This window comes from Coffea arabica, chromosome 10e (genome assembly GCF_036785885.1).
Source record: "Coffea arabica cultivar ET-39 chromosome 10e, Coffea Arabica ET-39 HiFi, whole genome shotgun sequence".
Lineage (NCBI taxonomy): Eukaryota > Viridiplantae > Streptophyta > Magnoliopsida > Gentianales > Rubiaceae > Coffea > Coffea arabica.
In genome coordinates, this window is record NC_092328.1 from 7,927,153 (window position 1) to 8,071,331 (window position 144,179).

At 35.1% G+C, this 144,179-nt stretch overlaps 9 protein-coding genes, 2 long non-coding RNA genes and 2 pseudogenes across 17 annotated transcripts; 7 read left to right on the top strand and 6 right to left on the bottom strand.

Moving 5' to 3' along the window:
• The first annotated feature begins 1,511 nt into the window (after nucleotides 1–1,511).
• Nucleotides 1,512–6,916, top strand: LOC113714709 (GATA transcription factor 19). 7 transcript variants are annotated; one of them, XM_027238726.2, is made up of 11 exons: nucleotides 1,512–1,656; nucleotides 1,751–2,079; nucleotides 3,157–3,243; nucleotides 3,329–3,462; nucleotides 4,085–4,198; nucleotides 4,318–4,432; nucleotides 5,477–5,536; nucleotides 5,805–5,873; nucleotides 5,954–6,016; nucleotides 6,361–6,441; nucleotides 6,520–6,916. In XM_027238726.2, the coding sequence occupies exons 2-11, from the start codon at nucleotides 1,753–1,755 to the stop codon at nucleotides 6,586–6,588; spliced, it is 1,119 nt and encodes a 372-aa protein (XP_027094527.2). In that variant the 5' UTR covers nucleotides 1,512–1,656; nucleotides 1,751–1,752; the 3' UTR covers nucleotides 6,589–6,916. The 7 variants fall into 7 exon arrangements, 5 of the variants coding, with proteins under 5 accessions (XP_027094527.2, XP_027094530.2, XP_027094529.2 ...); XR_003453775.2 differs by having other exon boundaries at nucleotides 1,518–1,656; nucleotides 1,740–2,079; nucleotides 5,805–5,841; XM_027238728.2 differs by having other exon boundaries at nucleotides 1,518–1,656; nucleotides 1,740–2,079.
• Nucleotides 6,917–8,407: 1,491 nt separating this feature from the next.
• LOC113712194 (protein SABRE) lies at nucleotides 8,408–35,413 on the bottom strand. Its single transcript, XM_072067617.1, has 23 exons — nucleotides 34,925–35,413; nucleotides 32,361–32,472; nucleotides 30,726–30,986; nucleotides 29,317–29,567; nucleotides 27,892–28,111; nucleotides 26,746–26,916; nucleotides 26,562–26,639; nucleotides 23,582–23,830; nucleotides 20,647–22,752; nucleotides 18,318–20,181; nucleotides 17,820–17,914; nucleotides 16,608–16,964; nucleotides 16,345–16,463; nucleotides 15,692–15,938; nucleotides 14,816–15,040; nucleotides 13,404–13,543; nucleotides 11,423–11,495; nucleotides 11,029–11,130; nucleotides 10,758–10,940; nucleotides 10,218–10,559; nucleotides 9,970–10,137; nucleotides 9,373–9,754; nucleotides 8,408–9,013 (listed from the first exon to the last, which is right to left on the bottom strand). The coding sequence occupies exons 1-23, from the start codon at nucleotides 34,993–34,995 to the stop codon at nucleotides 8,904–8,906; spliced, it is 7,926 nt and encodes a 2,641-aa protein (XP_071923718.1). The 5' UTR covers nucleotides 34,996–35,413; the 3' UTR covers nucleotides 8,408–8,903.
• Nucleotides 35,414–36,797: 1,384 nt separating this feature from the next.
• Nucleotides 36,798–39,976, top strand: LOC113712196 (uncharacterized). The gene is made up of 8 exons (XM_027235512.2): nucleotides 36,798–36,981; nucleotides 37,095–37,182; nucleotides 37,442–37,621; nucleotides 37,799–37,984; nucleotides 38,218–38,388; nucleotides 38,476–38,630; nucleotides 38,729–38,855; nucleotides 39,639–39,976. Exons 1-8 carry the CDS (start codon nucleotides 36,935–36,937, stop codon nucleotides 39,648–39,650), a joined length of 966 nt encoding a protein of 321 aa, XP_027091313.1. The 5' UTR covers nucleotides 36,798–36,934; the 3' UTR covers nucleotides 39,651–39,976.
• Nucleotides 39,977–40,689: 713 nt separating this feature from the next.
• LOC113711679 (calcineurin B-like protein 4) lies at nucleotides 40,690–43,898 on the bottom strand (annotated as a pseudogene).
• Nucleotides 43,899–50,589: 6,691 nt separating this feature from the next.
• On the bottom strand, nucleotides 50,590–57,353 carry LOC113712819 (protein CLT2, chloroplastic). The gene is made up of 10 exons (XM_027236414.2): nucleotides 56,745–57,353; nucleotides 55,832–55,977; nucleotides 55,351–55,388; nucleotides 54,923–55,038; nucleotides 53,984–54,083; nucleotides 53,871–53,906; nucleotides 53,700–53,750; nucleotides 52,806–52,929; nucleotides 51,144–51,269; nucleotides 50,590–51,039 (listed from the first exon to the last, which is right to left on the bottom strand). Exons 1-10 carry the CDS (start codon nucleotides 57,200–57,202, stop codon nucleotides 50,882–50,884), a joined length of 1,353 nt encoding a protein of 450 aa, XP_027092215.2. The 5' UTR covers nucleotides 57,203–57,353; the 3' UTR covers nucleotides 50,590–50,881.
• Nucleotides 57,354–58,589: 1,236 nt separating this feature from the next.
• LOC113711777 (uncharacterized) lies at nucleotides 58,590–61,065 on the top strand. The gene is made up of 5 exons (XM_027234977.2): nucleotides 58,590–58,811; nucleotides 59,715–59,786; nucleotides 60,029–60,106; nucleotides 60,207–60,397; nucleotides 60,762–61,065. The coding sequence occupies exons 1-5, from the start codon at nucleotides 58,775–58,777 to the stop codon at nucleotides 60,858–60,860; spliced, it is 477 nt and encodes a 158-aa protein (XP_027090778.1). The 5' UTR covers nucleotides 58,590–58,774; the 3' UTR covers nucleotides 60,861–61,065.
• Nucleotides 61,066–65,695: 4,630 nt separating this feature from the next.
• Nucleotides 65,696–69,613, bottom strand: LOC113710864 (uncharacterized). Its single transcript, XR_003453016.2, has 3 exons — nucleotides 69,118–69,613; nucleotides 66,578–66,633; nucleotides 65,696–65,909 (listed from the first exon to the last, which is right to left on the bottom strand). It is a non-coding gene; the product is annotated as an uncharacterized lncRNA (long non-coding RNA).
• Nucleotides 69,614–73,780: 4,167 nt separating this feature from the next.
• LOC140015356 (uncharacterized) lies at nucleotides 73,781–74,577 on the top strand. The gene is made up of 2 exons (XR_011821980.1): nucleotides 73,781–74,060; nucleotides 74,186–74,577. It is a non-coding gene; the product is annotated as an uncharacterized lncRNA (long non-coding RNA).
• Nucleotides 74,578–77,216: 2,639 nt separating this feature from the next.
• LOC113711868 (protein RDM1) lies at nucleotides 77,217–81,699 on the top strand. Its single transcript, XM_027235098.2, has 4 exons — nucleotides 77,217–77,520; nucleotides 77,693–77,746; nucleotides 80,290–80,439; nucleotides 81,084–81,699. The coding sequence occupies exons 3-4, from the start codon at nucleotides 80,298–80,300 to the stop codon at nucleotides 81,464–81,466; spliced, it is 525 nt and encodes a 174-aa protein (XP_027090899.1). The 5' UTR covers nucleotides 77,217–77,520; nucleotides 77,693–77,746; nucleotides 80,290–80,297; the 3' UTR covers nucleotides 81,467–81,699.
• A 4,896-nt stretch (nucleotides 81,700–86,595) lies between these two features.
• Nucleotides 86,596–88,093, top strand: LOC113712130 (aldehyde oxidase GLOX1-like; annotated as a pseudogene).
• A 1,514-nt stretch (nucleotides 88,094–89,607) lies between these two features.
• Nucleotides 89,608–93,858, bottom strand: LOC113712429 (uncharacterized). The gene is made up of 2 exons (XM_027235851.2): nucleotides 92,678–93,858; nucleotides 89,608–89,966 (listed from the first exon to the last, which is right to left on the bottom strand). The coding sequence occupies exons 1-2, from the start codon at nucleotides 93,554–93,556 to the stop codon at nucleotides 89,835–89,837; spliced, it is 1,011 nt and encodes a 336-aa protein (XP_027091652.1). The 5' UTR covers nucleotides 93,557–93,858; the 3' UTR covers nucleotides 89,608–89,834.
• A 12,755-nt stretch (nucleotides 93,859–106,613) lies between these two features.
• Nucleotides 106,614–109,491, bottom strand: LOC113711191 (probable protein phosphatase 2C 2). The gene is made up of 5 exons (XM_027234371.2): nucleotides 108,657–109,491; nucleotides 108,235–108,408; nucleotides 107,474–107,644; nucleotides 107,176–107,355; nucleotides 106,614–107,042 (listed from the first exon to the last, which is right to left on the bottom strand). Exons 1-5 carry the CDS (start codon nucleotides 109,299–109,301, stop codon nucleotides 106,896–106,898), a joined length of 1,317 nt encoding a protein of 438 aa, XP_027090172.2. The 5' UTR covers nucleotides 109,302–109,491; the 3' UTR covers nucleotides 106,614–106,895.
• Nucleotides 109,492–128,615: 19,124 nt separating this feature from the next.
• On the top strand, nucleotides 128,616–134,427 carry LOC113711076 (protein VERNALIZATION 3-like). The gene is made up of 4 exons (XM_027234219.2): nucleotides 128,616–128,921; nucleotides 129,709–129,770; nucleotides 132,387–132,427; nucleotides 133,913–134,427. Exons 1-4 carry the CDS (start codon nucleotides 128,724–128,726, stop codon nucleotides 134,137–134,139), a joined length of 528 nt encoding a protein of 175 aa, XP_027090020.1. The 5' UTR covers nucleotides 128,616–128,723; the 3' UTR covers nucleotides 134,140–134,427.
• The last annotated feature ends 9,752 nt before the right edge of the window (nucleotides 134,428–144,179 follow it).

The following is a 144,179-nucleotide window of genomic DNA, read 5'->3' on the forward strand; positions in this document are numbered from 1 at the left end:
CCGTTGGTATTCCAGATGTAGGAGCCCAGCACTTGGTATCCAATTACTGCGGGAAATTTTGAGTGACCTCTGTTCCTTGCACTGTTCTAGTAATTATTAGCAGTTATGCCATTTCTTAGGGAAAAAAAATATAAAATATCGTAATGCTTAGGTCTTATTTGGATTGCCATTTTTTCTCAAGAAAATCGAAAGATTTGCCAATTTGTTCTCTCACATATTCGATAAAAACTTTTTTGGCCCTTAAACATTTGAAATCAACCAAAATAGGTCCTTAGATATAAAAATGTTCGCCTGTTTGATCCTAAAATTGATTTTTTTTTTCTTATTTTTCTGATCAAAAAGTGCACGCTTCTCTCACATATCTATAATTTCAATGGCTAAAAGGGCAACACACTTTGCTTCCTACTAAAAAAAAAAAAAAAGAGGCACCGCCCTTTCTTGCTCCCTATCTACTCATTTTTAGCCACTAAAACCCTACTTCTAAGTCATCAAACCCCCCATTGAAGAGGAAAATTCCACACAGCTACTCACAAGTAATAGAAGAAGAGCAAGAAAAGAAATTTAAGAAACTCACTCATGGAAGAGTACAATGAGAAAAAATAATGATTGACGTCATTGTGACAAATAACCCATTATTTGTAACTTCTTGAAAACTTACAAATGTGAGATGAAGATTCTATGCCCATCCAAAACATGGAGTAAGTTTAAATACATTTCATTTTGGTTGGCTTTGGACAAAAACTGCGGAGAGAGAAGAGAAAAATGTGAGAAAGGAAGGAAGAAATGGTAAGGTTCATTTTTTTTAACCTTTTAAGTCACAGATAAAGTGTTATTTTCATTTTAACTCTTAAAATTATAGCCACATGAGAGGGGCGTGCATTTTTTATCTTCAGAGGGATTATTTTGGCTGATTTTAAATATTATGAATAAAAAAGTTTATTTTCAAAAATATGAGGGACTATATTAGCAAATTTATATTTTTTTTGCACATATTTTTTAATTATTTTTGTATTTTATGTACATCAAATCATTATTATGCATTTTTTTTTTTACAAAATTTAACAAAATAGTAATCCAAACAAACTCATCCCCCAAATGGATTTTCATATCCGGACCCACCCACCAATTAAAGTATTCCTCAACAATTCTTCCACGAACCACTTGTCCCTTCCTTTTATGTATATATGTATATATATATATATTTTTTGCTATTTTTTGCATATAAAATAATGACCACTACCAAATCTAATCCAAAACGCTCGTCTTCTTCATACATACAATGCCACATTATCCGTTCTCCCAAGCTATCGCTGGGTCCCGCTACACAACCCAAGAATCAACCGCACAAACTCTCTCGGGAGCACCATAAGCAATGCATCCGCGTCGCTCCGTATCATTCCTCCTCCATGCATAATGATTTTCTTATAAAATTAAGCCAACGATTTTACCAAATCAAAGTGTCTTCAATTCAATGAAACAGACCCCGGGGCATATCCTGCAAATTTTTACCTTTTTATGGTCTTCTTAATAAATATATTCTACTGTACGGAATACATTTAATCTTTTCGTATATGTATACGTACGTATACCAGTGCGTGTCTGTGTGAGAGAGAAATCATGGAGAAAATGGAAAGATAAATAAAACGCCAACGAAAGGTGATGATCATGAAGAGCCTCTTCTTTCTTTTTTTTTTTTTTTTGGGTTCGATTTAATGGTGAAATAATGATTAATTGATTAGGAATTTTTTAGTTATGGCGGGGATTCCTAAGGCAATGAAGGCGCGTCACTACGATGACGGCGGCGACGACCGAGTGGACGACGACGAGGAGGAGGAGGAGGAAGAGGAAGACGAGGACGAGGACGAGGACGAGGACGAGGACGGAGGAGGAGATGACGTCATGGGTGACGTCAACGAGGTTCATTTGAACTCTGTAGGTAATCATAATCACCGCCACAAGCAGCAGCACCACAGCCACCGCGCAGGAGGTGGTGGTCAGGTGGTGGCGACGAGGACGAGTGAGCTCACTCTTGCTTTTGAAGGTGAAGTCTATGTTTTCCCAGCTGTCACTCCTCAAAAGGTAACTTTTTTTTTTCTTTTTTGGTAGTAAATGGTAATCAGTAATTTACATGATAAGGTTGATCTTAATTTTTTTTTTTTTTTTGGTATGAATATGTGTTTTTGGTGTTGTCCGTGTATTGCTGTTAATGGAAAGTTGATGGTGGTGAACTTTTATTGGCGTGTTTCTTTATTTGGTGAGATACCTACACTGTGTGCGTTTGTGCGTGTTTTTAAATAGTCCATGCGCATGCTTTCCTCGTCAACATCGTTTATTTCTTTAGAAATATTTTGATCTCTAAGAAGAAACTGCTAAGCAGTAGGAAAACTCTAATTTTCAGAGGAATGAGTATTTATTATTAATGTCTTTGAATATGATGTTCGTGATCATATCTTCATTAACGATGTTTTCTGCTTTTATCTTTTGATAAAGTGGGAAAACTTGTGTTCTTTCGGAAAGAATGTGTTACTATTTTCTCAGCTTCTGTTCCGGACTTTTATGTGTGTTTTTAGTCTTTTTCCCTTTCTAAGGAATATGTGTTATGATGCTAATCATTTTATGACTTTTGCTCCGTTTATGACTCCTCACTTAGTAAATCCAAGTTCTTAATCCTCCCAAAGGGTAAAGCATCTTTATGAATTTTCCCCAGTTCTTTTGAGCCTTTTACCTTGATATTTGTTGTGGCCTTCATTGGCATGACCTGATTTTTAAACAAGCTCCCTGCTAGTCTTTGATTTTAAGTTAACTTACAGAAGTAACAAAAGAAATGGGCATTGGTGTAGAGTCATTGTGAGGATTTTTGGTTTTTATTCTTTTTTGTTTTAACTTTTTTATTTATATTTGTCTGTTGGCTATTGGCTTGTAGCGTCATGTATGTCCAAGAATCTTCAATGAGGGAATGATATGGTATGTTATAGTCCAAGATTTTTGGAATCCAAGTTTTGACTTAAAACAGTGATTAAAATAGAGAGTAGGCAGGCATTCTGCAGTGAAAGCAGCTACTTTCTGTGTAAGCAACTTGGAGCACTGCGAATATTCATCTTTATGGGATAATATTGTCATCAGAGAGTAATTTGTTGCTACATGCCTCACAAGCAGGTGCAAGCAGTTCTCTTGCTTTTAGGTGGACGTGATGTACCTACTTCTGTTCCTGCTAATGATGTCATCTTTGATTCAAATAGAAAGGTATTTCTTCAGTTGACAGCATCAAAGCAATTCCTAATAGTTATTAGATTGTTGTTTCATGCACTGCTCTGAATAACTCTTTTAGGGTGTGGATGATACACTGAAGCGGTCCAATGTCTCAAAAAGAATAGCTTCTTTGGTTAGATTCCGTGAGAAACGGAAGGAGAGATGCTTTGACAAGAAAATTCGCTACAGCATTCGCAAAGAAGTCGCTCAAAGGTGTATAATTATGTGGTTATTTGCGTATTTTGCTCATAGAAGCTTATTTCATCTCTTAACTTCTATCTGTTACCCTGATATATGTTCATCCTTGTATTATACATTAATTTGCTTTAAGTATAGAGTATTGATGGTCTTTAATCTTTTTTGGCGGTTTATGTGACACTCCTGCAATTCAAGATTCTGACATTTTAATTTTTGAAAGACTGAAGACTCTGCAAACTTGTAGATTTCTTTCTGCTGCCTGCTTCCCTCTTACGCTTCTCTGCTTAGAAAGGAGTTTGCAGATTTATTAAGGGCTTCTTGCTTAAAACAACGGGCAATGAACAGAACCAGGGCATCCATTTTAACTAGGTCAGCACTATTTAAGGAAAACAACCTAAAGGAGGAGTTGTCTCACAATTCAGCCAAAAGCTCTAGTGATTGGGGTACCAGGACAGTTTCTGTTAGAATAAAGATCAACCTGAACTAAAGTATTACAAAATTAACCCCTAAAATCATTCAAAATTGCCAATTGCACTTTTCTTCCACATTTCCATGGTAATATTTGCTCCAGCAGAGAGATATCTATGATCCTGACTTTTACCATGATATAACTTTATTGTGTATTGTCCTCTACCAGAATGCACCGCAAGAACGGTCAGTTTGCATCAGTGAAAGATGGTTCTGGTTCTTCTAATTGGGTTTCATCAAAGAATAACCTTCAAGGAGATGATAAATCTCATCCAGAAACTGTGTGAGTTACCTCTTCTATTTGAATTTGTTGCTCCAGCCATTGCGAGTTTTGGTTTTTCTTCCCTCTTAAAACAGTATGCGAAAGTTAGTTTTCCTTCTACTTTTTTGCAAAATTTACAGTCTTCGCAGATGTCACCATTGTGGTGTTGGTGAGAATTCTACTCCTGCAATGCGCCGTGGTCCCACAGGACCAAGAACTCTATGCAATGCATGTGGGCTTATGTGGGCAAACAAGGTGCATAACATCTTCATAAAGATTTTACTGGTTTAATTTCAAGGTCACATGTTCTTAAATATGTTTTTTGGGGAAATTGAGATTTCCTGTAACATTCCAGTTTCTTGCAGTTACTTTTTATCCTGTGTGCCTCTTTGTTAGGCAGCTGAACAACTTGATTTGTTCATTCTTTTCTTCTTCTATGTGCTGAAGTTATTCACTCTTTAGCTTAGACATTGTTTTCAAACTTCAAGATGGATGTAAATGACACAAAAAGTAATGTATCATGTAAAAGATGGCTTAGTCAATCAAATCCCGATTTTGGCTATTTGGTTATTTTTGCTTGGTTTTATTTGTGATGAAGTTGGCTTTTTTAAGGAAATTGTGCTTTTTATATGTCATACACTAGGTAGATCTCTTTGAATCTAATTAAGTGAGAAATCATTGAGAGGGAACTACTAGCGTTTTCTATTTTTATTTGTTTAAGGGTGAGCACAAATTTGAAGCCATGGGTACAAAAGCAGTATATTAATTCCTTATCCTGTTAGTTGTGAGAAGTGATTTCTCCTTTTCCTGCTTCCATTTTTTAGAGACCTTGGCTTAAGAGAGACAGATAGACATCTGGAAGTCCTAAACTTCAAGGAGTTGTTTAATTTGTAGAGAGGTGCATGGTAAATTTTCAATGTCTGGTTGCAACAGATAAATAGATGTTTGAATTTGCTAACAAGGTTGTTTCTCGTGTTTTACTTCTTTCGTCTCTGTGCAGAGATATTTAGGTATCAGGGAAGCTAACAAAAAATTTTCTCATCGAGTTTTTTGCTTAATATTTACTTGTTATCACTCTTTCTCTCTCAAGCCATTACAAGCTATTGTAGTTTCTATCACCTTTTTTTTTTCTGAAGTTGATTGCTTGTATGTTTAGTTTACTTAGTTTCCCTATGATTCCTGGTTGTTGCTTTCTGTTCTATTAAAAAAAAAATCATCATCTTAATTTCGGAATTTGTAATGTTTTGATTTTTTTTTTCCGTAGTTTATGCCATTCATGTTATATCCTTGGTTGAGCAGGGAACACTAAGAGATCTGAGCAAGGGAGGGAGGACTAGTTCTTTACACCCTGTGGAACTGGTATTGCTTTGACTAGCATGGCTAAAAATTTATTTGGTGCATGGCAACTGAGTTCCATCCTCACAGCTGACTGAATTTTTTTAGTTCCATCTTCACAGCTGACTGTTTTTTTTTTCAATGGCCACTTAGTCACTTAGTTTGACATTTGTTACTAAAACTTGCTACCTTTCTTTGAATCATCACCAGATATCCATCATATACATTATAAGCCATTCCAGTGACCAAATGTCATTTTATAATTGCATCACAATATTCATTGTGTGTACAGGGGACCCCTTGTGACATCAAGCCTTTAGTCCTTAAAGGTGAAAATTCTTCTGGCAACCAGTATGAACATGTATGTCATGTGTGACTTGTTAAGGAGGCGTTTGATTAGTATAGTTATAGTAGTCCTGATGATATTTGCACTATATGCAGGCAACTCCTTCAAAGGCTTTAACAGATGGAACTGACAAGTATTCTGCCAATCCAGATGAAGGGGTATGCCCTCATGTTTAACATGACGTTGCAATCTGTCAATGCTCTGAGCAGTTGAAGTCTCATGGATGAATTACAGTCTTGATTTTCTCGAAAGTGTCAAATTTGGTTAAAATTGGCAATCCCATTATTTCTGCATGAATATGTTGCTTTTGAAGCATTCTGATTTAAGCGGTCCAATCATTAGCTCGTATTATTTTTTGTGCGTATTTTTAAAGTGGTATTTTTTTCAGTCAAATAATTCACCAAATCACCTCATTTGTGAACATTATATCTTTGTGAACTCATGAACCTTTCATCTTGGTTTTGTCTGTGGCCTAAAATGGTCATGCCTTCCCCTTCTGCAGCATCTTGGTGGATCTGGTGAAGATCTTACAAATCATGTGCCTGTGGGCATTCCAGCCTCTTCTGGCGACCTTAACGAGCAGGTAATGCATGTGACTTTCTACAGCTCTTTGGATTTTGTGCAGTCGACGATTTTCTTATTTGGAAACTCTCCACCACAGGAAGGTCTTCTTGATTTTACAAGTACATCCGAGACAGAAGTAGATATCCCCACCAACTTTGGTGAGTAGTTTCACTCGTTCCACTCGTGGGTGCATCGAGTTCCCTGTAAATTCGTTCCTCTTGTATTCTGTTATGTAGCATTAGATTTATTTGTACCTTCATAATGACGACCCCGTTGAATGGGTGCACCATCACCACTGTTGTGATGATGCTCAAATTCTTGAATGAGGTGCTCTGTGAGAAAACTAACAGTTAGTGTAGTGTAATTGCGGTTGTTCATAGGAGTTGGTGTTGTTAAAACAAGCATTTGAAGACAATGTTAGTGTATGAGAGTGTAATTATTGATGTGTATTGTGGATAAGCTATCAGTTTAAAACATCATTGTTTCGTTGGGCAGCTCTCCGTTTGACAACATTGATGTTTGAACCGGTGAGGTCGATTGCATAGTTTTAGACTTTCTTTCTTGAGCTTATGATTTCTGACCTAACTTTTGATCTGCACCGTGTGCGCTTGGTTTGGGTGATACCTGCTATTCCTTACCAAATCCCAACCCGAATGGGAGAAAGGAGAAAAAGACTAGTCAAGAAGGGAATGTTGACAAATGGGGAAACAAAGATCTCGTTCTCAACAGCTGCCTTAACCCAAGCATGTAACTTGCCCTCTTCCTTGAAACAAGAAAGAATAACCTAATTCCTTTCTCTTGACTGAAAGAAGTTGATGGACAAAAGGAATTTTAACTCCGAAAGAAGCACTTCATGAAAGGACACAGTCGCTTCCTTCTGGACCTTAGCTATGATCTTAGGCGGAAAGGAGTTGAAGGGCCTTCTTTTTCACAAAGCTCTGTTAGAGAGGAAGCAAAATGAAAATGCTCAAGCCATTAAATATAGAGCCTGCATTAGAAATATTCTGAACGCACAAAACATGTATGTTGCGTCCGCTGATTTGAGTCAAGTTGCATTGAATCCTAAATCTAATGCTTAGCAATCTTTAATGTAATGTTCCATATGTACTTGTTTACTATCAAATAACAATAACTGAAGCCAGTGAAACACAATCAAATCGTCATTCTACCAATGAATTCTTCGATGAGCTCTGCTAATTATGCTATCCTAGCTTCGGCTTTGGGCTGATCCCAAGCAGAGCTTGAAAACAGTAGATTTTACATGTTCAGAATCATATTTAGACGGAGAGATTGAAGGCAAGTAAAGTTACATACTGTCAAAGCTATAGCGTACTTAAAAATTTCTTTTAGTTGATTTAGAAAACTAACTCAGCTTAGAGGTTCAGGGGTCATTTTCTTTCAGCTGAATTTTAGATTTATTTTTTTTTACAAAAATAATTATTTCATTTCATAAGGTCTACACTAATGGTAGAATATATCTCAAAACATGCGGCAAATACAGAAACAATCATTACAACAAATCCTTTTTGAAAAAAAAAAAAAATCAGCTGATTCATCGAGTTTGGGTGAGCTTTATATTGTTGTTCTTGGCCCAACTTGTTTTTGTATATTTGAACCCGCTGCCATTTACTTCCCCTATCAAGGTTTTGACGCAAGACTGGAATCAAACAATTGGTACAAATTGTTCATCAACCCCGTAAATTTGCTGGGAAAAAAGTGCATGAATTTTGGTGCAAAATTAAAATCCATTTGCAAAGACCAAACAAAATCTGATTCCCAGAAAGGCCTAATTATATAGGAACATGAAATGCCAGCTTCACCATCTCTGTTCTGGGTGCTGTATTGAGTGACGAGAAGTAAAACACAACTTACCTGCCTGATATAGTTACAGATTTTCTATGCCTCAGAAAACAGGTTTCTTCAATCGCCTGTCAGAATACTCACGCAGAGAACTCCCTTTCATTCCATCCCCGAAGTGCACATACTGGAAGCGGACAACAATGAGGGCTTCATTTTATTTCTTTTGCTTTCGTATTATGTACATCTTCACAACCCACCTTTCCAGTCTAATACTTGACGATTAGAAAGGCAGTCGCAATCTATCGACTCAAGAGAGTCGGACGACAGAGTCATTCTACCGTTGAATTTACAATGAATGCTTGTTAATAGGTGACCAGCTAAAGGGTGATTCCCCTTCAAGGAAAAAGAAAAAAAAAGCATCTCTTGCAAAAGAAATGATGGACGGCCGGCATATTGCTCGTCGATGAGTGCTTTGGGTTGCTCCTCCAGAATCACATTAGAAGCAGCCATAATTGGCACAAGGAACATGAAATCTGCCTAATATTTTATTGAAGGTCGTTAGCAAGTCAGAAAGGTCAAAATTGTCATCGTCTTTTGTTTGAATGGGAAAAATGACGTCGAACCATATTTTCCCATCATCCAAAAGCTATCAGGAGAACGGTTCCAGCCAAATAATCTCTGCTACTCATTAAAATCCTCATAAGGTGAGGATCCACTTGAAGAATCACTTTCATATGCTGTCATTTCTCTTGGTGACGAGGGAAGTGAGTCTCTCAGCTGGGAAGGTAAACCTGTTGGAACAAGGATGTATTATATGAAAGCTATCCTGTGAAGTAAGCTAGAAAGTAAAGTGACTTGGGACTCTTTCTGCAAGAACTCAAAGACGCACAAAACATAAAAATTTTCCAAACTATTTACTGTGAAAAGATGAAAATGTTAGAACAGGCAAAAACAACAGAGTAGATGCACAAATCAAGGAAGAAAAGGATTTGGCTGTAGATTATTAAGGGGAAAAAAGGATTCGCCCTGGGTATCATCTCTATGAGATTAAAGTCTAGATGCCAGACAAAAGGTGGTGGAAGACCCCATAATGATATATCTTCAAGAATTTCACTGAAAGCAGCCGCCGAAATTAAGACAGGATACAGACCTTTCTGTCCCCTGGACCGGAACTTTTTGGTATGTCTTCTGATTAACCTCTTTGCTTTAGTTATGGTTAGTTGTCTTGCGAATGGAGAGAACTCAGCTTCACTTTCACTCCAATCTGCATGCAACTCATCATCTGCTTCACCCCTCATCGTTCGGAGAACAAAGGCCTTGGCCTTGCGGCGCTGAGTATTGAAAAGCCCCCTAATGGAGGTGACAAATCCATCACCTGCTCCATCACTGGGACGTTTAGGCCAGGATAATGGATAGGGATTGGATTTGCCAGCTGAACCTCCATCACTGTCGCTAAAATTCAGATCAATATCAGGAACACTAGTACCAGTGGCTTCTTTCTGATTCTGTGCTTTATCTTTAAACTTCTTACCCTGTACACAAACAATTGTAAGAAAATTGGCCAAGGGAAGAAACAACCACCAGTCCTGTAACCAGTCCTTGTGATGGGAAAATCACACCAGAAAGGAATTAATAGACTTCTTTTTCTCTTTTATTGCGTAATGGTGGAGGACTAATCCATCCTCCACTAGCAAAAAGAAACCTACTACTTAGTGTTTTAACAAGTACAGGATAGAACCATGTTTACCTGCATTCCAGTGACAGACTTCAAGACTCCCCAAATAATATGTTTCTTGACCCGCGAGAATAGCCGCCTCCACGTTCCAGTATATTCACCTTGATGGAAAGTATCCATCAGCAACCTTAAATCACTGACAGCAAATCTTGATCCTTCATAAGTAACCAGCAGCTCAACCTACAACAAAAAGTTTGAGCATTTTGAGTACAAACATGACTCTGAAAGGACAAATGACTTGTTCATGAGAACACACATACCTGACTTATTTTGATGTTATGGAACTCTCTCATTCGCCGAGGTCTAGATCTTTTATCATCCTGTGCTTTTCCAACCTTTTTCTCTTCATGAGAGGAACGGCCAGGTTTTACATTCTTGGAGTCCCGGGGTTTGCTCTTGTTCGGTTCATCTGGAGGTTCATCATAAGCAAAGGAACCTGTTTTGAAAGACGAGACACTTGGAGAATGAGCCTGCAATACAAGTTCATTAGCCACAGATTCTGCCACAGATTCCTCCCATGTTCTATCGAAGGAAGATGTTCGTCTAAGCTCTGGAGTTGAACCACAGACAATATTTGGTTTCAGGTTCTGCAACTTCGATGACTGTGCATATTTGGAATCCACACCACATGCGATAGAAAATTAAGTAAGAAAAACATAATACTGGACAAAACTAAAACCACATAAAAGATTAAAAGCATGATCAAATTCCACGTATCTCAATTGGACATCCTTGAAAGCTCTAGTCTACACATATCAACTAGAAAAAGATAGTCAAACATGTTAGAACCAGAATCTCACTTGTGAAGAATCAGCATTAACAGATGACTGGCTGGTTGCAGATGTGGCCGGTTGTGAGGCATTCGATTTTGAGAAGACTTCGGTGTCTTTTGTTAAGTGGCTGTTTGATGTCCATGCCTCTTGTGATAATAAGCCTTTCTTGGCTCGTCTAGCACCAGCAGTAGTAGAAACCTTCCAAACTTCCTATGATAACCAAGAAATTGCAATATCATCTTCAGATGATAGCTACTGTAAGTAAAGCACTGCCAAGCCAATGGATGTTACAACTTACCTGCCGCCTCTGTGAGTCTTGTTCTTCTTCAGGGAATAAATACTCCCACATCATTCTGTACATTGTCTCAGTTAAGTGAATCTTTAAGGGGTAGATCTCCACCTACAGAAAAGAAAAGCACCTCTGTCTACAATCAAACCACTAACAATAATTTAATAAACATGCAAGAGAATGGAACTACTAATTTCCTACCAAACATCTGGCATCTGGGAAATGCTAAGATTTTAACTAGATTATGTCCCAATAATATTGGCATCAGTAGCTACAGTGACACGGTACTTTGGCTCTTCAATCATCTCTCAAGAAGGTCCATTCAAGCACTGTTTTACATCCACGAAACATCGTGCTTTGCACCTCACGTTAAAAGTTGGGAAGTGCAGAAGGCATCAATTACCTGGAATAGTTCTAGAGGAGAATTTCCATCCTTTGGAGCTCCTTGCTTTGCATCTACTCGAAGCATCGCTTTTCTGGAGGCAAATAAGATTAACAATGTAAATCACAAACTCCAGGTTGTTCTACGGCTTGAATTGCAAAATGGAGACATGTGACACAGTATGAGACATCAATTTGCAAATAGAAGTCTGCTAAAGCAACTAAACATCTTCATGCAATTTGGTCAATTGTGAATTGGCACATCACATGTGAAGAGCAACAAGGCATCTCATTGACCCTTTATCTCTCCTTCCTCTCCCTCTTGATATATAAAAATCAGTAAGCCCCCAAATAGGATCCATCAAAGAATTGAAGGCAAGCTTTGGTTCAAATTTTGGATCATCTACCATAAGAACAGGCTGGGCTTTCCAATCATGTTATAATATTTATGCAGCTAGCTCTTTCATGAAAGTTAATCAATTGATTTTGAAAAACATCCTAAAAGATTAGAAGAACATAACATTTACCAACACCAAGCTTTCTAACGGAATTCAATTCAACTCTCTTCCTTTCTGTCTAGCATTACTTTAATGTGCGTTTGATGACTAAAATGTACCAAGGACAAATATCTGCAAGTAAGGTCTGTTCACAAAGGATACACAAGCACCACAATCCCAAAGAAATCAGGCCACAAGTCTGTAACACGAATTACTATCTCCAGTGCAAATACACAACAAAGATTCTAGGAACAGGTTGACATCTTGATCTCCTAGATTTAAAACCAGGTATTCAAATGTTAAGATCTCTGGAAAAGAATGGATATAGAGGCACCCCTCGGGTTGTGGACATCTAAGGACTAGCAAGTACACAGCATACTAGTAAATTTATTTCCAAAGCTTAAACTTCTAAGTTTGAGAAAGAGGGACTTTGAATTGGGTCAATCAGCTGAGTTTTTTCAGTTCTGCTGCTCAATAAATCACAGGACGATTTTGATGCAGCAAAGCTCAATTGAAACCAGATGCCAAGTGATCTGAATCCACACCACTGCTGAATAGCAATGGAAAAAACCTGTTGACCTCATTAGTGAATACATTGGTTGACCAACTCAACTCAGTCCCAATCAACAATTGATGCACACACGACAAAAGTAGATCCAATAAAACACACCAAATATGAAGGTTAAAGTGTGACCCCGAATATTCTTTTGCCAGAGATCCCAAATCAAATGCTTTCCCATTTCACCAAACCATAACCTCCCTGCTCGTAATCGTTGTTGATTGCCCAGATGAGAACTATCTGTGTGTGTGTGGTTTATTTTGAAGTTCTTAAAAATACATCTACAGTAAGAACACTGATCGAAAAACCCAAAAACACAAACAGGCACACTATCACCCCCATCTCCTACAATCCTGCCACCCTCGCTTCTCCCCCTAACCCCCTAGTGCCGCCCTCTTCGTTCCCACCATCCATCTCGCTCCCTGCAGCCCCCCACCCCCTCCCTGTCACCCATCTGCCCCCTCTGTCTTCTCCCTTAACCCCTGGGCAGCCCCGCCTCCTTCCCCACCACCCCTGCAGCCCCCTCCCCCGGGCTGTAGTGTTGGTAAACAGAGGTGGCAAAAGTGGAGGATGGGTGAGGGAAGGGAGAGCTGGTGGACGCAGGAAGAAGTGGTGGAGATGAGAGGAGTGTGGTGCTTCCTTAAAATAAACCCCCCCCCCCAAAAAAAAAAACCCCAAAACACCTCATCCAAAAAGTTTTTAGAAAAACACGCACAGTAATGTTTTCCAAAAGTACCTGAAAAAACTCCAAATCCAAACAGATAGAACCAGCAACATATACATAAAAAGTCTGGGAAATGATAAGAAAACCCTCCACAAATAAAACAAAATGCACCGTTTAGCAAGAAAAAAAGATGCAAAGACCTAAAATAGTATCTGCCAACTCTAAAATTATGACAAATTATATATGTTTTCTAAATGACTTTGCTGTAAGGGAAGAGGCATACTTTCCCCACTCAGGAGGAGGATTCCATGCTGACAGAAGCATGTCTGACTTGGCATTAGGCAGGCAGTTCCTCACAACAAAATACTTTGTTGTAAACTGAGCAACACCAACATCTTTGTAATCCCTGTCAAAATCATAAATCTGCACAAGAAATTCAATCCAAAAGATTTCAACTAAGTTCGGAGATTCTAGAAAGGAGCAAATTCGTGCAACGCAATAAACTATTACATTTTAAGAGGAATCAAACAGGATAAAAAAATCTTTAAAAAAGGAAGAATAATGCCACAATAATTGACAAAAAAAAAAAGAGCAACATCTACTATTGGGAAAAAGGCCATATTGAACACAAAACAGCAAGAAAGATTAAAACTAATTCCTGCCCATGTCACTTGCAAGAAGGTGCTAAACAATCTGGCTAGAAATGTCAATAGCTGCACAACTTAGCGGTCAACTGGAAAGAGTTTGGAACTTGAAGTTAGGTGCAGAAACAGAAGGTACCTACTTGTAATTCACTAAACAAAAACATAGTCAATTTTGAAGCTCATTAATTAACGAGATAAATCTCTGCCATAAAAAGGCAGATGCTATCATGCCTAAGATAGTACTAATCCAAATTATCTATAGCCATTTCGTTGTCAAATTTATAGTTCAGATTAGATCAATTAATAGACTTTTAGGCCTTCCATTTACCACTGACCAATTTATTTTGCATGAGGACAATAAGGACTCAACAGATAAGTAAGTAGTACCCACTGACAGCATCCAATAAGGGGCATCCTATGTTTGCTACAAGTACTTCTATGTAATATTTATTAACTTGAACAGTTCAAGTACTTTCACCTAAAATCTTGTGCAGATCAAAGATGAGCAAATTAAATCACAAAACAGTTTCAGTTTGGTTTATGCTGGATCCATTTAATTTTGGCTTGCAATATTTCCAACCAATTAAATACACACACAACCCCCCCCCCCCCCCAACCAAACAAACGGGCCCAAAAAAAACAACCAATGGTGTTTAATCATAAAAATTTGTTTGGCTACAAGGCTCACCTAGTCTTGGCACCTTTTTTCTGTGTTTCATAGTGCATGTGAGTTTTTTTTATATCTGATAGATGACGAAAAATGTCACTTTAGTATGTTGTCCAAATGGAAAAGAGCAGATGCAATAACCGAGGAAGAGGTAGTCATGTGCAACTTCAACAGAATAAATGAGCTCAGAAAAACAAAATGAATACAGCAACGCGAAGTGAATGAGTCTGTCAGATGTTGCCATCTCAAATATGTGCTGGGAAAAAAACCTACTTACATTAGTTGTGTTTTTATATTGTTAACATACAAGATGGAAATTCTAAGTATGTGCACTTTGGTAAAGCAAATATTGAAAAAAAACATTTACTGTTTATGAAGACTCACCATGTCATTTATTTCAGCTTCAGCAAAAGATTTGCCATCAACAAGCATGCTCCACACCACTTTATTAATTTGCAGAGAGATGCGCATGGCACAAGATGGACTTTTGTTCTTCTCTTTTTCCATTAGGCGCAATTGCGCAGCTTTTTGCAGAGCCATCCTTAGAGAGGAAGAGGCTGCCTTTCTTGATTTTTGTGCATTTAATAGTTCTTTCTTTAGTCTATGTACCTGTAAAAAAGAAGGTTTCTCAATTACCTATAAAACATAAAATGTCTACAGAGAGGGCATGCATCAAATAAAAGTTCAGTCAAACATAAGTTATCCATGTAAACAGGTTACACTACCACTGTCTGATTACAGGACTATTGACAAAATACTCCAGTCTCTGCAGAACAGGCTCATGGATAATAGTCATTGATACAAACAGGTGAATATTACAAAATTGCACATGATTGACCATTAAAAGTGACAGAAGTATGAACAGCCAAGGAGGCCACCACAACTTGGGCATGAAATTCTCAGTCTCACAATAGAAGAATAGAGATCACTTGGAAACAGAAACTTGAAGCTAATAATTAAGGTTGCTTTCATTTGAGAATAAAAACTTCAAAGGTAAAAGTTGAATGTTGTAGCTTCAATGTATAGTTGCCATCCATGTAGGGAGGACAAATTTATTCCTTCAAACAAATCAAGTAGACATCAGGTTACTATCACCTATTTATCTGTTCTATGGAATATACAGTTGCAATGCACCACTGTGAAAACATTTGACTCCATAGTAGTGCTACTTGCCAAAGATTGAACTTTAATCACATTAAAAATATAGCAGCAGCCCAAAAACCAAGACTGGAGCTGAAGATACAGCACAAAGTTACTCACTAGTATGGTCCTTCCACCAACTATCATCCACAAATTATCTTCCTTTTCTGGGTGCACATCTCCAGAAGTATCACCATAAAGAGAGAGTTTCCTGATGTCATCAAGGATCAGTTTCTGTACTTGCTCTTTATGTTCAAGGTCAATTCTTGCCAGTTCTACCTCTTCTACCCCATCAGGAACAACTTCATCTGCCTCCTCTTCGACATCATCATCCTCCGCTGCATATGAAAGGCTACTTTTTCTAGGCCTGAATGACAAATGCCAATACAAGACTCAGAAGAGCAGAACTCCAAGAAAGTGACCTATAGCTAAATGGTATCAAAACTTCAAAATACAACTATCTAAGAACAAGGATAGAGTGGTGTAATGCCAGTCCAAGTGAATGTGCATAACTACTTTTTACATTTAGGACAGACCAAATAGTTTCAACGCTGTTTTGAGAGACCAAATAATTTCAACGCTGTTTTGAGAGACCAAATAATTTCAACGTTGTTTTGAGAGCTCACCAAATTATTTAAATGTTCTATAACAACTAGTTTTACTCAATTTATGAACTGACTAAACACAGAAAAATTGAAACAAAATGAACAAACAGAATGCCAAAGCAGTAACTGAGAGAGAGAGAGAGAGAGAGAGAGATCAGTTATCCTTACTTTGGAAGTCTGGCAAATAGAAGATTAGTCAACACATCAAGCATAACCTGGAACTGCCGAGATGTCATAGTTGCAGTTATATTACGAGAGTTGAAAGTAAGCTCTTTCAATGGCTTCACCTGCAGAAACAAAATAAATAGCATAGGATATTAATGAAAGTAAACTAACAAAACAGCATAGATTTGGTGCATCATCTGAGCTAGTATTAACGGTTCAGGACTAGTACTGAAGAACAAATTTTTAAACAAAACTTAATGCTACACCTTCAAATCTGCTGTTCCACCTTTGTGCCTTGTATAGCGGAAGTACATATCACAAGGCATAAAAACTCTTTCAAGTAAAGCTCCAGTTCGCTTTACTTTGGGTGAGCTTCTTCGAATTTTTGGAAGCCACTGAAGTCCAGCCCCAGGATCTACATCAGTTGGAGCAACATGAGCTTGCACATGCTCCAACATCACAGAGAACTCCATACGGTTCCACGTCATTTCAGGTTCAGACTCAGGAATCTGAGTATTCCTTCCACCAAGTGCTTGTTCAATCATGTCATACCCAATGTGAAGAACAGAATGGAACGAACGAGCTAAAACACGCCCACTAACAGCAGCTAGCAGAAACCTACCCTGTCAGAACGAAATCCAGGAGAGAGTGAAGGTAGTTCCAAGCTTGAAAGACTTTGGTGTTACATGCATCGAAATCATTGTTTCCAAATTTTAGCAAAAAATCCTTTTCTCCTTTTGCGATAAACCTAAGAGGGACATAACAAGAAATTCTACAAGATCACCAAAATGAAATACATCTACCAAAGCGGATTGACAACTGCAGTTAAATGCTTACCAAGGTGAAAAAGATTTAGAATGGCATGAAGAGCTGGGTCACAAATAGAGTATTATTCATCTTTAATTTCCTTTTGCCAATGAAGGAAAATGGATGAGAATTAAGAAATGCCACTTAAGTGGACCTACATTTCGTGATAAACTTCAATCTTTCATGTTCAGTGGTCCAGAAGATGGAACTATAGCAAAGTAAAATCGTATGCACCATTAGCAAATTCAGAGATGCTCGCCATTGGAGAGGTGGGACCATGTTAGTGGTATAAGCTCATACACAAAGCACTATTAATCTATACTTCACTGAAGGGAAGAGAAATTTAATCATGCATTATTTCCTGATAAATATAAGTTGCATGTCAGCTAAGTTGAGAATATAGCAAGGTGATCCCATTAAGGAACTGGTACTTCAAAGAGGGAAAAAATGGTCAAAGCTACTATTCTGATGATAAGAAAGGTAGATACAAGCTTAACAAGCCCACAGAAACTAGAGATATAAAAGGCAGAACTCATGTGGTAGCTGGTATCACTATCAGTCAAGGAATAAAAAGATGATCGCAGATATAGCAAGTCCAAGTGTACACAAATTTGTAAAATTCGATATTGCAAAGTTCATCCCAACAGAAATAAGCTACGCAAATAACATACATTGGCTTCTTCTGAGTGAAGGTTGAATTGTGGCTCAATGACATTAACCATGAAATGACGGGTTCCATCGTCCTCAGATTCATCAGATTGCTTCACTGTTATAAAACATAAAACAGGCAGTCAAAATTCCAGTTTTCAAGGTTTTGCAATATCAAAAATATATTATAGAATTACGATATATTGCTTCAGCAAATAGTGCTAGTCAAAAAAACAAAAATAGTGCTAAGTGTGAGGCCAAAACATGACAGTAGCACAACAAAAATGCCAGTCTTGTTTCATCATCAATGAGATCCATAGTGCAACATAAAACTAAACTGCGTAATGTAGCATGTGGCCAATGCAGCCAATAGTATACTCAAGGCAACTTCTCAGACAAGAAGGCCAAGTTGCCTGCCTCTAAAATGTGAATAAGCATTGCTTATAGCTTTGACATAAAGACGATGTAAGGGAACCCAGAAAATCCTCAAATCAAGTACCTCTGATGGCTCTAGAACTTACCACTTGCACCTGGCAAAGGATTTTCCCCTTTGAAAGAATTGGATGGGGATGACTGTGATTTTGAAGACTCTGAATGCTGTCGTGATGAGGAACTCCCAACAGGACTCACAGATGTGGACTTGTTTATATCATCTTGAGGCATTTCTGGGCCACCAACTGCCTTATTCTCCTCAAGCAGCTTCCTCTGGGCATATTGACGAGAAGGAGAAGGTTTTGGAGTTTCAAATGCCTTCGATATTCCACCTACCCAGGACCAAACAGCATCTCTATTCTCAAGAGTCCACAAAAGCTTAAGACCGTATACAAAAATCCTCTGACAATTGTCAGCAATCACAACATTATACCCATCATCATCACTAGGATCAGATCTTGTATGCTCATCACTTTCACTCCCATTTTCAAACTCAGACCTGACATATGTCATCTCAAGATTTCTTCTGCCAGCTTCTTGCCAAGCCAATAACCTTTCTGGGTCAGCTTTTGGAGTTTGCCTTCTAATCGTAAAGTAATCAGATGATAATAAAAATCCATCATCCCGGTGCCTCTCTGTGCTTGCACTCAAACTATTCGTCTTATCATTTGGAACTCTGTCCATTGATGCAGATTGTGACGTTTTCCTAGTCAATTCAACTACTTTTGCAATACTTGTCCTGGCTTCCTTATCTAAATAAGCCTTTGGCATGTGAAGGTCAAGACCTTGGTAGACAAGATCAAGGGTGTCCCGTTTGCTTTCAAATGTATACTTTTGCTTACCCCGACCAAAACAAAGTTCATATTTTACTTTTGTCATCTTAAAGATAAGTCCCTTCGCTGGATCATCATCTTCTAAAGGCATATGTCTTATACACGTTGGAGTTGCATCAACCCGAAACATAAACTCTGTCATTACCTTGTCCATGGACAGATTGCCTGATCTAGCAATTCTAGGGACACCAAAACGAGGCCATCTTGAAAAAGTCCGCAATTTATGAGGAGGAAGGTAGTTCAAGTTCCAAAACTTTAATAGCCATGCTAAATCGTGTGGACCAAGATTGACAACTGGTGAATCAGTAGAGGCATTTGCTGTTGCAAATGGATTATGTGAAGCTCCATTCAGCAAGGCATGATCGCTCATTGCCAATGACTGTGACTCGTGATTAGAAGAGGGAAGAGAGGGTCTGAGTGACAGATTCCAGCACAAGGACAGAGAAGTAGACCTAAAGGGATCATAAACTTTTTCACGAGGTACACCTTCTATAGGAAGCGCAAATAGATAATGATTCAGTGGATTCCCAGATTCACAATCCCAATCCATTGTGACTTCAATAGTAAAGATGGGTGCCTCAATAAAAGCACCAGAAAAGCCAGTAGGATGCTTTGAGCAGGAATTTTTCAGCAAACTTTCTAAGCTGCTCAAAACAATCTTGAAATTCTTAGCGGTCATATAAACACGACCATCTGACTGCTGGATTTCCATATAACCAGAAAAAATCTGAAGCTTGTCAGAATTTTCATATGGATCAGTGGTTGCAAGGACATTCCATTTAGTCTCAGACAAGTATAAAGTAGTATTTCCATGAATATAGTTTCTCATTTCATCCCACCACGGTAAGCTTTTCTCCTTTTTGGGGGGCTGAACTTCTGGATTAGGGTTCCTGAGGCTTAAATTGGCCCTACGAAGTGCCACGGTAAAAGCATAGCTGACATCAGCAAAAACTGGTTCAAAACCGACACCAAATGACACTTCTGCTTTCTGAAAATGAATGGGCAAATCACAATATGTTTTCATTGGTGGTGTTGTACCACTGGCTGAACGAAGCATGCAAACTTTCCTCCATCTCCCAACATAAACATTTTGACGGATTTGGGGCTGAAAACTTGTTGCCTGCAATCAAAGGGAACATATATTTTTGGCCGCCGCGCGCGGGGGAGGATCATTAGCTAAAAATTCTTCTATTGGGTCAAAGTAGCAATTATCAAATCCTCCACAATAAAGTCTTAGAAACAGCTCAAATAGCTTAATTGATAATGTCAACCAGATCATGCATAATACAGATACATGACAGCTAAAGGTAACAATAGATGTCAGAGCAAAACATTTAAATCACCTAAAGGACACATTAACCGCAAAATCAAGTGACAAGGCAAACAAAATTTGCATTTATATGGAGAACCAACATTGAAGTCCCATCAGCCACAAAATTAACAGCTTATTCAATAAACCCATAATATTGTGCCTAAAGCTTCAGAAGAAAAATAGAAGATTGAGTTTGTATTGTTTTATTCTATTTAAAAAGATCTACAATTCAGACTACAAAATTAAAAGAATCAGAGAAGTCATAGGACAAACCTGTTGAGCCAACACCAGACGGCCTTCACACCTACCAGAAGTTCCAGCAAACAAGGGACAAGTGTAGTTTCTTAACTGAGCAACAAGGGACCCAGTATGCAAGATAAGGTTGGTTCCATATAGGCGTGAAAACGGAATATTATTTGCACGACAGACTGGATCAAGTTTTTGCAGGACTTCAATCATCCCAGCATCACCACCATCAATCCTTGTCAGGCTCAAGTCAAACTCTGTCGCAATAATAGAGAAGACAGAAGTTCTAGTTGTGCTAAACTTGAAGCCAGCTTGAAAATCCTCCTTACAGGCTCCAGATCCTGGTGATGGTGCAAGTTTCTGACATGCTTGATAATATGATCGGAATGACTGCTTATAAATCTCATCTCGCAATTTCTTAATTGATTCAGGATCTTGCATATTAATCTCTTCTCCATCAAATTGAACCTTGCTCTCAATAATTGGATCATTTCTTTCCGTACCTCCAGAAATTTGGCCAGCTTTTGAAATTAGTTCATCAAGAAAGTTCAACCTAACAGCTAATTCACAGGCCTCATTTTTCAACAGCTGATAATGTTCATCAAGCCAACCCTGTATCGGCTCTTCCTCAATATCAGCAGTTAGTTTGCGGATGCAAAACTTTACACGTCCGATTTTGGTTGAACTTGGCTTCTTAGGCTTTGAACTCTCTTTTTTAACTGGAAAGAGCATTTTAGCTTTAGCAGCATTGATAAGCTTCAGCGCCCGCAGCATTTCCTCAACAGAATCATCAATTGCACGCAACTGCAACCGGTATGGCATGCACACATGAACATCAAGCGCCTGGATTACCCAATCCCACACAGTGACTGTCTCTATTTTACCATTCGATGCAGTAGCAGAGGTGTTGGGAACACGAGAAATTTGCATCCTGCTGCTTTGAAATACTCTTGCTTCATTAAAATCGAGCATTAGTCCTTCAAGAAGCACACCAATTCGAGCATTCTCAGAAAATATGGACTGAACCTTGACTGTTGTTTCAACTCCATCTCCAGCCTCAGCAGATATACAGAGTGTTTCCACATCAATGGCAAAAATGGACTCTCTTTTTTTCTGCTGTTTATCGATTTGCAAAGGTTCCACAGGAGTGTCTTTCTCCTGCTCATTATTGGTCATGCTTGATATGTTTTCTTTGTTTTTTTCTACTTGAAGTCTATGATTCTGGACCAGTAACTTCAATTGCAGCCCAAGTTCAGATAAAGCAATATGTACATCAGGCTCCCATCTGACTGATATATCTGTAGCACTGAAGAGAGAACAGACAGCAATCTCTTTAAGGCCACCAGATCGCCTGACAACTTTTGCATTTTGCATGTCAAGCAATAGAACATTTGTTCTAGGAGTGCTGTCTTCCAAAAACTCCTGATAGATAGATCTAGCTCTTTCAAGATCCATCTGCATTGATCGTTTCTCCTTATTCATGCAAAAACCTAGGTGGAAAATCTCAAGTGTTACAGAGTACTTCAACTTATTGAACTTGTCTGAAAGAGTAGACATAATATCTGCTGTGCGAGGAGTACCATCAGCTGAGACACTTATTACAAATCGACCGCCTTGTGATCCATAATTTACACGTTTGGGATCCTCAACAATTGCGTTCTCCAATCCCACTTCTCCAAAGAAATTCAGAGAACACCTTTCAAGATTAAAGTTTACAAGTTGAATCCCCTTCCCTGATGAACTGACTGATTTTGAACCCCGGTTATGAGCTGCCTTCTTGCCAGAACCAGATAAACTTTTAAATAGAGCTTGGAAGGAAAAAGCAGTTGATACCAAAGATTCCAGGCGCCTAAAGGTCAAGTAGACACCCATACCAGTTACATCAGTGGAGAGAACCATTTTACACTTGCGACCATCTTCAGGTGAATCCATATCCTTTTTGCCCAAGTCCAGGCTAACCTTTGCTATGTGCAGCAAGGAACCCGTGTTTGTCTCCACACCAAAAAGGCTTTCTTTCAAGCACTCTTGATATTCATCAGATGTGTGCAAATTAAGCTCACCAAGTTCCATATGAACTGCAGTGCCCATAGTTGATATGTTGTTAGCATACACATGTGATGATTGAGAGCAACCCTGCATTAAAGAAGTAAAAGTTGAGATTCCAATGTAGTTTAAGATCAAGTTCCAAAGATCCACGCAAAAAGCTAACACAACCTAGTGCAGTATAAAAAACCAAAAGGATTTCTTAAAGAGGCATGGAAATCTCCAGTATTTCTTAATTAGCAGGATTCTTAGATTAATTGATCTTCAGTTCCAACTTAACTTATATGTGCACCTTTGAGAATCAGCTTTTTCTCTAAAGGATTCTAACTTCACCCACTAGTTGATCACATCCCTTCCTAGTACCTATTCAGGACACCATGAACCTGCCATGTTCAATTTGAAAGACACCATACGTCTCTCTCTCTATGCTATAGCTGTTTTATAGACACTGATGTGAAGCATAAGGAAAAAAAAAAAAAAAAGAAACAATGCAGTACTGCCATTTCAAATCCCGTCAACAAACAGAGAAACCTCAAAGGCTAATTGCAATTTTCGGAAGATCCGATGCATTGATCTTGGAAATATCCATGTGAACATGTAACTATCCTCTTTCATCTTCACCATTCCTAATTCGTTAAAGTTCCTATTCAAACTGCAGGCAATTTACCATCTCTTATGATATCACAAAGAGGCAAAGGTAAATACCAACACCTCCAATCCCGACAGACTGAATACAACCCTTAGTAGTTAATACTACTAATTATGATAGAAATCATTCTTGAGAATTTGTATTGTTCAATCTATGAATTTAAACTAGCTTTATTCAAACAAATGCATCTTTTAAACGTATGTCAACAGTAATTTCATGTTCTAATGCAACAGCATGTGGAGAGGAAATAACTCTAAAGAATATTCTTACATGGTAGACTGGAGAGCCACTCAAATTGTAAAGCACAATGGTCATCTCTGGGGCAGAAGCAGTGCATGTCCACATAATTGCACTTTGTCCAGATGACCGTTGCTTTTCAAGAGAACTTTCCTCTCGAAGCACCATTCTCTTTGGTTTTGAAAAATGCATTTGCATCCATGGAACAAACCTACTAACCATCAAGTTGCATTGAGTACCACCAAGCTTAATATCAACTTCACATCTGATAGGTGAGGAAGGCTGTAAAGCAAAGCATCCTAAACAAGTAAATGAAATGACAAACAGAACATCAAAATAGAAGACTTACTCAAAGGGTAGTAAAGCATGATAAGGATTAGCAAGGGATAAAGATGTACTAATCATGTATGAATCTAGTAAAGGAAACAAAAGAAACAGTCTGCAGGAAAGAATTTATTTCAGATAAAAGAGCTACGACGTAAGCACAAAAAACCTGTGCAAAGACCGATAATTTAAACATGTTAGCTAGCATATTTCAAAAAGAGTATCATAGATATTCATAAGCAAACTTTTCTATTCACCACAGACTTCCTTATTCTTTGAAAGTGTCTACTTACAGATTGGCATTAGACTCCACTGAGACACAACAAGATCCTTTAATACAAAGTCCAATTTACCATTATCTATGTCTGTTGGTAGAGTGAAAAAAAGTGTATGAAAAAATATCAATCTAAACAAAACAGGCGATTATGGACTCCCAACCCCACACCCAAAAGCTGATGCCAACAGTACTTGAATGAGGGTTAAATCAGCAGCTCTATGGGGTTAGACTATATTTTCAATCTCAAGTGCCAACCAGTAAAAAGCAACTTCCAGGAAAAGTTCTGGTACCATTTCTTTTGCCTGTATACACACACACATTACACAGTTTCTTTTGTTTTCTGTTCTATGTACAAGCTATACTTGGTAGCTTCATCCTTGTGGTAGAACTCCATTCTAAATCCTTTATACGTTCAATAACACGCTATCTGTACACTATCACAAGTAAGTTTTGGAAGTTCTTTCCAACAAAACGAAACTTCTAAAGAAGTGCAAATTTGTACTCTTTTAGAAATTCCCATACAGATTAATCCTGAAGAATTTAACTAGAGAAGTATGGTCAGCCTTCTTGATTCTGTACCCTTCTGACATTATCTTACAGAGATTGAAAACACCAGACTTTTTCCTCTGGGACAAAAATTCACTAATTCCCTTAATATGGTAGCATATTTCCTCTTAAAGTATGCTTAGTCTAATGATGAATAAGAAATTTGCAAATAGTTTTCATCTAGTTAGGAAAATAAATTGTTATCATGTTTCTCCCAATCCATCATCTTGTAATTTCATCTTAGAGTTGATGATCTCTTAACAATTTTATGGTACAAGTGACAAAAATTTTGCTAATGCTTCCTATATTAGTTTGTTGACACAAAAAGATATAAATAAACAAGTATATCCCTCCCCTTTGAGTTTTGGTCTTGTGCATCGATCACCTGCCTCTTCTACACATGAAGCTTTAAAACTGAGCTAGACATCATGTCTAGTAGTGGAATGAGTCAATTGTGAGGGAATAATTCATACTGCTCAAGACAAGATAAACAGCACACTACACAACATCATGACAGCAAAAACAAGGAGACACAATATAGCAGAGATTAATTGATGGCGTATTGATTGTGCTATATCAGTTGGAGAATAGACTGTTACATGGACTCAGATAGAGCTGTCAGATAAGGTTATGTGTCTAAGTATCAGATTCATTACTTTATTAAAAGCTAGATATAGGGAGACAGCCAAAGAGTCGGATATGGCTATGGGGATGTGCCGGTTAATATGATTTTTTATACTATTTTACCATATGAAAAAGATAAAAATCCTACAGATCATAGGTTTTCTGGTGACATTTCATAGGCTAAAGCGGTCATGAAAAAATTAATAAGCTTATAGTGTTCAGAAACAGGTAAAGTTTTCTGAAGTAAAGGCTTTGACAGCAGATATTTAGCTCTTATCAGAAAAAAAAAAGTGTAAATTGAACAGGAGCAATGAGCTTTGTATGACAAACAACTAACTAATAGAACCAAAAATTTTGTAAAGCTTGTGAAACCACCAGCATTGCTTGTGATGCTTTAAACATCACAAACAGATGATCTAACCAGATTACCCCACCTTCCTTATATCTCTCTTAACACATGCTTTTCAAGCTGTTGATTATTACTACCATCTTTTTATTTCCCCAAATTGTGCATCTTGACATTTGTTTCTCATCATTCGCTAAGCTGCAGTTTGTCGTCTCTTTCATTAGTTACTGTCCCTCTTCTTTTTCTTCTTCTTCTTCCATTTTTTTTCTTTTTGGGTGGTTGAAACGCAATCCAGACCACTGACAAAGAGTGCTGGCTGAATGAAACTCTTTGCCAGCAATAGGCGAGCATTCAATCATTCATGAAATCACATCCACTTTCAAAACCCAGTTACCAAGGACCACAACCAACCTAACAAAGACCAATTTCCTCATCTTTCTCTTTTCAAATTCAAAGGACCCATCTAACTTTGACCAGATCTGGTAGATATACCGCATCCCCGCCAATGTCATATTGTGTCAACACAGGTGCTTCATGATCAAAAGGCAAGTCCATGTAATATAGGAAAAACTACAGCAAACCAAAAAAGCAAAGGGAAGAAACAGTCAACACAAAGGGCCTATTACACAACCCCAAAGAAGAGAATCAAGTTTGCTATCTGAACCCACAGTCCCAACATTAATCCGAAAACTAAAGGTCAGAGGACAAATGGCAACAAGTAGGCCAACTACCCTCATTTTCATCTTTTAGAGTAAAAATGGTTTCCGCAATAGGGCAGTTCACAACATGTGCTGACAAACAGTATAATGTGAAATATAAAGGACAGGCAGAATTGCAACTTAACAGAATGTGATTAAGTTCAAATTTCAGCAGTTTTAAGTATTCGATACATGTACCTGTAGGGGAATATAAGCTGAAGAAATAACGTCAAGTTTCAGTATCTCAACAATGGAAATGCCAGCATCCCTCAGCAGCTACAGTTTTATCAGAGAAATCATCGTTAGATGAGGATTGATAAAAGAACCTCTGAAAAATACTGTCTAGACAACTTCTTTAACTGTTTTAACATTTTACTCGTACATGAATCTCACTAAATTCCAACTGAATATCAAGCCTGGTACTTTCACTGAGATCTTCAACAGTTCGAGATTTTGTGCTCTTCAGTTGAATGCCCATGATGTTACTATCCATTACAAGACCTTGTCCCCGATGCACATACTTCACATCCAATTTGGGCAATGTGAAGCCAATCTACAAAATGCAGCTTCAAATTATGCAATGAATACAAGAAAGCCCGATACTATTCTAGGCATTTTCCACAAAAGTATAGTAAGTGACCAAGCAATATATACAGTCACTTGATTATGATACAAGCATTGTGATAAAGAACAGAGAAAATACTCAGGCAGACAGTTATGGATAAAAAAGTGAGTCAATTTAATATAATTGATAAATACAAAATTCTGAAAAGGAAAATTGACTACATTTGAGTCAAAGCACAGTGAGGAATCTCAGTTTGCACCGGTCCCAGGACAGCAAACCTCATAACCGCACAATATGAGCACCTTTTATAGCCTTAGCATCTCAGGGGCAAATGTGTAAAGCGATACATGAAACAACAATCGACTTGTTTAATAACATAAAAATGCAGCTCCAGTATGCAAAACTGTTCTATGTGTATGTACATATGCATGGGTGTATGTGGGTGTGTGCACGAGAAGGAAGAGTGTGCTAATGGGAGATAATATGCATGAATTGCTTCCTGAAGGTCTACATCTATATAAGAGGCAAAACAATCATAAACCCATGCATACACCAGAAGCACCAATTCATTTATTCACAGATGAGTTTCAGACATGGCATTCCAAGGATCTGTTAAATCATGTCAAATATAATCATGTAACAATGACCTGCTGTGCTACATGAATTAAACTGATTGCAGCTAATCAATTTTTGTTCAATTTGTTCATTCAGTGTCAAAATCACATCAAGCAAGCCTAGATATTCTTCAGATTTTCATATAGTAACTATATATGCTTCATACTTGATATAACAACATATGAAATGCACATCCTCTATAATGACCTAGCACAGCTAGGTGGATCCCATGCATATCATTTCACATCAAGTAATGCAGAATATTTAAAAGTGTCAACATATCACAGAGCTAAGAAAAAATACCAATCACAAAAAAATTCCATGTCATAACGATCAAAACCCACCAACCTTTTCGGGGAATATAGAAGTGAACTTAGTAATAGCCAAAGCTGCAGGTTTTTTGTCTGACTTTTTAGTGGCACTTGCTTCATTAGCCTCTGTTACAACTTGACCAGCCTGAGCGCTTGTGCCAATTGAACTTTTCTTCTTAACCAAAAGCTCTTCACTTAAGATCATAGAAACTTCTCCACTGGTAATATCTACATTCTTAACCACTATACCTGCTTCCCTGAGAAAATATGGATTTTGAGAGAAATCAGTACTACGGAGCACATCCAACAATACATTTGATCAAAGCATACAACTAACAAATAAAAATATTTATTTTGACTCTTCAGGCTTCTAATTTTCCTATGCCATTTTGCCCTTTTCAGGATTTGTGTCTAATAACAAAGTCTGCTGATATATCAAGTAATGACCAGAGCCATAAGTATACTATATGCATAACTAAAATTGTTTTATGTTTAAACATTGTCAGACATTTTCTTACCCAAAAAATAAATAGTGAACCATTTACTAGTACTCAATCAGTCCAAGTATGTGTATCCCATTTGATTAAGTTTTGCTATGGAATGGCACTGCTGGAATTTTTATTTAATTTTCTTTAAACTGACTGGACTATGACAGAGAACTGAGAGAGCTGTTACTGTGATGGACAACAAGAAGAAAGAGTAGGAGCCAAAAAGGGAAAGAAAGTTGCCCCCTTAGCTTCCATGCGGCTTTTTGGAGCATGAGAAACTCAGATGCTGCTGAGAGTATTGAAAATATTATTTAAACAGCTGAAGTTCTAGATTTCATCTCATTACTTGTTGGAGTAGGCATCCATCCACTGTAGATCCTTAGTTGTTCTCATTTTACTTCTTCTTCTTTTTTTTTTGGTTAACAGTCATGATAAAGGGAGCTTTTGTTATTATTCTTTTTGTATGCACTACATCGGTCAACAAACTTCTGAATATGTCATAACAAAGAAATGCATGGTCTGGAGCTAAAGGAATACAGTGCTCCAACTTTCTCCAAATTAAAGCAGTAAAAGAATAAGAACTAACTAAGCAGCAATTAATTATCTCTACTAGAGGTTGTACTGGTCAAAGGCATCAATTGGTTAACTGGGGAGATTTTTTAGACCCTCAAGATGAAATCCTCAAAATAAGACGATTGTTAGACTCTTAAAGCACTATTAGCACATGGAACTTTTCTACTCAAAAAAGGATCTTCAAGGACAGAGATCATAAGCAATCAAATACAGTTTACAAAAAGAGTGACAGGATGAAGGGACAAGCCAATAGCTTGTACAGTCTAGCTGTCTAGAATAGCTTATACAAGCATCTGAGCAAGTGCCTTCTAAGATTAAAGAAACTGAAGCACATCTAATCAAGTAAAGAGAGAAAAGTTGCAGAATAATCATGGAACTACGTAAGCAGATATAAAACCTACCTATCATGACCGAATTCACACAAAAGTGCAAAATCTTCACAGTTGAAAGGAGCAGAGGTTCGTTCTGTCAAACCGGAAAATGCTTCGCCAGAAGGAAGAGATCCCCCAGGGATATCAGAAGTAACATGTGATTCACCTAAATAAACCCAAACAGGAACTAGATGCAGCTTCACAAAGAGGGTTGGCTGGGCTGCACCATCCTTGGATATTTCCAGTCTGAGTTCTTTAACCTCCACTGTAGCTTTTGGTGTCTGAATTAATTGTAAAAAAGAGTGAAACTATGAGCAAATCTTCCTGCCATAATCTCCATGGATAGTGAAAGAGTGAAGCAGATATTATATAGAAAAACAACTAAACAATTTATAATTAATTGATCACGTTCACCCTGAGATACCGTGAGCAGCTTCCTGCCTACCTAGTCTTAACTTCCAAATATCATCGTCATGCAACAACTAAACAGAAATTTGAAATTATTTGCTACACCTTGGTAGATATCCACTACCAAAGGATTTTTATCATCCCTTGACAGGTATTGCAAAATTTTGAAAATTTTGATTAACTTTAGTTTTGCTCAAGAAAGACCAAGTTTAAAGCCTGTCTCTAAATGGAACTAACACAAAAATGAAGAAAATTTTATGATCCATATGGTGTCAAGATCTACACATTGGATGCAAATTGCAATCTCCTCGTAGAAATTTATTTATGCAGAGTTCATTTCATATTCACCTCCTTCATATACCACATATGCCTTCAAGCCATACAGTGGCTATGAATCAATCATCATCAAGCAGACACAGTTTCCCACCCAAAGGATGCAACCTCACCTTCCTGTCAGAATAATTTAAAGCTCAAAAGGAAAAATCTCTTCATTCAACCCTCAATCGAAAGCACATAGAACACTTTTGATGATTGCCCAGCACACAATGTGAATAGGAAAATCTGTCAATAGTACCAAATGACCTGCGGTACTTGTATTACAAACATAAACTGCCTAAATGCAAACACAGAGATGCTTTCTTTTCTTTCTTCCAATTTGGGTCCTTTGAAGTGGCTAAACAACTAAAACAATAATCCTAACATTATGTTGAAAAAAATACTCATATAAGCACATCAGACTTGAGCATAACCACAGAGGACAATTTTCTTTCTTCAGTCAAGAAAAAATCAGAGATGTGAAACAAATGTGAGGTTAAACTCATGAACAAAACCAACTGTTTACTCCTCCAGAAACAGAGTATTACTCATCCATTTCCTACCTAGCACACCAATTAAACAGCATGAATCCCAGAAATAAATAATGTTCACACATACTCGTCCCCATTCCCTTTCTTACGTGAATATTTAAGTAACATAATAAGCTAAAGGAACCCATTGTAGATGATAGATAAAGGCAAAATTATTCCTTATACCTTTACAACCAGTTCAGTCACAGCAACAGACAAAAACCGTGCCATATTAGCCACGAGCATCCACTTTCCTCTACCAGAAGCACGCGATTTCCTGGACTTCCTTTTCTGAGTACTTTTGGTGGGGGCTCTCATCACAACTTCTAAGTCGTATATTAAAATCTGCAACTTCGGGTCCCTAGAAAAAATACCAACACCAAGTTTGACCAAGGACTGCCTTACACTGAGTCTGATTTCACCAACAGACACAGATTCAACAGCGCCCTGAAAATTTGATTGTCAGGATCAAGAAAAATATGGCTCAATGTACATTATTGTAATAAGATCTGCTAAAAAAATATCCAAAAAAGAGATGAAGGCCTATCTATTCAAACTCCATGAAGTCAATACTTAATTCAGTAGAAGCTTGTTAAATGGAAATAAAACCAGCAACTTTGTCTGGATGGTGCCAAAATTAGGTCTAAACCAGGATTATCACTAAAGTATTTTCAATAAAAAAGATCCACAAAATCTCCAGGTCAAGGTAACTCTTCTGTCAACAAAACTAAAAGTTTTAGGGGCAATCACAAAACTGTCATTCAATCCAGCTACCTTGTTTAGAAAGCCTAATAACATATCTTAATGATGTTAAGGCAAACATAGAACTAATGAATGTCAACCAAAAACTCTGGAAAACAAAAGGTTGCTTCACTACTCAGAGGTGGACACTAAAAACAAATTGCACGCAAAAGCATGCAAGAGAATGACACAAGCAAAGGCACCTCCAAATCTGTATTCCTGATAACAAAGCTGCTTCTAAAAAAATGCACCATGGCACTCTCCAGGAATTTATGCAATTATTCGTTAATTTATGATCTTGAACCAAACTAAAATCAAGGAATGGTCAAATTGGTACGAATATCATTACAGAATAACCCTCAAAAGTGCATCCAGATGGCTTAATTTATAGTACCTCAAGTCAAGAAGAGTAAAAGTAATTCAACAAGGAATACTACGGGTGATATTGCTTTTTATATTGACTGTCAAGGAAACAAAATGTGGCTACTTGCAGATATGAAAACTCAAAATTGTATTTGTCAGCTGCCCTTCCAAGAAGGTTTTGACACCTGTACATGAAGATATCCCAGCTCTAATGTTTTGATTTTGAAGAAATCTTCAGTGGTCCATATTGACTGCCCAAACAAAGCTAAGTTTTACAGGTTGAAAGGTTTCCCAACCACCACATAACCTTAATCCATAAGAAGGTGATACATATAGACTTCCAGGTCCAATAAAAGAAAAAGGGTGGCAACCCATTTTTGTCTGTATCTAAACAAAGTTCAAAACCCAACTCTTCTAAGTCAATCCCTGTATAAGGACAGCAGAATCAAGTTTTTAACCCGTATAGTACAACAATAAAAAAAATTAAACAAAAAAGGTTCATGCAGAAACAGACAGGAAAAAGAATGAAAAATACAATTTTTAAGAATACATATTTCATGAGACATATTGAGTGCTTGCTCAAAAAGACAGTCTTTCAGTTATTGAGAGATAACAAATCATGTCCCGTTAAAATTACAATAACATAATAAAGTTCAGCTGCAAATATCAAACTGAAAAAGGAAAAAGCAAAAAGAAATAAAAAGAAAAGAAAACAACCTTTTTGAACTTCACAACAATATCTCTCAAGCATTTCCATCCACCAACACGGAACTGAACTGACGCTCCCAGAACTCGGCTTAGAATCCCAGTCAACAACCTGGAAGCAAATCTGAAACAAGAGGCACGATCAGCAATCTAAAATCAAGTTGCAACTAAATTATTTTGGCTTCAAAGTAAATAGCATAACACCGTCACCTCACAGTCACAAAATAAAAGGCCGTCAAGCAGCAAGCTATTCTATATAATTCCATCATATAAGCAACATCAGTTAAAGAAAAGCTGGAGATGGATCTCATTTACAAGAGAGCACGTTGGCAATAAAAAATGTATTGGCTAAGCACATGAACAAGTTATAATAGGTTGCACCACAAAACGATCTAAAAATCCCTGGAGCCTGCTCTAAAACCATAACGAGTAACCACTCCATCAATATCAAAAAGAGTAAAAGAATACTCTCAAATTGATGAATCAAGCATATTGGCTAAGGCAGAAAATAAAAATTTTGAAACTCCAGGCTGATTTGGCAGCCTAGCTGCACTAATTTGCACCAAGAAAAAGCCAGTGAAAATGTTTGGATAAGAGTTTATTTGGATGATTTATTTGAGATATTTACTGTAGCACTTTTTGTGATGTGATGTATGTGAGATAAAAAGATGATTGGGAAGATAAAAAGGTGATTGGAATTTGTGAAAACAAATTTTGCAAACCAAATTATCTTTGTCCAAACAAACTCAGTCTCTTCCTCAGGGTATTACACTGTAGAAGCCATAATCTCTTCTTTCCGGGACTGCACCTTCAATTTAAAGAATCAATCTTAAGCTTATAGCTCTTCATTGACAACCTTGATGCCTAAAGCACACCTTAACTGTCTCCTGCATACTGATAGATGCATCCGAATGCTACTTAACATACTCTTTTAACTCATCTACTTTGCATTGTGTATTTTCTCCAGTTTTGTCCAGCCTAACTTCACTATCTTTCTTTTTCTAGTCTTCTTCTGATATTTCTTTCTCCTAAATGAATTGTTTAACTTTTATTTTGGAAAAAAATGAAAAGTAGAAAAGAAAAAACTGCCCAAAAAGATAAAAACGCATATTAAGTTAAATGGCATTAACTCACAGAGATTTCTCTCTCTTATCAATGTGCATCCAAAACTACAGTTAGTTTACCACCATATGGAAGGCACACATTCAGCCTTAACACAACAACTATTTTATTGAAGTATCACACTAAAAGTTTAGGGTCACTTCATCCGCAAGTCTTTATTCATTGGATTTGTCTAATGGTAGACAAAATTCCTAGAAGAAATAGTTAGATGCATTGAGCACCAAGCAGATTCCACGGCATAAAGAAAAAACGAACATATCAAAACTTAAGAATTCTGTTCTATTGGTCTATCAGAATCTGCAAATCTGCAGCACATTGTATTGAAGGATGACTACAAACATATTATCATAACTTTTTTTTGTATCTTAAAAAATGATGGAATACAGCACATGAGTGCACTTCAAGATCCCTTAGAAGCCAAAAAGACAGATGTAGAAATGAAGAATATTTCTATAACGATTTATTAGATTTCCACTGCAGTAAAACCTGTAAAGATTACAGTACATGAGTGCACTTCAAGATCCCTTAGAAGCCAAAAAGACAGATGTAGAAATGAAGAATATTTCTATAACGATTTATTAGATTTCCACTGGGATAAAACCTGTAAAGATTACAATACAAAACCAACATAATAGTGTTAGACAACAGAGGAATAGCAAAGAAGTGAAATAGTTTGATTTCCTCAATAAATCCAATTCTTCCTTAATGCACTCAAAATTTTCCATTGTTGAGTCCATGATTCCGCAAGTTAAGCTAAGGAAGTTCAGAACAAATGATGCCAGAAAAGAGTCGACCGAGAATCAAAATTTCAGCGCTCAATGTTCCACGAGCATGAAAGTCCAGCAGAAACAAGCTGAATCCAATAAAAATTTAAAAAAGGCACAGCCTTTATAAGAAAATAATCTTCAGAAAGACAACATCAAAGACAATAATGGTAATATATGCACTGCCCCTGATAACTAAACTACCACAATTAAAAGCAACACTTGAATGAATAACAACTATACACACTACAACTTTAACCACTTGCTTTGATGATCATTTTATCAATCTCCACCGCCAAAAAACATAGCCCTCAACCTTAGCACGTCCTGATGAACACCTCTAACTACAAAAACTCAAAATTGAAGGACTTTCACAAAAAAAAAATTCCCAAATAATACCAATCTGTCTTTATAAAGCAACATTTCTAATACTATAACCAGTCATTTTCACGATCCTTTGATGAACTTACACCAAAATATGACCTTGATTTAACCACAAGAACACTTCATAACTACTAAAAAGAATCACAATTCACAAAATTCAACAGAAAAAAGAAGACAATAATCCACACATTGCACACAAAAAAAACTCTCTCACCATGATCCACCTGGTGCAACAAATACAAACGATAAATTCCATTACTAGAAAAAGTAAAGGTATAAAATATATGATAAACAGAGTAAACTTACGTGAAAATAAGCCATAGTATGATGGAGATGAAGAGGAATCCGAACAAGAATTTGGCAGGTGAGGCGCCCATTGTGGTCGTCAAAAAACGGTTCGATCTTCGAAATTTCTAGACTCAAAAATGCAATGCATTGACTCAAACAGTAGTCATAATCTCCTCTGCGCATATCTTCATGTGAACAGAAATAAAACGGAATCCTTAGCGGAAAAACTCTACAAAATTAGTAAATAAAAATAAATAAATTGGTGAAGGTGAAGAGAGAATTGTAGGGAAATGGAGAAAAGAGAGTGAATGTAGGAGAAACAAGTGAAGAAAGAATGGGTGTTTGGGGGGTGGGAAGTGCGATCCGAGATATGTGTACTCTGTTTCAGCATCGACTATTCAATTGATCAAAAAATCAATGGGGAAAGAGAAAGAGAGAATGGAAGGAAACCAGCAGAGAGAGAAAGTAGCGTCGGGTTGGATCTGGACCGGAAATGGGTCTCCTCGACGAGGGAAGCGGGTCAGGGTGGAGGGGTATTGGATCCGGTGCGGAAGGTGTTGGGTTTCTTCTGGGACGACGTGCATGACATGTCTCTGTTTTGACTGTAGGGTGTTAAGTGGCGAACTTGTCCTTTCCTTTTGGGATTTGAGCTTTTTTTTTTTCTCCCTTTGCTTTTGTATTTTTCCTAAATTTCTATTTCAAACATTTTTTTAATTTTATTTCAAAGTTTGTTGTTCCATTGTATGTATATAAGGCTCAATAAATCCCTTCAATAGATGATTTTACAAATACATTTTTTAATAACTTATAAAATTTTAATAATCACTTTTTTTTATCTCATATACACTTTAACAAAAAAGTGTTACGGTGTTTTTTTTATAAAATATTTCTTTGACTAATTTTCGATCTAAATGAACCGTGTAATTTTTTACTAACTCTTCTAGTTACTGTAATTAGTATTTGTGTCTTATGGAGTGTGCATAGTCCCCAAATCATCATTTAGAATAAATATCGAGTCAAGAAATATTGAAATAAACACAATTTAGAACTGATTTAGGAATTAAATTTCAAATCGTATTCCCCAAAAAAATGAAAAGTTTCATGAGTTAATTTGATTTGGTTGATAAATGGATTAATATCTTTTCATCTTTTCATAAATATAATTCTTGATTTAAATGAATTAAATAATTCAAATATATTAAAACTTGATACATATGATACTTTACATAATAATACTACAAAGTTATTTTCCTCGAATCATCTCTAGGTTAGATTTTGAACATTTAGGATTACACAAATAATTATTTTCATATTTAAGTAAGTATTTTCTTGTTAGCGTTTTACTCATTCAGAACGAACTATTTTCAAATACTTTTCACATATCACATTTGTACGCAATACTTTATCAAGCATTTCAAAGTATCTTATTACAAGTTGCTTTACTTTTTTTAAAATATAAAAGATCGATTAAACTCGCTTATAGAAAAATACCAATTAATCACATTCCCTTACTTTTAAGTTTTCTATGAAAACAAAAAATACCCTTATATTAAGTAAAATATACAAGACAAATTCAAAAAATAATCATTCCTGTCAGAAAATATGTACTTATGTCATTATGTGTATGTCCTTTCGGTTGACCATAACTCAATCAGCTTGATCTCTATCTTTTATTTTTATTTTCCACGAAAAGAGGTGTTAAAAAATGATTTGTCAAATTGTTAGCTAAAAATCTACGTCCCAGTGGTCCCAGGGGATCCAAATGTCAACGGGGCCACAGGCGTAATAAACAGTAACTGTTTTGGGCACATCTCATAATATAACAAAAATGGAGGGGCGGTCACAAAAATTGAGAAATAGAATTGTAGGGTTTATAGAAGGTTTTACAGGAGAAAGAAAGGAGAAAGTTCGTTGGTCGTTACAGACCTTCAAATTCATAGGAAAGGGAAAAGCCCCAACTCAAAATTAAGAGTACAAAAGCTTCAAAAGTTGATAAAATTGTTCCTTTCACAGAAGTAATTGTAAAGCATGGCGGAGGCAGATGCATCAGTGGATAACAACGCCAGAATAAGCAAGTGAGCAATTTGGCAATGATTTCTAGTTTATTATGAATAATAGATAAAGTAATAATCGACCAGGTTCAGAAATTTGTTCATTTTTTGTTATTTTTCCTGAATTGATGGTTCAGAGAAGCGCCGCAGCTGGTTGCGGTCTTGAAAGAGATGATGTATGGTTTGGATACAGTCAGGGCGAAGATTGAAGCTCTTACTGCAAAGGTGAGAGGGCTTCGTTAAATTTTTATTTTTAAATGCGAAAGAGCTGCTCAAATTGATAATTTGGTCTTCAAGATTTTTACCTTAGCTGAACGGTGATAGGAAATCCAAAATCATATGTTTGTAGTATATCCAGAAGTTTAGGTGTTGAAATGGGACTGAAATTGGGACTATGGCTCTTGTTGGTTGAAATTTTGACCTGGGCTCATTCTTATTGGTCTAGTTTGTGCTGGTCTGAATTGATGTATGTTTTGGATATTAGGTGAAAGCAGATAATTTTCCCACAACAGATGGAATAAGCTATCTAGACGCGAAGTATTTACTGCTTCTGAATTATTGTCAGTCACTTGTGTACTATTTGCTTCGCAAGGCGAAAGGTTTATCTATTGAAGGACATCCTGTTGTAAGGAGCCTTGTGGAGATCAGATTGTTTTTGGAGAAGGTAATTTTGCACGTTCCTTTGGGATATCAATTTCATTTTCTACATATTGTTTTCGAGATTTTTATTGGATTGCTGGGGAAGTGATTGTGTGGTTATGGTCAGGGTGGGAAGCCTTTGTAGATACTGATTTGGGTTTATGTTTGACTTAGTTTTCTGTTCATGTTCTGGTTTCTACAGGTTCACCCAATTGATAAAAAACTTCAGTATCAGATAGGGAAGCTTGCTGGAGTGACCCCCAGAAATGTAGTGGAGAATCGAGATATTACTGTGGAGGAGACTGAAACAGCTAAAGAAGAAGAGAAATGGTTAAAGTACCGACCAAATCCGGATATGCTTATTAGCAAAACAGATGCAACTCTGGAGGTGTGTTAATGATATTTAAATGTTTAATTAAGAGGAAAACAATATTACTTTTTAAATATTGAGAAAAGTACCTTATTTTCTTGAAAAGGAAAAAAACTAATGGAGAATTTCCCTGTTTGGAAACTTGTAAAAGTTGTGGCATCAAGTGAGATTTACTTTCATGGGACTTGTGATGTATCAAAATGTGAATATATTTGTGAGTTCCCCTTTCTAAAGTTCGTCTAAAATTGCAGAAGGATGGAGTATACCGCCCGCCAAAACTTGTGCCTGCTACTATGGACGAAGATAAAATGTCTCGACAGGAGAGAAATGCCATGAGAAAAGAGAAAGAAACTTTACGTCAGGCTAGACGGAGTGCTTATGTGAGAGAATTGATGAATGACCTGGAGGGAAAACCTGAAGAGGTAAGTTAAAGGATGCGGTTTTTGGTTTCTATTTCTTTAAAAAATTTTGTTTGGTGTACTAAGTTTTAGACCAATCTGAAAATGAAGGTTAGAGAAGATATTGGAACTGAAAGTGCAGAAGTAACTAAGTACATGGAAAAGATGGAACAACGTGCACAGCAAGAAGAAGAGCTCTTTATACGTGCTCCTCTTACAAAAGCTGAGAAGCAGAAAATGAGGCGTCTGAAGAAACCAAGGAATGGGTAAGTTCAGTAGAAAAATTCAATGGATATGGATATGGATATGAATAAACCGACATCCATTTACTACTTGTCTGATTTGATTTCTCCTTTTTTGCTAGGTTGCTTGATCTGACAGAGAGCTTCTATGATGAGATAAAGACTCTGCCTTTAGAGGATAATGGACCTGAGCAATCAGCAGTTATTGGCAATGGCAACAGTAGTGAGAGAAAATTCAAGAAGCAAAAGGTGAGTTGCTCTCGAGAGTGAGTTCCTATATACCTTACGTCATTATAGAGCTGTTTTGCCTCAGAATATATCTTCATTTTAACTGAAACCAATAAGAACTACAAGTTGCCATTGTTTTGATTTCCTGACAGTAAATCAAATGTGATGAAATGATTTTTCTCCTTTTGTTTTCCTAGTAGAGAAATTTTTTAGATGTATTCAATGTGTATTGCAACATGCTAAGTGGCGTTATGCTTTAACACTGCAACATCTACAATCTTGTTGGCAGATAACTTGTTCAGCTGAACTATTGTATTCAACATTAACAGGGTGCTTGATTTGTCAACATGAAATAATATTCCTGGATGCCAATTTCCCAGGCTGCCTATTGACATTGGTTGAGGAGTGCCCTTGCACGCTTCTTTTTTTTTTATGTAAAATGTACGCTGATGCTATACGTCTTTGTGCCAGTCATGTTTCAATAGCACTATACCCATAGCTTGTCCCCTAATTAGTGGATATGGTGAAGCTAGTGCTCTTCGACATTTAGATTGTAGGAGGTTTAACGTTGTCACAAATTGTAGAAAAGTCAGTTGAAGGTAATTCTACCATGCATTAATGGAAATTAATGTGTCTTTTGATCTACATCCGACATGTGTGTGTGTGTGTGTGTCTCTGAGAGAGAGAGAGAGAGAGATTCATGGAAATTGGTTTTAAGACTTGTTTCGAATACTTTGTCCTCATTTATTCACACATTGTACTTGTTGTAAAAGCTAATCATTGAACTGTGTGGCAATTATGCAGAGGAGGCATTAAGAAACAGCCAGGTTTCGGTTCTCTGAGTAGATAGCAAAATTGATTGGAGGAACTGCTAGGCTCTGGACATTTCAGCTGTTAACTACGAGATTGAAAGTTGAAGGTCACTTGATGATGTCGATTGTAGAAGATTCATCTCAATTCAGATGGCTTTGTATTGTTGATTTTTCCTTTTTGGGGCAGTTTTTTTTATTGTTGTTTTGTTCTGTGGTTGTTTTCAGTTGTAAGATTACTTAATAGAGGTGCTTGACATTTAGAAGGTTATCGTGATTCAATTTTCTCGTCTGCATGATATGGCAAAGAGTCATAAACTTCTTGTGCTCTTATTCGCACCATACTTCTCGATTGTGCTCAGGGAATTAATGAAAAAGGGGACGCAGGAGAAAGATCAACTCCTCTTAAATTAGTTGGTTGTAATATTTCAGTGAACTCGAAATTTTGGTTGAATTTGGATGAATACTGGCTCAAACTTTTTGAAAAGTTTTACATTTACACATGTAGCAATTAATTTGATTCCAAATCTTATAGATTTTGATCTTAATTGATTTCAAAAGAATAGCAATCGGTGGATTACAATTTACAAGTGCAGATGCTAATTTCAAACATTTCTAATAATACATTTGACCAGATTGCAATGACCAATTACCGATTTTGTCACATTGTCTTGATTCTAAGGTAAGAGGAGATTAGTACCGTTGAGCTTTTTGGGATAAAAAAAACAAACAGAATTTGATTTTGTATGATTTTGAATAGATTTAAAATTTGTAAATTAACAAGGAAAAACATACTTGAACTTGGTATTATAAATTAAGCATGTTACCCTAGTGTAATAGAGAATCGAAGAAAATTTTTCAAAGTCTTGTTGGATTGGTTTTCATTGATCATCAAACACATAAAGTAAAGAATAATGAGATTTAGAGTTTAAAGATTTTCAAGTCTGTTTTCGACTGTTCTGAGAACTCTTTAAAAGCTGGAACAGCAGATTTTCTTCTCTTCTGTACATGCTTTTAATTTTCTAGCCTAAAAGGTAAAGGAAAAAAAAACAAAAAGAGGGTTCTGATACTTGCATTAATCTATAGCACATTTTAACTTACAATAAACAGTAGACAGTAATAATATCAATGATAACAATGGAGGGTTCTGATACTGGGATCTGGCCTACTTCTGGACGGTTTAGCAGCATTTAGCGATACTCATGCATAGCTTCTTTCTACACAGTTAAAGTTGTACTCAAGGAAATACCCACTACCCTCTGAAAGTGAAGATCGTAGGCATAGCCAGAAGCTATGTTGTACTGCTTGAACAAGAAGTTGCATTCTTGCAACAAACGTCAACCAGCATTTCAGGTTCTTCAACTTCAGAGCTTATCACAAAGCTGGGAAACGCTACCGAAATATGCCTGATCAAACCAATTGACTCAGAAGATATAACCAACAGATTCCTCAATTAATCTAAACATGGAGGATTTTGTACCTCCTCCTATAGAAGCATTCTTCTCAACCTTGGAATAGACAAAACGTTTATGACAATGTCTTCTTTTTTTTTTTTTAACGATTTGATATGTTCTGTGAAGTTGTTTTGTTTCTATTCAAAATTCTCAAGATAACTTTTCAAACCTTGCATTCTCGAGGACATTATACAAGTTCAAATGAATCCAGAACTATGATAAGGTAACTCAAATATCGCCAATATTTTGACCGCGGTTATATGGACTACTTGCTCAACATGTAGAACATCGAAGTCCAAACAAGCAAGATGTTCATAGCATATTCAGAAGCAGATTGGAAAAGTTCAAAGCAGAGATTTACTAGATTTAAGTAGCTGCTATAAAACTGAAGAAGGAAATTCTCAATGGAACAAGGTGTGCTTAAACTGCAGATGATCAGCACTATGTGCAGATTTCACTTAAGAGGTTAAACAAGCATGTGATTCACTTGTAAAACTTACTTAAGATACGGAAGAGTCATGTTCTTCATAAGAGATGGAAACTTTGATACAAACTCCTTCCACTCTTCTTGATCAATCCTGCCATCACCTTTTGTATCTGCATCTCTGAATGTCTACAGCAGCATAAGTTAAAGAAATTTGAATCCGATGATGAAGAAATCACAATAGCTAGGAGTCAACGTAGAAAATTTTCACCTTATCCACGATCATTTGGACAACATCATCCGAAAGCACAATATCTGATTCGTGCAAAAGCGCCAGTACCATCTCTTTCAACTGTCAATTAACAATATAGGCATAAGGCTCAAAAAAAATTTGTTTGCATCTATCTCCTTCTTCAAGAGACAATCAGTATGTTAGGCTACCTTCACAATCACCTTGTTTTAGATAATGAGATTTGAAAGGCTTCCATATAGAAATCGTTGAAAGGAGTCACAAAAATAGGAGGAGAATCAGGAGATAGAGTCAAAATTGAAGTAAGTCGTTATGATTCAACCAGAGGATGCATAATTTATTGACTTCACAACAAGGATTCAAAGGATTAAGTGATTTTTTAACTTGAACATTCCTTTCATGAGAATATGATTCAAGATGCAAAATCTAAAGAAACTGCATGACTAAGCTGTTGAAGTGAAGACAGTAATATTAGCTTATAAAACAAAATATGGCAGCATAGTTGGTCGGTGGAAATATATACTTCTAAGTGAAGCTTACATGAATTTAGCAGCGATTTCTGAACGCACGAATACATTTGTCTTTAGAAGCTCGGAATAGCAACTTGAAAGTACAAAGAGTCAAGAACAATGGTTACTCTTACCTCTTCTCTCTCAACATAACCTGTGTGCCTTAGATCGTACAATCTAAAAGCAACTGCCAAAAGAGAAGAGGTTTTGCACAAGATAAATGAGCCAAGTCAGTGAAAAGCTTAAACCAGAAGCATAAATGTGGACTAAATTTCAGGTTGAAGCTTATTGGGTTATTGCGTGCACTCCAAAATTGATTCTTACATGTAGTTTTGTCAGCCATAGGTGCACTTGGGTGAAATACGCCCAAAGATTGGACAAATTCACCATATTCAATTACTCCATTGCGCTTAATATCAAACAGATCGAATATCTACATGACAATATGCCGGAGGATCAGTAAGGATGTCACTAACTGCAAATTTAGCTCTACGCATAACCAAGCAGCAGGATGGTTGAACTATACTGCAATGCAATACCAGCAGTAGAAAATGTGTGCTCAAACCAAAGACATCAGTAGCTTGCATCAAATTCAGCAGCAACTACTGAAAAAGAAGTCTGGAGACATACCCTGTCTGCAAAAAACATTCCTCCTGTTTTGGTGCCTGAACAATGCAAGCTGAAACTCTTCCTGATAATAAAATTGCACGTAATAGGATTTTGTTAGAAGGAGACATTCTTGCCTCACTGCTAATACAAACTCAGTATCTAAGATGACAAAGATAAAACATAGAGAAACAAGTTAAACAACTGACAGCAGAGAAATATCTTGTAGTTTCATATCCTAGTTGGAGAGAATACCTTGTTGATAAGCCCGTCATCAATAATGGAGCTGCTAATTTTCTTAAATAGCTCATATAATGCCTCTATTTCATTCACTGTAACTGCAAGAGAAAAGCATGTCAATTTACATTTTTTTTTAAAAAAAAAACTACTACTGAAATTGATTGAATTTTCAACATTAATGGAGATAGGTATATATCAAAATGAAACTATGTTAAGCTCAAAATAAGATGTTATCACACGTTTCTACAATTCAATTCAACAATAACGTGCTAAAAAAAGTGGTGATTGTGTGCCTAAATGGGACTATTCCAAGAACATCAATACAATTATTTCAAGTATGAAACTAGGAAGAATATGAAAGTAAAAGAAGCACACTTACGAGGCGTCTCAGCAGCAAGAATAGTAGGTTCTTCATAACCAGGGATTTTCCTGGTGTTTTTCTTTTTCGAGCACAGGCACCCCATCAAGATGCAAGCTTCTGAGAACTGCTTCACATTTCATGCAATAGAAACTTTTCCGGAGTAAATAATGACGGAGCCAAGGGGCAAATTTCTAAGAATATTGCTAAAATAAAAAACTATCATAAAATTGGGGGCATTTGAGAGTGCGTTCTGATTGTAGGTCGCCGCATTTTAGGTATGAGACTATCAATAAAATTAGAATTAATTTGTATTTATTTTTTATTGTTTTAGTTTTGTATAATTTCTCCGGTTTTTTTTTCCACAAGCTTTTCCCGCTCATCCGAACATCTTTGCCAACACCGATAAGGACTTGACAGGATGGCAAGACTAACAACTACAGCTAATACAGACAAATTTCTTCGATCTTCGCTTGGTGGCATTCAGTTTTTTTTTTTTTTACCTTGCGTCATTTGTGGTGTCAGCTTTTTGACTTTTCCTCGATACCACAAATTTATCACATTTTATTTTATTTTTATTGACGCCGGCGTCAAAATTTTTTTATTTTTTCCACATGTGATCAACGGAGTAATCAACGGATTCAGATTGTCGGCCAAAATATTTTCTTTTAAAGTGAAAAGGCAATTATTGATTGCAGCTAAAATTAATTTTTTTTAACTGAAAAAGCAATTTTTTTAAAGTAAAACCGCAAATCCTGATTGCGTCGATAGTTTTGCCACCGTCCATCCACCTAACCTAGGTAACCAACGATTGTCATTGACCCTCTTATTATTTCTTTATAAAAAAAGGTTAACGGCCACGTACTATTTTTTTTAAAAAACTAATGCCGCAATTTGAATTTTTGGCGTTAGCTTTTCCACTATCCATCCGTCTAGATCTACAAATCAAAGTTCAGGATTTAGTCAAAAAATAATTTGTAGTCAAAGTAGCAGTACTACAATTATTTGTTATATTGCCGACAATAACTATTCATGCCTCATTTTCACGGACAATCTCAATTTTCTCTCTTTTCTGTATATTCACTTGAGAAAACCCAACTCCCTCACGACCTTTCTCTTTCTAGTGTGGTCCTCATCTTCCTCTTCATCTTCTCTATATATTTCTCTTAGATTTTTCTTTTTCTGGTGTGATTCTCATCTTCTTCTTCATTTTCTCTTTCTGGTGTGGTCCATTCGACCGTCAAGATATTGGTCAATCTGCCTCTTCTGCTGCCCCTTTTCAGATGCCTGTCGAGCATCTACCTAGGGAAGTCCGTGGTAGGAAATAAGCAATTAGACGTCACAGAGGGAGCACCTCCACGCATGTTGTTGATATGTCGGACGAAGATATAACGCAGACTTCATCACTATCCGGTTACGATCCACCTATTAGCACACTCTTTTCTCATAATGAAGCTTTCTTCACACCTCCCACTGTGCCAGCTTTTGGAGGTCATTTCAGTGACACACCTACTCCCATACCTGTATTTGGCTATACGTCTACTGCTACACCGTCGTCTACAATGCTTGCTACAACGATGTGTCCAGAAATTAAGTTTCAGGATAATCTTGATCAATTGTACCACTTCCTAGAAATCTCGGCTGGTTTCTCACCTGTTTTGCATTTGGATGACGACAGTGTTCCCATTAGTGCTCCTTTCGAAGCGCCTATACATGGTTCTTGTCCTAGATGCGGTCAAACTCCGGTATTTGATCCCTCCGTTGATGATGATGATGATCAAATACCTGAACAAGTTTATGCACCACCTTGGAGGTGCGAACGATTACAATTAGGACGAGATCTACCACACGGAAGAATTCATTGGAAATGTGACTGTTCTACCACTCCGCGAGATAAGAGCAAGAGGCACGTTGATGGGTGATATTTAAATTTTTTGAATTTTTCTTATCGAAACTCTCATTTTATTATCAATTAAGTTTATATGCTAATTATTACATTCTATAAATATTGTTTAATGTTGCATTATTTATCATTATTCAAATTAGCATTAACATTAAAAATTTTAAAAATATGACTTAGGTAAATTTTAGTGTGTTTTTAATAGCATACTAATTATTTAAACCCTAAACTCTAATTAAGCGTAATTTATTATTATTTAAGTTTATATACTAATTATTACATTCTATAAATATTGATCAATACTGCATTATTTATCATTATTTAAATTAACATTAATATTACAAAATTTTAAAAATATGACTTAGACAAATTTTATTAGTAATTTAATAGCATACTTGATTATCATCTTAATTTATAAATTTAACATTATTCTAATATCATATATTAAATTTTTGATAATTTTGGTTTATAATAGAATTGTAGTAATACGATTTAAGAATTTTGATGTTAAAATTAGGGTTAAAGGGTTACACTGTGATTTGGAAATTAGGATTTCATGTAAAACGTAAAACCCTAAACCCTAATTACGCCTAATTAAGGTTACATTTTACGGGAAAAAGAAAACTTGGTAGCGCTGCCTTTTATTAAATATTAAATAATAAAAGTTAGTAAAAAAAGGTATACATAAAAGACAAAACAACGGCGATTGAAATGAGTGGCGAAGCCTTTAAGAAAATAAAAAAAAAATTAAAGCAAACCAAAATAAATGAAAATTAAAAGTATTTTTATTAGAAGCCTCACGTCTCAATTGTGGCAACCTCTTATTCCGAAACCCATCCCAACAGAACACCAATTTTCTGACCATTTTCAATTTTGACAATATTCCTAAAAATTCGCCGAGCCAAGGAGGCCTCTGAGTCTTGAAAATTTTAATCCACAGTGTGTAAATATACGTGTAAAACAAAGTTGGCCCTTAATTTTTTTACAATTTTAGTTTATATTATGAGAGTTTATCTATATGAATTAGCCACATTTGAATTATTCTTCAAAAAAAGTTATTTATTTTTTATTGTGCTAGTTATTTGACTTTCAAAAAAGTAAACTTATAATTTAATGATTCGCAATAAATTAACCCAATTTGATATAATATAATAAAAAGAACCTAATTCATAATTATCAATAGGCTAAAATAAAAATAATTACTTTATTGGTTCATGTACAAATATACAATATAACCCAATTGATTAGATTTGTTCTCACTCTTCCTATATCAACTGCAATTATAGAACGAGTATTTTCAATTATGAAGATAATCATGACAAGTTTCCGAAATAAGATGGAAGATAATTTCTTGAATGATTGCCTAACTGTTTATATAGAAAAGAAAGTTGTTAGAAAATTGAGCACTAATTCATTCATAAATGAATTTAGTTCTATGAAAGAATGTAAAACTCAATTTATTTTTAAGAAAAGAGGTTGAAATTTCAAAGTATGTTAACATAACTTTTATCTTTTTTAATTGAAAATAATTACATATATATATGTATATGTACATGTATATGTATATGTATATGTGTATGTGTGTATATATATATATGATTAATTTTTTATACACTGACAGTATATACATCATCACCATTTGATGCATGACAAATTATCTGAATTTAAATTTGAATTTCAAATTTATATATCATGTATCCAACAATGGTAGTGTATACACTGTCAGTATATATAAGATTTACTTATATATACACACCCCCACATACACCCATATATACTACACATACATAATGTGCAGTTTGGGTGGTTTGTGATGTTACAAAAAATTTATTCAAAATTTATTTCTTGTATTAATTTTCATTATGATTATGCTGCATATATTATGAAATAGACATACCTCTATAATTAAAGTTAATATCTGATGCTTTTAGATGCATATATTTAAATAGATGGAAATTATTTTGAATATAACATATTAAGATAATTTTGTTAGGAAAACCCCCCCCCCCCAAGAAAAAAAATCCTGATTCCGTCACTGAGAGTAATCCTGCAAAATTTATTGAAAAAGTCAAGCATTTCTGCTGTTAAACTTATGAAATGAACAAATCATTCACCTTAAACAAGAGTTTATGTGTACAATCTCACCAAATACTACAACTTCAACTATTGAGCGCACACAAAAATGGACAGGTTCAGTGTTCAAACTCTCCATATTAGCTTAAGCATCTGGATGAGATAATCTTTCAACCTTTATTAGCCTATATTCTTGTTTACACACATTCTCATTGGAGGAACTGATAATCGAAGTTGTTGGTCTTAGCAGATGCTAGTGCTTTGTTTGCACTTTGCAGTCATGAAAGAAAAAATGAACAATATTGATAAACTGCCTAACTTTTAGGTCCGTGAGGAATGAGACGATAGCGACTACTTTACTCTTTTTTCCTTTTTTTTTTTAAACTCATCTCCACCCCTCTCTTTTTTTGTTTTCTTTTTTAACCGATCTTCACGCTAAGTTATGCACTACTACACTCTCTAAAATTTATCGAAGAAAGGGAGTACCATGCTTCCCCTTACTGCACCAAGTAAGATTTAAACTCTATTACTGTACTAGGTGAGATATAAACTCCAGACATGATCCATAGAAGAATTCTATGAGATTTCTTCTAACCACTAGTTATTGGACCAAAGCGGTTGGTCACTACTTTAGTAGTAATACTTTTTAATTCAAGCCGAACACTCTTATAGAACTTTTGGTGAATTAATTATGGGGAAAATTGCCAATTTCATATTTATACTTTTTCACTAAAGTTGATTTAGTTCCTAACTTTGATTCCTGACTAATTTGCTTCTTAAACTTAATTTTTAAATCAAATTAAGTCCCTTCGCACCAACGCCACCACCTAAACACCATCACCTAAAAGCAATTGAACTTCTTATATAACAGTTATATAGAAGTATTTTAGGAACTTTGGATATGAGTTGTAATAAAACTAAATATATTAGAAAGAAATCAAGTATTTTTTGAGGTACTTTTAAAATTTAAAACTTTTTAAAAATATTTTAAAAATTTTTAATTTAACTTCTTCCTCCTTCCCCCTAACTCACCTTTACCCGCCGCTGCCACCACGCCTAGGCCTTTGGGCCGGAATTCATTATTCCGGACCCGGCATATCATATCGGACCCGGATCTGACCTGTTTATCTGACGGATCTTCTACTCTATGTTCCGGATTCGGGTCGGGCCTACTCGAAAAAAATTATCAAAACTTACAATTTCTAATAAAAATAAGAAAAAAATATATTTGTAAACTAATTTCTAACTAATACAAAAAAAAAAAATAAGAAAAGAAATCAAATTGACTTTACTCAAATACATCACCCTAATCTAATTATATTGATAAATATATATATTTTAAATTACTAATCCATTTATATCTGGATCCGGGTCTAATACAGGCTGAAATACTATATTCCGTATCCGACCCGTTTTTTGTTTGACAAAACGGATCCGGATCCGGGTCCGGGTAATGGAATTAAATCCCTACCCGTACCCAAAAAAATTTCACGGATCCGGTCCGGGTCTGGATCTAGACCCAGACCGTTGACAGGCCTAACCACGCCCTCGCCTCCCCTTTTCTCTCTCCTAGCAACTCTCCTCCGCCACTCCCTTCCCCATCGACCCCCCATTCTCCCTTCCTCGACACCCCTACCCCCCACCACCACCTCTACAAGCCGTTTACTTTACCGTCTCTCCTCTTTTCACCTTTTCTTCCTCACTCCCTTCCCTAATCCTGTTACTAGTAGCCCTTCTTCACATCCCATGATGGGTCAGCGCCAGTTCTTGATAAATATAACGGAAGGATTCCCACAATTACGTTGTATAATCAGAAAAAAAAAAGTATAAATCAGTCTAGAATGAGGTGTTTTCCAAAAGAAAAAATGAAAGTAAGCTGGAGATTATAAGTTTTTAAGTGATAATTAGAAAACACACTTGTGATATTGGGCATTCTGATCCGAGGAAACAAAAGAGTTTGTTCTTGCAAATTCCTCCACGGCCAGCACAATGACTCGTATGCAGGATTAGATATGGATAAAGATGTCCTATGATCATTAGCCAAAGATAATTACCATGTTATTTTATAAATTATCCAACTACTGTCATCTTTTTCCGTCTTCAAAAAATGCGCAATTTCCAGAAACAGTAGCTTCTGTCTTGTAAATCATTCGTGAGAAAACAAACAAGGGAAAATGGCAAGAGAATGTATTCCAAAGTTGCAGCAGTGAATCAAAATCCCAGACAAATTAAAGTTAAAATTATGGCAAGAGTATGTACTCTAAAGTTAAAATACGCAGACAAATTTCAACAGGGGAGTCTGATCTCTTCTAGAGGGAAATGACATTTTTTTTTTCCCCTGAGAAGGGATTGATATTCGCTGAATCAAATTTTTAGAGATGGGCGATGAAGGGTTGGAGAGTGGCAAGAGTGGAGTTTGGTAGTGGAGGGAAGAGAGTGCCAAAACTCCCAAAATACTCCTATTTAGTGTTCAATTAGGAGTTAGGTGGTGACGCCGTCACAAAAATTTTAATTTAATATAAAAATTAAGTTCATGTATGAAATTGATCAAAAACAGAAATTAAAGACTAAAGACTAAATCTGACTCTAGCGAAAAAGTTTAGGGACGAAATTGATCATTTTTTGCCAGGTTAAATGGGCCCAGCGCATTAGATGTTTCAGTTCAGGAGAAAAATAGTCCAAACCAAAATGGCTGTTGTTTAACATTCCACCAAAAATGTTGTTCGCAATAGTTTCACAACTAAACAGGTTCCCCGGGCAAACAACATAACCTTGACAAATCAGATACTAACGCAAGAAATTAACCAAAAAAAGGTAAGCATATCTACACCTGATGGAGCAATACAACTGCTGAATGAAAGTACCGATGATTGCATGATACAATTCACCCAAAAGTTCATCAACAAAGATTCGTCCATCAGAAAAACTGATACCATGGGAGCAGCATTTTTCTCCCCAAAAATGCTGCCTTGAAAGTCCATACGATTTCTCCAATAAGAGTAAGAGAATGCTTTTGAAACTCCAATGAGGCCAAAGGCATTCAAGAATGAAAGAACCTAACTTACATTGAATCGAGAATCCACTCGACTCCGGAGCATTGGGGCTGTTATTTACCCAGAAGGAGATTTCGCCTTTAGTGCTGTGAATGCAGAATTGTTTGAATTATAGCAACTATAATATATATTCTTACTTACATTTGTAACTATTCCTACATCAGTTGAGCAAAGCCTAGTTCACTAGCAAACTAAAAGCACAATAAAAAGCGTTCAACCTCAAGGTTAAACGTATAGAAATCAGTATAGGAGCTTCTACATTGAAAATACAATTTGAAAAGAAATGGCAGACATATTGTCCTCCATCTCTTTGGACTATAATGACATGGTTAGAACTTTTCCAGTCAGAAAGTAAGCTTAGAAGATGAATGTTACTCAATATTCGATCTCTCATTGAGGGGTTGAGGTATGTTGTATAGGATCAGACCCATCACCAGAATGATACTGCCCACGTGAAAAAAGGGGCTCAAGCTCACACCTTCCGGAAGATATGGCAGCGCAAGGGAAAGTATGCATATTGAAATTGGAACTGCCAAAAAAGAGAAAAACCAAGTGAAAAAAAAAATGAACCAAAATGAAAAGCTGATCATTTAAGAGGATCAACCAGTCTAAAGGTTTTCATTAAGAGAGAACCTGATGACATTGCAGCGAGGGAAGAAACAACTGCTGATGAAATCTTTACAAGATGGAGCACCGATATGTTGAAACAAATGTTGACGAATACGTACAATAGGGGTAGTAATGGAGCTCCTTCACAGCCTGGTAAAGTGGTCAGTGGAGCAACCAGAAACACAATCAAGGAAAGCACCAAAATACACAATAGAAATGAAAATTCATAAGAACATTTTCTATAGGATGGCATTTTAATTGCAGTAATTTGTCTAGCAAGTTGCATTTTAGGAGAATAAAGGTAAATTCGTCATTTATTTACAAAATGCACTATGAAAAGTATATAAATCTGGATTCACTAGTTTATCAAAATGTTGACATCTTTACTGGAAATAGAGATATATCACTCGTTACTGGTGTTTCCAAAGTAAGAAATTGAATCAGCTTTAAAGTTGATTTCTACTTCTTCTTTCTTATTCGTTCTCTGCGACAGTTTCCTTTTCTTCCCAAACTTCCTTCACTCCTCTTTTCCTCCTCTAGTCTCTTCTCTCCGGATCTTCCAAATAAACAACCCACTCACTTTGTATGCACTCCCACCAAGGCCCAAACATTAGTAGTACTAGATCTGGTTTTCCAATCATCCATATCTAAGCCCCCCTCTATTCTTGCCCTGCACTTTGCTGTTGTTGTTGCATTTGTTTCTTAGTACTAGTAGGTTGTACTCTGATGATAGCGATGAGGACGAGAAGGAGGGTGTAGCTTCTGTTTATATTGGTACTGCATCTTTGACCTTTAGCCTGTGAGGATTGCCTGACAGCCCTGACCCACAACATTTATATTATTCTGCCTGCAATCTACTTTAAAATCTTTCTGATCGTGATTTCCGTGCTGTCAGGGTTTGGCCTATGCAGCAATTGAAAGAAGGCACTTTCTGTTGGTAGTTTGCTATTGACAGTAGTGGTACACAGGAAATTATTGGGATGAAAGATGTTGAGGTGTGGGATGTGGTGTGGTTTTGTGACAGCTCTTCAAGTTCATTTTCCAATAATATTATTTAATTAGAAATAAAAAATAATAATATTCAGGTAAATTGTCCCCTCGAGACAAAGCTAAGAAAAGTTCAAAAACAACTGTCTTCAAGTGAAGCCATCTGCACAAACAGAACAGGTAACTTCATTTATCATTTGTTAATAATTAAGCAAAAGATCCAGATAGCATCATATCCAGCTTTTACTTTAAGAATCACAAGTAGTCACAGGTATTTATGGAAACAAGGGAAGGAACAAAATCTTTAAAGAACTTATTTCCCTTGCTTTCCAGGAATATATCAGTTGACAATGTTGGACTGCATGGTTTCAAGGCAAATTGTAGGTAGTGACTATGCCAAGATAATCATTGTATAATCATTATATGCCAAGATGCCATAGAAATGCGAAATGTATACGTCCAAGATGTACTGAAGGAAGTAATCACTTTCAGCACACAAACAAATCAACCATGGGGAATCTGCATACCCTGGGAAGGTGAGAATACAGAACATGCAAAGCTACAGCACAAGTACTATCAGAGTGCATACAACTTATAATTCATCACATTCCAGTTTACTTCACAAACGTACAACCAAGGCCTTTTCATCACATTCCAGTTTACTTCACAAATACACAACCAAGGCCTGAAAGGCTGTACCTGATCCGGTCGATCCAGCATTCAAGAGGCAACCAGCCCCACTCTTTAGGTATGAAGGGAGCTGGGAGAATGGTATACCTTTCAAGTTCGAAAGAAAAGGAAGAAGGAGAAACACAAAAAGAGCCTGCAAGTCAAAATTTTTATGTAGATCAACATCCACATGTATGACTGAATGCCAGCTCAGGATATAGTATCTTGTGAATGCCATTCAATGCAACCCATACACCAAATGAAGCTGCATATTCAAGAAATAGCTCAATGGAACATCTAGAAAACGAGGATTGTCGTTCCAGTTTTTGCATGAAATGAAGCTCAAAATGTAAAGAGATAATAGCTATACGACCTATACCAAAGATTCAGAAACAAACAAACTTCTTTCCAACTAGTTATTGGTCAAACAGACTAGGTGATACCCTCACACATATGATCGGTGTTATGCAAGGTTAATACTCTGAGGTGCCCGCTCTCATTTATAAAATAGATGTTCTCCGCATTATGCACGGCAGATCATAGTGATTCAATCAAATGCAATATGTTTTCAGGTCAAAGCAATCACAAATTTACATGAATAAAATTTATTTCCTCTCTACGATGTTACTTCTTCTAGCAAAATAATGGTATCTAAATGCAGCAGATGCTGTAGATACTCCTAAGGGAGATCTTAAGCTTCTAGATCAATCACCATAAGATGAACTTGATGAAAGAAGAGATCTGAGCCGTCAAAGCCGAATTATCATTTACATTATGTCATAGTCTACAGTCAACATAACTTACTACTGGAGTGCGTATAAGTATGTTGGTTAATGCAGAAAGTAAAGGCAGAAACAGTTTGCATCATATTTATTCATGAAATATATGCACGCACAACCTAATTCATTAAACTGTATAGAGTACCTGGAATCCAGATCCAAAAGAATTGACAACAAAGATATCCAGAGACCTTCCCTGTATGGATTATCACGCTTTAGTACATGGGAGACCATAAGCATCTTTTACAGCATAAAGTGATTTCAAAAGTCAACAGCGAAATAAGGTATAAGATACCCATAAAATTTCTGCTCATACCTTGAGATGACTCCGAGCATCAAGGAAAACAGATTCCTGAATACATCCATACAAAGTTCAAAACATTACCTCTAACAGGAAAAGCTAACAATCAATGACAATTTTTGGGTTACTTTGATAATAGATGCACCAGCTTGAAAGGCGCTCGAAACTATCATCAGTGACGGCCAAATGAGCCCAATTCCAGATAACATCTGACCATTGTCCGATCCACTGTAGTCCAATAGAGATGCAAAAAGAAAGAACTGGAAGATCAGAAGTAGAATAAGATGCACCATGCAGATGTGTCCACTGAAATTATTATAGAACTTTCACATTGAAGTGAATTCAAAATCTTGGGCCAATAACACAATAGAGCCCAATATCAGTATATCCTCCTTTTCATTGTTAGTAATGGGAAGCAAGATATGTTATTACAATACAAGCAGATCTCTTTGAGAAACTAAAATCATATATTGTCCCAAAAGAACCCAGAAATGCTGCTAACAATGAGAACTACCTCACATCAAATGCCCACTATAGATATTGTACTTGCATATCAGTTCAATCCTAGACTAGACCTGATTGTGAAATTAAACAGGGATTTGAGTGATAATATTACACAAAGGATGACTTAAATATGAATACCATATTTAAGGACATCATTTCTGGTTTCTCATCCAATTCATCAGCTTTAACAAACACTTATAAAATCCATCAGCCTTATCAAGTTTGTTTGGGTAGTGCTGCATCTCAATTATGAGCACAAGAAATCAACTTAAAGAAGTTTCTGATGATGTGCATCTATCGAAAACACTCTTTTTCTAGCCTATCATTTATCTGATCTCGCTTATGCCAAAGAAAAGTGGAAAGAACAAAAATGCTAGGTTCAAATAATAAAAATGCGACTCCGAGGCATACCCATGACGATTATCCGAATAAAAAATATTTTGTGTCTCTAATCATAGTGTAAATACAGATTTTCACCATTTTAGGAACGCAAATTCAATAGCACTAGTCATTAACAGAATGAGTAATACAATCTAACACTAAGGAGGAGAAGATTGCTGAACCTCATAACTGCAAAAATAACACCAGCTGCTACAAGAAAGCATCCAATGATTTTATTCAATGAGTAACTTCTGCCAAGGAGAAGGGTAGAGAAAGCTAATTGCCACACCAAAAATGTCTGCAGTAGAAGGTCCACAAAATGAGGAATTTAAATAGACCTACGCTTTCCAAATTGATAATCAGTTTGCTGCTGATCTAATGTTTCCATTTTCTTGCTCAGTAGATATCACAAATTTTCATAAGCAATCAACAATATTTGAGGTATGTCCACGTTTATGTAAAGTCAATTTGATCAGAAAAAAGAAGGGACTGATGTTATGCAATTTTACTGCTAAAACAAAAGTCATCCTGCTCCTCTTTACAAATTCAATCGGAAAGCAAGAAAAAATGTCAGTTTCAAAATTCAAATACTTAACACTACAGATATTACCTGACTCAGCATGGGAATAGCTGGCCCAGGAAGCATTGCTGCAAAGTATACACAACTTTCAGCATATCAAGTCATATTTAATTATTTCCCAAATTTGTCTATCCAAAACAAAAGTTCGTACTTTATTCAGTCCGCATCTCTCAGTGTAATTTGCTCATTCAACCTTATATTAGAACTTTATGCAATTTCTCCTCTCAAACTAGAAATTAAGAAGAAACAGAATGGACTTGCTTTGCTGCAGTTAATACAATCTTCTCACCAATACATTCTAATGCTGACTAATCATTCATAGATTGGAGTGATTCCTGAAATTCAAAAGCTTTAAAATATCGAATCCTTGGCACCTATATAAAAGTAATATTGATATATTCATAACTTAAAATACATAAATATCTAACAGTTTAACTACTAGAACACCCATACAGAATCTCAAACACAACTGGCAGGCAATAAATGCCAACTAAGACTTGATTTATTGTACCTCCAGAATACATTCCAGAAACAACTCCAAGGGCTTCTAGGAAACCAATAATCATGAAACGTGATTTGGGAAGGCCGATCATCTCATCAGTGACAATACCAGCTTTGTATCTCGTATACAGTATGAAGAAATAGATAGCAACATACCTGTGTGCAAAACAGCCAACAAGTCATCATTTTATCAAATGAAACATAATTTTCTAGCAGTCTTTCACTGACTATGGAAGCAAATGAATCTCAAAAGATAAAAGCACAAATGTTGAATGTAACAAATTTGATAGAATCATTTATAGAAGCTATCAATGCATAGTTTATTTCTCTTTACATGATCTTAGAAGTTTCCTCACTTAATCATGTTTTAAAGCCTCCATAGGATGAAAGTTTTTCTCAGCTTTCAGTTCATCTAGCACGCATCACAATTTTACATAACCTCATTGATGACAATGTATACTACCATGGTAGTCTAACAAGATTCTCCAACTATACGTATTGCTTTGGAATTCTCTTTCTCCATTAACAAAATCCGTTCATAACCAAATTCATCCCAAGTAATTTGAGCAACTATTTATGGAGGCGCTTCACCTACTAAGCTTAGGAGCTAAAACGCACTCAAAAATTGCCACTTTACTTCTCTATATCAATGCTTCACCATTAACTCATTCTGAAGTAGCCAACAATCTTTGACGTTCTTTAAAAAAAAAAAAAAAATCTTAGACGTTCACTGCAATTTATTCTTCACAGTAAATTCAATAACAACCAGGTACTCACTATTTTTCACTGCTCTAGATGCATCCTAATATCCTAGATTTCCAGACTTACTAAATTGAGACATTAACATAATTACCATTAATGAAGAAAGAAAGTGATATCAGAGAACAAATTAAATTGTACAATAAATCCCAAAACATATTTACCCGAAAGTGGTGAGCTGAGCAAGAAAGAAGGGGTACTCCTTCATCGGAACAAGGGCAAGCTTGTAAAAAACCCGATTCGCTACAGCCAATACTACTGTAACTACAGAGCTAAGAATCACTAATGTAACATTATTATCGATGTTCCGAGAAGGGCCATCGGAATCTTTTCCCAAAGCTCGAATCCTGAACTTGTAATTTAACCTTTGTGCTGAATCTTGGATGAGTTTAGGTGGCTTTCGCCGATGAGTCTTGAGATGTTGGGAGGCAGAAAATGTTGGGTTCCGAAGAGGGCGGACCGAGGTGAAAGCAAGGGAGGAAGGCGAAGGTATTGAGCCATTGAGGAGAAGTGAATTGGAGGGGTGAAAATGGTGGAAAAGGGAGACTATTGGGAGTTTGAATTTGGGTGTGGCAAAGATTTGGGATGATGATGATGATACTGCTGGGAATAGAAGCTCCATGGGAGGGAGAAGGAAGAAAGAAGACGATTGCAGGGTGGGGAGTGGCAAGGGGAAAAGCGACCAGAAAAGGCGGGTTCAGCAGCCTTTCACCAACTGACCGAGCAGGTGAAGACGCTGTATGCAACGCGATTTGATCTGATAAAGGCGTGCTCTGTTGAATTTTACGTCAATAAGATTGGATTATCAAGTATTTTTATCACACTATATTAAATGTTTAATGGAGAGATGATAAATGATGCATAGCATTGGATTAACGAATTAATTATAAAACAACAACAACACTTTCTTTAATGTTTAATATAGAGATAATAAATGAGGTAATGTTTAGCACGGTGGTTTTGTCATTTTGTATTGTATGGGTGATTCACGTCATTAAAGAATTCACATTTTTATTTTCTTTTATAAGTGTGAGGTTTTGAATTCAAGATCTACCGTTTACAATCTCTTTTACTTGGCCATTCAACCCAATCTTTCTTTAAAAAATATTTGACTTACAAAATTTTGATTAAGGTTTTATTGACATAGAAAATATATAGCATTAAAAGTACAATATAGAATTACACGTGGGTTTGTTTGGACAGTAGATTATTTGGTCAACTATATTTATTGACATATCATACCATTATAATTTCCAATACAGCTTTTTATCTTCACAATTACTTTTTTATCTCACATACATCACATCACAAAAAGTGCTACAATAATTATTCCAAATAATATTTCAAATAATACCCTATCCAAACAAACCCTTGAGTATCAGAATTGGGTTGGGAAAGTTCAATTGCTGCATTTTGTGTTATCCTTTAACATTATCACTCCTTATCTTTCACTTGTTCAAGCCTTTTTTTTTCCTAACCATTTACTTTTGCATCAACTTCAAAGTAACTAATTTCACTTATCCTTCACCAAAAAAAATATAACAGCATTTACTATAAGAATATGACATGTAAAAGAACATTAAATTTTAAGAAATTTTTTTCTCAATCTCATGCTTAATTTCCCTATTATAGGATTCACATTTTGCAATACTCTCCCTTTTCTTTCGATTAATTATGGTTAGATCAACCCAAATGCCAAATTTTGGTTAGCCAATTTCGGCAATAAGGATTAATTGTAGAAAACTATTTTTGTCGAAGTGGACAACATCGTAAGCTCCCAAATCTTGTGAGGACCAAATAGAAATTATCGAAAAAAATATTTAACGCAACCCTTATCTAAGCTAGTTTAACTAAATCCAACCTCCCCCGGATCTGGGAAAAGTCAAATATTTTATTATCCAAATCACGACAAAATAGCGATTTTACGTCTTGAAAATTCCAGAAACACCTTCGGCCCAAAAATGAAAATTAGTACTACTTAAAAGTAAAAAAAAAAAAAAGGAGAAAGAATCACGATGCGGATCAACCATCTTGTTCTCCAAGCCAAAAACTGGACCCCACCGGCACGCTTACCTATAAATACTTTCATATCAGCAATCTCGCCACACAAATCTTTCAGCTTTCTCTCCTTAACAGCTCTCCTCGTTCGTGTTTTTTTGCATTTGACCAAGCACTTTTTCGCCGGAAATCAACCATGCCTCGCCGTAGCTCCGGTGGCCGCAGCTCTGGAGGTAACCTACGCTTATCTCTACTCTTAAGTCTCTTTCGATGTTTACGGATAAAGCCTTTCTTTTTTTAAGTGCATATTTATGGTAGGGTATTGTCTTTTCCGCGTTTGATCATGTGTTTTTTTTTTTTTCCGTTTTCTGGCAAAGGCTTTTGTTTTTTTCAATAATGTTGGAATTGGCAGCGAGAGATAAGATGGTGTTAGTTTTGTTTAATTTAGTTTGTGGATTTTAAAAAAGAAAAGCGTTTTGAAGGTTCGCTCTTGTAGATCTGTGGATTTTTGTGCTTTATTGCAAGGTTCGGAGCGCGATGAGGGTTTTGTTTTTCTTTGCCTTTTGAAAACTTTTGTGGTTATGTTTTGGAGTCTTGTTCTATTTATTAAAATAATGGTATTTTTGTCGATAAAACTGTAATAATTTCTGGAGATTAAAGTTGTTTAATTGTGAAGGGGAGGTTTAAGATTATTGTTTATGGACGTGTAATTATCCGGAACTGGAAGTGTCTAAACAAAAGTTCAGTTTCGGGTTATACTTTCCGTCGGACCTGTTCACCATTAAATTATAGGTAAAATTTTCTCCTTTTTTTTTGGTCTGCTTATTGTTGAAGGGAAGTTCATTCAACTTCTTGGATATTCTGGAATAATTTCCATTTTAGCATTTGCTATCTAAATTGTGAGTGCTTTAGATGTCGATAGGGGGTGTTTGCTAACGTGAGTTAATTGGAATAAAAGGAATATTTACTGGCCTATGTGTTGGCTTTTGAGAATGGCAACATTTGGAATGCTTTGGACATGTCGTAACGTGTGAGTGAGTAATCAAGGAAATCCAGTTCTTGGTGGTTCTGCCAGCTACATGTGCTTGTATCATTTCTGCATCATGCTTTTTAACTTTAGTGTTATCCTTTTATAGGAAGGTCATCCTTGTTCTCTTCTCGCCCTGCTGCCGCTACTACATCGCGGAAGTCTTCTGCACCTGCACCAGGTACTGCTTCTTTTTTTTTTTTTGGGGGAATGACGCAGAACTTGGAGTTCTAGGTTATTTGATTAACTTATAGTAAGGAATGCTTATAGTAGAGATGCCGCATTTAGGTAGACGTGTCAATTATGGATGGTTGGTAGCCTATACATTTGTAGAGCTACAGTTATGAAAGTTAATGTGAGTGCATGGTTTTTCATTTCTAGGTTTTTCATTGTGTTTTGATGTGTTATCTTTTTCTTATGCAGTTGCTTCTGCACCTCCACCTGCTCCTATGCAAGCTGGATCTCCTATGGGAGGAGGAATTGGTGCTGCAGTTGCTGATGGTCAGTGCCTAGTTGCATAGTTGGGCAGCTTCTAGTATACTCCAGGAGTTATAGGAGGAGTTATAAACTGAGCTATATTGAATTATTTGTTGACTTGCAGGCTTGGCATTTGGTGGTGGCAGTGCCATTGCACATAGGGCTGTAGAGGCTGTTGCGGGTCCTCGGACCATAAGACATGAGACGGTGGCCTCCCCAGCCTCTGCCCCTGCCCCTGACTCAGCAACCATGGCAACAGGCAGCAGTCTTGGAGTTTCTGATGCATGTGGCATTCATATGAAGGCCTTCCAAGATGTGCGTACTGCTTTCACAGCTTTTGCAGTGAACTGAGTTTGTTTAAATCCTTGTACCTATAGAGTTTTTTCCTTGGGTTTGCGAATTGTTCATGTCTATTTCTTGGCCTGTGCTTATACTCTTGAGACCATTTTCTGTTCTCCTACTGGTCTAGGTATTGTCCTGTCTGTTAGTGCATATAAGTCTGGTGCACCTGTGGTTGCTTGTTCTTGTAGCACAGGCACTTGTTGAGTCTTTTTGGCTGATTTAGGATTAATCTAACTGTTTTGCTGCAAATTGGGCTGAAAAACTTATCTTTTTATGGCTGAGTTTCTGTGTGGGACTATGTTAATAAAAATTCCAAATTGTTATTTATCTTTTGCAGTGTTTGAACACCTATGGGAGTGATATCAGCAAGTGCCAGTTCTACATGGAAATGCTGTCTGATTGCCGCAAGAACTCTGGCGCTGGTCTGACTGCTTGATGCCATCCCTGGTCTTTTACTTCATTTGTTCTAACTGGTGCCCCAAACTAAGTCTTTTATGGTTCTGCTTCTAGATGATGATAATAGTGTGTATTTGGGAGATATCACTAGTAGTAACGTAGTCTTTTGATGCGCAGCCAATGCTTGATATGGTTGTTGGACGTGTGATATTATCCATCATAAAATGACGTCGCTTTGACCTTCATTGTCATTGTTCTTTTCATTATATTTAATCTTTGATGTCAAGGTAGATTTTGAGGAGGCGGAGGCGATTTTGAACTTGAAGATTATACCCTCCTCTTTTTTATATGTTTTTCCTTGTGATTCAACGTTTTGATTAGGCGTGCGGTCTGGAGTTGCAAGACATCAATTGTGCTGGACAATGTCAAACTTAGCACACCACATTCCATAGATGTCTTGTTCTGAAAATTTTCACACAGCTGAGGACGTAATTGCGGTCTAACATGTACGAATAGCGTCAGAAAAAAAAAAAAATTTTTGTCACAACGATAGAATTTTTATGCCGCTAACGGCTAACAGAGCGCTTGTAATCTGTCCAAACTCGAGATGTTACGATTTGTTTCACCAACCATTATATTTGTACTAAAAAAGATGCATATTTTTGCCTCCTCCGATGATTTTATTGACTGTAGTAACGGAATTCTGGTAATTTTCTCATGGCTGCAGGTCATTTGGCCGACAAGTGAGTGAATCTTCCTTATTTGTAAAAATTTATTTACTTACATCATCTACATGATTTTTTATTATTTTTTTATTTCACGTGCATATTATATCAAAAAGTTGTGATAGAATTTTTCTAAAACATTATCTCCAAACCCAATTATGTCATTTATGTCGGAAAGAGAGGCTCGAATAAGTTTATTTTAACTATTCCTTATTGAACTTTCCCAACCCAATTCTGATACTCAAATTTCATTTCTCTATTTTTATGCTTAAGTCAGAGGCGGGTTTAGTAAGTGAACGTGAGCTTAGAAGGATGGGATAGCATATCTCCAAAAGAGCAAAATAAGGGGCATTTATGCTAGAGAACATGAGAGAAGAGTAATGAGGGCCAGAACTATAACCTGATAAATTAGCCTGTGATATATTGACGGTGTCAGATATAGACCTAAACCTTAGGGTGCTAGGCATTGCCTGCCCTATCAATCAAATCATTAGCGCGTTAAGGTTAAACCTCGGTTAAGATCTCGGTTGATCAGGACCTTGACCAAATGCTGAAGACGTTGATGCATAAGGTGGGGGTCGAGGTGATTGCCGTCACAATGACCAAGATTAGCCCAATGTACAACTCTTTGGTTTCTCGCTCCAAGTTCCTTTGACCTATGTTCCAGTCACAATCTTTTGTATAGATTGCAAATTAGTCGAGTTTTAATCTAATCAAATCGAGTCTCGATTCAATTTTATTAATCTCAAGTTCGACCCCAATTTCAACGAGTTCTTAAAGTAAAATTCGAGTTCGAACTCGACCTTAAATTTGAATTGAATCGAGCTCAATTTCAAGCCTATTTAAGTTTTAAAAAATAATTATTTTGCTTTTTAAAAAAATGACTAAAATGGCAATTTTTTCTTAACAAATAATAAAATATTAGAATTATATATATAATTTCACTATTAAATATATATGTGTGTATGTGTGTGTATATATATATATGTAACTCGAGTTTGAGTCTAGTTTTGGCCGAATCGGCTCACGAGCATTTACGAGTGGCTTGATTCGTTTGTAATCTTATTCGTAGATAGCTCAAAAAGAAAAATTGAGACTCAAAATCCGCTGTAGTTTGTAATTTTCGGTGGCCTAATAGTATTGTAGATGAACCATGGGGGTTTATCGGGTAAACAACCATTTTATTTTGCTGAGGCTAGCGAGCCATGAGTAACGACTGCTGTTCTGACAAGTTTATCAGGCCTCTACTCTGTAAAAAAGCTTCCAACGACTGCTGTTCAGCAAAAGAGAAACAAGCAATTGGGGAATTTTTTTCTGAGGTAAAAACTTGTTAGCCTTTTCCTTTAAATTCTCGGTATTACTTTTGATCATTCAAAGTTGATAATAACTGATTATCTGTGAACATCTATGTATAGTTTGTAATTCAAGATTTCTATAATTTATAGTGCTTAAATTTCATTTTTTTTTCAATCTTTTGCTTAAATTCAAGATTTCTATAACATTTTTGCTTGTATTTTGAGCATTTTAGCGTGCCTTTTTACTTTTTTTTTTCTTCAGCGGGGAAGGGACGGGATTGGGGGATTTGATAGCTTGGATTATAGCTTTGTCATCGCAACAGAAACCTGACAACATCTAAGGGAAAGAATTTTTATTTAATTCAATGGATTATGGGCTAATTTCTTCAACAAAAGCAACATTTTTTGCTACTTCTATCTATGCTACTAAAATTGGGATACCCGTGCGCCTCTGGGAAGTGTAAGGACGGAGCTGCTTTCCCTATTCATAACCATTTTCCACTTTCTTACTCCTCCTGTGCTGTCACTACTATGTTTTCATAGAGGTGAGGATCCTGCTCAAGCATATGGACTAAGATTTTATTTTACACTGAGTACAAGCCATACTCTTGTAACTTCACCTTGATGTTAAGGATGATCCAACAAATTACAATAATGATACTATGAAGATTTGCAATTCGTGTACCTTCTTGTAAACGTTGATATTTCTCGGCCAAAAATAAATGCAAGAAAATTCATGTTGTTTTAATCTTACTTTCTATTCATCTTGAATAGAGGTGTCAATCACAGTTCAATTATGTTGACTCGTCCGAATCCGCCCACCGATAACTCGTCCAAACGCATCCATTAATTTTGAATGGGTCTAAATGAGTACCCAATTAAACCCATTTAATTGGAGGGTAGTGTGTTGATTTGACTCAACTATTTAAAAATAATTATACATATAACTCAACTTTTAGGGAGTGTTAAGCAAATAATTTTGATTTTTTTATCAATTTAATAACAATAAAATACTGTTATTTTCTGTCAAATAACATGCAAAAAAATAAATAGAATTTTAAGCGACTCATAAATGGGTAATTGAGTATCCTCCTACCCGTTTATTAAATAGATATAAATGAATTGATCCAAATTATACTCATTACCCAATCATGTCCCATACAAACTCGTCTAAAATCACTCATTTTGACACTTTTAATCTCGAGAACGATCGAATGGATCTTCTATCAGCACTTGTTGAGAGGTCTCAAAATGACGCTGAATAAAAAGAACAGTGTCTAACTACAAATGAATAAGAAATGTGAGTTTGTGCACTCATTAAAGAAAACAAAAAAACCTTTATATTTTGTGTTTCTGCCTGAATTCAGGAAACAAATAATACATCCAAATGTAATTGTGCATCAGTTGCATATATCAGAATGGTAATAGCATCTGCAGTAACTATTCCGGCCTTCTTTGTAACATAAAGAATCAAGAAAGCTGTCTCCATAGAAGTTTATACATAAAGTTCGACACTGAGCTTGGCCAATACTGCCACCAATAGTTGCGCAGTCATCATTAAACCGAATTACGCATTTTTGGTCATCCGCAGAAGCAAAAGGAATTGATCTCTCAACTGCATTTAAAAAAAAAAAAAAAAAAGATATCTTTTGGATTTAACGTAAACAAAAATAAATCACTAAAGGAAAGGAAAACAAAAAAGAGAAATTCATCACTTCTTTTGCAGGTAAAGATAATCAAAAGAGTTATTAAGATTAAAAAAAAAAAGAAAGAAGTACCTGGGGCAAGAAACATAAAGGCGACAGCAAACAAAACGGTGACAGTAAACAGTTTTGCCATTTTCAAATCTGAATAGAACTGGATTTTTTTTTTTTTTTTGTCTATTAGCTCTCATATTTATATTCAGCAACCTATAATCTTAAAAAGTCATGTTATGAATGAAGATTTTTCATGTTTATGAAATTAGCTGTTGTATACAAGGAAAAGATATAATCTTCGTGTTTCTTGCTTCGGTGTTTTTATGAATATTTATGAAAATTGAGCAAAATGCCGATTCTAATGAATGCTTTAAAATTTTCAACCCATTTGGTCCATCAGAATTCATTAATGTCGTTAATATATATAGAAAGAAATCCAAAATCCGCCTCCAAAATATTTCCATTCCCCAGTTATTCACGCTCCAGTATATGGAAAGAAATCCAAAATAAATCTTGTTATTTCAAAAATATAACATCTGAAATATATTTTAACGAGTGCCCGTTAGACAAATTGAATTTAAAAAAAAAACCCTGTATAAGAGGAAATACTTCCCAAATATAGTAATATTTGTGCATATCCTCGGTAGAGATAGCAGCAGATTGGGTATCCTTAAAAATCTTTCTTACCAAACTCTAACTGCGTATCTAATTTTTTTTTTTTTTTTTTTGACCACAAAGGGCTTCATTGTATCTGGAGGGATTCGAAAACTGGGTTACTCCCAAGTCCCAACAGTAAATTGAGGCTCGTCTTTGCTAATATAGCGTCGCAAGTATTTTCCTTTTTCCTAGAATCAGACAAACGGTATTGCCCAATGCTACTTAAAAAATCACGAATTTTTCAAACATTATTAAAATGAGAGCATTATTCATAAGTGTGGCGACCCCACTTCCCCCTAAGGCGAACCAGAGGGTTGGCGGGCCGTCTGCCCAGCTCTCGCCAGGACTCACGCAAGCAATCCAACCTAAAATCTTCCGACGATTAACTTAAGCTATTACAATAAAGATCCTTCCGAAAATAAATCGATTTCTACCACCACATTAACTTCAGAGATAACAGTATATAACTTAGCCAATCGACAGTTCTTAAATACTTCCAGCGACGCTCGTAAAAGATAAGGATTTACTATACTAACACAAACATACAAATTGAGTATTAGAATTAGAGATTACACTTTTCCACCTTCAAGTGGCAACCCAAAACGAAAAGTACAATGCTTAGCTTAGAATCCGTTACAAACCGAAAATTACTTTCAAATTGTTCAAGTACAACCCTAAGAAATATAAGCTGCTCAAGTACTTTCAACTTCACATCCTGTAAGGAAACAAATAAACATGGGGTGAGCTAAAGCTCAGTGGTGCCCCAAAACATGCAGTCACGTAAATCAATCAACGAGCAATAACTTAAACAAGCTGAACAGTTAGGAAAGCGTATAACAGCACAAGGTAGGATACAGGGGCTCTCAGGAGCCATTTTCCTCGCTTGATTACCATTGATCGCAGTTGACCCTCCGTCAACTCTCACTACCTAAAATCCATGTAGAGCATCTCATTTTGATACCTAACCCGTCACCATTCATACCCCGGTCCCGGGCCCGCTCACCGACTAAGGACGTGGTATACTCGAGATATACCCGTCATGGTAGTTGGATACAGAAGTCGAGGGATTCACCCAACGACGCAACTACATTTAGTTTTCCGGTAGTTGGATACAGAAGTCGAGGGATTCACTCAACGACGCAACTACATTTAGTTTTCCGGTAGTTGGATACAGAAGCCGAGGGATTCACCCAACGACGCAACTACATTTAGATTTATGGATTCAGGAGAAAAATGTTTTGCACAAGTCACCACTCGAACGGCTAGTGCGATAAAGTACACACAGCTCACTTCGATGGGTCAGAAACCAACTTTCAACTTATCACATATCAAGTCAAGAAGGTACTTTAAGCAGGTAAGCATAGAACAGGCAGAGACACTCACCAAGAGTGAAGTTCAGATGTCAAATTGGAAATCGAATTCCGCGTCCTCGCAATATCCTAGAATACAAAATTTTGAAACTATAAGTTTCTATTCAGTTTTTAAGCTTATACACATCGAGGTATATCTGATATACTACTAGTTTACTTCCCTTAGAAAAATTAAGACTCCACTTAGGTTGAAACTTGACAAAAGTAGAAGAAATGTTTCTTATAGTTTTCCTTAAGATACTTTTCCTTATAAAAGGGTAACTAGTATCATTTTCTTAAAATAAGTCGACAAATCTCTTAATATCCACGTTAGGAAGTTACTTTGAACATTTCTTTAAAGCTATGTTTTTTGCAAAAATTATTACTAAAACTATTTTACCTAAAAATAAGGTTTCTTGCCGAGCAAGTTCCTATGCTTTTAACTAAAATTATTAAAACTTGTATTTTGGCACTTTTCCTATAGTTAACTAGCCAAGGACAACTCTTAGAGAAAAGAAAAGGAGTAAAACAAGGCTGGAGTTTTAGAAACTAGGAAAATCATTCTCCAAAGGTAATAAGGCTAGTTTGAGCTAAAGGAAATTATCGGTTTGGAAAGTTTTAGGCGAAACACTAAATATTGAGTTTATAGTCTAATACTAGCTGGAAAATATTTTTTTGATTAATTTGATCACAGTTGTTCGAGTTCGCATGGTCGATACAATTTCTACAACTCCGATCCCGTTTCGAAATCATATTATGGATCAAAATATGGCAAAAATCACATAGCAAATTACTAGGGCTTCTTCAATCATTAGCCCTAGATTTCAACAAATGCATTTCTGATAAAAATAAAATGAACGACCAAGGCTTCATCAATCATTAGCACTTGGTTTCAGCAAGCCCATCATAAGCAAATAAAAATAAAAGTAAGGCCTCCAAGACATTCCAGCAATTAACTTTCATCATCCAGTAGTACTTCTAAATTCATTCAAATGGCCAAGGGCTTCATCAATCATTAGCCCTTGACAACATCAATTACTTCCAACCACAATTTAATCAAGAATTTAAACCACAAGTAGGCTAAAATCTCAATCCAAAACCCAATTTCTATTTCACAAAGAAACAGGACATTCATGCAAAACAGTCCACTTTAAAAATTCACAGACAGTAGTACACATGGAGGAAAAATACGAAATTTCTACAGGACAAAGGCCTATGATTCTAGTTTCAAACGCCACTGACGGCGCCTTAAACGGATTTTCCTACACCAAGATATCAACATTTTATTGAGACTGGTCATGGAATATCCGAAAATCTGGAATTTCAATTTTTCACTTGTGAAAATTCCTTTTTCCCCTTTAACACCAAAATGTTTTTATTCAAACCATCTATACACCTCATATAGAACTTCAATACAACATTTTCCAAGCATTTCCTTCCATCATGATTCAAGGAACAATTCAAAAGTCAAGTTAAGGTTCCAACTCACCCTTTGACGATCACATAAGAAATTTCCAGCATGTAACCCAACATTTCTGGTTCCAACTTCAAGTTAGCAAATATTTATTGCTAAACAACTTATACCACTTAAACCTACAACTTCCCTGTATTACTAAACCATTTTAATCCAAGGAAAATCCAAAAATAGGTTAAAATTCCAAAAGAAAACAAATTTGAAATTTCTGTTCACACCTCACGGCTATCCAGAAACTTTCCAGCAACTATGTGTTCAAAAATCCAACTTTTCCTTGGTTAAAATCTGGTTTTAAACACCCAAATTAATCATGCAAAAACTCGTCTAGCTATTTAATAATTCCAGTTCAAAATTTAACTCAACCAACAGCTGCAACATCCAAAAAAAATTTCCAGAATTTCTGTACAACTAGCTTCGGACGAACCTGCCTGCACAGATTGCATTTTTATTTTATTTTTCTAGTTTAAGCTAACTAATTAGCGGCATGCAGGGCCTAAATAATTTGTTATTAACCATCTAATCATGTTTATAAGCTTAAACAACAACATCAAACCAAATCAAGCTGAAAAATTGAAGCTAAGCTCTCGGCCAAAACAGAAATTCTTCCAGCATTTGCTTAGTCACAAACCAATTTTTTTTCTACGGCTAACTCTTGTGTTTTGAACTTAAAGCTCACATGCACAACTGCTGAATTAATACACTATCATTTCCAGACCAGAAATCAGTTTGTCAACAACAAAATTGAACCCAAAAATCACGAATTAAAGCTGCAAAAATTCAAGCTAAAGTTCACGGCAGCTCCTATGCTAGCACATATCAGAAATTCTTTTCTTAAACCTCTCATCCGTATGCACAATTCAACATGTAGGATCTAAATCTTCAAGTCTTCACTCAGCTAAAGGCACTTAAGTGTTTAGATGCCACAGAAAAACACAAATGGAGCTGCAATAATCAAGGCAGGCTCTCGGCTAAAGCATTTCATCTCAAAACAAAATTTTCCACAGCTTTGGTTTCATCATCTGATTACTCAAATTAACACATGCAAGGTCACGGCTGGCATAACTACCTCTGATCATCCATTTTTAGTCCAGAAAATTTACCTCAAAGCAAGCTAAGATCACACACGAAAATCTGAAAAATTTCTGCTCCCTCTCTCTCTCTCTCCCGGCTTCACGTGCAGGTCGAGTTCCAGTTTGGGTTGTCTTGGCTGAGCAGATGGTGGAGCTGGGGTGGTTGTTGCGGCTGGAAAACTGGGTGCAGCCGATGGAAGTGGAAGCTGGATGAAGGATTCGCTCACGGCTTCTCTTATGTCCCTCGACCTTACGGACAGCAGCAGGAAAGAAAAATTGTAGCAGCTCTTGGATGGCTGGTGCGAAGTGAAGAGAAAGAATGAAGGTGGAGTCGCGGTTTGTGGAGAGGAGTGGTTTACGGTTGAGTGTGAAGTTGGTAGTGAATTTTGATTGGTTGAATGGTGCGGTGCTGAAGCTTCTGTCCGAGGAGTTGCTTGTGCAGAGAAGGAATTAACACTTTGCGGTTTGTGTCAGTGAAACCGAAAGAATGGTATTGTGTCTTGTGGTTGAGGAATGAAATGTGAAATACAGTGATTGATAGGGTGGTTTTATGGTGCCGCTGTTTATAAGAATGGTTTGCGTGTAAGAGTGGTTTGCGTACAGATTTGGTAATAGCTGCGTGATTTGATTTGCAGTCAGACGTCTTGTTTGGTTTGCATGGAAGGTAAGGTAAGGTTATTTTAGTCTTTTCACTTCGCTCCTTAATCTCAACTTAATTCCTCAATTCCGACTTAATTCTAGAAATTATCCCCAAGTGCGATTTGAACGCCTAATTATACCCTACTATACCTAACCCATTTTTATCGAATAACTATCGATTAATCTTAAATGTTAAGGTTCCCAGTAATTCTTATATTATTTAGCGATTAAATTAGTTATTGGAATTTCTAATTATTATTTCTCAAGAATTAGCGTTAGTCTAACTCGAAATTTATCGGTTTAGTAATATAAAGTCAAATGAAATAATAATTTAATCCAAGGGTGTCAATTTGCACATAAAAATTATTTTTACGCACTTATTTTGAAAACAAAGAAAGATAAGGATATATTTATCGAATTTTCACGCCTTAAGTATGTTTAGTATATTAGAATCATATTTATCTAAAATTCATTGGTTTTCATCTTAACGCGGAAATTCTTATTAACATTTAACATTATTACCTAATTATTTTAAACTATTAAAATCAAGTTTGACCTTAATATAAAAATTTGACATTCTCAATATTCGTTTATCCATTTATATCAACATTTATTAACTTAATCATTATTAATTCTTAAGATTAGCTATCGGAATTCCAAGAGGACTAATTGTTAAATCAATGAAATAATTTACCTTTGAAATATGAATTTAATGAAACAAAACTAGAAATTTAATAGTTTAGCCCAATTCTTTTATTTTGCACATAAAATTTATTGGTTTTGGTCTTAACGTGAAAATTCTTATTAGTATTTAACGTTATTCACTAATTAGGATTAATTATCGGAATTCAAGAAATTTTATATAATTAATCTACTCAAGTAGCATTACTTTTTAACATAAAGAAAACTAAGTATTTTAGCGTTTTATTTTAAGGCGATAAATTATTCTAACTCCAGTTGTATTAATTTAGTCTAGCAAAGTCAAGAAAATTCATAACTTGTGAAAAATTATATTATTTCTCACATAAAATTGTTTTTACGGAATTATTTGCAGACAAGGAACATTAATGCTAAAATTTATTAAAGGGTTAAAGGAAATGCAAATGAAATACAAAATGATATTTATGTATATACTTTTCAGGGTTCTCACAATAAGCTTGCTCTAACGTCAAATTCCCCGTAATGTTGGTATTTAGCTTTTGCACTTTTGTCTATGGATGTGAATGAGTTTAATCAAGTTGAACACTATAGTGTTTAAGTTTGTTTAATTATTTGAACGAGATTAAAATTTTGTTCAAATTTGGGTTATTTATATGCCGAACTCAGATCGAACAAATTTTTATCGAATCGAATTCGAGTCGAGTTTGAGTAACTTGAAATTTTTATATAGCCAATTTTATATTAATCGAATCAAATTCGAGTTAAGTTTGAAAATTTATTGAACATAAAACGCTGTTCAAACTTGATTTGATTAGTTGGCGAACCAATTTCATACAAGTTCTTATCAAATCGAGTTTTATTCAAGCATTGAATAGTTTGATTTATTTTTCAACCTTATTTTTGTCAAGTTAAATATTTATTTATTGATCTAAACTGGCATACACTGTTAAAACTTGATTTGATTAGTTAGCGAACTAATTTCATACAAGTTCTTATCAAGCTGAGTTTTATTCAAGCATTGAATAGTTTGATTTATTTTTCAAGTTATTTGTATTTATTTATTGATTTAAATTGGCATACCCCGAGACTGTCAAGACACATAGGTATTAACAATTAAGCGGGCCCTTTCTAAATAGAATCAAATTTCCTCGTTTCAAGCCCAACAATTGATTTACGTAGATTGCCAATACACCAAATAGTCCCAACGTCAAAATTGCCCATTCATTTATGGGTTAATTTCAGAAACCTCCCCAAAAGTTCATCCTAATATTATTTAGCACCCTCAAATTTTTAAAAATCTTACTTACTTCCCCTATTAGCATAATGTGACTGGATGTCTCAATTAGAGTCATTGAAATGACAATATTACCCCCAACATTTTTAAGTAGCAAAAGGTTGGGTAACAAAAAAAATCCTACAAGCTAAAATATCTTAAACAAATAACAAGAATGCTATCTAAAATATTTTTCTCCCTCTTTGTCACAAAAATTTTTGCTTTTAATGTCCGTATTTACTATGACCGATCTCTGGTTAATAACTTAGAATATCGATGAAAAAAAGAAAAGTCGGACATGTATGGATCTGAAAATGGGTACGTATAAAACTATGGTTGCCAGGCTGTGTCAGCCCGGTTTGCTGCGGGGCTGATATAGACTGGCAACTAGCTAATATTTTTTTTAAAAAAATTATGTTTTGTGCTACGGGGCTGACAAGACCCGACAGCGTTTAAAAAAAAAAATTTACTGCTGCCAGATAGAAGTAAGTATATCCATCTGCTTTGTCCACAAAGGCTTCATAGTTCTTCGGGATTCCTGAAGACAGAGCATATGTCCACTTTGAGCAATAACTACCAAGAGCCTATGAAGCATATAGTCAAACGTTTGACTTCATATTTTTTGGTCCCTTATGTTTTAAATAATTATATTTTAAATGAAATAAAATGTGAATAGATTAAATGCATAAAAAATGTGTTCTAAATCTCATTAAAATCCTTAAAAGTAATCCACATTGTCAAAACATATTAGCCTAAAGAGCATCTTTTCGTTAAATTAATTACTAACAAATGATAACACATAAATCATATATAAAAGAAAATTTAGTGGAAAAAAGAAAATTTTAATTTGAGTATATAGTAACTTTAGTTGTAAATAGTATAACACAAATCGTTATATGACTTGTGGATATGAGTTTCAATCGGTTATAATCAGGCATTATAATTATAATAACAAATAAAGGTGATTACCAATATAAAGGACTCACATGAATTTTTAAAAAATTTCTTGCCATTTCTTCTTGTCTTTCCTTCATATTAAATCAAATATTTCAATAATACAATTTAATGTATTTATATTTATGTTCATCTTAAATTGATAATTTTATTGAATAATTTAAATAATTATAAAATCTTTATTTCAATTGAAACTTAATTGACAACTAGTTGAAATGCCAAAAAAACCAAAAGAAAATATTATTCAATCAACTCAATGACATATTATATTTGATTATATAAACAGTTAATTATATTTGAGTTGATTGAATAATCAAACAACTATATGTCATTGAGTTGATTGAATAATATTTTCTTTTTCTTTTTTTGGCATTTCAACTAGTTGTCAATTAAGTTTCAATTGAAATAAAGATTTTATAATTATTTAAATTATTCAATAAAATTATCAATTTAAGATGAACATAAATATAAATACATTAAATTGTATTATTGAAATATTTGATTTAATATGAAGGAAAGACAAGAAGAAATGGCAAGAAATTTTTTAAAAATTCATGTGAGTCCTTTATATTGGTAATCACCTTTATTTGTTATTATAATTATAATGCCTGATTATAACCGATTGAAACTCATATCCACAAGTCATATAACGATTTGTGTTATACTATTTACAACTAAAGTTACTATATACTCAAATTAAAATTTTTTTTTCCACTAAATTTTCTTTTATATATGATTTATGTGTTATCATTTGTTAGTAATTAATTTAACGAAAAGATGCTCTTTAGGCTAATATGTTTTGACAATGTGGATTACTTTTAAGGATTTTAATGAGATTTAGAACACATTTTTTATGCATTTAATCTAATTCACATTTTACTTCATTTGAAATATAATTATTTAAAACATAAGGGACCAAAAAAATATGAAGTCAAACTTTTGACTATATGCTTCATAGGCTCTTGGTAGTTATCTACCTATAAAGTAAAAGCATGAATGGGGCTGTTAAGATGGATGGCTATTGTGCTGATATGGCTGTGTTTTATTGGCTGGAGGGTAGTCGTCATTCACGTGGGAGTCGCGTGCTTTCGCCAGGAGAAGAAGTGGGATTTTTGTTGTTGTCCGAGAATAAGGACCTTTGGTTTTGATTAAATTTGTTTCCAACAAGTACCATTTCTCTGGTCAGCAAATGGCCAGCTGAGTAAGGTTATGACGGTTGGTGATGATTTGATTGATGAAAAGTGTTGGGTGATGGGCTCAATGCGGGTTGGCATTATTTTACGATATTGCCCTTCTTTAACAAATAGGGTGTGCCAAAACATTGGCCTTTTTGCCGGTCCTTCCTCAATCTATAGCTTTTCTTTGTACGTGTGGGTCCAGATTCTTTTTCTTCTCAGAAGGTGCTGGGATTTGATAGTGGATGAGGGGCTCAAGGCAAATGGGACTGGTAATCTCCTTCTTTCTTGGTTTCTCCTTTCATTTTTCTCTTTTTCCTTCATCTCCCTTTTTCCTCTTTCCTCGCTCGGGTGATAATGGTTAATTTCTTCTGTTTTTCTGCCTTTTTATCAACAGGAAGTTGTCAACTTAAGCAATTAGAAGTGACAAGCGTGGAATGTAGTGGAGCAAAGCAAGGCGTGGTTCTTCCTATTTCTGGATCAAGTTTACCTGATTTGAACACTTCAGCTCAAGTTTACCCGATTTGAACACTTCCGCTCAAGTATCTTTATTCTTTCAGCAGCCTTTTACAGATCTACAGCAAGTGCAATTACAGGCGCAAATTTTTGTTTATGGGTCCTTGATGTGAGTCCTATACTGAAATCGAAGATACAAACACAATATGGCATGTGAAGAAAGTAAATAGATTATGGTCATTAGGCATAGTTATGTTTGTCCGCATATAAGACCTGAGTCTGGTTTCTTTTCCTGATACCTTTCTCTTGCACTTCCTCAACTTTTATACAAAATTCTTATGTCATGTCTACCTACTGGCATTTGATTTAGCTATATTTTGAAATTATGATGGTGCAGACAAGGAGTAGCACTTGATGAAGCTTGTATGGTTTTGGCATTTGGGATGTGTGGTTCGTATATTCTTCCTTCTATTTTGTTTGTACTTGTATGTATCTGTTAGCATCTGTGGTAACTAGCTTGAAGCTTTTCACTAACAAAAGGAGGGAGGAGCTTTTGGGAGCCTGCTTGGCGGGCATGTTTGGAAAGGCTTTATGGTCCAAAATTGCATCCAGGCAGCTCTGAGACCCCTGTACAATCACGTTCAGGTACTTCACGACTTTTTGAGGTTTTTGAAGGTTTTGTTGTTGCTGAAGCGTGTTCCAATTTGCTCCAATGTAGGTCCTAAAACTTCAGAGCAGGGAAATAAACAGGGTTTGAGCCAAAGCAAGGTTCTTTCAACGCCTGCTGCTAAAGTGAGCAGCAAGAGTTGCCCTTCTCCTGTTGTTAATCCAATGATACCTCTTTCATCACCTCTATGGAACATACCTACTCTCTCTTGTGATGCTCTGGCATGTTAGAGGTCTTGTTCTTGATTATCAGGCACTTTCTCCTCTGCGTGCTTATCAGACACCACCTTTGCGTGACTTTGGTGGAAATGCAACTTCTTGGGCATCGCAGCCCCTTTTCCCTGCTTCATGGGTTTCCTCTGCTCAAAGTTCTGCTGTAGATGTCAGTGCTCGGTTTCCTCCAATACCCCTTACAGAAACAGTAAAATTAACACCCATCAAAGAGTCATCTGTATCAGTTTCTTCCACTGCAAAACTTGCTTTGCCTGATCCCACAGCTCATGATTTGAAAAAAGTCTCAGGTTCACATGACCCGTATTCTACTGATCCAAAATCTAGAAAAAGAAAGAAGACTTCTAGAAAACTTTGCAAGTAGAGTTGGCTTTGTTTATATTTTTTATTTTTTTCTTTGAGTATTAGATTACTGCTTTGAGTGGGTGTTTTATTGTTATTAATGTTGCTATTTTGATTGTGACTTATCTCAAAAAAAGAATTTGATATTGTCATAGGCTTTTGCACTAGAGGACATGTTGGATACGCCACTGTACTAGACCATTGCTCAATGAATAATGGTATGCTGCCTATGATGTTAACAAGATTGTCATACTGACACTTTGTTCTAGAAAAAGATATGTACAGGAGGCTATTAATTTCTAACATACTCTAAGATTTGAGTGATCGAGAATGCAAATATTGGAACCTTGGAAGCTGATTTAGTTCCGATCTTGACATTTAATTTTTTTCTTCTTTTTATATGTTTAGCAAATTAGATTGTGTACTTATGAATGTAATTTATATTTTACAATATGTTTCTTAATTCATGACATTTGATAAGCATTCAGGAAGATCATGTTAATTGTTGTACTAATTACTATTATCCCTTACTTCCAAGTTCTCGAAATAGAAAATACACAATCTTACTCAAACATTGTACAATTTATTTTCACTTACAACTGACATCGTTGCTAAACAATGCTGGGCACAAAGAAATTTTGGGCACTAACTCCACACTATCGCGCGGTGATCTCCTCCTAGTTGGTCAAAGTGGATATATGCTCTATCTGTAGGAATCCCAAAGAACTATGAAGCCTTTGTGGACAAAGCAGATGGATATACTTACTTCTATCCGGCAGCAGTACATTTTTTTTTTAAACGCTGTCGGGCCTTGTCAGCCCGGCAACACAAAACAAAATTAAAAAAAAAAAAAATTAGCTGGCTGCCAGTGTATGTCAGCCCGGCAGCAAACCGGGCAGACACAGCCCGACAGCCATAGTTTTATATGTATCCATTGTCAGATTCATACATGTCCGACTTTTTTTTTTTCATCGATATTCTAAGTAATTAGCCCCGATCTCTTGAAATTTTCACTCTAATTTCTTTCTTTGCTACAAAATTTTTGTCTCTCTTTACCACAAAATCTTTGCTCTTAAAATTTTTGCCTTTTTATAATGTTCAAGTAGTTTTATAAGTTACCCTTGTATGCATTCTCTATCTGCAGGAATCCCAAAGAACTATGAAGCCTTTGTGGACAAAGCAGATGGATATACTTACTTCTATCCGGCAGCAATACATTTTTTTTTTAAATGCTGTCGGGCCTTATCAGCCCGGCAACACAAAACAAAATTAAAAAAAAAAAATTAGCTGGCTGCCGGTCTATGTCAGCCCGGCAGCAAACCGGGCAGACACAGCCCAGCAGCCATAGTTTTATACGTATCCATTGTCAGATTCATACATGTCCAACTTTTCTTTTTTTCATCGATATTCTAAGTAATTAGCCCCGATCTCTTGAAATTTTCACTCTAATTTCTTTCTTTGCTGCAAAATTTTTGTCTCTCTTTACCACAAAATCTTTGCTCTTAAAATTTTTGCCTTTTTATAATGTTCAAGTAGTTTTATAAGTTACCCTTGTATGCATTGTTTTCTAGTTACGAAACGAATAAATTTATCATTTATTGCACTCACATCTTCTCATATTCCAAATTTAATATTCCACCTTATTTGTCTTTTTTTTTCATATTTCAAAATTCATGTATCAAATTGCAAAAGGGTAAAAATGGAAATATAAAATAATCTCTTTACTCCAATGCATTCTTTAATATTACTTTTATACATAAGAGGTGATAATGTTACATAAATTGTCATTTAAGGGGAGCTATGTGATATTTTTGAAATTTTAGAGGAGCTAGGTGATATTAGGATAAACCTCAAGGAAGGTTTCTGAAATTAACCCTTCATTTATTTTTGGTTTCTTCCGCCCAAACCTCAGTTGTCCAGTCACTTAAATTGTTCCTCTTCACCGGCACCGGAATGATCTATCGGAGTAGCCCGCCGGAGTTCTCTGGTTTATGATCCCCTCCGATTCCGACTCTGCCTCCGATGTATATTTCTCAGGTAGCTTATTATTTTATCCTGCATGCAATTTAAATCTGTAAAACTTCGCAAAGATTTGGTGCATGGTCTATTTTTTCTTACTCTCTCTTCCTTTTTACTTCTATGGTTTTTTTCCCTATTTTTGGCATTTGACGTTTGTCCGTGTTTGAAATTTTCTTTTTTGATTTGCCAGCTGCAGTATTTTTTGCAAGGTTGCTGGCTTTGAATTGATCTGGTTATTAATTTGGTAAGTACTTTGGATTGCAACTATTGTGCATAATAACTTCAAAATTCTTCTATGCACTTCAATTTCAATAGTTTGATAGTTAACGTGATAGGTCTTTGTAATTATGACACAAATTAAAATGAAACTGGAAGGTTTGCTGTGGATAATCGGAGATTAGTACTTAATTGGAATCGATAAATAGGTTTTAAAGATGTTTTTCATTACATTTGGGGACAGAAGTAGCAGTTTTCTGAGGACACTTGAGTGACAAATTTTGTCTGAATCTATACATGAGCGTCTTGTTTCTGGGTGTTTTTGTTGATATGCTCAAACTTCTGTGCATTTCGCAACAGTGGAGGGATTCCATTCGTTTAACTACACTTTTGCTTTGCACATTGTTTTAAGTACAATTGAGTGCTAGGAATGTAAGTGTATGAATAATTAATTGAGGACACTAAACTTACAAAAAATTGTTGCGGCCATCACCAATTTGAGATTGTGTGAGAGTTCTTTGTTTTGGGAAGGAATTGCTGAATATATGTTTTAAGTTGTGACACATTTATTGAAGTCGCTTGTGCAAAAGTGGGAATGTGTTGAGCTGTGACAGATCTTTGATACTAGGTTTGAGATTTTGATTTTTCTAAAATTAGCATTATATATCTATGATTATAAGCAATGATTAATGCTCGTGTTTTGAAGTTTGTGAATGGGAGTTTCCTCTGCATTTCTTTGTCCTGGTTTGGTCATGTACAGCTTAGATACATAATCTCTCATATATGAAATGCGAGTCTTTGATGTAACTTTTTTCCATCTTGTAGTTCACATAGTTATGGCACTTTTCAAAATTTGGTCACAACTGAATTGTCACTGTCAAACTCATGGACTGGATTTACACTTTTACGATTAGAGGCAGAACGTTAATATCATGAACTGTTTAGGGAAAAATATGTTGCACTGAGTAGTTGACGTTTATCCGAGATGCTTGGTGGCAATAAGTTAATGCATCAGCTCATGCATTTGGATGCTTTTATTGTTGTTATTATACATTTTTCTAGTAATATTTGGTTATAGAACCAGCACTAACCACCCGTTTGGTTGGAGGGTTTTGCCCTCAATGGGAATGAAAGGGTAATAAAACCCATACATTATGTTTGGAACACCACTATGGGATTGGTCATTACTCACTTTTGGGTCTTTCAATCCCATAGATTGATTATAGAGTTAATTGGGCACCATCAACCTCATCCTCCGCTTAGCCCATTTTAAAGTAAAAAAAAATAAATCAAATACTCCATCGAATTAAACCCAAGAAGGGGAGAAAAAACGTACGCCATCTTCTTCCCTCTCTCTTTGTGTCTTCTTTCTGCCCCTCGCTGGCCATCCTTCCCAAGCTCTTCCACTCTCTCTTTTCTTCCCATGCTTATAGATATGATAATAAGTTGGAGCCGAAAGAGATTGAGATGGCCAATTCATCCACGTAATTGATAGTGGATCTCTTTGGTTTCTTTCACTTTTCAACCCACCATACGAATCAGCTCTGCCCTCTCCAACAATTATTTGACCACAACTTCCCTTCAGATTCCATTCTCACCTTCTTCAGATGGTCCCGAGATGGTTTCCAGGTTTCCCATCCTTTACAATTTTTATGCAAGTTAATAGCTTTACTAGGAAATGATAAAAATAACCCCAAAAAAGTGCGATCTGTATTGATAGTGGATCTCTTTGGCAGTTGATGATTCATGGATCTGCCCATGAAATTTGGATCTTATCAAAGAAATTGTTGTGCTCCTAAGAGATGATTTGGTCAGAAAAAGTTCAAGGAAAAACAATGGCTTTGGATGTTAAGAAATTAGGTTCTTGATTTTTGATGAAATGTTTGGAATCTAACAAAGATTTTGTTAGTGTGGGGATCTGATTTAAGTGCTTTCGCACTTTGTGAGCTTTGATTGAGATTCATATGGCGAAGGGAGTGGGTTGATGGCAACTTTGCATGTCAAATCAGGGTTCTTCTTCCAAATTAACATGGAGAAGACGGGAAGAAGGACAGAAAAAGAAATAAATAATTAAATAAAAGGAATAAAAGGGACATTCCCATGGATAAGCGAGTACCAAACATCAGTGAAGGGATGCAGGAATCTTGAAAAAATCCATTATCATTGTAGGGGTCTTTGATAGTGATTGTCATTGCCATGATCTAGTAGAAACCAAACAGTTTGTAAGATGCTAATATGTACTGTATCTGGTGAAAATGTATCACCACGGCTGGCTTTTACATCGCTTTAGTGCCAATTTGGGATCTACCTTCTTATTAATTTTCTTGCTGAATTGGAATTAGACTTCATCTAAATATTGCCTGTAGTTTGAAAGCCATACTGGCTGCTTTGATTCATTGATGGTTTCTTTAAATTTTGTTGTAGTTTATTTTTAACCAAAGTCTTGATGTATCAACACTGAATTTATTTAGATTTTCTTAGACCTGATTTCAAATTGGCTCCTATTTGTAATATCAGCTTGATGTGAAAGCATGCATAAATTTTATGGCTCGTTTGTGTTATGGTTTGCAGTTACAAATATGGAGAGGCCAAGATCCTCTCCTGAGCAGGTAAACATATTATCTGATGATTCATCTTCTGATGACAATGCTGGACCAGAAAGTAAACGGCTACGAACTTCTGCAGAGATCCCTCAACGAGCTTTACAGACAATACCTGAAGGTATTTAAATAATTAGGTTCCTTTCGCTCACAAAATGCTTGTATTCTAGACAGGAAGAGGCATATCTATGCAGTCTCTCTTCACTTCTCGCTCCCACCCATGCCCCACCCTATGTTCCCTCCACCACCTCAACTTCCCCTTTAAGATGCATGCTAATTTGCTACTTATATTGCCATAGTCTCTTGTTTCACCTTTTCTTTACCACAAATTTGGTGTTCAATTTGATAAGGTTAGAAATCTTGTGGTCCTTCATCTACGGTACATTGGCACCAATATAACATTTAAAGTAACCTTGGGTTTTACATTACATAATATGGAAATATGCAGATGGTTCACTGACCGTGGCTTTCACTGACCTTGTTTAGCTGGCGTCTTGTTTAATTTGTTGTTTATTCACATTTAACTTTATGTTGAAGCTAGAGAGATGTTGTGACTGGAGACCGTTATGATACTAGAGATAGCAGCGGATACCTTTACATGTGGGCTTTTTATGCTTGATATATCATAATTTTGACACTGGATATAGTAGTATTCTGTCACCTTGTGATCTTGTGCATTCTGTGCTGCTTTCATTAGTGAATTCTATCTGTGTAATAAGTTGTTTTTCTGATCAAATAGAACGTAATCATTCCATTCCCAAGCAGATGTGATGCTAGGAAAGGCTCAAACCTACCAAGAATACATGAGACAGATTCCTATCCCCTTGTTACGTGGCTCTGTTGTTCCATTTACTTCTTGGACTGGATTGGGCACATCCCTTAAGCAACTGTATGGGCAACCCCTGCATTACCTCACCAATGTGCATCTGAGACAATTGGACATATTGAGAATTGGAGCAGAAGATGAAGACTGGCCACTGGATACCATAATTCCGCCTCCTAAAGCCGAAGCCAGCATCTGGCTTATTGAAGAAGTTCACCGGCTGTCCTCTTCACATCATCATCTGGCTAAACTTTGGCTTAATGATCCTTTGCATCATATTTTTATTGATCCCATTTTTATAGAACTGCTGAAGCCATCTCGTTGAGCTCCTATGGTGCAACATGTATTGTAGATTGAAAGTTGTACATTCCTGTAGTTTACTGGAGATGAATGCCCATAGACAGTTTGAAATACTCTGTCTATATCTGTAGACCAGTTTTAATTGCTAGAGCGTTGAGGCAAATTAGTCAGTTTGAAATCGGCGAATCTCGTCTCCTTTACCATGTTTTTCTTTTTGCCTACGAAGTGAATTTGAAATACTTTTAGCCTTTGCAACCACATTTCTTTTGCATAGGAAAATTTGAAATCCCTTTTAGAGCATTTCCAGCTGTAGCTGTGGAAAGGAAAAGGAAATTCGTTACCCCTTTTTGTTGCGTTGTCACGTTAAGAATTTGTGTTAGTTTGACGGGTCTTTTTACCCCTTATCCTAATTAATGTACTCTAGATCTCTTGTTTAGGTGAAAGCACAAAATTTCTCCTGTTTATCTTGCTGCCTGATCTGCACAATTTCATTATTGCCAGCAGTCCTAAGGGAAACACATCCATTCTAAAATGTAGTTTTGCTTTCCAATGTTATTTTTGGCTAAAAGATTATACTCATTGTTTAACTTTGAAAAGACCCAAAAACCAAGTAATTGGTTAGCTAAGTACTATTTGCTAAGAATATTTTCGGCTAAATGTAGATTATGCTTGTTTTGTTTGGTTAACCAATATAGTCGACCCTATTCCACCAAGTACTAATTGGTTAGCTAAGTATCAGGATTCGTTACGATTACTAATATTGTTGGATTAGTGTAACTTCAGCCGAATCGTCAATGGACAATCCATGCACATACCTAACTACGTTATGAAACAACCAAGAGTTGAACTTTTAGCTCAGTAGCTATATAAACAGCAGTCGCACTGGCCATTAGAAGTGACTGGTATTTTTTTTACTCTAATTTTTTTCCAAAATTAAACTCAAATGAGAATTAATTACTTTGAGCAATGGAGAAAGAAAATGATTAATTTTATATACACTGATACTGTATACAATATCACCGTTGAATTCTTTTTTTTTTCTTTTTATTTCATGCAACTAATCTAAATTTTAAATTGGAATTCACATTTTGTATAATTGTCAAGCATCCAATTGTAATAGTATACTGTCAGTGTACATAAAATTAACTCTTAATAAAAAATAAAACTATGGTTTTATTAGGAATTTTTTAAGAGTTAATTTTATATATGCACTGACAATGTATATACACTATCATGATTGAATGCACGACACACATGCAAAATTTGACTTTCAAATTCATATTTAAATTATGTACCATATATCTAATGGTGAAAGTATAAATACTGTCAGTCAGTCAGTCAGTGTTTTTAATCCCTTTGCCATATGATTTTAGTAATGCTCTCACAAGTCAAAAATCCTGTTTTATCTCGCCACTTCTTCCTGTTAACGCAAGCACAACGATGCACAGGAGAGCCACGGAATGATGAGTCAACAAGTAGTTGATTGGCATGATTAGAGCAGCAAGCAGTTAAGCCAATCAACATAAAAACATATGGTGTTGAAAAAAAAACATCTAGCTGCTAAGCCAATCAACATAAAAACATATGGTGTTGAGGAAAAAAAAATGAGTGCGACCTGTGAATTGACTATGTGAGGTGACGGTAATGGTGGTTGATTTTTCTGATCATGGGGATGCTATGCTGCTAGTTCATCTTACATTTTCAACTTCTTCTAATTTACGGTTATATGACCCCATTCCAGATTGGCATTAGTTTTGAGCCATGGAAGGACAAAATATTGAGCACTATAATCTTCTTTTTGGTAGCAGATAATATCCTTTGAGGGCAACGACTAAAGACTAAATACTTGATCATTAATGAAAGCTGTCATGCAAGGGTGTCTAAATACAAAGTACAGCTAACTAAGATCTTGTTCCCTATCGTTTAATTTAATCTCTATTGTATCTATACACAAAACCAATCCGTCCAATTGCCAAGTGTTTAATTTATTCTTTTTTTTCGAGTTTTTCTTTTTTTTTTTTTCTTTTAAAGAGAGAAGGATGGAATTTAAAATGTGAGAAGGGACAGAGATTTGAATTCATGATTTCTAATTCATGAGATCTCGATCTTCATCACTAGGTCAAGATAATTTTGACATGTGAACCGATTACCTCTAATTCATGTGATCTCAACGTTAGCCACTAGATCAAGGTCTTCTTGATGGCGTTTAACTTATTAATTGTTCACGTTAGTAGCTAAAGAGGACACAGCTTTGGAAGGAGCAAAATCATTTTGAGAGTTGATGTCTTCAAGAAGTGGAGACGCATAAAAATGCTTTTCCAATTTTCTTCTATATAAGTATGTTATTACGCACTTGAATTCAAGTTGTTTCTGCTATAGTACTATGCTTGCTTTATGACATTTTTAGCAAAAATTTGGGAAATCGAATTGTCACACAAGATCTAAAAAACCTAAGCCCCCAACCTATATAAAATGTTTCTCATTGTTTTTCTTTATTATTTTTGTAAAAATGACTCCCCAATAAGTTTAAATCACACCTAATAAACCCCCAAAAATAAAAAAAAAATAAAAAAACTCTTCAAGAGTGAAAGACCAAAATACATGTTTAATAGCTACGTGTTACAAATAGTTTGTTCATTATCACTTATCAGGCTAATATTCACTTCAAAACATGATGAAATAGATTTGGGTCTTCAAATTTTGTAGATAAAGGAGAAGTATAACTTGACAAAATCAAGAAGTTCCATTCTAGGAATCTTGAGTGTATCCATGGACGTTCAGAGTACAAAATGTGCACTAAAATTTTTGGATGAGATTTCAAACAAAAAAAAAACCCATAAAAAACCCTGATTGGCGTTTCTGGTTGGTGTCCTGGAATCAAGTAGAAATGGTAAACACCAGCAAACAAGCGATGACTCTGAGCAAATTATAGAGCTAACTATACAGATGAACAATGATCCTAAGGGAATTAATGTAATGTTTTCCTGAGGAGGGCCCCTGGATTTCTATATATAGTATAACCCGTTTCCATCAAGGTTTTTCTTGAAGAAACATTTGACCAGCAGGAAGGAATATAAAGGTTCTAATCAAATCATTATTAACCATTCCAAACAAGGAGAGCACGGTTTGTACGTCCAACCATGGGTACCCAGTACCAACAACAAAAGAACCTCGAACCTAATGAGCTATCAACATTAATTCTGTTCATGGGATTAACATATAGAACCAAAAAAAAAAAAAAACCCCAGTGATTCAAGAAACAAAACAATCATTGAGGATTGGATGGTTACAATATTAATGAATGAGATTTGTCATGTGGGACTTGAATTGAATGCAAGGTTGGAAAATGAATCAAGTTACTCGATGCTCGAATCGAGTTCGATTTGGTAAGAACTCGTTCGAACTTGATTCAGCAACTAGTCAAGTCAAATTTAAACATTGTTTTATGTTCGATAACATTCAAATTTGATAAAAAAAAAAACTCGTTCAAATTCAGTTCGACAAATAAACAAATCAAATTTGAACAAAATTTCAAACTCGTTAAAAAAATCAAACAAATTTGAACACCAGGGTGTTCGACTTAATTAGATTCGTTTACACCCCTAATTGAATGTAAATGTGATGTGATCAAATTCTCATCTTATTAGTAATTCTTAATGATTGATCTTCTCAGAGGGTCGATTGTATATTACGCTTGAGTTATTTTTAGAAATGGTTCTTGTAACAATTCCTGTCTACCCTCTACCGCATAAAAAAACAAAAAAATTGTGTTCAAATTCTGCGCTTTCACCATTCCTTCTTCGGTAGAGAATTAGAGATATGTAGCTAACCTTGTCAAGAGACAGCCAAAGCTGTTGCCTGTTTTGTTCTTGCCCATATTATACCCGGCATCTGACATTAATATATGCTTAACACTACAAATAATGAGGCTTCGAACGTTTTTCTTTTTCTGGTATCCTTACTATTTTGCTGTATATGTCTCGAAACTGTGATTATGCACAATAGCAACCGCAAAAATTATCAGTAACATGCATCTAGTGACTGGGCACTCCCTGCAACTTCCTAATTAACCACCCTTTAAACCTTATTCAGCAAGGACAGGCCTACACATTCTTTATTCTAGCAAGTGTTTATTTCTCAATTCGACATTTTCTTTTTTAATTTCTCAAAACAACTGTCAAGAGAGAGGGAAAGTGTTCTTTTTTCAGAAGAATCAATTAGCTGGTGTCTTTTCGAGGAGTTTCTTCAACTACCGAAAACAGGTGGAATTTTACATGGGAACTGTTCAACCTTTCTACCAAGGCAACAGAAATAGTGGAATTTTGATGTTAGAATCTCCGAATGGCCTCTGTAGATCCAGCTAACTTGTCACCTTAATCTGCTAGGTGATAATTACTATTACATTCATGTTTTTAGTTTTCTTGAACACTATATTAACAAACATGCACATGCGTTTTTTTTCCACCTCCTTCTTGTACGCGTTTTACCTGCAGATTAGGTCTCACAAGTTGAGTTCTGTCTAATTTAAACTGATTGATGTAATTTTTACTATATTTGTTGTAAATTTATAAAATTTTAATATAATCATCAATTTAATTGTATGAGTTGATGAATTCAAACTTACAATCTAATTGCATGAACCTACACCAAACATTGTAAACATTAAGTCAAGTTGTTTGAATTCGGTAAGCTCGACTTATAAGGCGGCTAATTCGTTGCTTGGTTGGGGGTGCCATAACTCGATTTGTCTCCACCTAACTTTACAATGCAAAAGGCCAAGAATTGCATTATTCTCAAACATAAACAAGTAGTGCTCCTAGTAAATGTATTTCCTACTCTATAAAAAATTTGAAGAATTCCATTTTACTATCAAATTATGTATATATAGCACTGGCATGCATGCATGCAGTGGCACCAATCCAGCCAAAGGAACATCACGCCACTTCTGTCAAACCTCAAAAGTGTTCAGAAAACTTCCACAGGAACACTCTCATGACTCGAACTCATCTGAAACTTGGGACCTGGCAGCACCTACTTCTAATAGTACTTCTGCACTCATGTCACCGGAGTCTTGGGCAGCAGCCGGCTGCAGCTGCCGCCACAACCACCAGAGGCCGGTGGGCTCTACTCCAATCAAGCATTGGTATATCAGCCATGCACATGCAACTCCTCAACAATGACAAGGTGGTTATTTTTGACAGGACTGATTTTGGCCCCTCCAATATTTCCTTGGCCAATGGCAAATGCAGCAATGACCCCCAAGAGCTAGCCTTAAAAGTTGACTGCACTGCACATTCTGTAGAATACGACGTCGCCACCAACTCCGTTCGCCCGCTCACAGTCCTCACTGATGTCTTGTGCTCCTCCGGCTCCGTCATGCCCGACGGCACCTTAGTCCAAACCGGCGGCTTCAATGTTGGGGACCGCAACGTTCGAGTTTACAAGCCATGCAGTTCTGGTAGTATTGATTGTGACTGGCAAGGCTACTGCAGAGAAGGTGGTATGCCACAAATCATATTTTGCCCAACTCCCGCCAGATCATCATCGGCGGCCGGCGAAAATTCAACTACGAGTTTTATCCCAAGACAGCAGCAACTAATCGGGTCTTTAAGTTGCCGTTTCTTGCCCAGACGAATGATCCTAACATTGAGAACAATCTGTATCCATTCGTCTTCCTAAATGTGGATGGAAATTTGTTCATTTTCGCGAATAATCGAGCTATTTTGCTCGATTACAAGAAAAACATTGTGGTGAAAAACTATCCACAATTGCCTGACGGTAATCCCAGGTGCTATCCTAGTTCGGGTTCTGCTGTACTTTTACCACTAAAAAAGCTTCAGGCCACAAAAGCCGAAGTTTTGGTGTGCGGAGGTGCACCGAAAGATGCCTTTGCCAATGCACGGAAGGGTAATTTTGTTGGGGCATTGGATTCCTGCGGGAGAATTAGTATAAATGATCCCAATCCACAATGGGTGACATTGGCTAGGGTCATGGGTGACATGTTGTTGCTACCAAATGGTCACGTTCTGATAATTAACGGGGCATCATCTGGGACTGCTGGATGGGAATATGGTTGTAACCCCGTCCTCAGCCCGGTTATTTATCGACCCGATCATAAAATCGGGTTACGATTCGAGGTTCAAAATCCCTCCACCATACCAAGAATGTATCACTCCACAGCAGTTTTGCTTCGTGATGGTCGGATTCTGGTTAGCGGTAGCAACCCTCACCTGCTGTACAAATTTACCGGAGTACTTTATCCTACTGAATTGAGCTTAGAAGCCTTTTCGCCACCATATTTGGATCCTGCATCGCCGATTTATGCCCGCGGATCATCTCGCCGGGATCACAGTCTCAAGTCGGGTATGGGCGACGGTTGGTGATCCGGTTCACCATCTCAGGGAAGCTAAAGGGAAATTTGGTCACGGTAACATTGGTTGCACCCTCTTATAATACACATGGCTTTTCTATGAATCAGAGGGTTTTGGTGCTTGGTGGAGGTGACAATAATGTGAAAATTGTTGGAAAGTCAACCTATCAAACTGCTGTTTTGACGCCTAGTTCGGGCATCCTTGCACCATCCGGGTTCTATCTTCTCTTTGTGGTGCACCAAGATATTCCCAGCCAAGGCATTTGGGTCCATCTCCTGTAAATATATCCTTTTTACAATTGATTTGCAGAGGGATTATATTTATACATGGGGAGAATAAGGCTTCCAAACAGCATTGGTTATGTAATACATTGAGTTTGTAATTATTTCTTTTAAAAGCTTTTTTATGACGATGTGAATTATTCCCTAGTTGTGAATTTAACGTTCCATATTGAGAACAAAAGTTGTATTTTTTTTCTTCTTAAACCTTCGATAAATCCTAACACCTTTCTCACGTCCACCGGTCAAAGTCAGGATTCGAATTTCGAGTGTGACAGTGGAGAGGGCTGGACAATTACACCCCCTTTCCCCTCAACTTTACAAAATTTAAAGAATAGTCTTGAAACTATTAAAAATATTTATGTTTCTATCATAATTGCGCCCTCCTCAATTTTGAAAAGTGCTAGTTTCCCGTCCTACTTTATGAGAAATTCTCATTTCCACTCACAGTATCTTCCTGAACAACCAATTTTTGAAGCATCTCTCCTATAATACAAATGTTTGAAAGCTATTAAAATACAAAATCGATTCAATAATTTCACAACACAAAAAATTCATAATAAAAAAAATCATCTTTAATTAAAATTTTCTTTACATAATAATGATGTCATTTTAGGTGTATAATATCACCCCCACTAGCCATAGATCCTGACTCTGCCACCACTGCCACTGACTCTAAAAGCCCCACGTAATTCTTATGAAATCCTAAGTCAATGAATCATTCATTTTCCTTGATCTCTATAAGTATACTAGCCCACAAGATGCATCCACTCTAGACAGGAAGAGACACATCTGTGCAGTCTTACTTCATTCACTTCTTGCCCCATCCTATAAAAAGGTCTTGATGATCGATGTTCTGTAGATGTCTTGTTTAGGTGAAAGCACAAAAGGTTCTGTTGTTTATCTTGCTGCTTCATCATGCTTGCATTCCTACTTAAGTAAAAAACATCCAGATTTTCTAGACACATAAGAACGTTTTGTTTTCGGCTAAGACTAAGAGAATGTTGTTTGACTTCAAAAAGACCCATAAACCACGAGCAGTTCGAATTGAACTTTGCAACATATTGGTTGGGTAAGTTTGGCCAAAGCAAAGCCGTTGTTCGTTGGTGACAGAATTAACGATCAGTATGATCTCTGAAGGCTGAGAGGATTTTTGAGACATATCTTTGTGCCCTTTTTGTGGTGAGATCGATGATTATCAAGTTTTTGGTTGCTGGATATTGGCAACTGACCTGATCCTCAATAATCAGATTACTTGAGAGCAGATTGCCGTAGTCTAACTGGGGTACCTCCTGAAGTTCGATGCGTGTACTTCAAAAGTACAACTTCAGCATAACCAACTTCTGTTATATATAGAATTAGTCTAGACAACGACTTTAAAAGCTCAAGCGGCACTGCTTGCTTTAGTGGATTAGAGAGAAAACAGGCCTAAGAGGTTTGAAGGAAAACAAGCCCTTATCAAGTTCTCTCTCTCTCTCTCTCTCTATATATATATATATATATAGAGATACAAAAGATACAAAAGATATAGTAGATACAAATTTATGTTTGAGAGACAGCTAACATGAGAAAGTTTATACAGATCATTAAATGATACAGAGACCTTAAAAGACTGCTCAGTGTGTCAAATGTTCCTTCACACATATGATGCTTAAAGACAGCTTTTACAAACCAAAACATGAAAATAGACTTGGCATGCAGACACTGCTCCTCATCTCATTCTACATATACACACACAGCTATCTCATCTCAGACTCATAACAGGCCATGGTGTGACCCCAACAGCTGGAAGTGATGGCCGAACCACGGGGACGCGCTTCACTACTGAGAAAGCTTCATTAAGGCGTGCAGCCCGGCTCATAAACTGAGAGATCTTCTGCAGATACAGAACATAAATCAAAGTAGTCGGTTAAGCAAGTTCTTGAGCATTGCAGGCAGAACATATGCAGAAAACAAGCATTCCGAGGACCGAACCGATAAATCATACTTGGTTAAGATTTTATCACAATTTTACGTAGTATCACAATGACAACAAGCATCAATTGAGAGCTTGGTCGAAATTTCTCAACCAAACAGTCAAGCATGGTGACAGTCTACCCTTTATAACTTTTTTTTTCGTGTTTGGAAGGGGGGTGGGGGTGGGGAGGGGGTTGGAGAAGATGGAATATTTATGGAGATGAACAATTGAGAAAAAAGAAGCAAACAAAGGAGGAATCCAGGAACGGAAGAAGCTTCAAACTCGGTGGCTATCATAATAGTACGAAAAACAATAAAACAATCAACTAGAGATCACATGCAGAGGATAGCTGTATTATTATCTGTTGGACATGAATATTTTGGGGATAACACAAATGCCAAACTCTTGAGATAAAGACCACTAAAAAAAATATATCTAAACAAATAATGCATCATACATATGCTAACGAGAAACATTTAGCATCATCCCTACATTGATATATCCATTAAATCAACCAAATGTCTTCCAATCTCCATCAGTACTCAATAACTCCTAGCAAAACTGACAATGCTCTTGCAAATGTTCATCGACTATTATTTTTTGGCTAAACATCCAATGTTAAGGAGACATGCAGAAATTATTCATCTAGTATAGAGAACATGTAGGAAGAAATGATGTTCAAGTAGGCTTTCATAGCTGCTTGTATTGTACAGCAATGGCAGGAGTTCCAGGATGTGTAAATGCCATAGCAAAGCTATAGCCCAAAGGTTTAAGATGCATTTGAGTAAGCAAGGCTTCAAGCGAGGGACATGAGAAGACAACCACTGACTGTGAGCTATGCAGAACTTGGTGAATATCTCTCATCCTTTCCTTTTTGTGGATATGTGAAGATATTTGCAATTTGTACGAGTAAAATTTTACCAGTTCGTGTTAAAGGGATGCCCTCTTTTCTCCTGGTTAAGTTAAATTGTAGGCTACAGACATTTCATAATCTACCAAAGTTTTTTTTTTTTCCTTTTAAATGCCAATATGAAGATGCAGTCTAAAAACATCAAACAGGAGCAGTTCTTATCATAGAACAGTACATAAGTTAAAAATATCAAAAGTGTAAGTACAGAAATTCAGAGAGAAATCAGGGAAGAGAATGCACGAAACAGAGGCAAAGACTCCATAGTAAACAGGATGAGAAAAGATTGAAACCACTCAAACTTTAAAATAGTTTTCATGAATAAAGTATATATCATGATATAAGTAAAAATTACTATATTTGTTGCTGCGTGATACAAATTCTTCTAGCATAAATCATCCAAAACCAACAACTATAACAAGAAAATGAGCTTATGCTTTATAGCAGAACCCCTAAGCAAAAAATCTTCATCAGGAAGAAAGAACACATAAGAAAAAGTCAGCACCAATAGGTGCTTGCATTTCTGAAAAAACTTTAGAAAAAGAAAAAAAGAAAAAACCATCAAAGACTTGGTGTAATTGCTTTAAGACATTACAAACACTAATCCCACAAAGAAAAATACTTTAATTTTGGAGGAGATAAAGCGTTACAGAGTACATCTCACCAAAATGGACATTGATCATTGGTCATTAAGAAGAAATAGATAATTCACTTAAATTTTGAGATCATTGACAACCTACTGAATCTTACCAACAGGTAACATAACATCAAGGACCGATCTAACAACTCATCATAAATAAAAAGAGGACTGATGTAACAAACACCAAAAGCACAAGTTCAGGGACAGAAAAGTTGCTATCTGCGTCACATTTGACACAGATGTCATGACAATTCAGAATGATACTTAATAGCAATACCATTTCATGGGGAAGAATAACTCATCTGATTCCATTTTAGTAAATTATAACTCTCAATGCCAGGAATAAGGTTATTCCTTCGGCATATCAGATCAGCTAACTGTTCCTCATCTGATTTTCCCCATGTCATAATGCACAAAGGCTTGTATTCTAGATACAAACCATTTTGAAAGGTTCATTAAGAGATGTGCTGAAATGCAAGGCTGTATATTGACTTTAGTAGGGGTAAAGATAGAAATTAGCACTTAAAAACTAAAATCATCTCTCTGTTAGCAAAAAATTGGTATTACAATGGGAAACACTTTTTTGGAGGATGAAGTACCATACCACTTCGAATGGTTAGCAACCAAATCATTTGATTAAAGAATGAAGAGTTAAAATGTGAAAAGACAAAAGATGACATATCATCAAGCTACGATAAGTGCACGAACATAATATGCAGGAAAGGATTAGTAGCAGGTAACGAAACACTGCCTCATGTGCTTATGCTTGTTTGAAATCTCTACAAAATGAAGCCATCATATCATGATCATTTCACATAGCAAACAGGGCAACAAGAACAAAAAGATCTATCATCTTCAAGCCTAATTACTTGATCCCTAGAAAACCTTATTTCAAGCTAATCCAATCTGAAATTTCCACCTCTTCTATGCCAACAAACCACCAAAATCCCATATTCCACAACGAGAACTAAGAATTAACAAAGCCTAGTAAATAAAACTTCATAACCACATAACAGAAACAGACCAAAATCGAATGCAATTGAATAACACAAGAAACTAAAAGAAGAGACAAAAAGAACACACCTTGTCATCCATGGTGACCTTCATTTCTAAGCCACGGTTCTTCTTCTTCATCTTATACAACCTTCTTCCTAAAATAACAAACCCCATCACAGCAGCAGCTACGGAGAAAGTCCAAACAGGACTGGCTCTAAAAACACAGTACTTCAAGAACTCAATTGGAACCTTCCACCACACAACAGCCTTTTTCTTCTCCTCCTCGGCTTCCACCTCTGTCCTAGCTTCAATTTCAACACCCTCAGCACCTTCATTTTTCACACCTGCATCAGTCGACCCCTTTTCATTCTTTTCCTCCACTAAAGCCACTGAATTAGCGTTTTCCTCACAACTCGATTCGCCATCCAACTCAACGACCTCCTCCCCAACTTTCACAGAATCCAATTCAACCCCACCCGAAACAGACAAAAGCTTCTCAAAATTCTCCAAACTTTTCCCATTTACACCTCCACCTATTTCCTCAATCCCTCCAGACCCCACTTGCATCTTCTCATTTCCATCGAAACCCACTTGTATTTTCTCATTATTCCCCTCCAATTCGCTAAATTTCCGCTCATCGGACCGGTCACTGCTCGAATCGGACCAAAACTCGCCCCCAGCATCCTTCCTGGGGTACCGGGTATCCGAATTGGGGTCAATCCAACTGGGATTATCCGAGTTCTCGGAACCCACCTCGTTAGCATCAGAAACAACAGAAACAGTCCTAGTACTAAAACTATTGCGTAAAGGGTCCATGGAGAAGTAATCAGTCTGAATCATACCTTCCGATTGAGCATCAATTTCTTGGAAATCACTGGAATTCTGAAGTGGGTAAGCAGATTCCAAACCCGACTCAGACTGGAGAACCTCCCAGTCTTGAAATTCTGCACCTCCCTCAGCATCCATGATGATGAATCAGTCACAAAAATCAACACTTCCTCCTATCCAAAACACAAAAACAAAAAAACAACAGAAAAAATACTCCCAAGACTCAGTTCATTAAGTGTTATTATTATTGAAATTAGTCAGCTATTTGAGATAATGATACGAGAAAAAGAGAAGGGGAGAAGAGGACAGGCTTTGTGGGGTTGTCGTTTATGCTGGTAAAGCTGCAAATTGTAACAACTAGCAACTGGTATAGCTGTAATAAAGGGCGAAAGGATGACGACGCAATTCAGAAATGTAACCCTTCGCCCCTTTTTGGCCCTGGCCTTGGTTTGTCCCAGATTCTTATCTAAACTTGTAATACTCCTAGTATTCTGTAGGTTTGATAGGATGTCGTCCCGCCCACCCACGGTGAGCCCACTTCCATATTCCATCTGGAAATGACGAATTTCGTCCCTAAATATTTGTGTTGATAATGATTTAGTCTCTAACTTTTATTTCTGATCAATTTGATACTTGAATTTATTTTACAATTTTAATTAAGGGCCTTCATGGTGGCATCATTATCTAAAACCAATCTGTTTTCTAATTGATTAAGGGTGTGTTTGATAAAATTGAAGTTTGAAATCTGAAATCTGAAGTCGAAATCCATAAGTTATTAAATTGTTCAATATTAAATCAATTACATTTGAGTATATATGACATTCACTGATAAGTGAATAGTTTATCACTTATTTTTGAGAATAAGTTTTTTTAATAAAATTCAGTGTCATTTAATTAATTCAGATGTTCAAATTTTTTTTTTTATCAAATGCGTCTGAACATATTAACATCTAAATCCATTAAGTTTAAGTGCTGAATTGAATTATTAAAAAGGGCCTAACTAAATAGAGATATTATAGGAACGTCGCTCATGACACTGTAATAAAAGAATTAAATCGTGTAAAAAAATACCAGATAAAACTTTTAAATCGTGTAAAAAATCACTAGATAAAATTTTTTAAAATTTTAATTTTGTGATTTTTTAAATGATTTACTTAATTTATTACAGTTTCATGAATGACATTACTAAAATACTCCTGTTTAGCTAGTTAATTAAGAGTCAGATCGATTTTTGGTGGTGGCATGGCCACAAAAGTCCTAAATTGGAACCACAAAATAAGTTCAAGTATCAAATTGGCTAAGAATATTAGATAGGGACTAAATTGGCACTAGTGAAAAAGTTTAGGAACAAAATTGGTGATTTACACAAAATTTTATCAAGGTTTTGAAATCCAAATCATTCAATCATATTCGAAAAAATTATTTGATTAAGGGTTACGGAGAGTCACTGCGGTCCGATTATTATACTTGTTATATTATTTAGTGTACAATTATATTACATTGTTATGCTCATGACAAAAGTGATTAAGAGAAACGAAATATTTAACATATATTCAATAGAATAGTATGATGTAAACATATACAACAACAAGACCAAATCGCACAAAATACACCAGCACGGGCACCTAGTCCAAGAGTTATTGGTAGGCCTGTCAACGGGTCGGGTCTAGACCCGGATCCGGACCGGATCCGTGAAATTATTGCGGGTATGGGTAGGGATTTAATTCCGTTTTCTGGATCCGGATCCGGATCCGGATCCGTTTTGTCAAACAAAAAAACGGGTCGGATATGGAATATAGTATTCCGACCCGTATTAGACCCGGATCCGGATATAAATGAATTAATAATTTAAAAAATATATATTTATCAATATAATTTGATTAGGGTGATGTATTTTAATAAAATTAATTTGATTTCTTTTCTTATTTGGTTTTTTCTTTGCATTAGTTAGAAATTAGTTTATAAATATATTTTTTTCTCATTTTTATTAGAAATTATAAAATTTGGTAAATTTGTTCGGGTAGACCCGGATCCGGATCCGGGACCCGCCGGATCCGGATCCGGAACATAGAATAAAAGACCCGTCGGGTAAACGGGTCGGGTCCGGATCCGGGATAGTAATTCGGGTCCGGGTCCGGAATAATGAATTCCGGCCCGGACCCGGCCCGTTGACAGCCCTAGTTATTGGTGCAACTGTTGAGGATAATTAGCCGTGATATCATATAAATGAGTAAAAATTATTAGATATTTAAACTATGTAAATACTTGTAAAAATTTTACTTCATGTTAAAGATAATCACATTGGTCTTCTTTCTGATCATTTAACTATTGTGTGTTTGAAGCACAAAAATAAACAAAACATAATTTCTAAATATTAAATCTGTTACGTATTAGATTTTCAAATTTTATGTGAATTACTTTGCTTATTAGATAGATATGAAAGAAAATAAAGCAACGAAGAAGAGATGAATAAATTATGAGTGAGCGGAATAAAGCATTGGATGCCATTCTATAATTGGTGAAGACAATCATGGATTGTAATTGGTAAGGTTCGAATTTGGTATGTGATGTAAAGCAATTTATGTTAGACCTTCGAATTAAAATGTATAGAACTAAATTAATATGATTAGGAATAGTTCAAAAGCAAAATTTCTAAGTTGTAAAAGATTACACAACGTTAATATGCATCATGCTCTATAGATGATTTTCATTCTTATTACATGCAGATTATTTTTTTTCCTCTATTATAACTGAAAAGTAGAATGAAAAAACATGTATATTACTCATGACTTTAGGTCATTCAAAAACTATGTAAGCAGTAAAATTCTCATGTTCAATTTAATGGTATAGCAGTATGTGTCACATACTGCTATAAAAAATTAAAATAAATGGATTATAAATGGGTAATTGGGTTATCCAATTCATTTTTTGACTTACCCATTTATACCCATCTAATTAAATGGGTATAAATGGATTGACTCATTTATACCCATTACCCATTTTACCCAACCCAAATCCTCCCAAGTCACCCATTTTGACACCTCTAGTATGTGAACTTATATAATTGTTTGATTGTTGTATTTCGTGATATATTGCAATAAACCATATTTTCACATCACAAGCATTTTTACTTTCTGTGAACAAAGCATATCTTCAGTCCCGGCGAAAATTATGACATGAACTACACAATCTCATGTCCAACATGTTCATCTCAAGAAAAATATGACTCAATCCTAAACGTGTCTCTTGCAGCTAGAGTTTCAAAACTTCATTGTCAATCTCATTATTCGAAGTGGAATTTAGTCTATGGTACTAAAAGTCTAAACACAGACAAAACTTATTGAATTAATCTTTTCTACCGTCAGCGTCGGATGAATAATAATTATGCAAAATTTGAATTTGAAATTCGACTTTTGCATATTTGTTACGAATCCAACGATGATAATATATACATTGTCGATATATATAAGATTTAGTCAAAGTTATTTAGTTTTTCTGATTGTTTTGCTTCCATTTTTTCTTTTTCTTTCTCATGTTCTACATGTCTATAATTTATTCTTAGGTATTATAACAATATTGCAATTTATAATGTAATTAAATTACTAACAAATGTATGGTCAAGTGGTAAGAAGTTTGATACCTCTTATACAAGCTCCATAATTCGAGTCTTGTGAACGAAGAAAATAATGTTGCGAAACCCAACTTTGAAAGGGACTTGATAGTGCTTGACCCCGAATTAGCCGACGCCCAATGCAGTCATGAGGGGGGTTTACACAATATATATATATATGTATATTTTTTCAAATATATACATATATATATAACTAAATTTAATTGTCTTAATATAGCCTGGTTTATTTTTAGAAGTGAGTCCACTTGCACATTTGCATGTCACAACAAAAACGTATTGCAGAATTTATTTAAAAACTGTGCCGTTACCAGCTGTTGTAATAATTTCCGTCAAAAAATGAATACTATAAGATAATGGTCAAAATTTCATGGTGCTTCTCTTTTTCCGATTATCAACCAATTTTTGTCTTACTTTGTTGGGTTAGTAGCATTATTCTCACCCATTCAAATTCCAACGACTCATCCAGGGAAAATGTGAAACTTACACAGAAAGTGGTATCACTAAAATATATGCAGATTCTTATCAATGATTGCGTGTCATTCTTTTACTAGAAAAGTGTCATTAAATTATACTCCCTCCGTCCCACTTTGATAGTCCTGTATTCCTTTTTCATCTGTCCCAAATTGTAGTCCACTTTCCAATTGAAGAATGTAGTTGTATTTTAATTTTCCTAAAATACCCTTATTCAATGTAAGTAGTTGTTACTATAAACCTACCACATTTAATGAGAGTTGATTCGTTTTTTACCATCAATTCAAGTTCCCAAAAAGTTGTACCATATTTAATGTGAAGGTATTTTAGAAAAATAGCAATCTAAATTTACTTTTCCAACAAAGTTAACTATTTTTTCTTAAACTGTGTGAAAAAAGAAACGGAACTATCAAATGGGACGGAGGGAGTATTAACTCATGTATTAAATTTTCCACCCATTAATTATGAAAAAGAGTCCATGGATATAACGTCCAACTGTTTTTGTCTCTCACTTTCTTGGAGGGACTGCAATTCCCACCAATATTGTGACTTTCAGATTCCAATGGTTTGTCCATTGAAAATGTAAAACCTACAAAAGCACAAAGTAATCAGAAATTCCACGAACAATTAATAAAAGAAAGTCCACAAAATCTAATGGCGGTTTCCTTTTTGGATGCAGTTAAATCTACACCCCTTCAGTTTAAATCCACACTCCTAACATTAAAATCATAATAAGGTCCATAGGAATTTGATAGGAACCTTTTTCAATACAAAACCTTGTCTTTCATACAACAATTTAAAGATGTTTAAAAAATTAGTTATAAATTTTAATTAATTGAAATTTTTTGATACCAGCATCCTAATTATTGATCCGCTAGTGTTTTCTAAAATTATATTTCAATCAATTTTGAAGTGCAACATACCAAAAAGGTAAAAATATTTTCTTAACACAATATTTTTTTCTTATAAAAAAAATCTCTCATCTCTTCTTACATGATAAAAAGAGATAAAAACATTCGCTCCACAAAATAAGAGGAAAAAATAAACGCCATCAAAGTGAATGAAAAAATAATGTTAGAAATTTTAAGACCACTCATAATGATGTAAATTTTAAATCTAAATTAGCATCATCTATTTTCACCAAAAAAAAAAAAAGGTTAATTTTTATTGAAAAAATTTCTACCAAACCCGATACATGCTATGGGCTTTTTGGTCAATTTGATTATAAAGGTGCGGATATAGCCTCACCACTTGCTTCTTTCAGCTATTTTTGTCTCTCACTTTCTTGGGGTGATTGTAATTCTCACCAATGTTTTGACTTCCACATTCCAATGGTTTATCTACTGAATACGTGAAACTTGCAAAGCGCAAAAATGGTATCCCCAATTCCTACTCCACCTACCCAAATTCAGTTGCCGTCTTTGAATTTGCGCAAGGCAGGCAACCAAGGAAAAAGACATATCCATTTCTTGGCCCACAGGAAAATGTTACAGGTTCAGAAGCAGAGAAGCTAGCTTGTCTGGGATGAGTAGTAGATGAAGTGGGCAGAAAAGGATAACACATAGCTTAGAAGGAAATTAGTGTGTTAAACCAAAATGGGGCAAAGCAACTCCCCCAAGGCTGCGTCTTCATTGTAGGCTAAGTGTTCGAATTTCTGCCAAAAAGTCCTCACTTCTGTTTCGGCTTGATTGATGGATACTATGCCATTGATGAGTTTGGGCATGTTTTTCTCTTATTATGTGTAGTTTCCTAGCATAGTTAGTCAATGAAGGACACCAATGGAGGGAGTTGTTATTTGAGGTTACAGATTATGAGGTGAAGTGATATTATAACAGTAAATTTACGTGTACAAAATTTAAAGAGGAATAATGGTGAGTTTTTAACAATGTTCAAATGTTATTCTAAATATATCAATTTCAACTGTTATTGTTGTATAATTCCCAATCCAAAAAAAAAAAAAATCTACTTTTGTGTTCAAGACATTAGAAAAGTTAAAACTTTATCACATTTTTTTTTTGTTTTTACATCAATAATGTGGAAAAAACAATATACTCATCCCCATTTTGTTAATAAAAATGTAATTCAATGTTCAGATAATTTCCTTTAAGGGTCCGTTTGTTTCGGGTGAAAATGTTTTCCAGGAAAATATTTTCCTAATTTCCCGTGTTTGGTTGCACAAAAGTTACTGAAAACATTTTCATATGTAAAATATTTTCACCCATCTTATGGAAAACAACTTCCCTTCCAAACTTACTGAAGTTGTTTTCCGAAATGCATGCATCCCGCCTGTAGTATGTTCCAAACTTACTGAAAACATCTTGTAGTATGTTCTTTTTTTTTTTTAGTGTAAATAGGAGGATTCGAACTCAAAATCTCTTTCTTACACTCTCTCCCCCGTACCACCCAACCCAACCCAACCCTCCCCTAGTATATTCAAAATAAAAAAAAACCTCATCCTGCTTATCCTATGCTAGTAATTAATTATGCATAATAGGGACATTCTTTTCTAGAGAAACTTTCAGCAGTGAGAGTGCAAGATATATGTCACAATAAGCATTGCATGTGATTGATATTTGACACTAAATGGCCAGCGATTTGTTTATTGCTTAAGGAGATATTTTTTATTCATATATACATTTCTCCAAGATTTTTTAAAGTTAAACAATGAGATAAATTTTCTTATTTTGCATGGGAAGAAGTATGTAGTTATAATGTGTAGAAAGTAAAGATAGAGATAAAAGTGAAAATATTTCAAAAGTTAAACAAACACCAGAAAAATGAAGTAAGAGAATATTTTCAATAAGCTAACCAAACACCTGAAAATGATGAAAGGGAAATGATTTTCATGGAAAATTACTTCCACGGAAAATATTTTCCCAAGGAAAATATTTTACTTCCAACCAAACAGACCCTAAGTGTAGAGTTTTTTCCCCCCCTACATATCTATGGAGATTTTAGTGAAAGTAATGGGGGCAATTATAAAAAAAATTCGATGATCCCTTTTGAAGGATATATTGAAGGAATGGTATCCAAAAGTTGCAATTGTAGATCTCTCACTAAAACTATCTCTCACATTTGTTTCAACATCCAACTGTGCATTTCATTTTATATACTTTATTTGAAAGATTTATCTGCTAAAAATTTATCCATCAAGCCTGACTTGGGGGTCAGGGCCCTTACTCAAGTTCTTTAGCATCAACATTCAAGAGGTTAGTTATAATCTAGGTGCTATGGTTCATTTATCAAGCTTTTACCAAGAACTTACAAATTAGCACAGATTCCTTTCTCTTTTTGTAGATTTTTATGAGGAAGGAAAGATTATCTAATTTCAAAATCCAAATAGGACACACGGATGCATTTTCTAATAGTTGGGAGACTGAATCAACATCTGATCAGACCAGACGACAGTTTTTAGTGATTCTTACATATTGCATATCAACGAAAAGCTATTCGCTGCAGAACACAAACCTAAGTTGTGCTATGGACAATAACCAATGTCGTTAGTAGTACAAGGCAAACCAAGATGCTATATTCAAAACTTGACTTGCTCAAGGGTGATGATCAAATGAGGAACACATATATCTATTTATTTAAGTAATGACACAATTAATTAATCTATTACGAGAAAAGAAAAAAGAAAACAAATTAAGTGGGCTTCATAACCTGACTACCATTAATTAAGACGTAAAATTTCGGATAGCCTCAGTTTTAGAGTTTCAGTGGCGTTGGATGCCTGCTACTCCCTCCGTCCCACTTTGATAGTTCTGGTTTTTTTTCACACAATTTAAGAAAAAGTAGTTCACTTTGGTTGGAACAATCAATTTAAGTAGCTATTTTTCTAAAATACCCTCACATTAATTAGAGTACAATTTTATGGGAACTTGAATTGATGGGAAAAAAAGAATCAACTCTTATTAAATAAGGTAGGTTTATAGTAACAACAACTTATATTGAATAAGGGTATTTTAGGAAAATTAAAATACAACTACATTCTTCAATTGGAAAGTGGACTATAATTTGGGACAGATAAAAAAGGAAAACATGATTATCAAAGTGGGACGGAGGGAGTATTTTAGATCTAAAAGTAGCTCGTCTAATTTTTTAGTTTTAGTCTAACTTTTACGTTACATTAATAAATTTCTGTCCCAGCCAGCTTGGTCAGAATCTCACTGCTGTGCCTCTTAATAAATGACCTAATTAAGCTGCCTACCCTATCTAGATTTAGTGGTAGGAAAGTCTATTGGTTATTGTCAACCATGAAATCAGTTGTGCTGTTTAAAGAGAATGTCTGAAGTAGGTAAGACTTAAATGTACCAAAATTAATTCGAATAGGTGATTGCACCCAATATCTTTAGTCCTGCAACTTGTAAGTTGTAACCTATATCGAGGTTAATTGCACTTTACCCCGGCAATACAGTTTTTTTGACTCCTGTAATAAAGTTCTATATGAAATGACTAAATCTTATATATACGCTATTACAATTGGATGCATCATACATATGTAAGATTTAAATTTTAAATTCAAATTCGAATTATGTATTATATGCTCCCTCCGTCCCACTTTGATAGTCCTGTATTCCTTTTTCATCTGTCCCAAATTGTAGTCCACTTTCCAATTGAAGAATGTAGTTGTATTTTAATTTTTCTAAAATACCCTTATTCAATGTAAGTAGTTGTTACTATAAACCTACCCCATTTAATGAGAGTTGATTCTTTTTTTACCATCAATTCAAGTTCCCATAAAGTTGTACCATATTTAATGTGAGGGTATTTTAGAAAAATAGCAATCTAAATTTATTTTTCCAACAAAGTTAATTACTTTTTCTTAAACTGTGTGAAAAAAGAAACAGAACTATCAAAGTGGGACGGAGAGAGTATTACGTATTCAATGATAAAAGTCTACACACTGTCAGTGTATATAAAATCAGTAGGTTTTTAAGGGTAATGAAACTTGATCACCGCAAATGTTGACAGCATGCAAGTTGCCCCATATCGTTTAACACATTTTAGTGATGCAATGACGAATGATCCGTACTTTTTGGGACCCAAAAAACTCATACGGAGTTGGATGTGTAATTTCTTGGTGGCGACTAAGACGCTGCATGTGGCAACTCTATGTTCCAGATAAAGCTTGGTACAGATCAGATCTCTGTTTGTGCGTGGAAGTGCTAATTTAATGGGATAGGTAACTCTTGGTTTGAGGAGAAAGAGGGAGAAGGAATTGCTGATTTTAGGCCAAGAAAAAAGAGGGAAGACGTGAGTGGCAGTTGGTCAAGAAAAGTGGGAAGGCCCAATCAAACGTAAAGTAGGTTAGGAGCTCGAAAAAGTTCATCTATTAGGGTTTGGGCCGTTGTTGGATTTTGACAATTGGACAAGTATCAAAACAAAGAAGAGTGAACTTCTTTCAAGGCATATCATGCCTAAATTAAACCAGTGCGACGAATACACGATATCTTGTATGGAATATGGATTACTGATTTCTGCCCATCAGAAGATGCATACATACATACATACATATTGTGGGATTTGGCCGGCTCTCTTTAAACAAATTATTGTAAGGAATTTAAAATTTTACTGTTAATTCTCCCTCTTAGTTTCATCTACAACCCTAAGCGATGTTGGGAAACCGTTACCGGCAAGTGAATCAGATGAGCTACAGATTCACGGTTTAATCAATTTGTCCGGTTCAAACCTAATTCAATGATTGTCAAATTTTTAATATTAAATTATTTGGATGAAATTAATATATAAAAAAGAAAGATCGGTTTTCCATTGATTTTGATCGATTCAACCGGTTCTTGATCAAGTCTCATAGGTTCATTTGACTTCTTAGATTAAATATAAAACATGACCGACTCGCAGTTCAATTAATCGAACCAATCGATTTGATCCTATTTTCAAAACACTAATTGTAAGGGGAAGTTACTGTCAGTTCAATTAGTTGAACCGACCAATTTGATCCTATTTTCAAAACTGCCACCTAATAAGCTGCTTCGTTACGCAAGCGAACGACAAAAATTGCACGAATGCTGATAGATAGGCCAATATCGAACAACATCCAACAGATGTCGGCATTCAGCCCAATTTATGGACTACACGTTATCTCGATCTTCAAGTCATTCCTCTGTCCTCAATCACTCTATTCTGGTCAAAATTCAAAAAACACGGCTGAGCACTTAAAACTAAACAACCCTCTCATTCCTTGCCTTTAACCGCTAGTTTTAACATCATTCTTAATTAAAAGCCTTGAATCACAAACTTATTTTTGAAGGGAAGTCCAAACCAAATAAGTTTCTAGTTTTTTTTTTTGATATAAAATAACTTGATGTAAAAGGTGGGTAGGTAAATCCGAAGGCGAAAAAAAGGTTGGTGGAGCTATATGTTAATGATGGAGGGAAGAAAGGCGGTTTGAGACTGGCTTGTCTTGGAGTAGGAACTATGAAGAGGAAAGTGAAGGGGCTAGAGCCAGTTAAAGTTTTTAAGTTCAAATTCAGGATAATTTTAACGATTGTGAGTCGAGTTTGAGCTCAACCTCAAGTTCAAACTCAAGATAATTTTAATGAATCCAATTCAAACACAATTCTCAACTAATTAAACAAATGAGTCGAGCCCGAGTTCGATTCGATAATTTAATGAGTCGAAGTTATAAGTCAAAAGCTCAACTCAAATCATCTCATTTACAGCTCTAAGATTAAGGGAAGGGATTCATTTGCAGGTGGTGCAATGGCCAAATAAGTAGAGCAAGTGAGGGTGATGATCATGAGATAGGGCCTGCGTGTTGAGACTGAAGAATTTAGAGATGAAGGGAATATTGATTGAAGATAGGGGTGAAATTAGTCTTTTAAAGCATTTCCAAGTCAATCGGCCATGTTGGTCCAAATGAATCATTCAGATCAAGTATCATTTTTCCAAAATGGCACACCACATTTGATTTAAGTCTACAGCATGAACTAGTATCACTTTCCAAAATGGCACACCTCATTAAAGGCTACAGCCTGACAATAGCTCGAAAATAATACTAAGCCTTTGCCGTTTACATTTTACAATCAAGTTGCAATTTACAATCAATCGATCTGTTTATGAAGGAGATTGGTTATAATGCATTTCAATATTTAGTGAGCAGGTTGGATATTTGAAATCTTCAACTTGAGGGGAGTGTTTGAAATCAATCCTAATCAAGTCCCTTGATTGTCTTGCTGATTACCTAATCCAATCAAGCCTCCTAATCATTATCTAATCCTCAATTGTCTCTATTTCTTGATTATCTCTTTAATTATTTTTTGAAACTCTCTAAACCTAAATTCTTCTGTTGCTCCTTAACTTTTTTCTTGCCTTGCAAACAAAGCATCTTCTTCCTTGGAGGTCTCCCTCCCTTCCATGTCTTCTTTCTGTAGTTTTTGGATTTATAATAAATTCTCTCCGTAGGTTTCACTTATGATAAAGTTTCTCTTAGAATTTTCTAGTCAGAGTTTCTTCTGCCTTAAGAATTTTGGTAAAAGTTTTCTCTTATTCTATCCTAGACATTTTTAGTGAGAGTTTTGTTAGTTTTATATTTTTTTTATTGATCTAAGTTTTTTAAGATTATCAGATCAAGATTCTTTAAATTTATCTCGTCAGATCTCATATTAACATTTGAGTTTAAACCAATTCATTAGCATATCTAGAAGAAAGCAAGCGGTGTAGTTAGAAGTATACATAAATTATCATGGGACTATAAATGCTTTATCTTTTAAATATTTTTCGAGTTTCACAGTGTATTATTTTCTTGACTATTCAAATCTATAATATCTCATTCTTCAAATCTATTTGTATCTATATGGTTGCAATATATATCTATATCTATATGTATTAGAGTGCAGATTTTTGATGAGGAGCTTCCAAAAGCATTAGAAATTCAAATCCTTTTTAATTACAATTTTAGATTTTTTTTAATTTAGTAATCTTTATCTTTTAATTAACGGGTAATAAACACAACTACAAATCACGTCTGCAAATCACAAACCACGTCTTATACTTTATTTTTACTACATTTTAGATTTTTTTAATTTAATAATCTTTATCCCTTAACTAACGGGTAATAACCATCCCTACATATCACGTGTTTGCAAATTACAAATCATGTCTGACACTTGATCACACAACTAATAGTAATAAGAAATTCACCACTACGAAAATCATATATCGAAATTGAGGAGCCCAATTGAATTACAATTTTCATAATTCCCACAATTCTACTTATATGACATATCTTACTTTCATAATTATTCACAAAAATTGAAGATTGCTAACCCATTTTATTTTCATTTGTCATCCACAAAAACCAAATACAGTAAGAAAAAAAACACTACTCATCATAGTTTCACCATGGACGAATCCCACCTACAAAAACTTTGATGGCACCTAAATTCAAAATCATGCCTACGGTAAATTTATTTCACTTTAAATAATTACTGAACAAAATTTTCAATTCATAATTATAACCTATATTTTCTTTCATTCTTACTAGGTTAAATATTTTCAAATATTTGCTTACATTCAGAGCATTAACGTAGAAAATATGTTCTATGAGCTATGCAAAAATTGTCATGTGAAGGTCATTTTGCAAAAACATTGCATATGCATTGTAATGATGTGGTCAAAACTATTGTTAGGTAATTAATTTCATGTACCTTTAATTTCAACATAATTTTTTAATATTGTATATAACATTTTCTTTTCAAATAGGTACAATGTTAATATACAAATCGTAGATTCAAGTGGTAACCTAAATCTTAATCTACAAAACAGACATGCACGAGGCCCTATTTCCAGGCTATTAGTGGAATGATTACTATTATTTGGATTAGAAAGGTTGGAAAGGCAACCATTAAGACCCTTATCCTTCAAACTTGGTTATTTTCTAGAGCATGCTACCCCTACATGTTTTTGACATATCAGGAAGAACAAGATTTGTTGCAAAGCCAATGGTAAAACCAAAAGGGCTTACTATTTGCACAAGTTTCTCACGTTCGTTCTTGTGACAATTTATCAGCCGTATAACTTGGAGTGATAAAGGCAGTTTATGCTTCAACATAGAAAGACTGGAATTTGAAGTTTGACTGCTGTCTAAAGAACATGAATTCTTCATAAGGATCAAAAGATACTACATGCTAATTTAAAGGCTGCAATTTGCAACCTTTTTTGCTATGGCTATACATTTACCCTCTATTCATGACGGAAACATGACAAGATGAAGTTTTTACTCATCATCCTCGCCTTCTTTAGGATGGCATCAAGAAGGACAAAATTAATTACATGGGGATGATGAATAAAATTTCTGTTTCTACGTATGGCCTACTACATACTGCGCTTGAGATTAACTAGAGTTTCCTGCCACTAATTTACAAACTTTTGAAGGTTAATCACCATCACTGTTATATCATCCACACCACCTCGGCTGGTAGACATAGCTATAAGCTCCTTACAGGACTCCAATGAATCCTTCTTACTTGATACTACATCAACTGCCTCCTGATCACCTACCTGAAGTTTCAATTAAAAAGAATAATCGTTCAGTTTATGACCATTACTAATAATAATGGCTAATTAAATATGGGAAAAGTTGAAAGAAAAATGACAGAAAACCAGTGCAACAGGGGCTTGACCAGGTGTATACCTTATCCCACAATCCATCAGAAGCCATGATCAGAAAATCACAGTCGGAAGTTAAAGGAAGTTGCAAAATATCCGGTTCAGAAATGACATGATCTTTCAAGTAAAGGTCACCAAATGCCCTGGAAACTGCAAGGGTTCCATTCACTCTCCAAACACCATTTCGACAATGCAAAAGACCACCCTGCAAAATTGACCAATGGGATACATGCTTAACATCAAGTTAACTTATAGGATGGGATTTGGGATTGAATCAAGCTAATTGGAAACAAGAAATTGGTCAATATAGTTAATTTACTTACCGATTTTTCGATGCGAATACGCTCATCCTCCCTGGTGAGGCGATGATCTTTAGTCAATGCAGTAGCTACTCCTTTTCTACTAAGGATTACTTTACAATCGCCTACATTTGCTACGTGCAGTTCTCCATCCTTGACCAGGACGCTAGCTGCACAAGCTCCACCATTCACCTTCTGCAACCAATTCAAGCAATAATGTCTGATTGAGCAACTTTATTTAAATCCAACAAGAAATTACTAAATTATTTGGTAAGACCAATTCGCACAATGTAATTTGGTGATAGTATATAACAAAAACATTAGTTAAGGATGAGTGTCGAGCACAACAAACTAATGTACAATATTATGTTGAACCCTTGTATTAAATTCAGTAAAATAAAAAATTTGTTGGTAATCTTGATTTAAATAGTCTGGCCAGCAGCCAAAATACATGCATTGTATAGCATAAGGCAACTTGACATCGAGGAAAACAAAATTGGCAGTTCTAACTTCTAACAGTAGAAGATAAAAGAAAGAGGGAGAAGGAAATAGTCAAAGAGTCATAAATCTGAAAAGTTAATTTGGAAAAGAAACGTGACAACGAGTTGCTATCAATACCACATTCCTGTTTTCTCCTTCATAAAGATGCATGGGAAAGTAAAATAATTGAAGTCTGCAGGCACTTGCATGTGAGAAACTGAGAATACGTGTAGACAAAAAGTCAAACCAATTTTATAAGGTTGATCAAGTTTAAATGCCTTTGTTTAGAAGTAATGGTAGTCTACCCGATTAAGGAATTGCTCATCCGTGACCGAGTAACATTTGCGTACTGCTGCTTCAATCCTGTTTCCATCATTTCCCAACAACTGTATCTCATTCATTATGTTCCTTCCGAGATTTTCAGCTACAAAATCAGCTGCAGCTCGGCCTCCATGCCCATCAATCACCACAAAAAATGCCTAAAACAAGAAAAGATCATCTCATTAAAAAATTGTGAGCTATAAGAACATCATATCTCAATTATATTATTATAAAAACAATCCTTATTGAAAAATTGAATCTAACTTTGCCTGAGGAAATGTTAAAGAAAAGTGTCTTTTTTAAGCAGAAAAAAAAAATGCATTTTTTTTGGGTAGGAAAAAGTACTGCACATTTGTATGCAATAGAAGATATTCAATATGTTAACGAAAATGGATCATGAACTTACTTGTTTAGGGTTGCCTGAAATATCTAGCATGACACCATGCCCATCTTCCATTATTTCTCTCCTTCCTTTCTTACTAGCCATGGCAAAACCTTTTCCTTCCGTCTGAAATTCCTTCCTCTCCAAAATTTTCCCTACTTGACCGAAATCTGAAGCCGGGCAATATGCCGGTACAATGAGCTGTGCAGGCCTCTTCTTTAACATTGTAGATTGCTTTTTCTCGAAGGGGTTCTTAATAGCACTACTTTTCACAACAGCTGGATCTTCCAAGGTCACCGAACCATGATTTTCACTGGGGGAGAGATACTCTTCGCATGCTTCATGAATTGGCTTATTGATTTCTGATACAGCCAATTGATGCGGACCATGATCGCTAGATTTCTTTTTTCGATCAAGTTCTTGATCCTTAATATTGTTACCGATGATCTTCTGTCTCTTTGAGCCTCCAAATTGCTTGAAAGATGCCCCTTTTTCGACGAAGAATGAGCTGAGCCATGTTGCTGGAGGAGTGCCAGAAGAAGATTGTTTTGATGCTGCAGCCGAGGTTATGGCCATGGCCATGCAAATGCTTTTCCTGAGGCGTCGGAGGAAGATTAAACCTAGCGAGATTACTGAAACTCGTAGAAAAAATTCACCTAATGCTATCATTTTCCAATTGGGATTTTGCTATTCATACAATCTTTGCAAAACTCGTACCACAAAATTGATGAAGTCGATCGATGAAATAATTAATCAACAGACGTGGTAGTTTTCCTTGTTTTTGTCGTTGATGATGAATGAATGAATGAAATAATGCAAGAACGAAAATGAATGTGGGAATTGGCCAGGGAGACGTGTTATATAGGAAGGCGGCAAAGAACAATGATTTGATTTATGGTAATGAACTAATGATATGGTTTTAACGGGTCAAATATGAAAGAGACAAGATCTTATGCCCTCAGCAACCTTCTGGTTAACGAGTCAAAGGGTGGATAAATTGGAGGTGAAATCTTCTATGGTTGTTGATGAGTTCAACGTAAGCATACGCAATGTCTTATGATTATAGTATTGTTTTGGGAAACCTTCAACGCCAGGGAAATGGTCCTTTCCATTACTATTTTTTGCACTTCTTAATTTTGCAGATACCTTTGGGAAAAGCCAAGCAAGTATATTTGATTTCCAGAGAGAAATAACCTGCCTTGAAAATGTCTTTACTCTCTGGAACAAACATTGATTTTATCATAAATGCTTGAGAATGAGTCTTTTTTTTTTATTTTGTAATTTTGGGAAGTTTATAACTTGGATTGGCCGTTTATAACAAGAGTCTTTTTTGGATCAAGGACATATTTGACGGCCCGCTGCTGTTTCAGATAAAAAATAGCTATTAATTTGTCAATAGAGGATAATGGAAATTGGAATTTTTTTTAAAGTAGGGAAAGAGTAGATTTAAAAAGTGAAGAAGGGACAAGAGGATTAAAATCTAAAAGCTCTGCATTTTGAGGTCTCAATCTTAATCACTAGATCAAATCCTTTTCGATTGAAATTGAGACCTGATCAAACAGTAAAGTACATGATGAAAATGGTTAATTTACTGCTCAAGGTTGACAGGTTTGTTGCGTGCAACTTGTGGTAGGGAATGAAAAACCAACATAAATAATTTGTGCGAGTACAATTAAACACTCCAGTTTTTGGAATCGTGTTCTCTAGATGGCCATATTAAGTCATGTCCAGCTTTATATATTTTCGAGAGAGAGATAAAACTTTGCACAGTTGGATTTACTTCTGATCTGTTTCTTGTGCATCTAAGCAAAATCTTGCAAAAACGAAAGTTCTTTTTGGCTGTTGTTAAACATATACATTTTGCAGAATTGAGATCAATAGATCATGTGGCACTATATATAAGTCCAACTTTGACAAATAGAGAAACATTGAAAATTTCAAGTGGATTCTTCCTTAATTCTTTAGTAAATAAATGACATTTTAATAATCCGCAAGGTTTAACACTCTTCCTACCCCAAAAAGAAAAAAAGATATGCAATCTATCATTGCCCTTGAAATTCATTTACCAAATTCCAAAAAGGTTGATTTATCACTTATGGAGGGTGGTTTCAGAAGTACAAGCTCCTTTTCTTTAATTTGCTAACTTAAGGACGGTTTGTTTAACCTATTATAAAAGCTAAGTAGGGGTGACTATATTTTGAGCCAAAGAAATCATCTTAAGTGGTAAAACCTTTTGGTCTTTCCAAAAAAAAGAGCAAATTACACTTTGCTCTTCTGTGATTTAGTGCTTTTGCACATAATCCTCTATAATTTTAAAAACTATACATAAACCTCTCATAATTTAAATTATAGTGTCAAAGTGATGGAATTTGCATTTCGTGACGGAGACAACAAAAATATAAAAAACAACCCTATGTAAAGTTGAAAATTATTTATTAACCATAGGAGAGTTATGTATATATTTTAAAAATTATAAGGGGATTATATGATAAAACACTAAATCATAAGGAGATTATATGGTAAAACATAAAATCATATGGGGTTAAACTGTCATGCATATTATGTTTATATATTTTGATTATTTTAACCATTTTAGTTTTTAAACAAGGGTAATTTCAACATTTTCATAGGTTTCGTTACAAATGGTCATTTTCGTCATTTTGATACTTTAATTTAAATTACAATAGGATTATATATAATTTTTAAAATTGTAGAGGATTATGTGAAAAATAGCTATACGACAGGAGGTAAAGCATATTTTACAAAAAAAAAAAAGCCTTGATCACATGCATGTCTATTCATAGAAGCTAGCTACTTAATCTTTATTTAATTGGCTTAGCCAGCCTCAAAAAAGAAATCCTTAGTACTGAATAAGCAAGATGGTTACGACCTCCATTTGTCCTACTAAGGTTTGCCAGCAGCAGTTTTTCGTAGAAAATAGGTTCTAGAACTCAGGAATTCGAATTGTATGCAGATATAATTTCAAGAAAATTATTATGTATGAAACCATGAACAGAACTCAGAAACTCTAGAAGGGGCAGCAGATAAATATAAATGACACGTCAAATCTTGCCAGCGCACGAGGGGAGCCGGAAACATCTAGACGCGACGCTCAAATATATTGCGTCAAATCGCGGGAGCCACTTTACGGTTCAAGCTAACGTGTCAAATTGTGTGCCTTAACTTAAACAAAAAAGAAAGATAGTCATGGTTTCAGTCAAAATTGCTTGCTTGGCTCAAATTATTATCTGAAGACTGAAACAAGAATCGATGCCGTCCAACTCTTTCTTTCTTTCCGGAGTAAATCTTGGATTCATGATACATATATAAAAATTAAATTTTAAATTTAAATTTTATATAATTATTATTTACGTAAAATTAATAACGTATATATATCGTCAGTGTATAAAAAATTAATTCTTTATTTTGTTTTAGACAAATTTTTTGAACACTCTCATTGTAGCTAAGCATTTTTAATATAATTTCTTGTAGTTTAAAACTTTTTACTTACATTCAATGTGCTTCGAGCTCAAGTGATATAACGGATAGAAACGAACTTCACTAATGAAAATTTCACCTATATGAGTTTCAATAATACAGTTAGTCACTTACTTGATTCCAATCAAGTGAGATCTTAATAATGTTTTTCTTTTACAAACAGCTCCAAATTAACGTTTGCAATCTATAACAAAAAAATTAAATCATCACTGTAAGAGTGCCAACGTTTTTGGAGGCATTTTTAAAAGAAAAACATTGTTGAGGTTTTACATTACTAGAAACAAGTAGTCACTTGCATCATTAGATTGTTAATGGTTAAATTTTCACTAAAAAAGTCCATTTCTATTTGTTTTCCACTTAAATCTAAAGCACAAGAGGTGTAAGTGAACAATTTTAATGCTATATGTGGGATTCGAACCCTGAACCCAATAATATATACGCGGCTAAAATATTAAAATTGTATTGATTAAATTACCGCATTAAGTCATTTATTAGGGCTATTGCGACAATTGAGTATTTTATATTGCTACATGTCACGTCAAATTATGCAAACATTTAGATTGTGAACTAGGGCATCACTGGCTCACTGGCTTCCCAGTTTCGCTTGGATTAGTTGTTTTTGGGGGTATTTTTGAAAAAAATTACTGTAGCAATGTATATGAAAAATTTTTACTATAAAAATTTTTGAAATATTTGATATATTGTATGGATGAGATTTTTTTGAGTTATTGTATATTATTATACTATTGTATTTGAAAAACTTGTTTTTGAAAAAATGGTCAATCCAAACGGTGGTTTAAATCTTAGGGTGTGTTTGATAAAACTAAAGTCTGAAAATTGAAATCTGAAATCTGAAGTCTGAATTCATTAAGTTATTGAATTGTTAAGTATTAAATCTAATATCATATTCAATGATAAGTGAATAGATTATCACTTAATGTTGGGACCAAGTTTTATCTAGAAAATTCAGTGCTACTTAATTAATTCAGATGTTCACTTTTTCGTTATCAAACGGTCTGACTATGTTAAGATTTGAATCTATTAAGTTTAAATGCTGAACTGGGCTATCAAACAGGACACAAATCTTGAAAATTTTCAGTTATATGCATTGTACATCATTGTTTTTGCCCCTATTGACAACTGGGAAAAATTTTTATGCAAAAACCATTAAACACGTAATTTCAGATGTATATGAGAATTGGTCCCTTGAAGTAAACTTTCTGAGTTGGTATCTGCATTCACACCCATGTACTGGAAGTGTTACAAAATTTATACAGAAGTGTCACTAGGGTTCACAAACCCATATCAATTTATGTCTCCATTTTTTTTTAATGATTCATTTGCTGCATAAAAAATATTTAGTATAGCTACGGAGCTATTTGAACAGGTTCTCGTACTCCTGTAATCATCTTGAGCTCGAACTTAATCAACCTTCTGGATTCTGTAGCATGCCGCTTAAGTACCTATTCTTTGCCTTAAATAAAAGGTCAACCTATTCTTCTTGATTGTGTCAAACGTTGAAATTACAAAGTCAGATGGAACATACCACTTGGAGTATTTTTGCATGGATTACAGAAGAGAATATTTATATCATCGAAGATCCTTTTTTGGGTGCATGACGGGGCTACAACATTTAGAGGGCGTGAAAGGTCACCCTTGGATTAGCCGTAGAGAAGCTCAAATACTGCTCAAATGTTGGCTTGTGTCATAGGTCCTATTTGATAATTCAATTCAATACATAAATTTAATAGATTCAGATCTTAATATGTTCAGATGCGTTTGATAATCAAAAGTTGAACATCTGAATTAATGAAATGACACTAGGTAAAATTTCCTCCAAAAAATAAATGATAAACTATTAACTTATCACTGAATATAATATATATTCAAATGTATTTTATTTAATATTTAACAATTCAATAATTTAATAGATTTAGAATTCAGATTTCATAGTTCAATTTTTATATTTCAGTTTTATCAAACGCATCCTTAGTCAACTTCAGCAGTGAAATTGAGCCTGCGGAGAGAGTTGACAACCAATACATGGTTTCCAATGTCACTTTGGTTTGCATTTTCTTGAATTGTCTAAAGCGGGAGAATCTGTGTTTATCTTGATACGCAATACATTTGTCATCGATTTGACCAATGTTCTTTTAATAGAAACAAAACCATAGGAGATAGCAACTAGAATTTTTGCAGGAGACTAAATTGAAAGTGAAACATGCCATAATGGCATTGCCATTCGATTTATGTCTCAAGATTTGAAGTTTCACTAGAACCTTTTTTTTTTTTTTAATTAATGCTTTTCTGATTGAGGAACTTGGATTGGATTTCGTCCAAATTTGGATAATATGAAAGTGCGAATTATCTACAAAAAGGTTTAAGGGGTTGATAAATCTTTAAGCCACTTCACTTATTGATTGCTTAAGATTTTCAATAGTAACAAAAGATCATCTACCCCTGCAATTGTCAAGAATACTTAATTGGCCAGTCCTTTGTACATTGTGATTGGAATAGCAAAATTTACGGTAAAAAAAAAAAAAAACAGGTTTCAACAGGTCTAATCTGTTTTCATCATTTTTATTATTTTGCAGTAGCATTGAATCATTCAACAACCAAAATATGGGAGGAATATTTCCAAAAACAAAGAAAAGGAAAAGGAGTATTAAGAACTATACAACTTTTGGCAATGGAAGATTCTCTATTTTTCGATTTTGGTAGCTAACCAAGTCAACTCTATGAAGTCATGAAACCTATAAGCCCAAAAAAAAAAAAAAAAAAAAAGTCAAAGAATCCATCACTTTCACTTTCGGCGTATGCAGGCCGATGGGAACATTAATTTTTAATAAATCCCATGTGACTGCTATTTATATTCGAATAATTTTACTGTCATTAAAAAATATATTCTCATAATTTAGATCTCTACTTGAAGTATACATTCCAGATACAAAGTAATGAAGGAAGATATTCGGGCAGATTGTCTTAATTAATTTGACCCAATTGTCTAAGTATTTTTTTTTTTTTTTTATAAGTAGGAGTTTCTGAATTCAGAATCTCCTGCTTATAATCTCTTCCATCTTATCACCTAACCCCGCCCAACCCAACTCTCCCCCATCGTCCAACTAAATCTGCAATTTGTTGGATCCATCATTTAATTAGTCGGGAAGTTTAGTTCAGAAGTCAAATGTTAATGAAGTCAAACTCTTGCCTTTATTCAACTCCTGTCATTTGGTTTACTATCCTAGTACTTGGTCAAAGTGCAGGCAAAGATTGTGTTCATGGATCACAAATAAATGTGCAAACATTTTGATCTTCATTGATCTTCTTCTTTTCTTTTTGGTAATGTAGTGGTAGCCTGGTAGGTTGTATTAGTCTTCAATGCAGAGAAAATTGGAGAATAAATAGAAGCAGGATCAGGAAGCACAAAGAAAGGAGAAGGAGCAGAGGAACAAAATCTACACTTTTTAAAACTAGTAGTAACAATAAATGTTCAATATATTTGGGATCATGACAACATACTTCTGACCACAAGCAGAAGCTCTTACAAATCAGTAATGGGAATTCCTCCCTGCAGAAATTCACCACTTGGTTAATTGGTGTAAATATTGACACTGGCCAAAAAAAAAAAAAAAAAAAAAATGCAGCTAGAGATGTCTCATTGTTGGTTTTCTTGTGTATAAGCCCAAAAATGGTTATGCTTAAACAGGTACAAATTGAAGATTAATAGTAGATTTTGTTGTAGTCGTCTCACCACTTGTGGGTTCCTCTCCTTAACCCAAAAAAAAAAAAAAATTCCAAAAGTTTCATAATTAAATACGTTAATATTATTATTTTCTTTTGGTTCGAAGAAAAACTCTAACCCTAAAAGAAGAAAGGAGAGAAAGAGAAGAACTTGAGAACGTCACCTAATTAATGTCACTACCATTCTTCACCATTGGATCTTTCTATTTTCAAAGCATTAACTCTACTATCTCTGTATATTTGGAGAAAAGTTTTATTGACTAACTCCAATTCATTCTTTCTTTTTCTCTCTTTTTTCTTTGACCCCTTAAAACTCTCAAGCAAGTTACATGTTCAAAACAAATAATCCTTTCGCAATAATTGAATAACCCACTTTACAGAATTGGTATGCTATTCCAATTTGTTCCTCTTACCGATCAATTCATATTATTTTAGTGTATGAAACCATGACCAAGTCTTTCACAGGCATGTAAAGCATGTGAAGTCCAAGATTTAACAAGACATAATATTTGGAATTTTCTAATTGGGATTAACCAGAAAAATACATCATTAAGCTGGCTTTTTCTTAGAGGATATCTAATTCTTGAGTACTTGAGCATTTGCCTCGGCCATATACAACATAGATATTGTAGATATGTGCATTGTTTTAATGCCAGTTACAAACTATCTAAACCATAGTAATTAATTATGAATTAATGTTATATACACTGTTAGTGGAAATTTTTTTTTTGACACTAACAAGTATAGATGTATGACAGATGAACGAAAATTGAATTTAAAATTTGAATAACAATGATGTATCGTTCATCAAATTCGGTCGTGTTAAAAATTCTTTACGCTGACAGCGTGTGAAAATAAATCCCACGAATCATTATCATGCCACAAATTTGTAAACATTGTGACTAAAATTAAAATGGACGATTGTGCAATCAATGAAGTGTACATTATTTTTGACAAAACTTGGATCCTAGTTTTGCAATCTTATTTGTGGTTGTTCGGAGCTTTAGGACATGTTATTTTCCGAATCTTGGAGACACAATCAAATCAGTGTAGGATGATATTCAATTCATCAAAGTCTCTCGTCGTAGTGGCTCTGAACATGGCTTAACGGGCTGGAGGAATACAGGATATATATAGATGAATTAGCTTAAAAGCAAAATTCGTGAAAGTTCACTTGAGATAATAATAATATCTTCTTGTCATAATGCCAAAACTTTCCACGACCAACATTTGATATTTTTCTTTTACAATACACAACTAGGAGTAGGATTCCCCAACAGGACCATTGCATGTGGAGGCAAGCACTTGAGTTATCTTGGTTGGAACACCAGATTGGTCTCAAGGGCCATTCAAGGCTCATTATATATGGAGAATTTGGTATTGATGGATGCCATTGCCAAAGTTCCAAGCCGGGCCAATGTTCCTCCCAATCTTATTATTGGAATCAAAACCACAGGTACTGGAAACTAGACTCTGAGCTGCAAAGCAAATTACAAAATGCAAGAAAAAAAAAATTATATGTTTCAGGATTAGTGTAAGGACCCAAAAAGGCATGGCCCAGAATGCGAAGTTAATCAATGGAAAAAAAAAAAATTCTTTTTTAGCTCCTTATCACAATGATCAAATGCTCATGAATGATGAATGGTTCTTGGGCAAATTTTAGGTTTTGAAAAACGAGTGCAACCAAAAGCACACGGTTGGTACAGAAATGGTTCGACTCAAAATTACCGGTTCGGTTCCATTAAGGTTGTCTAAACCTCTACCAGAAGTCGGATTTTAGTTTTACTTTGTAAAAATAAAACTTAAATCGGCGATTTATAATAAATCAAATTAGACAGGACCTCAAAGATAAGAGATCAAAATGACTGAGTTTAACGATTCACAATATTGTGTAGTGATAATTCTGTTAGAATCTTCTAATTTTCTATTAAAGGTCCTACATTAGCTTAAATTTGTCAAGATGAGGGACTAAATCGATACACTGTGATACTTGAGAGTTGAGAGACCAAATCAACTAAAACTCTAAGAAGAAGTAGCCAAAATGGTAGTTATTCTTAAATCTCACCATTTAAATACCCAAAAAAAAAAAAGATTTAAATACAAAACAATAATCAGAACACATCATGGCCTAAAGTATATCTGGACTGTGGTTCGTTGGGCCTATGCAGTGTCTTGTAGCTTTTGGGCTTAATATGGTAATTTTTTGTTGGGCCCTTCCAGGTCAGTTAACTTTTATTTATAGCTGTCAAACAAACTCATTTAACTAAATTTATTCATATTCGCCTATAAATAGATGAGCATGGGTATCTCAAATTTTTGCATATGGATATAAATGGGTATTATTGGGTAACCCATCAAATCCAATTAACCCATTTAGAATTGTCTTTCCCCAAACCTCCTCTCTTCCCCTACACATTTTTTTTTCCAAATTTTTCATTTTGTCATGATGTTAACTACTTTTGTTTCATTATTATTATTATTTGTTGGTTTTATCTTAGCATTTAATTTTCTCTTAATTTGTTAACTTACTCATTTTTCAGCATTACCAATTTATGACAAATTTTAGCCTATTTTCTTACTTTTCCAAAATGAGATTTTAAATTTATACACGAAAAGATGCTAGAGGTAATTTTGGATTAAGTTTTTATATTAACCTTTATAATACTTAGTTCAAATTTTTATATTCTTATTGTTTAATTATTAAATAATATGTAATTTTGGGACGTAGAGTATGGATGGGAAAAAATTGATAATTAGGTTTATTGAGCATTATGAGTAAATATTTAAAACTAATGATGGGTGCAAAGGATGGTATAAATTGATAACTTAGTTTGCAAATATGAATTTAAATGAATTTACAAAAAGTTAAAATAAATGGGTTATAAATGGGTAATTGGATTACCCAATTCATTTTTTGACTTACCTATTTATACTCATCTAATTAAATGAGTATAAATGGGTTGACTCACTTATACCCATTACTCATTTTATCCAACCCAAACCCGCTCAAATCACCTATTTTGACACCTCTAACTTTTATTCAATAAATAAATAAATCTTTAATTTGCTCATAAATACTACCGAAAAAAAAAAGAAGAAGCTCTAATCACATATGTGCCAGCGTTCAAGATACTTAAATGCAAAACTTCACTGGAATATCTCCATTCGTCTAAGATTTTATGGTGGGTTGCACATGCGACGAGAAAATTTAACATTACTGAATCTACATTTTTCATCAATAAAGGAAAAACCCCATTCTCCAAAAGTCAAGCTTCTGTTGAGTGATCCAAAATGTGCATCAAAGTGATTCGTGATATTTGTTCATTAAATTTTATAAGACTTCTTGTGAATCTTCTCTGCGAATCTTTCTCTGGTCAATTGGCTGAGGGTAAAAAGGCTACAATGTGAAGGAGATTTTATTTTTATAACTGGTCATATTGGTTACCTCTTAGACTCTTGAGACTTCTATGGGACAACAAGTACTTGCTGGTCTACAACCTCGCTTATAAACCAACTACTGGTTACCAAGAGAGTCTCAAGACTCTATTTAGGTGTAGGTTAAAGAATTGATGAAACTCTTGGTCTACATTTTTAATATTCAGAATTTTTTGAAATGTTTCGTCAGCGAGTGCATAGGCACTTATCTAAATCGACGGTGGTTCAATTCTCGCCGAGTTTCCTCTTGATCCTTTGGGTCCTCCCCTTTCCTCCGGTGGTGGTTCAGTCCCCCACCGAGTTCTCCCTTAATTCTTTGGATCCCCCGCTTCCCTCTAATATAGAGTAGGAGTAAATCGGTGGTGGTTCAATCCCCGCTGAAATTTCCTTTAACCCATCCAAAGTAGGAGTAGGTATAGTATACAATCTATCGTGTCTGATAAAAAAAAAAAAAAAATACAACCTTGCTTATAGATCTAGTGGTTATCAATTTGCCACATCATCACTTTATTTATTTATTGGCCAAAACTCCATCTCATGGCAATGCATGTGTTTGGATTGCTAAATTATTTCAGGTAATATTTCGCTTGTATCATAAACACATTTTTTAAATTATTTTTTAATTATCTTTTTATTTCACATACATCATCTTACAAAAAGTGTTACGGCATTTCTTTCAAATAATACTACTCTATCCAATATTATCTCCAAACCCAAATTTTTTAGGGGAAAAAGTCCAATGCCCCCTCCCACTCCCAAATATAGAATTGAATTTTTTTTCCTCTCCTTCTTTCTGGAGGAGAACGGAGGAGGCGGCAGCGAGCGGCGGTGGCAGGTTCAGTGAAGTTTGTTTAAGGAGAAAAAAGGTTGGAGATTTTGGAGTTCAAAAAAAAGAGGAAGGAATATCTGACAAAGGGGTCAAACAGATGGCTATGGATTGATCTTGGCAGGAGCTGCCTTCACCACCGGCAAGGGGTGTTGAATTGAATGGTGGCGCGGTGGCGGAGGAATGGAAGTTTGAGAGACGAGGCCGGGTCCAGTGCTATTTACCTAATAATTATTGTTGATTAAAAAAATTGACTAAAATGATGTAGTAAAATGCAGACCTCTCGGTCTACAGGTGGACCCATAAACCGGGTCTATCCAAATTTTTGCCGTAAACAAAGAGACGGAAAAAAAAAAGCAACGAATCAATTGCTTGCGACTGCTAGGAGTAGTAGCATATCAAGATTGGGATGTGACGAAAATGAAAAGGTGGTTTTTTTTTTTTTGTTTTGTCGAAACGATAGGATGAAAAGGTAGTCGTTTTGGCATTTTTATCTAGACATAATAGTAAGTGCCAACAAAAAGGTCAAGAAACGTATAGTTGAGGCATATACTAATTTCTGTAATTTGTATTTCTATTAAAATTCTCATTTGATGCCATTATGATGATTATTATTTCGCAAAGTCTCCCTATTCCAAATTCTAGAGTGCTTTACACATTAAAAATCACAAAGAATCTGTATCTTTTCAATTTTTTTTTGGAACAAAAAAAAAATGCCATGTAATTTTAGTTGATCCGTTGCAAATAAATTAATATCCCATTTTTGGTTTTTCGACTGATCTCCGAGTCCCATTAATTTGGCATTAGAAGAATACATATATATATATATATATATATATATAGATATTGTGGTTTCTCTCCACATCCCAGGCAGGATCCACATCAGGCCTATGTGTTCATGTTGGCATTTTCGTGTATTGCAAGTGGTTTTCATGTTTTACTCCATCTGTTCTAATTATTTAATCATGTTTCGGGAATCTAACTTTTTAAAAATAATAATTTGATTGTGATGTTTGTGTTTTTCGTTTCAGTTTTACCTCAATAAATTCAAAATTTAAATTTAAATAGTAACATGCATATGATTAGAAAGAAATGCTATATTGAAAAAAAGACTAAAAAGTGTTTTGACATTTCTAACACGACAAATGTTTTGGGACATCTCAAAATAGAAAGTATGACATTTTCACTGAGACGGAGGGAATACTTGTTTTCCATTTTTCTTACGTTCTTCTACAAGTTTAGGGCCAGGAACTTGCTATAAATCTTTTGACAATTGTATCACAAATAATGATGGTTTAAACAGCGTTTCTTGAGTACGTACATTCAAGGGTTTTCTAAAGTTCTTTGAATCTTGGTTGGAAATGGATTGTCTACTGCTTTCTTTGGGAATCGTTTCCATGTCAAAATAGTGGTTCCGCCGGCATGAGCATATAGATGTGCTTCATCTTTACACTTTTCTATGGGGGAGAAAAAGTGGAGAATCTCTTCTTGTAAAGGTTGTACTGAGGAAGGTTCAATAGACCCCCGGTTTCTTGGTCGTCAAATATTGAATCTTATGCTACTAAAAAATATCATTAAAAAAAATTTGTCGTACCAAAGAAGATGTAAAAGTAAAACTGCTGCTGCTTCTTTTTTTTTTTTTTTTATGCTCGTGCTAGGAAAAGAGTGATGGATATAGAGGATGAAAATTTGATTGGCCTTTGTGTATTCTCAAAAAGGCTTGAATCTTTCGTAGGGGCGGCAAAGGCAAGTCCGAGGCCAAGTATTCGTTTTTTTTTTTTCTGAATTAAGAAGGTTCTTTCATTCTGTTCTCTTGGCAAAGGGAAGGTTCTGTTTTATGAGTTGGTTTGGCCATCGCTATACCATCAATGGTCCACAATCACATCTGTGTGGGTTGCTTAACAGCTGTGCTTTCTTTCTGCCCCCTACTTTTATTGGCCCTCATGTCCATGATGTCTTTTGATACCTTCCAATTTTCAGTTCTTTTTCCATACAAATGGGGTTCAAACTTCAAAGGATCAGTGAATTGTTATAAGAGATGGAACAAAATTGGTCTGTATTCTAGTAAGAAAGCATGCTCATGTATGTCCATTTCTGATACAATTTCAAGTTTACTTCCCCTACTAGAAAAGAGATACAATTCAAGTTCATCATGCATGGTTTATTATTCTAAGGAAATGGATTCATCATGGTCAACCTAGTTGTTGTCATTATTATTATTATTATTACATAGGAGTCTTGAAGATGCTTTAGCAAAAATAATGAGATTGTTCAACCAAACCAAGGTCATATCAATGTAGAGCAGAGTTTGTCTTCTAACTTATATGGGGAGAAATTGGAGAATATAGGGTTTCTGGTAGAGTTCTAACATTTAACTATAAACAAATTAACGAAATTAGTTCTAGCTATCACCATTAGCAAGGAAGGCTTGACACCTTACGATGGTAAGAAATCAATATAGGATAGAGAAACAGTAGTGAAAAAAAAAAGAGAAATATTAGTGCAGTAACAAAATAGCAAAGTCTGATGAAATAATGTCCTACCGTATATAATTAGATTATTAGCATTTAGAAATACATTTTATAGTACATATCGTGCCAAGAAGGGATTTTCATCGTGAAGAGGCATCAATTTTAAGAATTTGGGAACCGAAAATTTTGAGGAAGGATTCTAGTAGTATCAGAGAATCTATAATTTTGAAAGTATCTAGAAGGGAAAATCATTTAAAACGTCTACTACATTTCGTCAAATGAATTTTTTCGTCCTTTACTTTTAAAATGATAACTTTACATCTTATAAAACCAAGTCAGTAAAATTTGATTCCAACCTAAATTTTTGATCACTTTTTTACCTTGAATCCATCACGTGATTCATACATGGTTACTTTTTTAGGGTAAAAAGGTCGTATTCCATTTGTAATTAAACAAATAACTCGATCTATATTCCATTTTGCTCTTAGAAAAAGTAGGATCTGACCCGAACCACATTCAAATTTTTTCTAAAAAGTGAGGCCTAATTCAATCTATATTTATTTTTGTCACTAAAAAAGTGGGATCTAAATCTTTTTGTACATAAGAAATGATTACTTGTAAGTCATTATAGTGATTTCATATTAAAAAGTGGTCAAAAATTTAGGTTGGAACAAATATTGTTAATTTGAATTTATAAGGGATGTAAAATTAACATTTTAAAAGTAAAGGACGAAATATTTATTTGACAAAATGTGAGAGATGTTTTAAATAATTTCTCCTATTTGAAACATTAGGGGATGAAAATAACTAAAATATAGGGATAAAGATATACAATAATAATAGATGCTTGGAAAAGTTTTTTTTTTTTTTTTTTTGAGGAAAGATGCTTGGAAAAGTTAGTAACTAATTAAGAATGGTTCGTAACTTTCAAAATCACTAAGATTCTTATTTTCATTTTACGAAATACACGTAAGATACAGAATCTTTGCTCTTTCTGTCATGCCCTGGTGATTTATGGTTAGGAATAAACTTACTCATTTTTCTCAACATGAGTTGGTTAATCTAGATATTTCTAGTCGGCTACGAGAAAAAAATTGCAACATATAACTTAGAGAATGAAATTAAGAACTCAATATTGCAACATGACATACCAACTTCTGCACTTTAAAATTGAGACTCATCCATTTAAGCAATTTTTGCAAAATGAAGCCGAATTTTTTTTTTTTTGAAAAAAAGGCTGTGTTTTGAATTTAATATAGAAAAATGTCAAATTAATTTTTCAACGCAGAAATGACATCAGTTGAGATCTTCTGTGCCACTATTCGGTGCCAAATCCCGTGTCAGTCTCACTTTATCACATGAGGGAAAAAAAAACTTAACTAAATAGCACATGACAACTTAAATAATAGGGCATTCGGTATAAATATAGAAGTTGACACTGAATTACCACTGAAAATTGACACTAAAGATCTCATGTGAAACGACATCGGAAGGTGGGTTTTTTATCTTTATATACTTGGGTGGGAACTTTGGCTTTTTGAACTTTCAAGTAATATTCTCCTCATAAGCCATGTACAGTTTTTGGTTGGTTCTAGTACACAAATTTATATGCCCTCTTTCTCTTATTCTGAACCCTTTTTCGCTTTAGCCCTTAGGCTACTAGTGATCTACCCCTGTCTAGAATATGTCCATGCATGAAGATACCGTTTCACCTCTGCGTCTGCGTGGAGTAAACATCCCTAATGCTTCAGAGTTCAGACAATAAAAGAGGAAGGAAACAGATAATTCTAGCAGCAACACAATCCTAGGAAAGATATGTGATTATCAAGCAGGTGGAAGTTCCAAAAATTAGAGGTCTGGATTTAATTCCTCCCTTTCTCTCGCCGTTTCCTAATATACCATGCTAAATATATGTGTGTGTGATTATCAAGTAGTAATATCAATTCTGGATGTTGTCCATATTTCTTCTAGACTCTCCAAGTTTGGTAAAAGTACATATTACACACCTTGTGAATAAGAGAATGCAAATAATTAGTTAGATTAAAATCTCAGAAGAACTATAAGATCCCAAATCTCTTAATAATAAACAGTTCATCAGAAGCAAAGAGTGAAATGAAAGTGGTGTTGCGATTGTTTAGCAAAGCAAAATATAAGAAGGATTATTGGGACACAAAAAAAAAAAATTCAAAGGCAAAACAAATAAGGACACAACGCAATGCCATGAATTTTCTCCAGGAATTCATCTCCCTAGGGGAGCAAGAAAAAAATAGGCCTACAGAATGCATCTGAGTTGAATTGAAAGCATTAGTTAGAATCGTACCCTTCCAAAATCAGATTCCATCATGCAAGCGGACGTAAACTCAATTCTAACAATTACTCAGTGGTTCCTCTTGTTCCGGAACTCGGAAGGAATATTATGGCTCACAAAATATTCAACGGTCTACTTTACTTGTTCAGTCGTCCTGACTTGACATATGGTCAACAGAACAGTCATTGAAAAAGATATAACACTTCATCGGATGGAAAGCCCCTCCGTTGGGATGGATCAAAATTAATGTGGATGGTGCTTCTGCAAATAATTCAGGAAGAGCAGGAGGAGGAGGGATAATTAGAGATGATAAAGATGTATGGTTACGAGGGTTCTGTATCAATCTGGGTTTGACCAGCAACATATCGACTGAGTTATGAGCTATTGCCCAAGGTTTAAAACTGGCCTGGTGGATGGAGTTAAAGAAGGTCGTGTCAGTGACGAGACGGACTCCAAAACAGGTCTACAGCTGATTAAGAGCAATCCATGTGATAGTTTGCATCATAACATCATCAAACAAATCAAGGAGTGGATGCGGAAATCAAGGGAATGCAAGCTTTCGTATGCATGGAGAGAGGGGAATCAATGTGCTGATGTTTCATTGTTTTGGCGAAACAAAGTTTGATTCCACAGCCAGGATTGCATTTGCTAGATGAGCCTCCACAGATGATGCTATAGTACCTTATGGTTTCCACTAAATTAAAAATTGAACAGAAAGCATTTTATGTATTGCAGGGGCAATATTGATATTTCATGTACTGTTATTAGATTGGATGCTTTTCGTCCAATTTTTAATTTAATTGAAATTATAGTGAGCTATAGTGTAAGTTTTCAAATCAGAGGGAGTTAAATTGAACATTCGACAAATCACAAGATTTTTTGGGTATTTTACCCAAAAAAGAAAAGATACAATACTTCACTTCCAATATATCCACCTTCAATCTTTTAGTGTGTTTAAAGCCCAAGGTTACGTATTCAATATCAAAGGAACTTCTCCAAATGTTTGAGATTGAGGTATCTAATATCTTTAATGAATCGACCATGACAAATTCCTTCTGTAAGATAAGGGGGAAAAATGGACCTCTATGGCCAAAAGAGAAGTTATATTTTACACCATTGACAGCAAACATATTCGAAATATATAACTTTTACCAGCATCATCACTTGTAGCTCAACATATATATTCTGACTCACTACAGTTGATAGGATGCAATTCTTCTTCGTTTTGAACGATAGATTTGTTCTAAGTAAATTCTAAAAGCTTCATCTACTTTTTTAAAGTAATCTTTACTCAATTAGCATTCGTGAACTTCAAATCTATTGTCATTCACAGGCAACATGCATAATTTATGAGAGCCTATAAATTGAAGAATTAAATAATAGAGGCTAGATCATAAACTTAAAGTTTAGGGGCAGAGACGGATTCTGTTTAGCAGTTCAGGGACTTACAAATAGCTAAAAGAAATGTATAGGATTACTATTTTTGAGAGAATAAGAATGAGTTAGTATTTTGTCTGCATGTAAACTTGCCAACTTGAGTACAAACAAGGTGAATGGAAACCCACAAAAAAAACAAAAAAAAATGTGAATAGAAACCAGAGAAGGTAGGGGTTGGAATTATGTATACTTGAGGGTGGCAATTATTCCCCTCGAGTTTTAAAAAATTACATAATAGGCTTGAAATTTAACAATTTTTTTTTATTTTGCACCTTATTTGCATCACCATAATATTGTAAAATTTCCTTCCTTAACTAAATTTGCCCCATTTAAATTTTAAAAAGTTTACTTCTCTATCTATATTTCCTTTATAAATTTCATAAAATTCTATCCATATAAAATTTCACAATAATATTGCATACATTCTAAACCAAACATAAACGTCGCTTCCTGAAGAAAAAAAAAAATTCTGCATTTTCAACTTAATTAAACAATACTATGATCATCGTAATACATCCAAATTAGTAGTTGAAGCATAAGGTAATATATATGTTGTAAACCGAATTGATAATAAGTTTTCACTTTGCTAGAAAGTATCTTCAATCTGACCATCCCCCCTGCCACTGAATAAGTCACTAAATAGTAGATTTTGATCTCCTCATGGTTGTCAACAATCTAGTGGTTGGCTTAGTGTGTCCATCAGATACCCTGGTCAAATCAATTTGTTCGTTCACTTTTTCAAAGTATAACAATCACTTATACAGTATAGCCGACAAAAGTCAATGTTTTGAAATTTGGATGTTAATCGAACCCCGATAGAATGATCGGATCGAGGTTCAATCGATCAGATAGGTTCAACTCTGATTTGATAATATTTTATATACATACATACATACATATATATATACATACACATATATTTGTGCATAGAATAATTGTTTCAGTTGTTCTAAATTGATACATCACTTAATAAAAAGTTAAATATTTTTAAATACAAATAAATTTTTAAAATTGTAAATTAAAACAAATAAATTAATCTTAATTGTACCTATTTGGTAAAAATCTTAAATCTCACACAAACCACAACCATATTCTAAAATTAAACAAAATGCATTAGAACTTTTGAAATTAAACAAAATCTAATAGAACTACAAAAGAAACGGCGATCTTTGAATTTGAGGGTGAGAAATATAGAGAGTTTGGTTACTCTTTTAGAAATTAGAATTGGGAACAAAAGATTCTACTGATAAGTTTTATTATGTTTAAAACTTTAGGTTCAATTTTTTTTAAAAAAAAGATGTGCAAAATAAAAAAACCACAGTTCACGGTTCAATCCGGGTTAAACAGTCTGACTCGTTTTTTGCGCCTTTTCAAGCATCAAATATACACTTCCTCGTACTTCTTGCGCCTTTTTACGTAGTGGCTGGAAATTCATGGATAGATGCCGCAGAAATGTCGTTTTTATATCGAAGTTATAATATTATCCTTTCTACAGCAAACATAATCACTGAAATGAAGCACTTTCTTGATAAGCGAAAGCGGCGAAAGGTACTTCTGAAACTGTATGGAGATTGGAGAACCCACAGACGAACAAAGCTAGAGTTGCATTGCGTAGGAAAAACAGATGGGATGCTTTGATAATATTTATTGCAGACAGAAGGGAAACAAAGCTCTGAGGAAGAAGCGATTGAAAAGAGAAAAAGAATTCTTCCATGATAGGTCCAAAATACATATTTTTGGAGCTAAAATTTCGTCGGTCCATAGAAGATTAATGGTCACTGAAAAATGTTTCGGATTTTACACTGGAAGTTCACTAATTGACACTCTGCAGTTCCAAACTTGAGAAGGGAATTTTGATGCCCTGGACCAATCTCCACCTGATCAGCACTATCATTGACAATATGGTCCACTTCTTTATATTTGTTAGCTCTTTACAGTACGAAAGTTGGAGTGAAAAATGCCTAGAGATTAATTAATTTTGGACACTTTTCGTTTTCCTTTTTTTCTTTTTCCACTTTTAGGTATAAAACACTTTTAGGATGTTCACTTCTTAAAACTCATCAACTAACGAAAACCAAAATGACTAGGAAAAAAAAAAGAAAGAAAATTCTTGGAAACAGAAAAAGTTAAGATTCTTATCATCAAGAAGAATACCATGTATCCCAAAAATAATAATGATTGGCCAAGCATAGATACCTCTTGCCAATTTTGAAATATCTATATATAGCGAATGCCCGTGAACAGTATGTGCACAACTAATACTTCTCCACTTCCCTCCCCCAAAGCATTGGCACCTTGGAGGAGAGAATTTGCTCCCATTTGCCGGGGGAGTCCAAGAGCTAGGGTCCGTTGTTGAGGTGGTTTCAACAGTGACGATGTATAGGGGGGTAGATCCTCTAGTGGTTGGACGTGTGATATCAGATGTTTTGGACCCCTTCAACAGGTCCATACGCCTTAGAGTTATCCATGGCAACAGAGACGTGATTAATGGTTGTGAGTTTAGACCCTCTCAGGTTGTTAGCCAGCCTAGGGTTGAGATTGGAGGTGATGATTTTCGTAGCTTCTATACTCTGGTAAGTAAGCTTGATCATCTTCTCTGATTACCAAGAAAAATAAAAAGCTGATTATCATCATCACCATCACCATCATCGATGCACATTTTCAGTTTCCACGGGCCACTATTCCATTGAAAAGCTTTTGACTGTGGATATTAGTGTAAATCCCAGTACAATGTTGGAGCCTGAAATATTTTTTTCTTCTGGTTCTGTAACTAGTATGGGATAGCAACGATATGCATGGACATATATAATCAAAAAAAGCTAATACAAGAGGATATAAAGAATTCACTAATACCCTACAACTTATTAAAGTATCAAGTTTTTGTATGTATAAAGATTAACTGGATTCCTTAAATCATTGAATTTGTATTTGTAATCATCATTAAAGTGAAACATTATTCGCATTACTTCTTTCTTTTGTTAAAAATTGTTATCAAATTACTCATAACCACGTATCCATTATTAGGGTAATCAAAAACAAAAGTTTGTACACAACCCGACACTTGAAATGCATTTTCCTCTGGTCAATGGGGTAGATCGATAATTACCAAGGTAAAAATATTTTTCGAAAGAAATTCTATGACCCGAGTTGCAATTTTTCTTTGGTTAGCGGGGGGCACTTTAGTCTGTAGGAGGATTTGTTTTTGTTCATTTTGGTTTGGTGCCTTTATTTGCTTGATTCATGAGTACTCCAGCCTGCTTTCTGAGCTAGAAAGTGCTGTTCAGTTGGAGGTATTCCTTTAGGATTTCACTCATTCAGCATGAAAACATATTTGACAGCTTTTTATTATTGTTTATGAAGGTGATGGTAGACCCTGATGCTCCAAGTCCCAGTAATCCAAACCTTCGGGAATATTTGCACTGGTGCGTACTCTCTAGAAATAGCCTTTCTCTCTCTCTCTCTCACTTTCTCTTCACATCTGGTGCATGCAGCCAAAAAAGAAAATGGCCTCTGTCATCTTGGACGTTTAGAAATGTCAACATCTGTTGCGTACTGGTCTGTTAAAAAATATGCAAGAAAACATCATGCTGCTACAACTTTCTATTATACTATTGCATTGGAAACTTTTGAGACAACAACAAAGAACAGAGAGGAAGGAAAAAGAAAAATTAACAAAAGAGAGAGAGTAGGACAGGAGTGACGTGACAATGATGATCTATGAAATCTCTGTTAAAATACGGTAAAAAATGGTGTGCAACATCCCGAGCCCATTGAGCTAGCTCATTAACTTTTTGAGTTGAAATTATCAAAATGGATGATCTAAAATTATTAGTAATTCAATGTGCAAGATGTTATATTTCATTCTTTTTCCCCTTCATTTGCCGATGTGCGACGTCTCACTCACCCCACCTCTAGGAAGGTAATGTCCTCGTCATGGAATCTACTCCCACATCTCACTCATCCCACCACCTCACCTTTACGAAGGTTGATCCTCATAAAGGATGATCATGGAGTTCACTTAATCGTGCGTGAATTTTAGATGTGGTTTGTGTCATCGCAAAGGACGATCATGGAGTCTACTCCCACATATTTAGTCGTGCATGGATTCTAGATGTGGTTCATACAAGTTCTAGAGGTGATCTTCATCCAACATCTTACTCACCCCACTTTTAAGAAGATCGTATCCTTGCAAAGGAAGATCATGGAGTCCACTCCCACATCTAACCGATGTGAGACATCTCATTTATCGCACCTTTACGAAGGTTGGGTTCTCTTCATGGAGTCTACTTTAGGAAGGTTAGGAGTCCACTTAGTTGTGCACCGAGGACACACTCTAGAGGTAACCCTTATCCAATGTGGTACGAAAGTGGCTCGTAGGTCTCTCGTAAGTTTTAGAGGTGGTTCCTACAAAATTAGCCCCGCACATGAAAATACAATCCCCTCCAATGTAGTACTTAGTTTTGCATATTCTACAAGTGATTCGTACGGACTCTAAAGACCAACACCACTGTGCGCTAAGCTTACCTTTCTCGTGTAAAGATTAAACGAAATTTTCTCTGACACCATTTGTAATGTTTTGAGCTTAGCCCAATAAATTTTTAAATTGAAACTACAGGTCAAAATAATCAATCCAAAATTATATGCCAATAATACAACTCGCCGGAGGTTACATTTTATTCTTCCCCCCCCCCCCCTCCCCGCCCTTTCATTTGCCGATGTGGAACATCTTATTGGTTGAGCTAAACGAAAAGGATTTTTTTTTTTTTTATGACTAGAAAGTTGCAAGTAACAAGTACATACATGGTGTCGCGGGATCACATTGGACACGTAGTAGGAAGAAGAAAAAAACAAACAGTAATGTAGGCCACGTTGTCGACGTGTGAATATTTCAGGAATGCTTGAGTGAGATTCTGTTTCTTTTGGTAGAAATGAGACCCTTCTGTACATCACTATATCTCCGCTTTATTTCATTTTCAAGTGATTGACCTGCACGTAACTTTTAGACTCTCAGTCATGGACCATGTGAAAATATTCATAGACCAACGAATTGTACTCTAGTATCCCTACGTGCTTCTAAAGCCGCTCTGTGGTCCGTACTTCGGAGCGCGCATTAAAAAGAGAGAAGTGGACCCGTTTGAATGGGGAGTATTTTGAGCGTTTCTATAATAACTTTATTATAGCTTATTATAGAAATTGTAGAAAGCTTTCTTAAATTTGAGGGTTTTGAGAAAGAAATTCTTTTTTTCTTTAAAGAAGGAGGAGAAGAGGGGGAAAAAAAAAAAAGAAACGAGTTGTCAGGGCCAGCACCAGCGTCGATGGAAGTGTCGGCTGGAGCTTAGCCAATGGCGGACGGTGGGTTGAGATGGGAAGAGGAAGAAGAAGAAAAAGAAAGGAAAGAAGTGAAATTTTTTGTGTATTTTTGAGTATTTTGATATATGTATTTTAAAATTTCGAAGAGTTTTTTGAGGTTCGTATATATTAAATATTTTACTATAACAATGTAATTGAAAAACTTTTACTGTAGGTGAGATTATTTTTTAAGTTTTTTTTTTTTTTTTTTTTTTGGTGTTTTTTAAGGTTTTTTTTTTATGTTTTTGGTATTTTTGAAGTTGTTTTTTATTTTTTTGAGATTGCTTTTTTTGTATTTTTAAAGTTATTTTTGGTGTTTTTGAATTTTTTTTTTGTGTATTATTGTAACATTGTAATTGAAAAACTTGTTTTTCAAAAATCCCCAATCCAAACAGAGTTGTCATTTCTTCTGTAATTCTGATTGAGAAATTTTCTTGACAAAGTATTGCAATTATTGTCAAGGCTGAATCCCTAATTCCATGCTTGATGATTCAATTTCAAGCTTGTTGTCGAAATAGCACATATGTCCTTATATTTGGTTTTTCCAATATTGTGCTAACTTAGGAATTTATACGGTGGTAATAAATATTGCTTTACTCATAATATCATGGGCTAAATTAAGCATATGTAATGTGACTATTCTTACTTTCAAGGTTCATTTACATATGCTGTTCATAAACCATTTGCAGGTTGGTCACTGATATTCCAGCCACCACAGGAGCATCATTCGGTGAGAAGTTTTTTTTTTCCCCTTTTTTCTTTTGTTTTTTGAAATTATTTGGTGAGTATCTCTCTTTGTTCATTTAAAGATTGGTTCGCATATGTTTCTTATCATTTCTCTCATCTCACAGATAATGGGATATGCATGTATGCATCTGGCACATGAATAAGGGAAAATGCTTTATCAAAACAAAAACAAAAAAAAAAAAGGAGGCAAATAGAAAAAAGAATACTAGCTAGGACCATAGTATCAGAAAATGCTTTCTTTGGCCTTCTTTCCCCGGGTAATTTACAGATGACTTTCTTGAACTTTGCAACGGATTCTATTTGGATCTTTAAAGTTCAGAGCTTATTAATTGGTGTAATTACTCAAATTTGCTCCCACTAACCTTGATTTTGTATTGAAGATACGTTTGATTAAAGGAGTAAAAAGGGTAAATAGGCCAGACACCCTTAAACTTAGTTTTAATCTCTAAACTTCAAAATCCATTGAATCTATCCCCCTATTTCGCCATTAATTATATACTATGCACACTTTTACTAGGCGTAAGATATAAAATTGCAGGAATTATAGGGAAAATAATTCAAACAAATGTGAAAAATGGCTCATATGGACTACATTAGCAAAACTTTCAGAGGATTAAGATTGAATTCTGATCAAATGTTGAAGGAGATTCAATTACCCTTTATTTCCCACTAGATCTTGTCATGCACTAGTTCTTGGACAACAACATCACAGATCATACCATCCAAAAGAAGGGATGAGCCGACCTGATCAGATTCACATGTTGATCAAATTAAAGCTGCGATGAATTTTGCTTATGTCTATCCTCTTTGATGCTTATACTTGTTTGCTTCTAATTTTCTTTTTCCTCTATTTCCATTTTTGAACAAACATTATCTTTTTAGGGCCTGACTAGACCCGAATCTCTAGCTGGAAAATTCGTTCTTTCTCCACACTTGAATTTTTTATCGCTCCCATTTCCATTCTCGGTGGCAGGCAATCTCCTTGATGGCTCAATCCACATGCTTGTCGAACTTCAGAAATGATGTTTTGGGTTCGACAACTTCTGTTGATTTGTATAAGCGTGTAGCATTTGAATCAATAATTTTACCTGAATCACTCTCCATCTTTGCATGCTTTTCATTTGAGTACATATAGTCATGAAAGGATGTCTGAGTCAAGAAATATGTGATCATCGTTGCTCCTAGAAAGATGTTGACAGTATTTTATTGGTCAATAATTGCACTGTGGAATGAGAAATTGGTTGCATGAATATGTTTCTCAGGCATCCGGGTCCAATATAGTATTGGTTACCATTTTTTTTTTTCCTTTCCTGTGACAATTTTAATGTCTAACAGCTCCAAAACTCTGAAAATGTTACGTACCAAATGAAATGATACCCAAAAGATATTGGTAGTCATAGAAAACTGGTAAACCATAATTTTGCCAGTCATGTCTGCGTTGAGGGGTTAACTGGTGATAAATGTGTAGGCCAAGAAATTGTGTGCTATGAGAGTCCACGGCCATCAATGGGAATCCACCGCTTCGTCTTTGCGCTTTTCCGACAGCTTGGGCGGCAGACAGTCTATGCTCCGGGGTGGCGCCAGAACTTCAGCACCAGGGACTTTGCTGAACTTTACAATTTAGGTTCGCCTGTTGCAGCAATTTACTACAATTGCCAGAGGGAAGGTGGATCTGGAGGCAGAAGATCATCATGAAAAGCCATCTGTACAATTAATGTTATGTTATTTTAACATAACAGTACAGGTGTGCTGATGATCACGTCTTTCCTAATTGTATGTGTCAACAGTGGCTCCTTATCTACCTTTTGATTACTCGAACTCGTAGCCTCTCAATTATTATAAGTGAAGAGTTTTATCAGTTGAGCTGTACTTCACCTGAAAACAAGTAAAAATAAGTGTATCTTGCTACTCTTAGTACTACTTAGGTGATTTGTCAGGGCCACAGAGTCGTATCTGCTTTATTAATACTAGTAAGAAATGATCCCAATTTATTGCATCATGACCTCTTAGTGTTTATGGGGGATCACAATTATATAGATGATCTATTTTACCTGTTACTCGCATGTCATGGGTATGCACAAACACCTGAAGTTGAAGATGGTCGAGATGGAAGTTTACCCTTGGAACCCATGTTGGCTTGGAACCGTTTCTAGCGCCAATCCCACTTATCATCTGAGGGTAGAAGAAATTTAAATAAACAGTATATGACAAGTTAACTAAACAAGATACTTGACATAAATATAGAAGTGATATTGAGTTGTTACAGGAAAAGTGGTACTGAAGATCCGTGTGGGCTTGGAAAGGTGTATTGTTCTTGAGGACCATTCACGACTCAATCTGTGCACCTACAAAAGTTCCAACCCTGAGGAATGTTTCTCCTCAATTTATTGTTGGAATGAAACAGAGTTATTCGCAACTAAGTCATGACTCATGATGATCAAATAAGTAAGCTACAAAATACAAGAAAATCGAATAGCTACTCTTGAGTATGTAATGACTCCACAAAGCATGGCCTAGAATATCCAGTTAATCAATAGAATGATTGATCCAAGGACCATAATTTCTTAATACATTTGAGTTCACAGATTTTCGCGTCAGTTGGTACAGTGATTTTTATGTATTTATTTATTGTCAGAAGTTAAATAGTGAAATTGTACAAATGTAAGAGGAGATAAATAATGTACCAATGAGCCAATGGACACATAGTACGTGCACTAACGGGCACTCAGTAGAGACAAAACCCTTTGCAATCTAGTAATCAGGTAATGGATTTTCTGAAAAATGGCAGATAAGTATTCTTGTTTCAAGAACAACGAATTATAAGCATCTAGACAGGGTAGTCCATTCTAAGCAAATTTTGTACAGGTGAGAACCTTATAGTATAGACAGTAATTTCTGTTACCATTACTAGACTCGTGTTAATGAATCGAGGTATTCAAGAACAAAGTCCAATTTGATTCAAATAAGTTCAATTTTCAACTCGTTGGTTTGATTAAATTAATGGAGTTCGAACACCTAAACAAGCTCAATCAATTAACGAGCAAACACGAACCTTTTGTTTTTGTGAGCATTAGTTTTTGTCTGCGAAACAATTGCTTCATATTATGCTATTACTTTTGTTTATGCTTTGTCAATCAATATAAGAAAAGAGTTCTCAAGATTAAAAATAAGCTAGACTCTATGTTTTCAAAACATTTATATCAAAAATCAACTTCGAGCATGAATAGCTTATTTTTGTAAAATGAATTGAGCTCGAGATGATTTTAAACCTCGGTTATTCTTAAATTAGCCGAACTCAAACAATGATTTTATCTCATAAAATTTTGAATGAGCTCAAAACAATAAATGAACAGTCATTGGGGTTGGCTAATGGTTAGGGGAGGGCTCTTAAGGTTCTCTTGACTGTCAGATTTAGGGTTCGAATCCTGGGTTTGGCAGTTAGGGTTCAATTTCGAGGAAAGGATGGGTTGGATGGTATAAAGAGAAGGAGTGTAAGTAAGAGATTTTGGGTTGGACGGTACGGAGAGAGAAAGTGTAACTCAACTCGGCTGATTGTAAAAGATAAGATATTCAACTTGAAGGAAAGGATGGGGTGGGTGGTGCGAAAAGAAGGAGTATAAATGAATGGTTAAAATTCAAAACCCCCACTTATGCCAAAAAGAAAAAAAGATGTTCAACTCAACTCGGCTGGTTGTAAAAGTTTGGAGACTGAAACTATAGCACCATGGTTACGATTCAATTTCTATACCTATAGAATCTCAACTAAAAAATCAAAATCAACATTAGCATAAATCAGAAAACAACAAAAGATTCGAATAACACCCTATTTGGAATATCCATATCCTGAAAATTGTTATAGTTATTATTATTATTATTTGTGTAAGTGGAAGGTTTTCAAAATCTCTTACTTACTATTCCTCCTCTTTTACCATCCAACCCAACCCTCTCCCAAATTGTTATACTTCTTGTCTACTTGTTGACCCTCACATATGAATTACAGGAAGGATAAACTCTAAAAGTAAAATTGTAACTAATATTTTAGTTTCATTAAATAGGGAAAACAATAGCATTCCCTTTATATGTTGTAACTAATTGTAACTAACCTATTGGAGTAAACTCAATTACGAAATAAAAATCATGAACCATGTTTATATATTAACTCAATCATGAGATTATTCTGACTTTCTTTTGATTTCTGTCTTTTCGTGCAATTAATGCAGGTGGTTTGTGGATGCTACTCCAATTATGGTGTGGACAATACACAACTAGGAGCAGGATTCCCAACAGGACCAATGCACGTGGAGGGAAGCATTTGGAATCCAAGTTATCTTGGGACACCAGATTGGACACAAGGGCCATTCAAGGCTCACTATCGAGAATTTGGCATTGATGGATGCCAACAAAAGGCTTCCAATCCGGGACAATGTTCCTTCCAATCTTAGTATTGGAATCAAAACAAGCATTGGCAACTTTTTTCTTTGTTCTTTGTTTTTTTTGGTTGGAAAGAACAAGTATCGGCAACTAGACTCTGAGCAGCAATGCAGATTGCAAAATGCGAGGAAAAGTTATATGTATGGAGATTACTGTAAGGACCCAAAAAGGCATGGCCCAGATTGTGAAGTTAATCAATAGAAAATAAAGTTCTTTTTTAGCTCCTTCCTTTTTATATTACAAATCAAATGTCCATGAATGATGGATGGTTCTTGAATAAGTTATAGGGATAATTTCAGAAACCTCCCTTGAGGTTTTTCCTAATCACACCTAGCACTCCTACAATTTCCGAAATCATACTTAGCACCCTTAGAATGACAACTTTTGTAACATATCACCTCCTTTAGGTAAAAATAGTATTAAAAAATGTATTTAGGAGAGAGACTATAATATTCTTCCACGTTTGCCCTTTTGCAAGTTGATTTTTGAAAACTAGAAGATGAAAATAAAAACAAGTTGATTATTTTTATGCCCTTTCCATATTTCTTATGCAGAAAAAGGCAAGAAAAAAGAAAAAACATTTATGTTCGATTATGTAAAAATAAAGTAACAAAAATGCCATAAAATATGGGCACATTTTGGGTTTTTTTTTTTTTTTTGCATATACAATCGAATATAGATTTTAAGGTATCTAGACAATCTAAACATAGAAAATCTATCTTTTTTTAACTACGATTTTATCTTGTTATCTAGTTTAATCAATAAGGTTAAAATCATTCATTTGATGAAAAAAAAAGGCTGCTGGCATGCAGTTGAAATCATGAAAAAATCCATATTAAATATACCTATAATAGTGTTCAATTATCAAAAACAAAATTTTTGAAAATTTGGTTAACAAACAGTATTTGTTGAACGTAGTTTTGTGGCTGTCAAAAAAATTTTATTTCCTTTCTATCCAAAACTTTGGCACAGATCTTATAATGGTAATATGAATCAACAAAAATTATACAATTCAGCAGTTATTGTACTTACACCTCCTCAATTTTTATGTAAATATTCTATTTGTTTTTATTTTCATATTCTAAAATTCAAAAATCAACTTGCAAAAGGGCAAAATTGGAAGAATGCTATAGTCCCTCTACTAATATATTTTTTAATATTATTTTTACATAAAAGAGCTGACATGTTACAAAGGTTGTCATTCTAAGGGAGTTAAGTGTGATTTTAGAAACATGAGGGGTGTTAAGTGTGATTAGAAAAAATCTCAAGGGAGGTTTTTGAAATTATCTCTAAGTTATATGGACAATACCTTGCTGTTTAGACCTCGGTTTGATGGGACCATTTTCTTTTTTCAAAAATTAAAAAATTTCTCTAGCCAAAATACTTAGGATGCCCATTCTCTAACATACAAATGTAAGGAAACTATACAATGTTTCTGTATAACTAGTTAATTACAAATCAATTTCATCCATTCTTCAATTTAAGAAATTGAGAAAAATTTTGTATTCTATCTCCCCATAATTAGACTTTTGAAAATCAATTACCAATTTTTTTTTTAACAATCATGCATCCACATGTCAGTTATTTAGACATTTTTTTTTCTTATGAATTTTTGTTTATCAAAATCTTTCTTTTGAACAATTTTCAAAAGATAATCATTTGTTAGTATATTCCCTAATGTGTCCACCCTTTTCATGTGAAACTTTATCACCATCAGTTAGAGTAGTTAAAATTGAATGACGGATTAAAATTGAAAAGGGGTACTTTTATCTCTTAGGGGATTAAGTGACACAAAATAAAAATGAGGGGACAAAGTAAGAATTAGAGTATACCTTAGGGAGAAAATTGGAAAAAAAATAACCCTAATGGAAAACTACCTGTTAGTTTAGAAAAAAAAATAAAAAGATTTTTTTTGTCTAATTTTCTTACATGCTATATGTATGTATGTATGTATATATATGGAGACACACACACATACTTGGTTAAACTTCATGATTTTTAGTTTCTGTGGGCATACCACTAACATTCAAAAGTCATCCAACGGAACTACTAATTTGACAGTTTTCTCACAACAATCTATTGCACGAGTGAACTTCCACCCCTCACCCCCCCCCCCTCTTTTTTATTGTTTGTTGGTTCCTTTAAGCAATCTTCCTGTTGTTATTGGAGAGAAACTTTGCCTACTGTTCTTTTAAGAATTAAAACGAGAGGCTTAGAACGATGAACACGATTTAACGTACCTTATATAAAAAAAGCCTACTTTCTATAAAACAGCGGCCATTACACTAAAAATCACTGCAGAAGTGACAAACGTGCTGCCTTGTTCACCCAATCATTCACATAATCCAAGAAATCTTTCAATTTTCCACTTATCACCCTAATGACTTGAACACGTGATCTCTCGATTATAGGTGTAACATTTTACCAACAAAGTTTTGCTTCGTTGTACTTGACTTATAATATATCATATATGATATAATATAGATATGTAGGTATGTAATCGAGCCGAATCGAGCTCCAATATTGCCATACTCGAGATCGACTCGACCTATAAATAACTTGGCTCGAACTCGACTCGAACTCGATCGAGTCGAAAAATTTCAAACTCGAGCTTGACTCGAGGAAATCTTTAAAAGCTCGAGACTCGACTCGATAAGACTCGACTTTTAGTCAAGCCTTATCGAGTCGAATAATCAAGATTTTTGACTCGATTCCTTACTTGTAAATTCAGTATAAATTATACCTATAACGGTCATTTTATAATTATAATACATATATATTATTTAAATTATATATATTATTTAAATTATATGGCTCGACGAGCTAGTCGTCAAGCCACGAGCTACAAAATTCTGACTCGAACACAACTCAAATGTGTACTCGAGTAGCTCGAGACTCAGTTCGAACTCGGTTTGATCGAGTTCAAGCCAAGCCATCTAAGCTCGCGTACATCCCTACAGATATGTACACAACCAATTATACTCCACCAACAGTTGCTAACCAACATTTTATAATTTCACCTATCTTTCAATTTTACATACGTTACATTAGAAAAATGCTATAATGAAAATACAAAATTTTTATTTTCTATTTTTTTTGGTGGAGAACCTATATTCAAGATTACGGAGAAACAAATTATTAGTTGCATTGTGTGCAACAAATGCCCTCTTATAAACAAGTGCATGTCTACTATACAGTTGGTCAGTTAACTACGGGTGTAATATTACCGTGGATGTGATATTGTAAATGTACGAGTGATATAGACATGCATTACCATAAATGTAACAACGCAAATGTATGTACATATAGTCAATGTAAAGATAAGAAACAGCAGTCTTTTGCTTCATCTGTTGAAATATTATATCTGGCTTAGCAAAACTGAACTTCACGCAACTATTTTCTAGTCATATTCATGTTGTTTCCTGGTCTAGCAATTCAGTAGGCAAAAGGAGGTGGTGATGACACTTTTGGTCAAAACTACTATCAAACATGGGGAGGCGATCATCTCACTGCTCTTGTCCATGGAAAAGACGTTCATATATTCTACACACACATATATATACATACACATATTAATGACAAACTGGAATATATTCTAACAGACACATTTACTCAATAGTCAACCGCATAATGAATACTCTTATATATGTGTATCTTCAAAATGTGCATGTATCATACTTAGGTTTTCCATATCACGCTTAGACTTGAATTTCCATATAGCACCAGTGTAAAATGTACTACGCGCAAAACGCTTCAGAAATCTAGTAATTTTAGGTATTTATGAAATAAATATAAATTTATGGAGTTTGAGTGTAAAAATGATAAATTATACTTGTAATTCACTAATTCTACATATAGCTATTTTAATTCCATTATAGCTAATAGGTATTTTGGCTGGTTAGAAGCTGGATTCAGTTCAAAGAGCGAGTTTGGATCAGGCTATATATTTTTGCATGAAGGCAAAGATACCAGAGAAAAACAGCAAGGAAATCGACGCAGGATTTAATGTAAATGACAAACATATTTCGTTAAATAGTTGTACTATATATTTTTCCTTAAATCTTTATTCGATCATATCATGTGTGATAAAGTCAGTTCCGGCAGGAAAACCTGTACAAGGTGTGAAGCATTATGAGTTTGAATGACGTAGATTTTTTGTGGAACCAATGCATGGTAATCCTCAAATGATAAGTACAAATGTCATCGAAAATCACACATGGGATGGGAGTTGGGGGCCGGGAAACAATTTTGTCTCTGGTTTGATCCTAAAATGAATTTCCATCGCAAACGAGATTTTTAGGAACCAATACCAGATTGTGTAAGAAATCCCTTATCTTGTCTGCCAGAAACTCTTAATCAAATGCATCAGTCATTGTATATAACAATTCTATCTATTCTTGGAACCCAATTTTATTAGACATTTCATACTTAGAAGGAAAGGGAAAAATAAAACTTTTTTACGAAATCGACTTCCAGCTAAAAAAACCATTTCATTCATTTGGTTACCTAAAAATTTCTGTGTGAAAATATTGTCAGCTCTGTGGAAATATACAGAGCTTGGATTAGGATCTCCAAATAGGACTTATGCATGTGGTGGCAAGCATTTCGGATGCAACTTGGCTTAGAACCCCATATTGGAGTGAAGGGCCATTCAACTTTCAAGACTCACTATCATGGATTTTTCAATGATGGTTGCCCTAATCACCAGAGTCCCAACCGATCAATATTCTTCGGAATCATATTACTGGAATCAAATCAAGTATTGGCAACAAATTAGATCTGATCAAGAAAGTAAATTACAAGATAAAAGAGAGAATCTATCCATGCCATATACTAGAATGCAGTCCTATAGGGATGTAGTAGTTATTATTTCCAAAAATTGAAAATTTTGGAACATTTGCTTATTTGATGCATCTGTGGGAATTGCACAGTTGTGGGAGTTTCATGTTAATAGGAGTTTAGCCCCATTAGAAACTCTTCTTTTTGTTGACAAAGTATAACCTCTTTAATACAAGCCTTAAACTCCAAATCACAAGCAAAAACTTGAACAACTACAATTAAAACAAACCAAAATGGCACAATTCCAGAGGTTGCGTCTCGAGTTTTTCATTTATGATGATAGAGAAATGATGGTTGAATGCAATATATGTGAAAACACATTTTTACCAAACAATTATTACCAAAAAAAAAGCGTTAGGAAAGAAAAACGTATTTTGCAGTTTAAAGTGTATACACTGTCAGTCAATGTATAGAAGATTAATTCTTTTTTTTTTTCTGTCTTTTGTTTGCCATCCTTTGGCAATAAAATTTTGAACTATGTCTTTTGGCCTCCGATGTGTTCATTGTACTTCCGTTATTCACGCTGAATATTTGATTTCGGTTCTCTATCTTTTCTCTGGATTAATAGTTTTTCTGATGTTTCTCACAAATTTCGTAAATTCCTTCTTGGTTGACCAGTTCATCCGTGGGAAAACTCAAAACTCATCTATAGCTTTTTGATTTTTTTTTAAAGCTTTCTTGATCTTGGCAATTCCTTCGTGAGTGTTACAGAAAAAAAAAATCTAATTGTCTGATTAAATATCTAGATGTTTTTTTTGCCCCCTTTTATCATATTTAACTGATGTGATGTTTAGTATTTCATGTGGTACATGTCGGTTTCTTTTATTCTTGCTCCTCCTTTAAATTTTGCGTAATTTTTTTTTTGTTGTGTTGAATGGGTAAAAACAAACTTATGTCCAAGAAGACATGCATTTAGCTTTTCCATTGTTCTTAATGAGGTTTTTGTATGAATGGGTATTTGATTCAGAAAAAGTATTCTAATTTAAGCTAAAATTCTGTAATCACGTTTAAGTTTCTCCACTTCTTTTACATTCAATAATCATGAATCACAAGTTAGCTATATGTATACTGATTAATATAGCCACACAAATAGGCATGGTCCAGAATGCGAAGTTAATCAATAGTAAAAGTTTCTAGTGTCATGAAGGTTTATATGAGCTAAAACAACTACTTCCTCTAATTTGTGGGGAAAAAATAAGATAGTATTCAAGTTTTTTTGGCTTCTTTTCTGAGTGAGCATAGTATCATATGCAATAGTATTTAAAAAAGGTAACTAAAAGAATTAAGGAAGTTAATTGTATAAATTGATTAAAGATAAAATTATGAAATCAGTATAGGCATCTAGCTTGAAATTAATTAAGTATAATGGAAAGATTGATTGAAGATATATGATTTGAAATCTTGTAATTAACTAAAGTGTAAAGTCACAATAGCTTTTAACCAATTCTGAAATAATAATGAAGTAATCTTACCAAATTATGAGGGTCACATTTATTTTAAACAAATTGGATTCGTATTTGTTCTCCTCAAAAAAAGAAAGGGAAAAAACAAAAAAATACTCGAAATTTGGATACAAAAGGGAAAAAAATCTATTATCAAATTTCTGAGATAAAGATGGTGAAGAAACTGAGATGCACAGTTCGGGTAAAATCATGTTGAAATCAAAGGGAACGATGAAATTTAATATCAGAAACCAAATACTGGATTTTTTTCTAATATTCACAGTAGGAACTGCATCCAAGAGAATTTGAAGTGGTAAAAAATCATGGAATAAAACAGATAAAATTTAGTCCAAATTAATGCTTTCACACGGCATTATATTTATATGAACTCTTCGAAGGTATCTTATTTACTTTTTTTTTTTAAAATGGTAGGTATCTTATTTCCTTAATTAGCATGATAAGAATTTAGTATCTTTTTAATGTGCATATCTTTGATATGATATGAAGCAGCACATTTCACGACTTGAATTAGGTGCTGAAGGAGAAATAAATATTATCTCAACTAGCATTCAATTCTTGTGTACATTTACATGCTAAAAGAAAAAGTAAGACACTAAGCATTGGCCCTGTTTGATAATTCAATTCAGTACTTAAATTTAATGAGTTTAAATCTTAACATGTTTAACATGTTCAAACACGTTTCATGATAAAAAAAAAATAGAGTATTTCAATTAATTAAGTGGATTTGAATTATCTAGGCAAAACTTACTTCAAAAAATAAGTAAAAATTCATTTACATATCACTTAATGCTGCAGAATACTACTCAAATGTTAGGATTTCAATATTAAACAATTTAATAAATTAACCAATTAAGATTTTAGATTTTAGATTTCGGATTTTGTCACTAAACATACTTCTCATTGGCATCCCCAAGAATTGTGGAGATGTAAAAGTAAGATGACCAGACATTGGATCTAGCAAGAAATATGTCGATCAGAAGTTAGGGTAGTTTTGTTATATAG

Bases quoted from the DNA above. Each gene is read 5' to 3' on its own strand.
- LOC113712196 (XM_027235512.2), top strand. From the start codon at position 36,935: ATGGCGGAGGCAGATGCATCAGTGGATAACAACGCCAGAATAAGCAA. The intron at 36,982-37,094 runs GTGAGCAATTTG...TTGATGGTTCAG, and splicing joins AACAACGCCAGAATAAGCAA to AGAAGCGCCGCAGCTGGTTG. The intron at 38,631-38,728 runs GTAAGTTCAGTA...CTTTTTTGCTAG, and splicing joins CTGAAGAAACCAAGGAATGG to GTTGCTTGATCTGACAGAGA.
- LOC113711191 (XM_027234371.2), bottom strand. From the start codon at position 109,301: ATGATAGCATTAGGTGAATTTTTTCTACGAGTTTCAGTAATCTCGCTA. The intron at 108,409-108,656 runs GTAAGTTCATGA...TTCTTGTTTTAG, and splicing joins TTTCAGGCAACCCTAAACAA to GCATTTTTTGTGGTGATTGA. The intron at 107,645-108,234 runs GTAGACTACCAT...AATTGGTTGCAG, and splicing joins ATGAGCAATTCCTTAATCGG to AAGGTGAATGGTGGAGCTTG.
- LOC113711777 (XM_027234977.2), top strand. From the start codon at position 58,775: ATGCCTCGCCGTAGCTCCGGTGGCCGCAGCTCTGGAG. The intron at 58,812-59,714 runs GTAACCTACGCT...ATCCTTTTATAG, and splicing joins CGGTGGCCGCAGCTCTGGAG to GAAGGTCATCCTTGTTCTCT. The intron at 59,787-60,028 runs GTACTGCTTCTT...TTTCTTATGCAG, and splicing joins GTCTTCTGCACCTGCACCAG to TTGCTTCTGCACCTCCACCT.
- LOC113712194 (XM_072067617.1), bottom strand. From the start codon at position 34,995: ATGGGCGCCTCACCTGCCAAATTCTTGTTCGGATTCCTCTTCATCTCC. The intron at 29,568-30,725 runs GTATAAGGAATA...CAATTAATTCAG, and splicing joins TGACTGAACTGGTTGTAAAG to ACACCAAAAGCTACAGTGGA. The intron at 28,112-29,316 runs GTAGGTTTTATA...ATATTTTCTCAG, and splicing joins TGTGAATTCGGTCATGATAG to GGAAGCAGGTATAGTGGTTA.
- LOC113711076 (XM_027234219.2), top strand. From the start codon at position 128,724: ATGTATAGGGGGGTAGATCCTCTAGTGGTTGGACGTGTGATATCAGAT. The intron at 128,922-129,708 runs GTAAGTAAGCTT...TTGTTTATGAAG, and splicing joins TTCGTAGCTTCTATACTCTG to GTGATGGTAGACCCTGATGC. The intron at 129,771-132,386 runs GTGCGTACTCTC...AACCATTTGCAG, and splicing joins CTTCGGGAATATTTGCACTG to GTTGGTCACTGATATTCCAG.
- LOC113712429 (XM_027235851.2), bottom strand. From the start codon at position 93,556: ATGGATGCTGAGGGAGGTGCAGAATTTCAAGACTGGGAGGTTCTCCAG. The intron at 89,967-92,677 runs GTGTGTTCTTTT...CTGTATCTGCAG, and splicing joins AGGTCACCATGGATGACAAG to AAGATCTCTCAGTTTATGAG.
- LOC113714709 (XM_027238726.2), top strand. From the start codon at position 1,753: ATGGCGGGGATTCCTAAGGCAATGAAGGCGCGTCACTACGATGACGGC. The intron at 3,463-4,084 runs GTGTATAATTAT...GTCCTCTACCAG, and splicing joins CGCAAAGAAGTCGCTCAAAG to AATGCACCGCAAGAACGGTC. The intron at 4,199-4,317 runs GTGAGTTACCTC...CAAAATTTACAG, and splicing joins AAATCTCATCCAGAAACTGT to TCTTCGCAGATGTCACCATT.
- LOC113712819 (XM_027236414.2), bottom strand. From the start codon at position 57,202: ATGGAGCTTCTATTCCCAGCAGTATCATCATCATCATCCCAAATCTTT. The intron at 55,978-56,744 runs GTAAATATGTTT...TTTTGCACACAG, and splicing joins GCTCAGCTCACCACTTTCGG to GTATGTTGCTATCTATTTCT. The intron at 55,039-55,350 runs GTAATATCTGTA...CTTCTACTGCAG, and splicing joins CTATTCCCATGCTGAGTCAG to ACATTTTTGGTGTGGCAATT.
- LOC113711868 (XM_027235098.2), top strand. From the start codon at position 80,298: ATGGAGAGGCCAAGATCCTCTCCTGAGCAGGTAAACATATTATCTGAT. The intron at 80,440-81,083 runs GTATTTAAATAA...ATTCCCAAGCAG, and splicing joins TTTACAGACAATACCTGAAG to ATGTGATGCTAGGAAAGGCT.